At 47.3% G+C, this 144179-nt stretch overlaps 1 protein-coding gene across 1 annotated transcript; it reads left to right on the forward strand.

Annotated features, from left to right (window-relative positions):
* The first annotated feature begins 19697 nt into the window (after positions 1–19697).
* On the forward strand, positions 19698–78255 carry LOC119433801 (FGGY carbohydrate kinase domain-containing protein-like). Its single transcript, XM_037701060.2, has 12 exons — positions 19698–20068; positions 36571–36676; positions 40582–40733; positions 41740–41965; positions 53876–54004; positions 59502–59593; positions 60462–60569; positions 61875–61939; positions 66707–66857; positions 68603–68677; positions 74992–75112; positions 75708–78255. Exons 1-12 carry the CDS (start codon positions 19895–19897, stop codon positions 75968–75970), a joined length of 1662 nt encoding a protein of 553 aa, XP_037556988.1. The 5' UTR covers positions 19698–19894; the 3' UTR covers positions 75971–78255.
* Positions 78256–144179: the final 65924 nt, after the last annotated feature.

Genomic DNA, 144179 nt, shown 5'->3' on the forward strand with positions numbered 1-144179 from the left:
CCATTCTTGACCGAGCGTTCTGGGAGGTGCAGCAGACTAGAGCTACCTTGGAAGAGCAGCGCTAGCTGATCACCCGGGCCCACGCGTCCCCCTCTTCCCCTGCGCTATGACCCCTCTTCCACGAGACCACCAAAGAGGCCTAGGCAGACCTCCGAACAAGTGAAGACAACTGCAGAAAGAGAGCGTCAGCGCTGTGAAACAAACAGGGTCAGGCATCCGCTTCAAGGCACAACATCCGCGCAAACGCTTCGACAGCTTCCAATTCTCACGGTTCTGGCATGGGCGTATGACCTGCACAAATTTATTGATGCGAAAGCGTCCCATGGCCCATTCTGCGAAAGAGCCTGCGTCGTCCGCAGCAGCGAAACAGCACCTATCTTACTATTGACTGCGACGCCACGTCATGACCGCCCCTCCTGACGCTGGCTCGCGCAGCACGTACCGCTATGGAGTCTGAACGCAAACATTGCTCGCTGCGCAAAACTCGAAGCACGGCTCAGCGGCGTTCAATTGGCAATAAATGCTTTTGCATTCATAACTCATAAGGAGTCTTTGGATTTCTTTTAAATGCGAAGCATTTCTTGCCGGCGGCTTTGTCCGTCGCTCTCGTGGCGTCCCACACCCCCACAGCGCACGCGCGTCCCCTCCCCCGCTCTCTCCTCTCCTACGCTCCCCCCCTTTCTCTCCTCTAGGAATCCTGTACGGAGCGGCGCCCGCGTCCCACACCCCCACAGCGCATGCGCGTCCCCTCCACCTCTCTCCTCTCCTACGCTCCCCCCTTTCTCTCCTCTAGGAACCCTCTACGGAGCGGCACCCGCGTGCCACACCCCCACAGCGCATGCGCGTTCCCTCCCCCTCTCTCGCCTTTCCTACGCTGCCCCCTTTCTCTCCTCTAGGAATCCGAAGCGGCGCGCATGACAGGTGGTGCGACAGCTGCATACTCCGCTGGGCGCTCCACGGTAGTTCCGCGGTATGAAAATGACAAAGCGCGCGCGCATTATTCTCTCTCCTGTGCAGCGCCGCGATGAGCGCTCGGGTCGCTGCCGCGAAACCATCTCCCGCTCAAGCTAACCATCTCCCGGCTGCTTCCCATCCACACATGGTTCCCTTTAGCGGGAGATGAAGTAATTTTTAGTTTTTTTTCTGTAAACACTTCTCTTTCTTTACTATATTGTCATTCACACGTACTACACTAATTATTGCATATCGTCATGGAGGAACACGTGTCCTGCACATTTAATCCCACCGCAACGCATCCTGAATACGGCAATTCGCATTAACGCACGTAGCAGCTGCGCATCCAACGCAGGTATATTGACTGAGTTCTCACGGAATTCTATAAGTCCATGAACTAAGAAAATGTTAACTTGAAATACTTCTACATAAATTTCCCAGAATTTCCACAAAGTATGTCCGCGGAAAGCTACCATTGCCTATAATTATACTAACAGGCAGTTTCTTTACTCCTCACTCACCTGATTAACTTTCAACCGCTGCTTATTACCACAACATAGAACTAATGATGGCAACGTTACAACAAATTTTTCAGGCAGGTTAATGTAGAATTCATCCTTATCCCCTTTTAAGGTAACATCTAACTTTTACACATTGAAATCAAACTTTCGTTAGTTTTTTCACTCGATGTAGTCATTCCGCTGGTAACCGTTTCTACATTAATTGCATTAGGTTAATTTAAACAATATTCCTACCTCCTGACTGCAATAATACGGGGTTTTTATTGATTAGTAATAGCTGCAGGGAATTCAGATGTCAATACCAACGGGAGATCGCCTTTACAGTCTGCTCAGTCTTATAGGTTCTTCTAGATGTACGTATAATCCACTTTTGCTATGTGCGATTAGGTGAACATTACAAATGTCAACTTCAACCATGAAAATGTTGTAGCCGTCATTGAAGTTCAAGCATTTCGAAAAACTGTTGGCAGCAGAATGTCATCATCAGCAACTTGGTAGAATGAGATAACATGGAAGAAACAAAAATGTACACATACATGAGCAAATGACCTTTGTGGCATTGTTTATATAACAAGCAATGGAGGATAAAAACTCCGGTGGTTTGGGCGGCGTTGTGAATGCTCTTGCCGAAAAGCAACCTAACAGCATCAAAGAAATAGAGTTCTTGGCTGACTTGGTGGGAAAACGTGATGCTTTTTCAACCGAGGTAAAGGCTGAGGTTGGTAAGGTCGCTTCGTCGAGCACTGAAATACGTGTTGAACTCGGCAGCATTCGCGAATATATGGGCTTCATGAATGAGCACTTTGAATGCTTTAAGGCAGACATTGAGACATTTCGTCAGGAGTTGGCTGTGGTGAAGGCTCAGAATGCGCAGTGCTGTAGGGAGAACGAGGAGTTGCAAAAGGACTTGAGGGAAGCAAGGAAAGAGATCGTGGCGTTAAAACAGCACAGTAGAAGCATGAATTGAGGTTAGAAGCATGAATTGAGCATTGAGGTTTCAAGGCCTTCCGCAGACCCCGAACGAGAACCTAGGAAAAACTGTCGCTAACATTGCGAGGTGCTTAGGAACTGATGTCACTGATAAAGATATTGACATCGCTCATCGTTTATCTTCCAAGGATAAAAAGAAATCAAATGTGGTCAGTCAGATTCCTCTCTAGAACTGCGCGAGACAAACTGTTGTCTGCAGCAAGGAAAACTAAGCTGGACACCGGTCATCTTGGCTTCGATACAAGTGACCCAATCTATGTCAATGAGCATCTTTGCATGGAAATGAAGGTATTACTCAGTAAGTCCGGACAAGCAAGGCGTGAAAAGAAATGGAAATTTGTGTGGGTGTCGCAGAGCAGAATTCTGATGCGGAAGACAGAGAAGTCACCTGTCTTGCATATCACTTGCGATGCTGATTTGGCACAAGTAGTCTAAGCCATAAGATTATTACTTTTTTGTTAAATATAACAATGTTTTCAAGTCCGTATCAACTAAACTCACGCGTAACTGAACGGTGTAGACAGCCGTTGTCGTTTCTCCACATTAACATGCAATCAGCTCGCTCGAAAAAGAAGAATCTTTTATTTCTTGAAGAGTTCAATTTCTCATTTTCTGTTATTATGATGACAGAGACTTGGTACCGCAGTGACACTGAGGTTATCCATCTTGATGGATATAACGTGGTTGAGCAGAATAGAAAATCTAAAAGGGGTGGCGGTGTATGCTTACACGCAAAGGCAGGATTAAAGTATGAGGGGAATGAAGATCTGTCTCTGTGTACCGATGACATAGCAGCTTTAACATTAAAGTATCAAAAATGTTTGTTTACAGTAATATATCGGCCTCCAGATGGTAACATTGATTCGTTCTTTCAATATCTAGAAAACCTATTCTTGGTTGTTAATGATCTCAATTACACATTAGTGCTTGGTGGTGATTTGAACATAGATATGTTAAGCAACACACATAAACAGGCTCGATTTTCAGACCTTCTTGCTTCGTTCTTTTTCAAAAACGTAATTACTATGCCAACGCGCATTACCGCTACTAGTTCTACTCTCCTGGACTTATTCATCACAAACAATTCCGTTCATCCAATACAGGCAGGCGCCCTTGATGCCTCGATAAGTGATCATTTGCCGTTTATTTAGTCCTGGACAAACCTTTTAATGAAAGGAGCCATGTTCCCCCGGCTACTCATTTTCAACAAATAAATCAGTATACACTGTCGTCTTTCAGAGAGGAAGTTAATACATTGAATTGGAACAACATTATGTCTTGTTCCTCCGCTGACCTCGGGTATGACTGTTTTATTAATACTATGTGCTCTGTGTACAGAAAACACTTTCTTTATAAGACCTTAAACAAGCCTAAGCGGGCCCGCAAGCCTTGGATTACTTCCAGGGTACTTAATATGATTAAAGAAAAGAATATGGTACATCAGGTGTTTCTGGTAACGCGAGATGTGAGCTGCATTTAACGTTTTTAAGGTTTACAGAAATAAACTCACTAAAATACAAAAGCAAGCTAAACGTAGTTATTACTTTATGATGTTCGATGGTGTTACTGACACTAAACACGTCTGGAACAAACTGAATTCTATCGTTTCTTCTAAAAGAGCCACCAGTGATATTGGCGAGCTGTTAATTAATGATGAAATATGCAAGGGTACAGTATTAGCCAACAAGTTTAACGAGTACTTCACTTCATTAGTTGATAGCACTCACAGTTAGGATTCATTAGATCACTTACCTCCCCCCGTAAAGGATTCGCTATTTGCTCATCCAACACAATAATTACCACAAGAGGTAATTAATGTGTTTCGAAGTGAGGACATAGATGGATTAAAATTGGAACCCATAATCTTTGTTTTAGATCTCATCTGCACTACTTTAGCACGCATATATAACCTTGCATTAGACACAGGTGTATTTCCCGAGAAAATGAAAACCGCGAAAGTCACAGTCATTTACAAAGGTGGAGGTAAAAATAATTTGAATAATTATAGACCAATTTCAAATCTTCCATTATTTTCCAAGGGGCTTGAAAAATTGTTATATACAAGATTGTCCAAGTTTTTTTATCAACACAATGTCATCACGTCGTCACAGTATGGGTTTCAGCCTGGCGTTTCAACAGAAAGTGCTTTGCTATATCAAAAAGAATTAATCATAAAGAACATGGAAGCAAAAAAACTTACACTAGGAATATACCTAGATTTTTCGAAGGCATTCGACCGAATTAATCATATTACTGTGTTAGAAAAGCTATATTGTTATGGCATTCGCGGTGTCATTTCAACTCTTATAAAAAGTTACTTATCAAATAGGCATCAATGTGTATCTATTAACAGAGAGTTATCATTGTCTAAAGGTGCTTGGAATGGCGTACCGCAAGGAAGTATACTGGGGCCCCTTTTATTCAATATTTTCATTAATGATATTGTAAGAGTTGACAGCTCTGTAGATAATGTTATTTATGCAGATGACACTGCTTTATTTTTTCCTGGTGAAACCATTGACAACCTTGTTGTGTCTGCTAATGAAGTACTAAAGAAAATATACGTATGGACTGTTAAAACTCGCTACACATAAATTGCTCTAAGACTAAAGCTGTACTTTTCCGAGCGAAATCAAAACTTTGCAAACCATCTCAGAAATTATTTCTCAACAGTAATGAAATCGAACTTTCCCCATCCGTAAAAACACTTGGTGTTATCTTTAGCGAATGCTTGTTATGGGATTACCATACAGTGCACATCAGTCATAAACTTTCCAGAGTGTTAGGCATATTGCGAAGGTGTCAACACATACTACCTGTCCCTCAAAAGCCTTTAGTGTACAATGCCCTTTTTTCTTCTCATCTACATTATTGCTATCTAGTTTGGTCAACAGGCTCTAAAAAATCTTTAAATGCTTTAGTCACCCTGCAAAAAAATGCATTACGGTCTATTGAAGGTGTCTCTTATAATGCGCACACCCCTGAACTGTTTAAGAAGTTCGGAATCTTGAGAGTTGATCATTGCTATGAATACCAGCTCTTGTCGGCTTTTAAATCTGAAATACGCAGAGGCAGTACGTACATACGTAATTTAGTTGCCTTGCAACCTAATACAGCCTGTCGTCCAACTCCACATACGGAGATTTGGTATGTTCCACGTACTCTAACTAACAATGGGGTTCAAACTCTTCGTTTCTATCTTCCAAATGTACTAAATAGGTGGAAACTAACAATTGAGAACTTGAGTACTTTATCAAAAACAGAGAAATGATGTGTTTATTTCAACAATTATACAGCATCTGGTTTTCGTGTTATGTAAATGTTTTATACGCAATTTCCTGTGAAAGACCACATATGTATATGTATTTTTATGTATCGTTGTTTTCTGCTGCCTGTGCGTGTTGTTCTTGTTTTGTTTTAGGGGTGATGGGGCTCGTCAAGCTGCTTCTATGCAGCTTTTTTCCCGTCATACCCAACCACAAATGCACATTTCTCATGTACCATGCCGTTAAATAAACTCAAACTCAAACTCAAGCCTCAATTTGATGACAGTGAACAGATCAACACCATCAAATAATCATCATCATCATCATCATCAGCTTATATTTATGTCCACTGCAGGACGAAGGCCTCTCCCTGCGATCTCCAATTACCCCTGTCTTGCGCTAGCGTATTCCAACTTGCGCCTGCGAATTTCCTAACCTCATCATCCCACCTGACTTTCTGCCGTCCTCGACTGCGCTTCCCTTCTCTTGGTATCCATTCTGTAACCCTAATGGTCCACCGGTTATCCATCCTACGCATTACATGGCCTGCCCAGCTCCATTTCTTCCGCTTAATGTCAACTAGAATATCGTCTACCCCCGTTTATTCTCTGATCCACACCGCTCTCTTCCTGTCTCTCAACGTTACTCCTAAGATTTTTCGTTCCATTGCTCTTTGTGCGGTCCTTAACTTGTTCTCGAGCTTCTTTGTTAACCTCCAAGTTTCTGCCCCGTATGTTAGCACCGGTAGAATGCAATGATTGTACACTTTTCTTTTCAACGACAGTGGTAAGCTCCCAGTCAGGATTTGGCAATGCCTGCCGTATGCACTCCAACCCAATTTTATTCTTCTGTAAATTTCTTTCTCATGATCAGGGTCCCCTGTGAGTAATTGACCTAGATAAACATATTCCTTTACAGATTTTAGAGGCTACACATCAATAATGCCAGGATTTTATTACGCCCGTCATCTTTCACCTGCTATCTCCATGGCAGCAAGTTTCGTGTCGGACGAGACCCCCCAGTTCCCTGTCATTAAACTGCACTTTACTTCAACTGCCGCTTCATCGCAGCACTCACAATTAAGTCAGCAATACAGGTATCCTAACAGTCATTCCATTGTCACCACGGGGTGGATACCCTTGGCGCGAGCACCTGTCATTCTTTCACTCCACCCATTTCTCGTGTTTTTTTTTGTGTGTTTTTTGTTTGTTTGGTTTTGTTGATTTTTGAGCGGCGTGATGTACAGTCAGGTTTAAAATAAACATGACACGATACTTGTTATGATTCTTTGCATCAGGACAACGATGCGGTTTTGGAAATGTAGTGTATTTCAACTACTGAAAGTATATGTCAACGCGCGGAATATGCCCATATCATAGGTGCCACAAAATCTCAAAAAGAAATTGGCGACACATACTGGTCGATGTGGATTTGTACGTGCTTCAGTTACTGGGCGAGTTGGTGCAGGGCCATGTTAGGAAAAAGAGTTGCACAAACAAAAGGATCAACACAGGAAAAACGAAGTAGACAGAAATATCGCAAACTATCGGCTGGTTTTATTCGTTTCGAAGCTGCATATGTAGGCAGTGTTCACATGTGCCAAAAAAGGGAAGGCGTAGGAGGGGTTTATGACAAATCAAGCCTGCCTCACGTCAAAAAATCTTTGTAGAATATTGTTTTCGGCATAATAAAAGGTAACAGAAGTAGTCACTTACGCAGTCATCGCCCTTTTCCTTGATGTAAAAAGCTCCTGAAAGCTCACGGGCTACTTTTTCCTTGCTCCTGCCTACAATTTTAATGTTCTTGAACAGTGGCTGACATCATTTGCATGTAATGCAATGAGCCAGCATTTTCGCTCCTCCTCTTTTCCGGATTGATAACGCATGCTCCCCTGCGCGTTCATTCACGCAGCGCCCTGTTTGGCCCACATACGAATATACTCGACCATACTTGAGCGGGATTTGATATACCACGCCCATGGCACATTGCACGAAAGTTTCGGCAACCTGGGGCGCTATAACGTAAAATGATCCCAAACTGTTTTGATTCCAATTTCTACAATTAGCCTCCACGATTGGTCAAAACATTTTCGGGCCACTAGCAACTTCGCCTGTCTGTCACGCGACGTCACGAAAACCGCGATACCTCCCCATCTGATATACTGTGTACACACTGATTATGCGTGATTAAACCGCACAAAAAAATCATTCCTGATTCGACGCCTTTTCACCATTAGCCCTCTGCTATTGGTGCAATGTTTTCTGGCTACGCCCACTTCGCCTGTCTGTCACGCGACCTCACAATACCGCGAAAACTCACCACGTCAAAGTGACGTGTACGCAAAAAAAAAATGCATTAATATGCCGAACAAAATTGAAATTTTTCTGAATAGCCACAGACTGCCCCTTTCCGAAAGGAATAGAAGATGGCTGTCCGCCGATCGCTCAGGCCCTCGCTACTCGCACCTGCCGGTGAGCATGTACTTATTTGCGCATGATAAACCTTTTTGCGTGGCAGTAAAACGTTATCGAGCCCTTTCGGCATGCATACGACATCGCTCTGCCAACTCTTCCTTGCTGAGGATCCGTATTAGCGGCATTCTTAGCCTCCCGTTGCACGCCACCGCGATTTTCGACCAGCCACCGCAAGCTAAGTAAGGCGAAGCGGACCAATCGGAGAAGCCGGCACCACTCTCTTCATGCGGTTATCTATTTTCATTGTGCTGGCTCGGCCCCACCTCTCCGATTGAGCGTGCTCCTCGCCTCTTGCAAGCCAATTAGATAAGAAAAACCGCGGAGTGTAGGCAATGTTATTGGTTTTCAAAGCGAGCAAAGGTGACCTCCTATAAACGAGGAGAGTTTGATTGTGTTGTTCAGACAACGCGGGGGGTCACCGCGTGATGCTTGCATCGGTGGTTACCTAAATTTGACGTCAGGAGTTTGGAATGAAATAGTTTAGAATCATTTTACGTTATAGCGCCCCTGTATTCCGTAACCACCTCATCGAGCTTCTTCTCCGTAGATCATCGAGCATAACCCTGCGAGCTTTTTTGGCGGAGAAAAAACTATAGGCACGCCCTGCCCATTTGCCACTTTTTTATGTTGTTGGAGACTTTGTACATATATGGCACAACCGTGGTCTTCTTTCTGACCAAGCACTCAGTGCTGCTGCCACGTTTTCTTTTTTTTTTTTTTTGCCTTCTTAAGAAGGTTCTCAGCCACACTTATGATGACCTCGCAGGGGAAGTCGGCTAAAACCGGCCCGGAATTTCATTACAGAAACTGTCGTGCATTGCATGCGGGCATGATCTTGTAAGACCATATTCCAGACACGAACTTGCAATTGCCCCGTTAACTATCTTCGAACGGGCAGACTCATAAGGAAGAAGCTGTTTCTGTGCTCGTGGTGCGTAATGCGAGCAGATATGATGTAAGCCGAACTGCAAGTTAAGGTCTAAAAACTGCAACCAACCGTTAGTCGGAAGTTTGTACGTAAACGCCAAACACTTCCCATATCGTTTCAAAAGGATTCAAATACTACTCACTTATTCAGTGCAGGTCAAGGTTCTTTGATTAGATGCAACAATTAAACATCGTCAACATATCTAAAAACCTTAAGTACCCCCTTGATTAGTAAACGCATGAATAAGGAAGTGGTCAATGGCAGCTAAAAATATAACACATAGGATCGGGCCGACACAGGAACCAATGCAAATGCCTTGCGATTAACGTAAAAGTCATCAGAACATATAAAGCACTGAAATGTTTCTGGACATACTCGCTAATTAGGAACTGCCATGAACCCTTCTCACTGACGATTGTACTGAAAGGTACAGCGTCCTTGTCAGATTTTGCAGTGAAGAAAACCGAAAGCGCTTTCTTTCTACAAATAATTATCGAACTTGCAAACCTAGACAATTCACTATCCCTGCACATAGCTACTCCACTGCTCTTGATTCGTATGGCACTAGGTTTTACACGTACAAAATTCTTAGCGATAGCTTGATCCGCCTTTTCGTTGAAAGATTCTTCTCATAAGACGACGAATTATCCATTCTTCTCAGCCAGAAGCAAATATAGATTAATTTGCCGGAAGAACGAACCGACACTTCTAGTCGCGTCTTTGGCGTGCTTGGTGGACGTCGTGTTCACCGTTCTTGCTAGGGCTTCTAGGCCTTCCAGAAGGCATCTATCACGTCCTTCTTGGTCATCCTTGCTTGAAACACGCTGGTTAAGCGCTATAGTAGGCCTTCGATTGGTACCGAAGCTTCATAACTACACTTTGGAACCTTGTTAAGTAAGAATGCAATTTCCTAAGACTTTCGGCTTATAGAGCGGAAGTCTAGTGAAAGTAAGAACAAAATAAGTGCCGGTGGTACATTCTCGTCCTTAAGTTCTCCGGGCTATCTGCCGCTCGTACATCACGGCTCCAAGCTTAAGCTCGTGCGCGATCTCTGTAGCCCTCGCATGAGATACCGCAACGTCGCATTTAGTAGACTCTCATGTGACGTCACTGAACGGCGCTCGAAAGCAGTGCGTTATCTGTGTGGCGCTCTTGTGAGTTACAGCGTACTCTTCTGTGACGTCCCTGCTCGAAGGTATTGCGTTGTCTGTGGTGACAGTCATGAGTCACACCGCAAGCGGTCGCTTCAGTGGAGCCCCGCGGCGCGCCTGCTCCCCAGTGCCCCACCTGGGTCCAATCCAGCGGCACGCCGGCGTCACACGGGCGCGATGACTGTGTCATGCCGGCGGAACGCCTGGCACGCCGTGGCCGTGGAACAGGGATCCGCTTTCTTTCGCGCCCTCCCGCCCGCGCCGTCGAGGTGTGCGCAGAGGCTTTAAATAGCCGCCGGGAGTCCCGGGGCCGAGCCACCGCTCAGAGCTGCAACCCGCCAGCCCGCCCGGCGCCGCCGCCACGAACAGGGGAGGATCCTTCAGTCAACAAGTTAGACAAACGCGTGTCGTCTTTCGTCCGGAGAATTGGCGCCCGAAGCCAACACATTGTGTCAGCGCCTCGGAATGGACCAGCCACCTGGCTGGGAGTGAAGGATGCAGAAAGACACTTGCGCTCAATCTCTATACAAAGCGTGAAGGGGTAATCCTTGGAGGTCTTAGAGGTTAATGTTTATGGTTGGTGATGTGTTCTGATGTTATGTTATGGTTAATGTTACGCTATATTTATGTTATATTTTGATATGGCTTTTGTAAATGGTTTGTGCCTCCAAGTGCCGAAAGTGTTTAAGATTGGATGCCCGCTATCTGTGACAGCCTATATGTTCTATGCGAACAACCTCCGGCACTCGTTTTTCTCGGCGGGTCCAACTCACGGACCACACCGGTTCCACACCGGTTCTACGCGGATCTCCGCGTAGCCCCTTGGCCGTCCTGGAGTTCTTGCGCCACATTCTTTCCTAGAGACTCGGATGCTCTCCTGAGGCCTCTGCTTGCCGGCATTATTTTTTTAGTCTCACACGCTAATTGATCCCCCCGCAATACTTACCAACACTCGTATGCTAATACATACACACGTACACCGCAATACACATCTGTGTGGGGATCAAGCTCACAAACTGTCCGACTGTTTCCGACTAACTATCCGAAATTTCACGACTGTCCATCGTGAAATTGATTCACTGAAATATATATATATATATATATATATATACAATATCATTAACTCTTCATGTTGCCTTTAAAATAGCGAATACTTATCTGTTGCTAAGCGCCTATAACCCGCAGTCATCATGAACTTTACCTGAAACCGATTTTCACTCTCACTAACATATTTAAATAGAGTTTTTCCCACGTGCGATTGCACTACGGAATTCTGTACCTGGCAATATGCGTTCCCTTCCATCAAATGAAATTTGCACCGCACCAGCTGGAAATGCAGCCTAATAACATGTCCCTGTTTTTGTATAAATTGAAAATGCGTTTTTATTGTAATGTTTACCTTTTTGTACTTTATTACTTGTACCAAATCCTGCAGCAGCCCTTGCTGGGCTGCAGTATGGGCTAATAAAGCACGTTTGTCAATATGGAGCGCATATACGCAAGACCCTTGCTCCTTGGATATGGCCGACGCGGTGCGCTATTGTCTAGCGTAGTCAGTATCACCTAAACTTTGGGTTCGGTGACTTTGGGTGATGTATAAAATCACACTGCAATTTTTTCCTATCTGTCTTGCCTGGAGTTCACCATACTTAGCAAAAAAATAAAGAAAGAAATACACGTGTTCTTGAAGGTGACAGCACAATCACAGGGCGACCTGTCCGTATCTCTGTTAACTTCAAGTTAACGCATGTACCAAGCAGCCCGAATCAACACGTTACTGCGGGTGACGTGGGCTGTTGTACAATTTAAAGTTCGCTCTATCTCAGACTTTAGCAGTCACATTATGCAGTACTTTAGCATCATGTAACCAAATTTTGTGTAATTCAACAGGCTAGAAAAATGAATCATCGTACCGAGTCCGCATTACATAGGTATATCATAAGTGGAGTAAATCAAAATTGTAATGAATAGTTATTGATATTTTGGGTAATTTGAACTGTAGGTAGGGTATTATTTGCCTTCGTATACTAACACATCTCCGTTTAGATGCTAATGGGCTGCCCTCCTTTTATTATATTTTGTTCGTATAAAAGCAATAAAAGACAGTTTCATCCACTCTAAAGGAAAAAAAAATATTAGTGACGACTATTATTATTCTAGTTTACAACAAAGGTTTAAAATTAGACGCTTACGCTATCCTATAAAGCAATTACGTTCAAATCGCGCACAGCGCTCATCGTCCCTCGACACTTGGAGCTATTATCTTTTTTTTTAAAAAAGGTCGCTGTATATAAGCTGCCAGACAATAAGAATATTAATGTAAATAACGTTCATCGACATCTATTTTTAGAATGACATGTAGTTCTTTTCTATCGTTCAACGACAAATCCTAAGTTTCAGAAAACAAAAAAAAAGAATTGAAAACAAGGGTATCGGGAGAACCCGATTGTTTTATTGATTTGTCAGTGACTACCACACTCAGTATTAGGCAACGAAGCCAGAGAAAGCATACCGGAATGGGATTTTTAAGTTTATTTTGTTATGTATAAACAATTAGTTAGAAGGAAATCAATGTGGACATAAAGTTGCCTGCCACAGGTGGGAGTCGTACCCGCGTCGTTAGCATTAGGCGTGCAGTGATTAACCAATTAAACTACCCCAGATTCCATTCCGCCGTTCACTTTTTCGGGTATTTGTGTATGTGTAGATGATCACCCCGGATGTGATTGTTAGCTAGCGCCGCTCATGGCAATGTGGCTGACCACCACAGGCAAGAAGTGTCATATATGCAACTCGGAGCAAGATGTTTTCTACTCACGTATTTCAAAGCACTACATAAAATTTATGCCAGTTAATTCATCGCCGCCCTCGTTAGCTCACTAATCGCAGCAAATAAGCTAAAAATGACACGGACGCAAAGACCGGTATACCGTACACATCAAGTGCCATGTATGTGTCGAGTAGCGCCAATTTCTTGCGTTCATGATAGACCAGCCTGCCTCAGCATCGATGGATACATACATACATGCATGCATACATACAGTCACCTTTATTTAAGCAACTCGAAAGAGATTGCGCGCTTCGTCCGACGTAAGAACAAGTCCTTGCTGGGTGGGTCACGGTAGGCATAACAAGATAGCTCGATGCATGCAAGACAGGAATACAACAGCAGCAAAGTGCAGTACTTATGGCTTGAAAACAATACGGTACATAACAGATGTTTTGCTGTTTTTTTTTTCTTTTTTGGTAACGAGAAGGCCACAGGAGCTAAGCCTTGGGCTAGTTGCTTTATTCATGAAGAATGATTGCAGCGCACTACTCTGAACCAAGACGCAAGGACAGAAAAAAGGAAGGAGGGTTTACAAAGTGGCCGATTGGTGCCGAAATTATGTCCCATTGAGTCATCGATTCTCCCACGTTTAATTTTTTTGTTGGGCGGGGAATAGAATAGGAGGCATTGATAAACGTACACTTAACCTGGTTAACCTCTCTGATTTTCGCCTCTTATTTTCCTTCCTTCCTTCCCTGATAAATGTATGTGATTAGATATGCGGAATGGCTCCTCTCTTGTCCGGGTTTGTGTGCGCTTGCCTTGTAGATGTTTCCACGCGCAAGGTTTTCATTTGCTGATATCAGCGCAGTTATATACGCAATGATTCTGTAGAGTAAACATTGTGGCCCAATCCCTCTCAAATTGACTGTCAACAGTAATGTGTTAGCATTAAATCAATATAGCGACAAATCGCATTACCACAGTCGAAACGAGTTAAGTATGAGGCGTGTCCTGCAGCGGGAGTTCTCTATCGCGCTTCCCCGAGAACACACGGTGCCATGCAGCGCCGCCGCCAACACGAAGACTGCGCGTGGCCTCCGAAATGCACGGCGCGCCGATGCGTGCGAACGCAGGGAAACGCGTCACGAATCAATCGGGCTCCTCTGCCACGCTTCTTTCTGGACACGCTGTGCCATCTAGTGGCGCTGCCCAGAAGTCCGCGCGTGGCCTCAGAGACGTGAAGCGAGGCGCACTAGTGCCTGCGAACTCTGACAATGGTTCCCTTGCGTGCCGCGCACTCACTTGCACATACTCAATGACCAAAAAGTTGGCGAGAGGTTTATTGAAAAGCGACACAAACCCAGTGCGTTTGTGGCGCAGCATGCTAAAGAGTTAGGTTTCAGTCCTTCACGAACCCTTGCGACGCGTGTCCGATCCCGCTCAGCATCGGAGAAATTTAAGGGATTTCTTTCATCACTGTAGATTGGCACACTCTCAGTGGCACATACCTATAGCTACTCAACTTGGCGTCAAAGACGTCCATTGAAGAGCGGCACACACTTATACTGGCACGTACGCAGTGACCCGATTCGGTATCAAGGAGGTTCATTGAAGACCAGCAAAGACCGAGTGGCACATACGCAGTGCTCCAAGTTGGCGTGAGACTTTCTTAGAACAGCGGTGCCTATACCCAGTCCCGCATCTAGGGTGCCTCATGGCGGCGTTGAAGAGGTTCGTTCAAGACCGGCACATTTGTACACGTCGCCACATAGTCAGTGACCCAAGTTGGTCCGACGGTTGGTGTTTACTCATGTTCCCTCAGCACAGCGCTCGGATGCGTTAACCCTTCTACCACTGACTACCAGTGACCCAATAGGCGGGAAAACAGTTAGATACACACATAGACAGACAGAGACAGACATGTGATTGATAGAGATAGATAGATAGATAGATAGATAGATAGATAGATAGATAGATAGATAGATAGATAGATAGATAGATAGATAGATAGATAGATAGATAGATAGATAGATAGATAGATAGATAGATAGATAGATAGCCGTCGGAAAGTGCGTCAGGTTCCCCAATAATGCTGACGCATTATAACAGGAACTTCGCGCTTGTGCAGTGTCGCCGGCGTCCTTTCATTGCGTCCCTGCGTCGTAATTCGCACAATCGCGCTGCAATCATTCATTATGAGAAGCCACCCATAATCTAATTTTCACCTTGGCTTACTTTTGGGAATGCTGTCCAATTCTCTCATTGAGCAACGGTTTAAAATAAATAAGGAACATAATTATTCGACACTTTTTTACCGTAGTTTGTATATATTCTAACATCACCACAACACTGAAATATTCACGTAGCTGTGCAAATGTGGAATTTGAACTTCACCAGGCGCTGCAAAACGAAAATATTTGAGCAGGTGTAAACCACTTCAAACAGATGATTAGCGTGCCAAAATGAGCCTTTTCAAGGCTCAGTTGGCTGCTTCTACTCTTGCTCGTCGGTTAAGCGCTGGCTTCATGCCCCAGCGTCGGCTACCCGCTGCTGTCAAATGCGGCTCCTCCGTCTTGCTGCTGGCGTTACGCTTCTGTCAGGAGATGCTTCCTGCTGGCATTTAGCCTCGGCAGAGCTTGCTCGCTGCTAGCGCCCATCACATTGGTGGGGTGGTTCGTTGCACAGCGCACTGTGTAAACACAAACAACCTGAAGTGATGTAGAATGCACAAAAGTATACAGAGAAGTATTTTCGCATTTCTTGCGAACTATAATCACACGACCACGGCAACGCCGCTTACTTATGTCTACTACACAATGAATGCAGTTCCCAGTAACATTTAATTGTCTTACCCTTACGTCAGCTGACTCAAACCTACATCTACAATCTTCCTCAGCTCATCACACTGCGTAATTTTCTACTACCCTTGTGTATGCAGCTTTCTTCCTGAACGCTCGTTCTATTACTCTATGCAATCACCAGTTATTTGCAAGCAAACGATCACATGACCTGCCTAACCGTGCCGTGTGACAAACCAGATATCTTGAGGTTTAACTTCCCTGGATTTAAATGTCTCAATCTTGATAGCGCCACCTGTGCATCTCCAACTGTTCCACTCAATCTTTAATGGAAAGTTGTTTCCCAACCTCTCATCTCTGATCTATACTGAACCACCTTCCTGCTTCTTAACGCTACACCTGTCACTTTCTCTTTCATTGGAGCAATCACGGTGATGCTTAGACCGTAAATAAAAATTGCGATGATATAACCGTGCTGCAAGGCATAGCAGGATATTTAACTCTGGATAACTAGCTAAAACAAATGAAAGAAACGAAACTTATGCTAGGCCGCAGGCTACGTTTCGCTACACCAGCAACACTATCGGCATCGTCAATGTGTTCTGAAAGCCAGGAAAGGTGGCACGTCTTTGTTGCTTCAATTTGCACCCCAGAAGCACAAAACTAACGATTCCCACAGGTAGGTGACCCAACGTGCCTTCAACGTGATTGCGGCGCGATCGAGGTGTTTCGCGTCGATATTTGCCAAGTGGTGTATCCTGTCAAGTGCGCGTCGAGCCAGACAGGGGTGACTCGAGAACGCTAGGCGATGCCTTCGTCCTGTAGTAGACACTAAAGCACTGCACGGGCTCGGGCTTACTCGTAAGTCCGGGCCGGTCCCGGTAGAGCAGTTTTTTCACGGGCTCGGGCACGGCGTGTGCTTTTTGACCCGGGCCTGGGCCGGGCTCGGGTTTTTTGACGCGGGCCCGGGCCGGGCTCGGGCTTTCTGGTGGTGCGCATGTAACGTTCAGCGAGTTATTCTCGGGAGTCTCAACTCTGAAAAACATATAGTTTTCAGTCTCGAGCCAGGTTCGGGCCGGTATCGAGCCGGGCTCGGGCCTAAGGTAAAGGGGCGGCGGGCCGGGCCGGGCGGGTAACGTAGGTTATTTCAGGGCCCGGGCCGGGCCCGGGTCTCGCCATAAAAGTTTTTATCGGGCTCGGGCGGGCCGCCTATGTAAAAACGGGCCCGGGCTGCAAAAATAGGCCCGTGCAGTGCTCTAGTAGACACAAAGACGTTGTTGTGGACGATGGGGATGACCATACCTATGTGGCCGCGGCTTCGGGCTTGTTTCACTTCACGAGCTCTATGGCTTTAGGTTATCGAAATGGATATTTACACCTATCATTCCTGCCGTGGTGGCTCAGTAGCTATGGCGCTGTGCTACTGTTCAAGAGGTCGCAGATTCGATTGCCGGCAGCGGCGGCCGCATTCCGATGCAGGCGAAGTGTAAACCCACTTGTGTTTCATTCATTGGTCACAGGTTAAATAACCCCGGCTGTTCGAATTTAATTCGGAGTGCCCCAATCTGTGTACGGTGTTCCTCATAGACCAGTGTGCTGTTTCCAGACGCTAAACCTCACAATTTAATCGACCTTCTCTCAATTTGGTTATCGTGCGTTACCTTTCCCTATCATGATAACTCTGCGTAATCTCAATTCAACATCACTGCCCCGTGCTTGGAGTGTTTGTTCTACATTGCATCAGTTCCATCGGGCAACATTTCTTGTAACTTTTTGCTTGCATATGAAAGGGTAGGCGTAAGTCACGGACACCATAGCATCAAAAAGAACAAGAACACACCAGAGTGGATGAAAACGGGGAAAAACGTACGCACGAACTGACGCAGAGTCAGGGAAATAGACAGAGGGCACTTCGCATGCTCAGAGGAAGGCGGCTGAAACCACTTAATCTGGATATGTGCGAGTACTTTTGATAAATATCGGTGAAGCCTTGCCAGTTCTTTCCAAGGAATAATTGAAGGTTGGCTTACACACATGCTACCGCAATTACTGATATGGGTCACCTCGAACATAATGCGCATTGAATCAGTTCCTGTGCTTAAATAGTAGTCCACTATCTTCACAATCGGGGTTTTTGTTTAACTGCTGCGAATGTCGAATGATATACATTTACATTCGCAACAGTGAAACAAGAACGTTAGATTTCGTCTCAGTGGTCAGCAACCTTTGGGCCTCATTGAATATCTGATTGAGTTAACGACTTGTCTGCCTTACATAAGCTCTACACTGGCTAAAACAATTTGTATAATGCAGTTCAGCGTGGTGCTCTGCAAATTTATGATTATCTCATACATCAAGCCACGTCCGTTTTTTTTTCCTTTTTTTTCTTTCAATGTCTCTTTCTTTCTCTGTACGACGGTGCCTACTTTTAGTTTACTGGTGGCCGTGAAGATAGTCAAGACAATAATCAGTCACAGCAACTAAGAATTGCATTTTCTGGTCGAAGCGTGCCATACTTCATGTAACTTTAAAACCATATCTCCTGTAACGTTTAATTCCCCGCCATAAAGATGTAATGTCTGAACCGATATCTAATGGTAGCGCACACGCGTGTCCATGATGGTCGCTGCATTTATTGGAGCATGCTATTTTTCTCTACATGTGTTTGTGCGTCTGTCTCTCCTTCCTTTCCCGCCACTCTCCTGCGTCCCAGTTGATGGTCTACGTTCTTGTTGTCATTTTCGTTCCTATTGTATCAGTGAATTCTATGCCGAATCTTTCAAAACCATGAACGAGCAATAAACACTCTTACAAAAGTTTGGATCCTTTGGGGCTGATTTTGTCCCCCAACGACGATCGTCGTCTATCTTCCGCGCATTTCTTTAACGTGGCGTGTCCGGTGCTTCAAGGGCAAGAATGGCCTGCCCGTTATCAGCTTTACATAGTATAGATGACAAGAAAGTAGCGAGCGCAGAGTTTTCAAGAAAGGAAACGCAGGCAATACACATGACGATTACTGTTTAGGGAGAGGGTACAGCACTAGGGGTATGAACTTTTTACAGTGTCAGTGTGTGCCTAAAATAAAAAATATATATATGTACAAGAAAGCGTGCCGTACGGAACTTCTACAACACATAACAAAGCCGCCAAGCACGCAATGATGCGGGTCAAGCAGGGATTCCTTAGTTATGAAGAACGCGAAATCAAATGAAAACAAAAAAACAATGACAAGAAACTTGAGTGAGAACTGCAAATACTTGCCTCGATGACCAGAGCGATAGCGTTTGTGAAGTCAAACAAACTGGCAGCCATGCACAACCCGGTGAGGCACGGCCGTACAAACCTTAATCGCTCCTCAGACAGCGCAATGGGCTGAAAGGAAGGCTGTGTCGGCTTCTGCTGTTGCTGAGGTATCCAAGACAAGCAAATTAACGAGATCCCCTCCAACTGTGACCACTACAGTGCAAGGCTACAGGGAGAGCGTTCCGGTCCAAAACACGCTGGTGTGCCACGGCGTTGTATTTGTCGTCGTTCCTTCCGACGGCCGCGTAAACGCGGCACCTGGCTTCCTTCAGCGCAAGGTAAACATTGCACCGACGGCGGCAGCGCCGGAGCCTCACCGGCAGGTGTGTGCTGTGGGAGAGGAGAGCGGGAACCAAAATGTAAAATAAAGTACGGAGTGAGTGCTAAGCGACAGGACGGGGCACAGAGAAAAAAAAAAGGAGGGGGGGGGGGGGGTAGGTCGGGGGATGGGGGCGCTGAACGTAGCGCGCAAAGCCGGCGGGGCGGGGGAGTGCAGAGAGTGCCGTCCAAGGTCGGTCGCCGAGAGCTTGCCGAGCGGGCGAGGCAGTTTAGTGTGACAGCAGCCACGCCGAGATAAGCGCGTCGGTGCCGCCACAGACAACACGCCCTCTCCGGCACTCGACACACACCGCGTCGCACGCTGGCTCCCAGCCCCAGGACGGCCGCCACGCAAGGGGCGCGCGACGGTGCGCGCTCGCCGCAACAGCGACCAGCGCGCGCACCGGAGAAGGGGACCATGCAGTTCGTGTCCGTGGACGTGGGGACGCAGAGTGTCCGCGCCGCGCTCGTCACCGAGAAAGGACGCTTCCTGAAGACGGCGTCGCGGCCGCTGGAGACGTGGAACCCGCAGCCGGAGTTTTACCAGCAGTCGTCCGACCAGATATGGAAGGCCTGCTGCGAGGTCGTCAAGGTACTTGACCAGCGAGTGTTGGAAGCCGGCATAGAGCGATCGCGTCGCGGAGACGAGCGCTAAAGCTGCATTTGGGTGAACGGCAGGCGCAATTCAGTTGACATTTTGAGCCTGTTGGTTGATGTTCATTGGGACTCGTAGGGCGCATGTGAGAATGCTACATGCACAGAAAGCAGTGCGTAGGACAAGTTTTTTCAAAACTAAGTGTACTTTAATGTGCTCATGCGTTCAACTTTCAGTTCGTACTTCAGCGTCATTTCCTGCGCTTCTTTCTATGTGTGTAAAAGTCTTCTTTGCGCTGCGATCACCATGAACAGACAGGCAAGATATACTTTGAAATCTCCTGTCGTGTCTCAATAGTGTCCTTACGCTCAATTTCCAGACGTAACCATCCAAAAAGAGTAGTTGCGTTTGTTAATTAGTATAAACGAGAGGTCTATGTGTACTCGCGCTACCTGACCACTTATCAGTTTTACTTTGTGAGCAACTTGTGATCGTGGCAGTTACCAAACACTCGAAGTTATTGGAATCGGTCATTTTTGCGTGCTTTGCTGGAAGGAATGACAGCCTGTATTGCGAAGTGCGCCTCCATGACACGTGCCTAATACTCAGCAGTGGCGGGAAACGTCCCTCACATAGTTTATAGTCATAGTATTACTGAGTGGGTCGAACTTCGACGGTGTCGGTGAGGTCGGCGTACGACATGGTTGCTTTTTTGTTGTTGTTGTAGAACACAAAACGATCAAAGCAAAAGCTTGATATTAAGTGCGGATCATGCGCGCTAAGGTGTCAGATTAAAATTTCAAAAAGTAAGTGATTGGTCTAGCTGAAAAACAACGCAATGTGCCTAGCTTTCGCCACGGCGAATGAAAAAGATTTCAAAACACACATTTGCAGTTTGCTGCAGTACTGTGAATGCCAAGATGCAAAACAGGCGAGTACATTCGCTGCAGAAGTGTCAAAGCGCCTGAAAAATATTTTTCCCGCCTTGTAATCTATAGTGTTTATCCCAACATAATAAATGCTGTCATCACAGTAGGATAATACATGCGTAAATACGTAAATTCAAGTGCTTCGGCAGCATCTGCTTCATTGCCATTTCTTAATTTTATGCACTATATTACGAGCTATATAAACAATTACCATGTTCAACCAATTACTCCAAAAATACCTCCGGGAGTATATGCTCTCGCAAGAAATGGACAGAGAAGTGTGGATATATATATTTATGAATCTTTAACCCCTAACTGTGACCGAGCTTTGAACTTATAACGCCGTGTTTAGCGAACGAGCTGATTCACAACTCGACGTTAAAGTTGCGTGTACACGTAGGTGCTACTTAAAGAACCGATTGCGAGGCATTAAATAACGAGCAGTTGCACAACATAAGATAACAAACTTGGCAGAGAATCTTCGTGAACCGAAACAAGCGCGTGTCATCATGCTTGTCAGTTTGGTTTTACGCACTATCAGTTTTGTTTCGTGCACGCGAAACATAAATGCCGTGCGAGACGCTGGGATTCTTGTTCACTTTGTTAGCGCAAGTCACAGCAAACAGGTTCTGTCTTGTGGAAGGCGCGCACTTTAAGTTGTCAAATTCTCGCTTCCAATTACGTTAGCGGCTAACTTTCGAATGGACGTATGTTCTATGTCTGCTTACCATTTGATTGAGTTGCGCAAAACATGACATTTTTTTAGCGCGAAATGCAGACATAACGCGGGGTTACAATAGTACGTTAGGAGCCCGACGTCTAGTTTTTCGTGTCAGAGCACGTTATGTTCAGGGAACATCGACAAAAATAGCTGTTAGCTGTACAAACAGTTGTAAAAACGACAGTGACACACATGCACCTACCTACACAAAGGCAAAAAATCCCGTTCAATGCAGATAAAAAGAACAAAAAAAAAATAACGTGGGTAAATACAGCAGAATTGTCGATATGACCAGGAATGCTAATTTCATTAGTGCTCTTTTATATGACTTCCGTTATGCGCCGGCATATTCAATAAACTCGTAACTCCTAGTCACAGACGGTCGCTCCTGTCATTCTGCTCACATTGGAAGGATGTTGCGAAATAATCGGCACAGCCCGACAAAAAAATAGCAATAATAAAAAAGCAACAGGGATTGCGGGACTGTAACTTGCTTTCTTGATTGGAACGCATGGAACGTATAGCAATACTCTTTTCAAATGTTGCCAAAAAATGCCGCAACTCGTAGCCAGTTAAGATTTTTGCTCGTGGCCTGCGTGCGCTTTTGTTGTGTATATATAAATTTCTTCCCATTCTACATCATCAACCAGTACCAAGTTGCTTACTTTTCCATTCTTCAGGTTGCCTTGTCCCTATTTTCTGTTATTTTATATCAAACAACACTCAACTTGTTCACGCACTCAGTGTAACCAATTAGCCTTTTTTTTTCCTTCTCTAAGTAACACATCATGATAACTACTGAAGCTCGCATCGATTCCAGTTTTAAACTTCCTAATGTATGAATTCAGAAGCAAGATAGTCCAACTCGAGACCTTTTAGAAAATGTTCAAGAACATGCTTGTTTTGATTGCATTTTTCATTTTTGGTTCCTACATTTCTTCGAGGATAAAATCCTTTTTTTTTTCCATTTTCTGTCCAGGCTTGTATGGGAATCGGCGAAATGAAACCTTTCACTGCATGTCCCCTTAATGAGACTGACACCTGTTCTAAAATATTTCTGCGGCAGCAGTTTAGAGAGGATTTCCAGAAAAGCACCACTCGCCGTGGTGGCTCAGTCAGCTAAGGGGTTGCGCTGCTGAGCACGAGATCGCGGGATTGAATCCCGGCCGTGTCGGCCGCATTTCGAAGGAGGCGAAAATGCAAAAACGTCCGTGTGGTTCCGTTCTATTGCACGTTAAAAAACCCCAGGTGGTCAAAATTAATCCGGAGACCTCCACTACGGTGTGCCTCATAATCAGAACTGGTTTTGGCACGTAAAGCCCCAGAAATAAGAAGAAAAGCACCAAGTAATACGCGACCACCTTTAACCGCAAGTTAATTTCGGGGCAGATACCCCAAACGTGTAGCAAGTGTTTGGAGTCCTGCGCAGTGAGTGGCTGCTTCAGTTCGGTATCTATAACACATGCGATAAAGTTACTAGCCAAGCTAGGTAATATGATTGGAAGTTATCGCACAATCTCTGATGCATGCCATAACTACAATCTTGGCCCGCAAAAAAATATATTTTCTCTCAAAGTCGTGCTTCTAATGCAATCGGCATTTCATCCACTTTTCTATGATTCACCTGTCACTTAGGCTTCGCAAAGACCGAGATTGGTAGCAAATATCCGCCTTCCTCTTCTGTGCACTGCTGAAGTAAAATGTAACTCCTGGATTTAATATACGGAAAGCACGTCTATATATCGCTGCGAACTTCGGCATTTACTATTCCGTGGTGGTAGCACTGACCTTTTGTTTTAAGGCAGGAAGAAAATGCAGATTTCATGTAATTAATGTTTCACGAAGTAGTTTGGTGGTAGCTAGTAGCAGCATCGTTTGAGGTTGTGCAAATCGTCAAAATACGGGATGGGCACGTGTGTGCAAGGGCGAACGATTTGGCTAGCTTGACACCAGCTATTGCGTAGCGACAGCAAACTCACGTTGGCGGGGACAATACCATGATGGCGTTGACATGACGGCTATTTTGCTGTGCTCCGGCAAATAAAAAGCTTCGTGGTATTGTGCTTCACAGGTACCAATAATGATCTCATGCAATGTGTATATTAACGTGGTAGACACTTAACGAACTCAGACGAACGCAAGGTGTGCGACGTCTACGTAGCGATGTCACGAGTACGAAGCTGATATAAGATACTTGCCGAGGGAGAAATAGTGATGACATGCTTATGCACCCTGAAGTACCGCACATATCTCAGTACATTTATTCATTCTATATACCGTTTGCCTTAGTGGCGCATGCTCATAGTGGAGGACTGGTCAGGTATGGGTACATGATCATTGGTAAACTCGTCCAATTCCCAGTGGCCCCACAATTGGGCAGGCGGAATGTGACATTCAGTAAAATAAAGAAGGCGTTTATTGAGCGTTTATATGGCCAGTGAGCTGAAGCTTACTTCCGGCGCTCAAAAATAGACATCACCATCAGCCCATATTTATGTCCACTGCAGGAAAATAGACAAATAAATACACAAATCATGCATATCTATATAAACTTTTGGGGATAAAGCCACCAATGGACGCGAAACGCTGATGGTCTACTCTGCCAGACAAATAAATCTTCGTTTTAAAATATCGACGCCGTATCGCGACGTTATTCTAGGGACTACGCGTGCCAACACGAGGCGCTACTGAAGAGGGAGAATCATGTACTGAACAGGAGCGATGCAGTGTAAGCTAGGTACGGAAATAGTTGAAAAAAAAATATTACACCAAAAGAAAAGCCTTATGAGATCTTAAATCCCAGCAAGGTGTCCTGCGAGTACTTCCAAAGCCAGTTTAGCTCGATAACGCGGAGTTCTACAAGAAAATTTGTCGTTGACGTCTGTGCGCATGTACCCGTGGACAAATAGCGCACGCACTATAGAGTTGAAATTTATTACGTCTTAATATACATCTACAGATGAATGTATACCTTTCTACCCTGCTCGAGGCCATATATTATCAAGACTTGGGGAGAGTGGACGATACATGATTGCATTTGCGGTGCAGAATTATAAAAGACGGCTGGAGGATGCGTGGCGTAAAGGCATGGGACACACAGTATGCAACTGTGTCCCAATGAACTACGTGACGGTTTCCAGGGGTGTTACAATAAACCATGGTTGTAGGCAATCAGCCGAAGGGTACAACGAGCTTCCTTACACCAGTCACTACCCTGTTTCAAATAAGGCACAAAATCTGTCAATGTTCAACCATGCGCATCCAGCCACCTGCTTCAAACACATCGCGTAAAACCATTTTATTACGATAGCAATTATATGGACTCTCCAGGCGCATTTTTGCCGTTGCCGTCGCCGTGATGTTTCGCTTAAAGTCCAAGCGCGATAACACCGTTGCCGCGCGCCGTATGCTGTTTGTGCGAGGGAAAGCGTGAGCGGTGAGCCGACGATCGCGGCTCAGTCACGCGCGTGCGAGGGACGAAAGCAGGGACGTCGCACTCAAGGAACCGGGGGGAGTGAGGGGGCGGCGTTGTACACCAGCACCAACGGCGTAGTGCGCGGCCGCGCGCTGTCGCGCGGGCATATCTTGAAAGCCATCTGCGTTGGAGGAAGAGTCTTGGTGAGCCGACGGCTCACACATTTGTACGTACTGTGTTGTCGCAGCTCACTTTGCGTTGAGGCGATAGCGAACACGAAGGTCGCTTCGCTCGCTGCGTCTGCCGTGCTTCCTCACACCAGCGTTTTGACAGCGAGTGTCAGCGGTCATCGAGTGTGAATGTTCATGTTTGCCTGTGCGCGCTGACACCATCCGTGTTAATTTAGTTAGTTAGCGAATGTTTGTACAATATACGGCCAATAATCCTTACTTTATATAGCTGTCCACTAAATTGCTATCGCAATCGATAATTCGCCTTTGGGGTGAAACTGCGTCTTCTTTCTTATCGTGCTCTTCCTCCTAGACGCCGAATGGGAGGCACCTAAATCGGAAAGAAGAAAAAAATATGGCGGTCTTTATTTACGGGTACAAGAACTACCACAAAAGCTTTGTTCTCAGCCATCCGTGCAATTTCTGGACTCCCACAGGCCAGACACTCTATAAATAGAAAAGAAGTAAATGCTGATTAGGCAAAGCTAGTCAACTGGGGTTGAGGTCAAATAGCATATATAATGATGTGGTGATTGTATTGCGCGTTCCACAGAATTGAAACAATACTTTCCTTTTAACTACGTAGGCTCTGATTGCTATTCTATGATTCAGTGCTTATCCAAGATCTTTGTTTACTGCTCTACTGCACGTGACGGAAGCGTCTCTTGAACTTAGTTATGTGTGCTATGCTGTTTGCGCGGACACATAAGAGCGTTTGTCCTGGGTGACAGCATCACATGTAAACTTTTTTAATACGAAACACTCTTTGCACCATTCTTGGCACATTGCGATAGGTAGGTTCCTTTCTCGTGTTGGTTAAGGAAAGTTAGGTGACTGATTCGGGAATCGAACCTCTGCCGTCGAGTACAGCAGTTGGGTGCTCTATTAGGCCACGATCTCGCGCATACATCTCTCGTTTGAAAGCCAGCCAGCTCCTTGAAATACTCGGCGCGAACACCCGGAGCCACTTTGTCGTCTTCTTTCCTTGTTTCAGCTCACGCTTTGAGACGCTGTGTTTTAGACTGGGCTATCTCTGCGACCGGCCCCTTTTCCCAGTGCTTTCTTCGAAGTAGCTTACGCTACGTAAAAACTGCGACGTTCTACGAACTTCATGATAACCCAAGACTGGGCTATCTCCGGGACCGGCCCCTTTGCCCAGTGCCTTTTACAGCAAAGCTGTTAAGGACTCCCTCTTCGATGGTCGCGTCCGGCAATATCGGAAATTACTCCATCTCCTGCTAAAGGGAACCATGTGTGGATGCGAAGCAGCGGGGAGATGGTTAGCTTGAGCGGGAGATGGTTTCGCGGCATCGGCCCGAGCGCTTATCGCGGCGCTGCACAAGAGAGAGAATGAGGCGCGTGCGCTCCGTCATTTTCATACCGCGGAACTACCGTGGCGCCCCCAGCGCAGTATGCAGCAGTCGCACCACCTGTCGAGCGCGCCGCTCCGGATTTATTTATTTATTTATTTCAGTACTCTCAGGGCCAGAGGCATTACAGAGAGGAGGGGAATACAAAATCGGCGACAGTTTCCTTAAATTTGTTGACGTCGGTGATGGCAGCGATGAAGGCAGGTAGATGGTTCTAGTCATTTCCAGTTCGAGGAATAAATGAATTTATGCAAAGCCTAGTTCGGCATTGCGGTATTCCTACCTTGAAGTTGTGGTCAGTGCGTGAAGATATATAAGTTGGAGGGAGGAGTAACTTATCTTTGAGAATAGGGTTGGTATAATAAACTCTGTGAAAAAGACATAAACGAAAATATTTACGGCGCATAGAAAGAATGGGAAGACCAAGTGCAGATTTCATTGCAGATACGCTGGCTGTTCGGGAATAATTTGAAACAATAAAGCGGGCGGCGCGATTTTGAACAGACTCAAGTGTTAATTAAAGTTATGTGATTAGGATCCCAAATGGAGCAAGCATATTCTAGTTTAGGTCTTATTAATGTCCTATACAGATGAAGCTTAACGGTGCTATTAGAAGCTGTGAAATTAGAAGCTCCTCGAGGAGAGAAAAGGGGGGAGCGTAGAAGAGGAGAGAGAGGGGGAGGGGACGCGCATGTGCTGTGGGTGTGTGGGACGCGGGCGCCGCTCCGTGCAGGAGTCCTAGAGGAGAGAAAGGGGGGAGCGTAGGAGAGGAGAGAGAGGGGTAGGGGACGTGCATGCGCGGAAGGGGTGTGGGACGCGCGACAACAGACAGAGCCGCCGGCAAGAAATGCTTAGCATTTATAATAGACAGTTTTAGTTTAGCGCGCGCTAGACAGTACGTACGCAACGTGCGGCGCGCTACGTACGTTACGGTTGAGGCTGTCCCCCACAGCATTAGTTTACCGCGAGCAACATCTGAAACGTGGAGTGCGCCGAAGCGTCAACACCCTTGCCTCGGAGTGCTACTTGGCGCCATCTAGTGCCTAAGCAATAAACTCGTATAGCCAACATTGGTTGTCACAAGTCAAGGCACGAGACAAGCCAAGCTTTTTCGCGCCATTCGCGCCGATTTTGTGTTCAGGCGAGCAGCAGCAAGGGAAGAGAATGCCGTCAAGCATCTTGTGGAATCGCCGCCTTTTGGCTACTCTTTCATGGCAACAAATAGACGATCTGATGCTCACAACCCGCGAGCGGTGGCTTTTGAAAGGTGACTGCAGCCTTGACGACAGAATACCGCATAAGGCGCGACCGTGAAAGCGAGCTGCTGCGATATCGCTCGCGCAATGGACTCCTGGATGTGGACCAAGTGGAGTCAACGTTGTTTCGACAACAATTCCGCTTCGAGAAACGAGATCTGAGTGAACTTGTTCGTCAGCTGCTGATCCCCGACAAAATATGCAGTGCTCAAAAAGTGACGGTGATCGGCCGTGATGCACTGTGCCTTTTGCTCCGGCGGCTCGCCTATCCAAACAGATGGTGAAACAATCATGTGGTGCACAAATTCGCAAGCAATTGCCGAACAAAAATTCACGCAGTCAGACTCGGAACTTTCTCAGGTTGACTATGTCCTTCGCAGCGTAATAGGATAGCACGAGCTCCGTTCGACTGCGGACATTCCGGGCAATAAACGGCATCCGAGTGATAACCTGCATCTTTGTGGCGATCACGGTCCACTGCACAGGGTCCGCGAATGGAATCAAGCTCCTCACATAGGCAAGGAGCTCCAAATCGAGGGTGATACCGAAATGCACGTGGGATTTGCTCGCTGCCATGACCACTGACCCGCTTGTTTTGCTGTCGGTCGCCGCCATGTTCTTAAGCTCTCGGCAGCGCGAGATCTCGCGAGAGGGCCGCCGGTAGTGTACGCAACGGCTGTAGCGAGCGCAACGCAAGCCCGGAGAACTAGCGCGCGTATCCCATACGTGCGCAAACGCACGCATCTCTCATAGGTTCAGCGCATGCGCAGTCGTGCCCCCGCTGGCGCGTTGCGTGCGCTAAACTAAAACTGTCTAATAATTCTCGTTGGCCGTATGCTGTATGTGCGAGTGAAAGCGCGCGAGGGCGAGGGACACGCGCTTTCACGAGAAGCGAACGCACGGCGGAGAGCAAACGCGATTTCCCAGTGGAAGGGGAGCGGTGATAAGTGGTTCTTGAGGGAAAGGGAAAGGTTGACGCTATCTTCTGCAGCCCTTGAGGGAGCACGGCTCAGCGCCAAAGGGAGCGGTGGGCGAGGAGGGCATCGAGGCACTCTAGACTGTGCTTGTGCGTGCCCGCTCTCCCACTGCGGCACATGCGCGCAGCCCTGCCGGCCTCTGCCGCCTGTGCCGCCGACTCTCTCTGGGCTCTCGCCCGCCTCTCCCCTAACAGTGTCGACAACGGCGTTTAGCCGGTCCGTAACGTAGCCAGCGTTTTGACAGCGGTTGTGTGCGGTCGCACAAACAACGCGCACACTGTTGTCGACGCGTCGGCGGCATTTTGCCCGCGTTTGCACCGAACGCGCCCCTTTGGTGACGTGTTTATGAAAAACGTGCCAACCTTTGCCGTACACCCTATGGCGGTGTACCGTAGCTACCGTAAGGCCATAGTCCCTGTGGTCACTAAATAAATGCAAACCTCATTCTTTATTAGTTCAAATAACCAATTACACAATCACATCTTAGTAGTCATAATTGGAAATTCATAATTCCCACCATAGTACAGCTTCGCTGGTCTTCCATCTCCACCCCAGCGGGAGGGCTGACAGTTTTTTTCGAAGCAGCTTACGCTACGTAGAAACTGTGCGACGTTGTACGTACTTCATGATAACTCAAGTTAATCAACTTTGGACATTTCTTTGCCGAAGTACAAATGCCATCGTTGTTTTAACATGGACTACATGAAATAGCCATAAGTACTTCCGGTTTTATAACACACAGTGGCTGTTGATATCACAATCCGCGTTTCTCCACCTTACGCTCGTCCGCTAACTATTGTTGAACTCAACAATGGCCCTCTCGTAGGCTCCCGTCCAATGGCCGGCATAGAAATCGTGCCATTGCCGTCAAACAGCACGACGACAACGTGGTTGTCGTCGTGCTGCTGTTGTCACATACACGCACGTTCGTGACCCCTTCACATAACTACTCAATTTACAGGAACACATTCGTGCACCTGGTATTGTTTTACGGAACGCCAAGCAATGCTGGCTAGCTGCAAAATGCTTCGCATAGCACAGAGTCCCCAGTGCGTGGGTTCTGCACACTTTTACTGACGAGCTTACCAAATATACTACGCTTTTATATGCCGCGCCTGAACGTATATGCTTGTTACATCAAGTATGCGCACCCGGGTTCACATAATTAGTTTGCACTTTACATCATACATTTTGTTTCTTTATTCTTACATAATAACCTCTCCTGACAATCAATATTCTACAGTAAAACAGCTCATCTTGCATTCTCTGACAACAAACTCAATACGAAGACGCGGCGACGGCACACGTCTATAGGAGCAGAGCAAATAGGAGGTTCTTGTCGCTTCAAATGTGCTCTCTAAACAACGTAACTAGACGCGCACAAAATCTTGTGGCAACATTATCGGGCTCGGCTGAAAGCGGCGGCAAGAAAGATATTTGGCTGCATTGTTCTTACTCTTTTTTACCTCGGTGTTCCTTCATATGTACTAAGCATTAAACAGAAATAACGCCCCTGTCTGCTAAATAAAATTTTCGATAGCCTAGACCGGTTTTAGTGCAAGGGCCCCGTCCTTTGGCGCAACTGCGTGTGTGTTGAACAAACTTTGCGCAATGTCGTTAGACATGCAGGGCCGAACAACTTCCTGCAGCTAAATTTTACTCAGTCGAACGAGGCCTGCTCGAAAGTGGCACGTTGCGTTCGGTGCCAACGCATCGACAAGTGGACCTGTCTCGGTCAGGGCCGTGACAATGACATGTGCACTCGTTGAAACGTTGGCAGCCAATTGAGCCCGCGCCCTACCTTTGTGCTATTTTTGTTTCAAGGTGCGTTTCTATTTTCTCAACCTGCCCCACACGAGGTAACTGCCCAATCGCACTGAACTTGTGGCAGGGGCGCTGCCGATAAGCATGCAACCTATTTTACGAGGTGTTAAAGTGACCGATGGATGGCATCCTTTCCTGTCATCGATGACATTTAAAACGTCCTGCCTTCTGCAGCCTTCCATTATCTGGTATACGATAAGTGCCCTGCATGCACGGACGTGTTTATTAATGAAGCATTAATTTTCTTATTCCAGACACTTTGCGGGAGGGCAGTAGGTATTTTTGGTCTCGACGCACTTCGGACCTCTGTAAAGAAATGCATGGCCGACAGTGCAATCGAACCTTTTCCTTGGAGCACAGCAGCCTAATCATTTAACCACTAGGCTATGTCGTACTCACACTCCTCTCTTACTAAAGATGGCTAGCTTTCTGAGATCTTTCGCGCGTGCGTCACAGTTCACTTTCTCGTGTTCTTTCATCACGACAGCTCGCACCTTCAAACGCGTGTTAGTCTGCTCCGCCTCCGGGACCTGCTCAGACGCCCCAGTACTTTCCTGGCAGCAGCCTACGCTATGTAGAAACTGTGTCACGCTGTACCGCCTTCATGATTGCAGGTCCAACAAGTTTCAACGATTCATCGTCGCAGTGCAAATGCCATTCGTCGTTTTAACATACACCACGTAACATACCATTGTATACAAAGTAGTTGCTGATGACGTCACAGCCCTAGCTCCTTCGGCTTACGCTCGTCCAGTGCCTATGTAGAACCCAACGATGGACCTCTCCCTCTCGTAAACAGCGGTACATTACGGGCAACGCGTTAACCGAAATGCGAGATGTGTGCAAGGTTCTGGTGGGCATAACATTGCACTCGCGTCATGGTTACCATGTCATCTGCTCCGACTAGGTGAGTTCACGGCCAAAAGCTGCCCGTCAGCGGTACGTCGAGAAGCTGCTTGCCTACGGGGAGCTGCACCCTGATTCTTTCCGCATAGATGGCTGGAAAAGCTATCCAAAGTGTTGGCCGAACGGGCCATTCAGTGACATACATGTTTACCTCGCGAACACGCCTCTACCATACACTAAAGGAGCAATGTAATCGGACTGTTCGCTTAAGGTGTGCGGTTTTGCCATGGGGAGACATGGGGACATTTGGTTGAGCTTACTGAGCACTAAGGGTACATACGATTGACATCTACACTCGCGATCAAGAGGCTCAATCATGGTTGAATGATTGAGAATATTTGCGATCGGAAATTGTCCTGTAGCAGCACTCCATCCGGATCTGGCTCGACCGCGACCAAAAGTGCCTGTGTCACAGGGGCATCAATGGATGCCGCGGGAGGTTTAGATGACTGCTCGCTACAGCAGCAAACCGCTGCTCACGTAGTTCGCACTAATCTGATACAATGTGCCAAGTTGAGCTTGTGAGTCACGTGCTCTTTTCATCACGTATATGCAAGCCTGACCGCATTTGTCCCGGCGGTTGCCTCCTGTTCTGGCGCTCTAAATTAGCATCATTCAGCATGACAGCAGCAGTCGCTTGTGTCGAGTTCTCGAGAAAAGCGCGAGTGAACCCAGACTCTGCCGGCGTCGGACAGCCGCTATTTGTCGCGGATCACTGCCAGCAACCACGTTTGTTGCCGCTTCTCGTCCCTTGGCGAAAAAAAGAAAAACAGCTGCACAGCCTTTTTTCGTACGATTTACGCAACCATCTGCGAAAGAACACGCCGGCATGACGAACCGGCCCGGGGGATGCGCACAGAACACATAACAACATCAAAATAAATCAAATCACTTTATTCCAACATCGTAATCCGAAGAATACAGTTGTCGAGAGCCGTGGACTAAAAGCCACAAAACGACTTGACGATGCCCATGGTTCCTTTCACTTGGCACAGACGGATGGCAAAGGTAAGCGTAGAGCTAAAATATTGCTTACCTTGCAACATCGCAACAAAAAAAAAAGGACAGATGTGTAGCAACAAGAGTTACTATGTGACATCAAGTGTATCATAACACAATATATATAAATTGTATTATGATATACTTGTGTTACATTGCTATAGCAATGTAACACAAATGCAACTCAATATAAAAGGTAACAAAAATAAAATAAATAAATAAAAGAATAATAAAAAACAGCAATTCAGCAGAAGGTTTCACTTTCAGGTAAAACGAAATGTAGCGTACAATCATAAGACCAAAAATTCAATCGCTTGATCGGTTCTGGTTACAGGTGTATAAATACAATACACCTATGTTGATATACATGTACATTTATGTACACACAATGCAAGCAGCTTACTAGCAAAAGTGCACAGGCTAAGACACGCTCTTTGAATTGTCTTTTTAAAAGCAAAAACACCCGCGATACAAGGTGCTGTCGGCGTGTGACAATGCGCGTGCGGCGTGCTGCTTCCCAACAAACACTCCCGCGTGTGCCGGAAGTTCATGTGGCTGACTCGTCGTGACGTGGGCCCGGAGAGGTCTAGGGGCATGTCGTAAGCTCGCATCGAACAGCTGGAGTAGAAATCATGGCATTGGCACCACACGATCGTCGTCACCATCTTCGTTCTCCTGTCGTCCCACGCACGCTCGACTCAGGCAAACGGCTGTTCGCCCTAAACAAACACGTTGGTCCACCTGGTAACGCTTTTTGTAATCTCAAACGTTGCTGGGTAGCCGACTATCAGTAAAATGCATGAAATACCATATATTTTAAGTAATGAAACCATTCACAGCGCGAAACGACAAGAACAGATAGAAAAGATACACGGACAAGCGCTGTAGTGACGGAAAGGAGCCGAAGGTACTTGTAATAGTATTATTGCGACAGCACTTATATAGACACTTCAAGCAGATTTCTGCTGTCGCCGTCGCCGTGAGGTTCCGTATCAACTCCAAGGGCGATAAAATCGCCGCCGCGTGCCGTATGCGCGAGTGAAAGATCACGGGGGAAGCGCGCTATCACGGAGAGCGAACGCACCGCGGAAAGCAAACGCGGCTTCCATCGCGCGAAAGTCCGTGGGGGTAAGGGAGGGAGGGAGGCGGGGCGACGCTGTGCAGCGGCACCAAATGCGTATCTTGCAAGTGGAACTGGCCACTCAATCTCCCACGCGAACGGAGGAAAGCGGGAACGCGGCGCAGGAGGCGGAGGGGGGGGGGGGGGGGGCTTCTACTCTGCCAACAACTGCGCTTGTACTTTGTCCGGCTACGGTGGTCGCTCGCACCGTCTCTTAAGCAATCTCCACACGGCTCCGATCTTTGTATGCGCTGTGCATTCGCCGCTCAGTTTCCGTTGAAGCGATAGACCGCACGAACCTTCGCTCGCTGCGGCGGCTGCGCTTGCTGCCAGCGTTTTGACAGTGGTTGTCTGCGGTCATTGAGTGTGATCTATTCATATTTCCTTGTGCGCGCTGACACCGCGCTTGTTAATTGAGTTAGTAAACGAATGTGCCTAAGTTTATGTAGCGGATAAAACTACTATACCAACTCCGCATAGCTCTCTACTAATTTGCTATCGCAATTGATGCTTCGCCTTTCGGGCAAAACTGCGACATTTTTTAGTAACAGCGCTTGTACGTGTATCTATTCTGTGTGTTCTGGTTGTTTCGTGCTGTGAATGGTTTTAGTATGGAATACGAACATGCCCAACATGCCGTCCTTTTGAAATAGATTTTCAGAGTGCGTGGAACTTGGTTCATTTCTTTTTTTTTTGCAATAATACGAGCATAATACACTTAATCATTTGGTAAATATGCTCGAAACTGAAGTGCTTCCCTTATTTATGTTGCCAAGCATTCGTTAGTGTGATGTTCGCAACTGGTATACGTAGTGATATAATTATTCCCATGTACCCGCTGGTAGCACGGCGTTTCATCAGGCGTGACATATGGCGGTCTGAATCTAACGCTGAATCCCCCCACGGCACGAAGAATTTGAGCATTGCATGACATAGCAGGGTGTTTCTACAGTCGGAGAACCCGCAAATCTATAGCGTAGTTCACATGGCGTGCGGCATGTAGCACCGCGTATACACCACAGAAAGGAAACCGATACTAAAGAGTGAACAAAATTTGGTGTGAGAGTTCTCTATGTTTCCGAGTAGCCTTAGTTCTAGGGTGATCCGATTGTTTTTTGTTGGTCATTTCACGGCTGTTGGTTCTCTCGGCACGTTGTGGCAATGTAGAGCTTAGCAGCCCAAAGCCATATCCACTAAGCTACGCGACGGGCTGCAGCATTGTGCTTCCGTAACAAACACCCACCTGTGCACAACATTTGGGATTGGCACGTAGGGCACACTTCGGTTGCTGATGAAGCAGCGCTATGCGTCGTCAAATACACCCAACAGTACACACATTTCTCGATGGTAATTTATTTTGCAAAGAAGTGCTGCATTTAAATATTTATTATGCGGAAAGTTTGCTCGCAGTAGTGCAAAATTTGTTAAGCAATATGCCAAAAAACATAACGCCGGTTCTTGCTAGTACATTTATCCTGTGAGCCGTTAATTTCACATGTAAGTGCTCTTATGCATCACCATATCTTTATTATAATGCATCGGTTTACTCTTGTAATGTTGAACAGTAATGTTCTATTTTTTTCAATATAAATGAGTTGCGAGTGAGCGCGTGTTTGCGTACTTGCCTGTGTCCTCGTCTTTGGTGCGTGCTGCAGTACAGTAACAAACAGTTACCAACTCGTCCAACTTTCAGCTGCATTGCATTAACTCGGCGGCGTTGACCAATTCACGGAGGAATTGTACCACCCGTAAAAGTATCGGCCGAAGAAGACAAGATTACTAACACTTTTGAAACATCGCTACATTGTACGCACCGTTCAATCACGCGTTTAGCAATCCCATCTCTTCACTGCTACTATCAATGCGAACTGCTGCATAATCTGTTCCTACTTCGACCAATTAATTTCGAAAAACAAATAATTTTATATTCCTTCTATGGGTTTATGGGACCTATATTCAAACACTGTTAGAGCTCATATTTCCTGCATCACTTCTGTGCTTGACAAATATTATTCCTGCAACTCGTACTTTATTTATACCTTCGTCAAGTCAAGAAAGTTTCAGAGAATGGCCTTTCGTGGGGCGGCTTCTTGTTGGTGGCAAATGCATTTTTATTTGCTGCTTATTATCTTGTCATTGTACTCATTTCTACACTTTCGTTTCGTGTCAGTAAAATGTTTTGTATTACTTGCAATGCGCAGCCCTCGTTATGGTCTTTTTATTACGCAATCCCTACGTTATCTCTGCCCGATTATTTCTAGATGTTGTAGTAGTAACCAAATGACAACTTGTTTGTTTCTTGCTACCCTGTTGTATCTAATATGTAACATGTTGTATGTAATACGTAAGAAATCAAGGCCCGTCATGCGGCCGCGACCAGCTTTTCAACCTAATATTTTTCTTGAGCCTGCGAAACGCAGTGGAAATAAATTTCATCTCCATTAAGCAGCAGAAAGAATCACAGATAGAAGTGAATGAAGAGCGTAACGGCTAAATAGTAGATATCTGCAGTCGGCTATCTTGTACTATAGAGCTTGGAAATACACACGAAAAATGAGATAAGCTAAAGAAGGAAGGGAAGAGAGAACAACATAAGAAATTGTTGACACTGGCACACAGCCTGTCCATGCGGATACACAGTGTTACAGCCTATGAATGCAAAGCAAACTTCCGGCATAGGTGAGAGAAGGTGAACAGCGTTTTACGATGAGCCGTAAACATAAGTCTGATCTGCAGTCGAACCCCTGCCCAGGAGGTATGCCGGGATGCCAAGGATGTGCGCGGCATCGGCTTCGACGCCACCTGCTCGCTTGTGCTTCTGGACGACGCCGGTCGGCCAATCACCGTCAGCCCCAAAGGTAAACGCCGAGTACTGCGAAACTTCCGTATGGAAACCGAGCCCTAGTCCAAAAGAAATTCACGCAGAACCTCTACTGGAGTTGTCTAAGTATGCGTAAGCATTGTGCCACTTGGTTATCGCCACGCAGCGTGGTGTCATTATGAATATTATCAAACTCGATCCGACCAGCATAAAATTACGCATAATATGCGTGATTACAAAGAATGTAAGCACTGTTCACTTAACTTTGCTGAGTTCATGTAGCCTCTGCATTACGGGGGCATGAGCCATCGCATTCGGAGGTATGAGCCATCATGAAGAAATCCCGCTATTCTAGCCCTAGATAGCTTCGCTCTAAAAATATATATATTTATGAAGGACCGTCGTTGTATATAGCCCAATTTCACGATTTTCGCCACTGTCGGTCAGGCTTTGAGCTGTACTTCTCTCTTTTATAGTACATAACACGACACTTGTAGAACTGAACGCTCGTCGTGAACCTGAAGAATTTTAACGTAATGTAATGACACGTATGCATGTTTGTCTTTCACCGGTGGCCGCTTTCCGCCGGCTGACGGATGTTAAACGTTGTCGCTCGGCGCGGGACGCGCCTGTATCGGAGGTTTCTAGAACGTTATCGATGCTTCTTTCCATTGCCTGTTTTCACCGACGTTTATGTTATTTGATTGTGTCACCGACGCGAATTGTCTAGAACTTTCCGGAAGACACGCGGGCGTCAGGGATTAATCTGGAACCTTCGATGACTCCGGTATAAAAGCCGACGCGCTTCGCCGCTGATCAGATGTTTGACGACCATCGACTGTGTTCGCCGCTTTCGTTGTGCTTTGAGTGTAGCTTGCTTTTGTGGGCACAGGTTCGCCCAATAAAGAATCAGTTTCGTCATACACAGTTTTACGACTGTTTACTTCAGCGTCACTACTACGTGACATCTGGTGGAGGTGCTTTTGTGTCCGTGCAGCGGACGCCCCCGCAAAGCCGCGACCCAAGCCCGAAACCGGAGGACGAGACAAACGTCGCCAAGGACCAGCGTGCTAGCCGTAGGCAGCAAGGACTTTTGCCAGAATACGGACTTCTTCCCGAGAAGACCACAGCGATCCAGGCCAAGTCAACGACCCCAATGGCAGCCCCAGCGTCCCCCATCCTGCTGCAGCAACCTCGGGAGCCACCGACCTTCCGTGGATCATCAGCTGAAGACCCTGAAACATGGCTGGAGACATACGAGAGGACCACGACATTCAACAAATGGAGCGACGATGACAAGCTGCGCCATGTCTATTTTTCGTTGGATGACGCTGCTCGGACATGGCCTATTTCGCGACAACTTCGTGAGGACCTTCACGAGTGTCGTACGAAAAGAAAGAGCCGAAGTTCTCCTGGAAACCAGAGTTCAATTGCCAAACGAGAGCATCGTGATCTTCACGGAGGAGATGACTCGCCTCTTCCGCCACGCCGACCCCGACATGCCTGAAGAAAAGAAAGTTAGGTTCTTGATGCAGGGCGTCAAAGAGCATCTATTCACCGGATTGATGCGCAACCCGCCCAAGACTGTGGCAGAATTTGTTTCGGAGGCGACAACGATCGAGAAGACGCTTGAAATGCGAGCCAGGCAATACAACCGCCGTGCGCTGACAAACTACGCCGAAGCTCAAGCTCTAGGCGCCGACGACCTGCACGAGACGATCAGAGCGGTTGTACGGGAAGAACTACAGAAATTATTCCCAAGATCGCAGCCTCAGGTGACTTCAATCGCTGACATAGTTAAAGAAGAGGTTCAGCGATCACTGGAAGTGCCAGAAGTTCCGGCATCGCCTCAACCACAGCCGCAAGCGATGACCTACGCCGCCGTCGCCCGTCGTCAAGGCCCCCCTCCGCGCTAGCGCCAGGGCCCCGTAACGCCGCAGTACCGTCGGCTTTTATACCTGAGTCATCGAAGGTTCCAGATTAATCCCTGATGCCCGCGTGTCTTCCAGAAAGTTCTAGACAATTCCCGTCGGTCATACAATCAGATAACATAAGCGTCGGTGAAAACAGGCAATGGAAAGAAGCATCGATAACGTTCTAGAAACCTCCGATAAAGGCGCGTCCCGCGCCGAGCGACAACGTTTAACATCCGTCAGCCGGCGGAAAGCGGCCACCGGTGAAAGACAAACATGCATACGTGTCAGTATTTAATAATTGTCTCTGAACTTCAGCTGGGTTGATAAAACTTGCGTTTAATTTACATTTATCTTGTGACACTCTTACGTGCGTTCTGGGTTTACACCTAAAAAGGATTTGGGGCATCCAAGAGTGGTGATGAAAGAAGACGACGGGCGCTAGCTAGCTGAATCTCAATCGGCACTCAGCTGATCCAGGCCGTCGCGACTCACTCTACTTGGCTTATTAATAAACGCCTTTTGTTGGCGTAACAATATTTTCCATCATTTATTTCACGATTTTGCTTCTGGGGACGTAATGAATTATTATGCTGGTGTTACAAGCTTTCCAAGGCTGCTACAGGCAGTTTGAAGGGGCAAGATTTCAGAAATTATCGTGCATTTGAATGAAATTGAGGTGCTTCTCATTAGGTGGGCTTTCCATCTGAGATTGTATGCTAGCATTCCTGCATATGCGATTGTGGTGTCCGCTAGAAGAAATGTCGTGTGTCCGGAAAGCTCACATTTCTTTGTTTTAGGCAGCAGATAAAAATCTTAAACTGTCCTTGCTGTCTTCGTCCGTCCTTGACGACAAGGATGCCGGACAACGAAGATGGCCGTCGTCGTCGCCATAGGACGAAGAAAACTGCAAAGATTAAAGTGGCAATGATATGTTCGAAGGTGGATGATCTAACCACTGCGCTATCGCTCAGCTTTGGTGCTTGATAAAATGTGCGCTGTTTTGCACGCCACACAGAGTTTTACTGCGGCGGCTTCTCTTCGTGTATTTTTAGTGCTACGACAAGCAGTATTGTAGCCACAGACGGATCTAGCGCTGCGTGATTGCTGAAGCAAGTGCTAGAAACTTCATCCAACGATGATTGCAAAAGCTAAAATGCGCAAACACGGAGAAGAGAAGTGTGCAGGCTGCAGCCGAAAGACAAGGCGTAAGGGTTGATCACTGGGAGAGGCCTTCATTACGGAATGGACGAAAATAAGAGTATGATAGTGATGGTGATCATAATTTACACACACAAGGCGCACCCAGATAGAATATGAAAGCATTATTTCATGTTGTAACACAACAAACGAAAAAGAAAGGGGGGGGGGGGGGCACACAAACACGACCAACAAAGGATAGCGAAGAAGAAAATTTGTAGCTTGATTAGAACCGCAGACGGAAGCAATGGTGCGCCTACAAGCGCGGTAGTTTACTGTGCGCTTTGATTTATTATGAAACGAAAAGCTCGGCCATAGTAAAGATTATTTTAAACGATCACTATAGTGGGAAGGCGTACACAGGACAAGAAAGGTAGCTTCTCCTAAATGCGCACGGGAAACTCGTTGAACAAACATAGATGCACAGTTCATTGCCGGTAAGGTAGACCTCCACAAAAAATCAAGTACGAGACACTTTCCTATGCGCGCAACTTCATTTTGCGGGATTTTCAATGACCTTCGCGAAAATGGTGGCAGTGACTAATCGTTTATACATAAGAATTGTTTTACTTTTATTTATTTTGGAGCGTTTGGTTTGCTTATGTCTGCTTCAGCGTGATGTTGCAGTAAGTGTGGCAGGACATTTTCAGGCGCTCTACATATGCCTTTTGCCAGACAAATTGTGAAGAAAATATCCTTTCTTGAATAAAGAGGACGAAGCCGAGTAAAAAGTAAGAGAATAGTAGCTACCGTTAATATCAACATTTTAGTGCACAGTTTCTTGAATTCGGCAATAGTCCGTTACTAATTGGACTACTGGTACTCGTAGGTGAACCGGAACAAAACGTCGTGCTATGGATGGACCACCGTGCCGTAAAGGAGGCCGAAGCCATCAGCGCTACAGGACATTCCGTACTTCGGTTCATCGGGGGAACGATGTCGCCTGAGATGCAGCCGCCAAAACTACTGTGGCTCAAACAGGTAGAGGGCACCCCATGTTAATTTCTCTCTTCACGTTCCGTCTGTTCTGTCAAAGTTGAAATCTTGATACTTGTTCATTATATATTTGTGTTGGCCTCATGGCTTCCAAATGAAGCATTATAGAGGCGAGGGGCTACGTTATTAAAGTTACAAGTAGATGTAACCACAGAACAACATGTCTGGTAACATTCTTATGAAGTCCGAAAAATATATGAATCAGCTGCAGTAGGAAGAAAATCAAAGAGAAAGCACGAAAGTAATGCTCGAATGAATACATAAAAGAATGTTCAGCAAGCGATCCAATGAAGGAGAACGATAGGGCATGTAACCCAACAAAGTAAGCGCAAAACAACTTGTTTGTGAAACGAGGTGCATCACGCAATGTACGCTAGCGTTTCGCAGTAGCCATTATTATGCACAGGCTAATAATCGCACTTACAGCACAGACTACCAATCTAATTAGTATCACAGACTAATCACGATTTCGTGTGCGTTGCACAAATAAACATCGCAATGATGACATGGGAAGATTGCGAATAAAAAAATGACACGAAATAAAGGCATCAATACATAGAAAGAGCAAGTAATAAATCTGTGATCTTATCGTAGCTTTCTTCCGAATGGCACAGCCTACAAAACGCACGGCACAAAATGAAGACGTTGGAAACATATGGGCGCTCACGAATAACCTTTCTTGATATATATATCATGGCACAATGAAACAAGAAGGCACCAAAAATCGCTACGCAACCAGAATAACAATGCTAAGGTTCAAGCCTGAACTGCATTCACGTGCAGGCAAATAAAGTGGAGTTAGTGCGCCCTCTGCGTCTTTCCTCCTTTCGTTGGCCTTTTGCGCTGCCGTACCGTTACTAATTTTGAACCCACAAGCCGCAGCGTCCATGCTGGTCAACTTTCTCCGTACGTATTAGCTTACTTAAACTTCTCCTTCTTCTTCGTCCGTTTTCCTTGAGCCTTTCTTTCTCGGTTTTTACCGCGATGCCAGAACCTGCCTTCAACGTGGGAGCGCCTAGGCCTCGCCATGGACCTGCCTGACTTCCTGACGTGGCGCGCCACAGGCTGTGCGTCACGCTCTCTCTGTTCAGCGGTGTGCAAGTGGACCTATCAGGCGGGCTCAGCGCCGGGCTCGGACATGGAGCCCGGCTGGCAGGAATCCTTCTGGATTCGTATCGGCCTCGAGGACCTGACGCGTGACAAATATCGCATCATAGGTGAGTAGCCAGTGCAGCTCTCGGTTACAACCATTCAATGCGCTATCGTTCTTAGGGTACTTGACCCTTTCGGGGGGCTAACTATGCATATTTGTATGTATCTGAACGTTTTCCCGTGAACCTGCGAACTTGGTTCACTGTGTAATCGATGGTGAAATGGTTAGAACCACGGTGTTAGAAGTACTCGGGATAGCACCTCAATGCTTTAGCAGGCTGTGGCACAAATGCACTGGGTATCTGCCGCTTTTCAATTATAGCCTTTTACGCCAACGCTTTAGCGAGCTGCGCCATGAATGCATTGGGTATGTCGCGCTCTTCAATGAACCTCCCGCTAACTTGGGTCACTGTGTGTGTGCCACTGAGTGTGAGGCACGCGATAGAACCATAGTCAGCGTTCGCAAGCACCGGCGCGCCATGCTTCTCGTCTCGGAGGCCACGCGGGGACTTGTCGGCAGCTCCACTAGATGGCGCACAGTGACCAAAAGCGAGCACGAGAGAGGAGCCCGGCTAATGCGTGATGCGCTCCTCAGATTTCGCACGCACCGACGGGCCATGCGTTTGAGATGCCATGCGCAGGCTTCGCTGCGGCACCTCTAGATGGCGACACTGTTGTTGGCAAGCGCGAAACAGAAGTCCCGCTGTAGTAAATGCCTCATACATAACTCGCTTCGACGGTCACAATACCTTGTGTCGCTACATTGATTCAATGCTAAACGCATTTCCGCCTACAGTCACCGTGAGATAAGTTCTGATGTATATATTTTGTGGGAGAAAGGGGTAGGGGGGGGGGGGAGTGTTCCTATCTTGCAATATACTGACTAGGGATGAGTCATTATGCTGACTGGGCATGCTAGCATAGTTAATTGTTGGGCTAGTTGGTTTTCCATAACTGAACAAGTAACTTACCGCAGTAAAAAAAAAAAAAAAACACGGACACAAGAAAGGGACACGAAGACAAGCGCTACGTGGTGCGTATAATTTACATTACCACTAGCGCAAGGCAATACACTGCGCACAGTTTTGCACAACAGACGATGCAGCTTTTTTTGCGTACTAGGCAGCCGCCAGACAATACTCTTTCAGATTCAGTAAATAGCTCAATTGAATTCAATTCCGGTGTTTTACGTGCCAACACCACGATTTGATTATGTGGCACGCCGTACAGTGGGGGAGTACGGATTAATTTTGTCATCAGGGGATCGTTAACGTGCCCCCAATGCACGGAACACGGCCGTTCTTGCATTTCACCCCCATCGAAATGTGGCCGCTGCTGCCGGGATTTGATCCCGTGACCTCGTGATTAGCAGCGCAACACGATAGCCCTTAGGCACGCGGGTCATTAAATAGCTCTCTATATATATTTATAAAACCTTCCATGGTAGCTTAGTGGCTATATTGCTGAGCTCCTGAACGTGAGGTCGCGGGTGTGAAGCCGGCTATGGCAGTCGCAATTAATGGGGATGAAATGGAAACACACTCGTCTACTTAGATTCAAGATAATCAAATTATGGGGTTTTACATGCCAACACCACCATCTGATTATGACGCACGCCGTAGTGGTAGACTCCGGGTTAATTTGGGCCACCTGGGGTTCTTTAACATGTTCCTAAATCCAAGTACACGGGTGTTTTCGGGATTTCGCCTACTTAGATTTAGATTTACGCTAATGAGCACCAGGCTGTCGAAGTTAATCCAGGAGTCTTCCGCTACGGAGTGCCTCAAAATCAGATCATGGTTATGACACTTGACACCCGAGATTTATTTTCTTTATTCGTGAAGTTTTTGTGTTCACTTGCCGTTAGCTAGAAGCAACGGCAAGTCATAAACGGCACTACGAGTGTAAGCTGTCTTGTTTATATATTCGCACTTCACGCATATTTTTTCCGTAGTGTAGTGCGATTCTTACATTGCAGCAAAAGTGCTTTGTTCTGCTGATTTGTTTTACCTTCGTATTTTAGTGCCTTGTGAGATCATCTTTGCAGGGACTAAATTTTACTCCTAATAATGGTTTATTGAACAATTTTTCGCGTTTAATTGGTTGTCAATTATTTAAGTATATGAATAGCGTGCACCTGTCTTTCACATCTGTGTTTCTTTTTATACTTCGACTATTCCGTTTCTCTGCGATTGATCGTCTGGGTCTATGTTTTCACGTGCCAAACTTTAAAACTACGCTGCATCAGCCCGCCCGTACTTATGTGAAGCTGTAGCCAGTGTGGGACTTCTACTGTTAACGTAGTAAGGTTATAGATTGCGCCATTTGTTTTTGCATTATGAGTTCATCAGGCATCATGAAGCTCCTATTAAGCAGGCAGTTTTGACATAATTACTATTAGCAGATTTTTCCCATTTACTTATTTACCTAAATTTGCCTATACTGCCACAACAGTGTTTAATAAAGTTCAATTCATTCATTCATTCATTTGTTTGTGTAGAAGCAATGTTTAGTTGCGCTCGAACAACCTGAGCTCTACTTTACAGTTTCTCCAATGCTTTCCTTAAAGGGACACTAAAGGCAAATATTATTTCAACGTGAACTTAAAATATCATACCAGAAAATTCGAAACGGTTGTTTCGTGCCAAGAAAAGATTTATTTGAAGAGAAAATTGCGTGTGAAGTGTCCGCGTACCTCTAACGCAATTCAAATCATCCGCCCGAGCGAGGAGTGGTGACGTCATGACCATATAGTGACGTTGTGCCGCCGGTGAGTAAAATGGCACCCGCAGACAACGCCACGGCTTTTTTTTTTTTTTTCTTTTTTTCCGGAAAGCGCAAACGCGCGGCCAGAAACAAAGCCCAGACAGAGCCGGCGGCAGTGCGAAAACAGAAGTATGATGGCTTAGAGCACTGCACGGGCTCAGGCTTACCCAAACGCCCGGGCCCGGCCCGGCCCGTGGGCCGGGCCGGGCTGGGTAGAACAGTTTTTTCACGGGCTCGGGCCGGGCTCGGGCACGGCGTGTGCTTTTTGACCCGGGCCAGGGCCGGGCTCGGGCTTTCTGGTGGTGTACATGTAAACTGCAGCGAGTTATTCTCGGGCGTCTCAACTCTGATAGACATTATTTTTCGGTCTCGGGCCGGGTTTGGGCCGGTTTCGAGTCGGGCTCGGGCCGGGCTCGGGCCTAAGGTAAAGGGGTGGCGGGCCGGGCCGGGCGGGTAACGTAGATTATTTCCGGGCGCGGGCCGAGCCCGGGTCTCGCCATAAAAGTTTTTATCGGGCTTGGGCGGGCAGCCCAACATAAAAACGGGCCCTGGCCGGGCCCGGACTAAAACAATCGGTCCGTGCAGTGCTCTATGATGGCTAGCCACCATAGAGAAAGGTAAAGCTCTTGCCGCATTGTGAACACGGTGATCGTCGACGCTCGTCGCAATGGACCGACTAGTTGACGACCCTGACAACGACACATTGGCTCGCGATGCTGGGCTCAATTTTAGCGATTGAAGCTCTGATGAGTGTGACATGCTGCTGAGGGTTCGCGCTGCCGGCGTCGTTGCGTACTACGACGGCGGCCTCCACACCGGCTCGTCCTAGCGCTAAAGCAGCGAGGACTCCAGCAATGCGACGTCGGCCGACAAAGCTGGTCACCGTCTGGACGTGCCGTCGCGACTCTCAAGCTACTAGCAAATTCAAGTGCAAGTTTAGCGAGCCAGTAACACCAGCGCAGCACTACGCGATAACGAAATTTCTGAAACACGAAAGCGCCCGCGGCGCAGAGTCGAGCGAAAACGAAACCTTTTGACCGCCCGCGTCATTATCAAGTGTAACGCCAAAAAGGTATTTTTTCTAAGAATATAATAGAAGTATACAACTAGCATTTTCTTCCGTCTTATAATCCAACGAAACAATCTTTTTAATACGAGTGGTTGAGTAGTAGTGACAATTTTTTTAAGGAGTGCCTTCGTCATCGGGTAAGTACCGGAATGTTCCTGGGGAGTCTCTTATCGTGTCCTGCATTTACCTCAATTTCTCGATTACTAAAGCTCTGTTCGCGATTATATTGACGCCTTAGACGTTCTAGAGCATTGCTCTATCACTTTAGCTTGACTTTTTATTTCACTTTAGTGTCCCTTTAAGCGGGAAACAGCAATACAATTTGCTGGATTGCTGTAAAGTGTGCTTAGAGCCGCATCGCTTAACGCAAATGCGATTGCACTGGATTGTATCCCTGATTTGTGTCTATGCCTCCACATTTGTATTTGTCTTGCTTGCACTAAACTGTTCTCCAGATTTCAACACCTTTGTGGTCAGCTTAGGCAGAACCAGTTAATTTTGAAATTTGCGCTATATTCCGTTGCAGTTTATTGAACATTTTTTTACACAACGGTATGTTAAAATACAGTGATCCAATATTCACTCAATGATAGTGGTTATAAAGAAACAAATAAAATGAAACAGTGCAAAAAAAAAAACGTAAGGACAGGAATTAAAAGCTGCTGAAGTAGCAGCTTTTCATTTTACATATTGTCACGTTGTAGTGACGGTGAAGAACACAGTAGCGAAATCTCTGAATCATGAAATCAACACTTTATTGGATGAACTTGTGCCCACAAGAGCAAGTGACACTTAACGATAGCAAGTGACACTCAAAGCTCAACGATAGCAGAGAGCAATGTCGGCGATCGTCGAAATCTGATCAGCGGGTGAGGCGCGTCTTTTTTTATACATCACTCATGCGAAGGTTCCAGCGTAATCGGTGGTGCCCGCCTGTCTTCGAGAAAGTACTACACAATTCTCGGCGCGCATACAATCAGATTACACAAGGTTCGGTGACAACAGGCAACGGATATAACTATCGATAACATTCGATAAACTTACGATACATGCGAACGCGTCCTGCGCCGAGGGATAATGTTTAACATTGCTTAATCGCTGAAAAGTAGTCACTGCGGAGAAAGATAAACAAGCACACATGTGAATATCATGAAAAGAAACTTAAATGAGCGCAGTCAGCTACAGTATGAAATATATGCTACGAATGTTACGACAGCGACTGTTACGAAAGTCACAGGGTGACTTGATACTGTTACCTGGCAAAGGAGACCCGCTGTATACAATCTACTGCGCAGATATTATTTTCAGCAAGGGCTACAGAGCCCTTGTCTCACACAAAAGGTGGTACAATTGAGATTCACGTGGGACGAATCCTGATCGTTAGTACACCCCTCTGTTTGGCATTGAGCTGTAGTGCTCCTTCAGCGGTCCGGCGATAGTGGACAGCCAAGCTGAGGCCATCCTTCATCGATTAAGACTACGTGTAGCCTACACCAAAAGCGTTCGTTCAAGGCCGGGCGACTCAATCCGCCGGTATGTACCAACTGTAAGCTACCTTGGACATTAAGTGGTGTTTTGTCACTGCCACCGTTAGGTCTATGCGCAGTTAAAAGGAAATATTTTACTTCATCATCATCATCATCATCAGCAGCAGCAGCAGCAGCCTATATTTTATGTCCACTGCAGGACAAAGGCCTCTCCCTGCGATCTCCAATGACCCCTGTCTTGCGCTAGCGTATTCCAACTTGTGCCTGCAAATTTCACAACTTCATCATCCCATCTGGTTTTCTGCCGACCTCGACTGCGCTTCCCTTCTTTTGGTATCTATTCTGTAACCCTAATGGTCCACCGGTTATCCATCCTACGCATTACATGACCTGCCCAGCTCCATTTCTTCCGCTTAATGTCAACTAGAATATCGGCTATCCCCGTTTGTTCTCTGATCCACACCGCTCTCTCCACACCTGATCCACACCTGACTCCCACAATTTTACTTCATAGACAGGGACAAATACAACGATTTTCTGTGGCCTTGGGACAGCAATGTACATAGAAATGGAGTCACGGACGGTTTGCTGTTTTACTTAGGCCATTGAGGACATATATATATATATATATATATATTCTTTGATAGTTTAATATCTCTATTTTATTATTTTACTTATCGATTCATTAGTTTGTAACATCTTTGTGTTTCTACGTTTTTTATTGCGATAGCAACTATATGGACGCTTCAACCGGATGTCTGCCGTCTGCGTCGCCGTCGCTGTGAGGTTCCGTATAGATTCCAAGGGCGATAAAATCGTCGTTGCGCGCCTTATGCGCGAGCGAAAGCGCGCGGGGCACGCGCGCTATCACGGAGGGCGAACTCCCCCGCGCGCTATCACGGAGAGCGAACACACGGCGGAAAGCAAACGCGACCGTCCCGCGAAAGGCCGTGGGGGTATGGGAGGGAGGGAGGCGGGGCGGCGCTGTGCCCCGGCACTAAAGGCGTATCTTGCCACTCAATCTCCCACGTGAAAGCAAGAAACGGGAAGAGGGGGGGGGGGGAGGGGGGGCAGCTTCTCCTCTGCCAACAACTTCCCTGCACTCTGCCCGGCGGTCGCCCGCACCGTCTCTTATCTCCACACGGTTCTTACCTTTGTATGCGCTGTGCATTCGCCGCTCAGTTTACGTTGAAGCGATAGACCGCGCGAACTTGCGCTTGCTGCCAGCGTTTTGACAGTCGTTCGCTGCGGTCATTCAGTGTGATCTATTCATGTTTGCTTGTGCGCGCTGACACCACGATTGTTAATTCAGTTAGTAAGCCAATGTGTCCAAGTTTATGCAGCCGATAAAACTACTATCCCTACTCCGAATAGCTCTGTACTAATCGATGCTTCGCCTTTCGGGCGAAACTGCGACATATTTTAATCATTTCACCTGAAGTAGAAAGTCCTATATAAAGGAAGGCTCGCATCTCCAGCTTTTCATTGAACTGTCTCTATATCTGTCCTCTCAATCCTTCGCTCGGCACCTGCATCATCATGATCATCATCCTATTTATGTCCTACTGCAGGACGAAGGCCTTTCCTGGCGGTCTCTAATTACCTCTATCTAGCTGCTGCTGACCCCATCTTATGCTTCAACATTACTCCACTGTCATCACACCGCCTAGTTCTGTGCCGTCTTCGACTCATTTTCCCTTCCAGTGGCACCTATTCTGTTATTCTAATAGTTCGCTGCTTATCTGCTCTACGCAGTGCATGAACTGCGGTACCCCTGATGTTGCTGTATAGTTAGTATAAAAGTTATCGCCGCAAGAAAATGGTAATGCAATGGATGATAAACATTAAACAGCATTGAGCACGTTCACTGCATGTATATTGGAGCGTTGTGCTCACCGGTTCAGGAATCTCTGTTGTTCCTGAGATTTTTTTTTTTTTTTTTAGGCATTTCGATGAAATTCGTGGGGGTCTCTTCCCCGGGGTTCTTGAAAATTCTGCGACTTCCAATACCGCAGCGGGGCTTGCGTAACGTGCACCTCATCGCGGAACACTTGGAACGCGCCCACATTTCTCAACGGCACGTGGTATGCGCCCGAGCTTCTGCCAGCCCCGGTGAAGTCATCCTTCCTGGCTCGGCTGGCACTTGTTTGCCTCGCGTGCAGAGAGCGCGATGCTGGGTTCCGCTCCCGAATTCGCAGCGGACACGTGACGGGGCGTCCGAAGAATAAGTTGTATATTGAGCTTGCATACTTTGTTGAGTGCTTTTTTATTTATTATACTTTCCTGGCTTGCGCCTGAAGCTTACAACTTACACTATAGGAGCATAAATAAGCAGTGGCATGACATATATGCCTTCTTATATGCATATTATATATTTGTACATGCACTTGTTTATCATTTTACGGTGACCGGGTTTCTCCCACGTTAAGAAGATCATAAAAGTTATCGCTAAGTGCTAGGTGCGCCTGCATGTGTCAGAGAATTCTCGATCGTTCTTGCCGATAACTGCTGTGTGTTTTAGCATTAAACTCATGTCATCAGATTGCATGCGTGACGCGAATAGTGTTGTGCATTATGGAAGGTATACGCCAGTACCAGCGATTATGCTCGAATCTTTCATCAGTCATGTTTAAATACCCGACGCACTTGGCCCGCAGAATCAGATTTCGATGATAGAAGCACGTGCTCGTCAATATCGTTCTGCACGAGTGTAACTTGTTTTCGTTCGCCCAGGTTAGTCCAACAAAAAGTCAGTTTGACTCGCCGATGTGCCACGTTCGGATTCTTCACCGTCAAGATAGCGTGACAATATAGTATAGTGCATGCAAATGTTTGCGCTAAATTAACGTCCAAACCTTCTAAGCAAAAAAATATATATTAGAAAGCATCAGATCGTCTTAGATAATTTACTAAATGATTGTATCTACGAGCCACCTTCAGATTGTGTACTCAAGGCGAAGATGCGTCACGAAGTCAAAACATATAGCGGTGTTGGCTCCGCTCCCGCATTCGCCGCGACCGTCATGCTAAGAGCTACTGCTCGCCAGGCTTTCACACGGTAGCAAACCCAGAACGAAGGCGCGCAGTATTCTGGTTTATTAGGAAGGCCACTTTTTTATGAGCATTGTTGCTGCAGCACCTAAGCGAATTCGGTTCTGTTTTATAGCGCCAGAGTATTATCGATGAGGCACGGTACGGCATTTCGAGAACAACTTTAATATCCAATTCAAATATGGTTTGTTTCCGAGCCTTCACAATTCCTAGGTGTCATCCTTTTATGTGCGAGAAGGTCTTGCTAGAATTTCTACAAATTGGGAAATGTGTGTCAAAGCTTCCTTAGGAATTCAGGCATAAAGATGCGCCGCATGTGTGCCCACAAATGTTGCGTTGAATGCTGCCGAAACCAAAAAGGTTAAGTAATCGTGCAGTAGGCGCCTAACGTAAAACTAAAGCAAGTTGCAGGTATGTGGAACGATGATTAGACATAATATCAAGTGATTTGCGAAGTGCATCCGAGTAAATAATGGAAGCCGTTTGCTCCGGCAGGTGATTCCACTAACGGTGGGCATATGAATACAAAAAAAAGTGGCCACTTGTAATTGTGGGAGGGAATGCTCACCTTGTGACCAAATCCCACTCTTGCAGAAACTTAAAATGTAGGGGCTATCCAGTATGAACATAGCACGCGATTGGACAAACAGATTTTTTTGAATAGTCGTAGAGGGTATATTTTTCAGCAGACAGCGAAAATTATCATAGCCTTTTTTTTACGTTACTGCATGATGAAGGCGCAATCTCCAATAACTGCCTACTTGCGCTAGCTAATTCCAAATTGTGCCTGAAAATTATCAAATTTCATCACCCCACTTAATTTCCGGCTTTCCCCGACTGCGCTTCCTTTCCCTTGACACACACTGTGTAACTCTAATGGTACAGCGGTTATCTCCCGTACGCATTACGTGCCCAAAGTTGTAACCTAGAAAATGAGCTTAGTGGGGGAAAGATTTCCAATAAAGGGATATTCTTACGGATTTCACGAATCGACTTGTTTTGAACTCTTCAAGCATTTATTAAAGTTACTCGACCAGTGTTGCATACTAATGAGGCATATTCTGAGGTTGGACATAAGTTGTTTATATTGTAGTGTGGATCAAGAAACGCACGCGGCTGTGGGACACTGTCTTGGCTAGAGGTGCGAGCGCAGATCACGAGCTGTTGACGCCGGCTGAGACTGTCTTTGTGCCCGTCGTGCAACCCTTGCGCCTCACGTCCAACGTTAATAAACCCCCTTCCAAAGTGGTGGAGGTGCTGGGTATGCAAACCTGGAACTCCGAAGTCGGACACTACCACCTGCCCCGACAATGCCTGACGAAACCGCTCAAGAAGCCGCCGCCTAATCTCCGCAGGTCCTGGTAACCGGCGCGCTGCGCCTGCGCAACCCTCCCTTCTTTAGTGGTAGAGATGACCACGTTGTGGAAGATTGGCTGGCGACGTTTGAAAAGGTGAGCGGCCACAATAAGTGGGACGACCCGTCGAAATTACAGAATGTCTCATTCTATCTCAAAGACTTCGCAAGCCTGTGGTACCACAACCACGAGGCCGACTTCGCTACATGGAGTGCGTTCAAGAAACGCTTCGCAGACGTGTTCGACCGCCCTGCCGTGCGCAAGCTCCGCGCCGAGCAGCGCCTCCGCGGACGTGCTCAGCAACAAGGCGAGAATTTTACAAGCTACCGAGAAGAGGTCATAGACTTGTACAAGCGCCTGAATCAGTCCATGCCCGATCAAGAGAAGATTAAAGACATCTTGAAAGGCATTGACGACGATTCCTTTCAAATGCTGCTGGCAAAGGACCCACGCACCGTAGCTGAGCTTACGACCTTGTGCCCGAGCTTTGACGAGCTCCGTAAGCAACTCGTCTTAGTTCGGCGGCCGACAACAGACGATTCCCTCGCCGCCTTAACAATCGCTGGTGACCACGAGACGCTACTGTCGCAAATCAAATAATATGTGCGTGAGGAAGTAGCACGGCAGCTCTCGTGTATATCATATTTGCCGACCCCAGAAGTGCCTACGCACGATCTTGCACCGTCTCTCCGACAAGTTATTCAGGAGCAAGTCTCCGAGGTGCTGCCGTCCGCCGCTCCGCCGACACCTGTTGCCGCACCACTCACTTATGCGGCTGCCGCTGCAAAGCCTCCACGTTGACCGCCAGCGTTGGCCCCTCAACCTCTCCGACAGCCACCGGCTCATCGGACGCAGGGTGAGGTGTCAGCGCGTTCAGCTCAGGCTTCGGACTGGGCTCGTAGGAATCAATAGGCACGACAACATCATCGTCGACTGACTGAACGTGGCCAAGCGTCTCATTACGGCGCAATGTGACAGCGTATGAGGTAGCGTTAGAAATAAGTATTCCGGAGGCATCCTGGTGAAGTGATATAGGACGGCAAATGGCAGCCACGCATGGTGGCGGCGACTGAATACGTCAGACGGCGTGAACAGAACTGTAGTTTCAGTAAGGGCAGCACAGTAAACAGGAACAATGACGGCACTGAGAGGGGGAAGGTCAGTGTCAGCAGCCACGACAAGCTTGTCAACACCAGGCACGGGCATATGGGCAGAAGGCACATCGCCAAATACAGACAGTTCCACCTGAGCGTGAGCGCAGTCTATAACGGCGGCATGGCGCGACAAGAAATCCCACCCAAGTATCACATCATGTGAACACGATGTCAACAATATAGATATTTTTAAATGAATAACGATGCGAGAGAGAAAAAGCGTTCTCTGTTGAAAGCAAGGCCATGTGGGAAGCTTCGGATGTAATATGGTCTATTTGCAGTTGACAAGAAATATTGTGGCAAACATGACGCACAGGTTTTTCTAGCAGGGTAAAATTCTACAATGCTGTTTATTACAGGATATTTTAAACAAGGTAATGGACAGCGGGTAGTTATTATTGATTTGCAATTGGATAGGTTAAGGTATCCACTGCGAACACCAGTGAGCAAGAAGGACAAGAGGATCCAATGTGTTCGAGTGCTTGCGATCGCTATCATTGCTTTGCCCTTAACGCGAAACTGTAATTAATGAAAAACTTGATATTTATGGACTTCTATTTGTGGATGTGCAACGAGACGGCCACAATTTCTTAGAATACAAGTTTCACTTCCGTGTTATGAGGGCTTCTGACCAATTCCTCCCAGAAAGGAATGAACCAGTTTTTTTTCTTCAATTCAGCATTTACCGAAACGTTTCTGGAGTTCATAAAAAAAAGTTATAAAGTTTACATTGGGTGCTTATTTAGATTAGGCTGATTGTGGGGAACATTACGATGTTTGCTTGCGTGAACAATGCGTTGCCGATGAAACCATGTTTTACTTCTACTGCGCCATTATTATTAATCCTTGAAAGTCCTTGCTGTGACATCTTATGCTATAAAACATTGCTCTTTGTTTAGCTAGCTGTATCGATTTGTGTATCCTTCACAAAAGAGATTCAACGCCTCAAAACAACTGGGTGGTTAGGGGAGACGCGGTATCGAGCCTACGTCCTCGTGCTCAATCGCAGAATGATAGCCATTGATTGAACCGCCGTGACTGCTTTACAGTTTCACTCGGCAAACCTATTAGGCAAATATTTTCGTGGTCGCAGGACAGGAGTTCTGGCCTCCCGGTGCTCCTTGCGGCCGCGGGCTCAGCATGGAAGCGGGGCTGCAACTGGGGCTAAAGAAAGGCACGCCCGTCGCCACATCTATCATCGACGCACACGCCGGAGGCCTTGGTGAGTGCGTTCGAGATGCTTCGGTGAACGTAAACGAACTAAGGGATTATTGAGGACGGACTAAACCAAATCTAAACAAAATATTTGCTGCCCAGCATTGGATATTGTTTTCCCATTTCCACAAGAAATGCATTTCTTGGCTGTCTATTTGGCGAATGGGGTACTGCTGCATATATTCGTTGAAATATTTGTTGAATTATTGTACGCATAATGTGTGCGATCAGAAATGGATTTTTTTTTCTTGGCTTGTACTAATGTATATGCGAAAAATGTATGTCACCTGTTTACTTGGCACCTATGAACAGTGCGCTCAGCTTTTAACAGCTCAACATATATTTTGGCATTTCCTGCTCAGGGACCACTATGTGTCATGCAAAGGATTTTTGTCCAATACGCTTAATGTTTTGCTGTTAGTGAACTCAAGGGTTGGGATAATTAGTGTTGCATAACTTTTGAGCGTAATTAGCGTTAAACAATATGCATACGCTGAAAGAGGCTCGCCCCCCCCCTCCCCCTCTTATGGGTGTGCGTATTTGGTAGCGCTAATTCTCAACAGTCAAGGGCTTTTGATTTCGCAAACAAGACAAAGCTAGGGTTTGCACGACATGACAGGCAATCGCCAGTGCGAAAGAAGGCAAGTATTTGCCTGGAGCCCGCATTTCAACAACGAAACTTAATTAGGAGGGAGCCTTAGCCCGGGACGAACTCTGATTTTATCGCGATTGCGCTAAGGGCCCCTTGTCGCAGAAAATCCGGCGTCGGCGATGGATGCCGGCATCCGTGGCGGAGAAAATCATGCCCAACCACCTCGACCGCGCAGGCCCTCCACGTGGTGCATGGTTTTGGTAAACAAACATTGAATTTCTCAGTGAAATCCGTCAGAAAATCGGTAAAGTACGACTTAACCGCAACCTACAGTCACGGTGGCGTCGGATTGTAATTTGAATGTACGAGAAAACTTAATTCTGTTACGAGGAAAGTCAATAAACCCCTTTTCCAGCATTTGTACCATGCCAACATCGGTGCGCTCAGGTATACCACTTGCGAAAATCATATCCAGATGGCGCTCGCATCCTCGGCAGGTCAAATTGGGACTTCGCCTGCCTAATGCGTTTTGGACACGCGCGCGCCTCGGGGCAATAGCAAACAATAAATAAAATAATAAAAAAGGTGCTAGAGACTTCACTTTTTAATATAAGACGACTTATATTGCCCCTGGAAAAACGTCTTCTCAGCAATGCATTTCTGTTTAAAAGTGAAGTCGACTTTAAGGGGATCGGTGTAAGCTTGGTCTTTGTAAGCTGGCTTTCCACGTTCTGTGTTGCAGTGAAGCCCACTGAAAGAAAAATGCGATGCGAACGGGGCCCGATAAAGCTATCGCGTGCCGCTCTTAAAGGCGAAGCTTGAGTGTCCTCCAATTTTTCTCGTTCCGATACGTCTATGATGTTGCTGTAAGAAGGAATGTTTTTTTAAAACAACGTATATCGGCAAATTTGAAGGAAAAAATGTGTTGCATTTGAGGGGAAAAAAAGTTATATTCTAGCGACCCCATAAAGCCGATTGTAATTAGGGGCGTCAAGTTTTTAACAAATAGTCGTTAAAATTAGTAAGTTACAAAAAAACTTAAAACATGATGTTTAAAAATCTGTGACTAAGAACTAAAACAGATATCGCATGTGTGAAAGTGCATATGTTAGAGCCATCTAAAGCGGACAACACTGATTTATAAGTTAACAGGTTACATGTATTAGTTACACTGTTTACGAGGGATTTGCGAAAGTCCTATATACTCATAAATTAGTGGTAAGCATCAGAGCGGTATATAGTAAAATTTTATCACTTTGAATCTATTATTAGGTTCAATTTATAGAATTGTGATATTCCTTTTTTATTCCGAGCTACCGAGTTGCAAACGTGATAATTGGGCTTTTTTAATTTCGTAATTTCAAGATGTTTTTTTTTTCTAAAAAACGATGACTGAATAAATAAAAAAAATTGTTTGTTACCGTCACTAGACTCAGTTTGTCTTTTAAATGCAACAGACCTCATCAGATTCGGTGCAGTGGTTGACGATAAAAATGATTCTTCTTTTCCCATGCATCAAAGAGTGGCTACTTTCCTTTAACAGCGATCGCCCTATCTTTGTTTAAATTGAGTTAGTGTTCTTTTTTTTTCATGTTTGGAATACTTTAATCGTCTTACCCTGCTCTTGCACCACTACGCGCGGAGAGATAGCTACCATAAAAGCGTCTGCTCCAGTGTACTACTCCAACTATTAACAGACGCGTTGCTGTAGTTCAGCAACATCTACGTCTCTCGCAGAAATTTATTTAGGCAGTCTTTAAAGAATCTACAGAGCTCACTTTGTTCAGGGAATTTTATAGGTTGTCTCAAGCAACGACCTGACTTCTGGCCTTCCTCATTTGGTTAATGAAGGTACATAAAATGTCTGCATACGACCCGTCCGGAACTACATGAAGCACATTTGACTAGCTGAAACAAGCGAATTACCAGCACTTGTCTGTAAGCAGTATCACCATCCTAAGGTAGATACAAATCTTGATGAGGCAAAGAGACCTGTAACTATAGTCTTGTACAACTTCAGGAGATAGCAGCATTTGCTCCTCAAAGGCGGATGCACACGAGGATCCACCAATGAGCACGCACTATATATTGACATCGTGAACCGGACGGTCGATGACCCCGTTGACGGAAAAGATGGCTGCCCGCGCTTCGAACTGCGCTGAGCCACGACAGCTGTGTGTGGCTGCCCCTCGTGAGAGTGATTTACGAAACTGTTTGTGGCGGTCTATCATTCCGGAAATATTATTGCAAGCTTACGACGCACAATTTGTGCCGCGTGCGTTTGGTCTGCGCAGTGCGCGAACTCTCATGATTGCAGTTGTGCAAAAAAAAAAGTGATAAGAAACGCAAATAAAAAAAAAGAACCTATCACATTCTTGCAAACAAGTTTGTGAAAACATAAAACCAAACAAAATTTAATCTTATGCTATTTAAAACGAGGAGACAAGCATCGGTGTATTTATTTAAAACCATGAATGAAGCATTTTTGTACCTTTCCTGCCTCGATCGTTTTCTCGCCTCAGGTTTTTAACGGTTGTGATAAATGCATTGTTTTTAACAGCGGAGCTGTTTAAGCCCGTAGTTGCGCCGTTAGGTGTACGCCGAAAACCCTCCGCCTAGCGATGACGTCACATGCGTCGCCTAGCAACGCCTCGCAACAGCTGCGAGAGCTGAGCCATGCCGTCATCGCGCGCGCCGCATCGCTTCGCCTTAGCTCTGCCTAGCCATGACGTCACCACGCCGTGCGGATTGGTCGCGGCCGTGACGTCAGGATCCCGCGGGGTATATATATTTCCGCGTTGCCACCGCGTCGACATCGCTGCGTAGGGCAATGGGGCGACCGAAGATCGTCACTCCCGAGGAAGAGGAAGCGCGGCGCGAAAGACAGCGCGCCGCTACTCGAGAGCGGATTAGATAACTTCAGGCCTATCCTGTGAATCGCGCCGGCGAAGCGGCGACTAAACGACAGCGAATGACAGAAGATTCAGAGTTTCGAGCCTGCGATAGCGAGCAAACCCGTTTGGGCAACCAGAAGCGTCGCCAAAGCGATCCGGGCCTGCGAGTCCTGGATAATTTCCAGCGGTAAGCGCGGAGAGCCACGGGAGGTGTCGACGGACGGTTTGCCCGCGAGTTTCTGAACAGTGACTTTGGACACAGTTGCCGAGTGTGCGATAGACTGTGGTTCGACACGAACTTGTCAACGCTTAGCTCCGTGAGCGACTGCGAAAAGCGAGAGACTGCGGTGCGGATCATACGAGAAGCGTTTCCCGATGAAGCTAGGTGGGGCCGCCAGCTTCGCTGTTTGCCCAGTCTTCGCGCCACTAATGCGAAACTGCCCCAGTGTTTTAACAGCGGAGCTGTTTAAGCCGGCCGTAATATGTGCCGCCTGCCACAACGTTGCCTAGCAACCACCTCTCGGAGCGTCGCGCGCTATGCTCCGGAGAGAGAAGCAACCACCTCGCGGAGCAACGCGCGCTATGCTCGGGGGAGAGAAAGGAAAAATGAGAGCGAGAGAGAGAGAGAAACAAATTGTAGCAGCACCAGCAAGGCAACGCACAGAGGTGCTGTCGACGCCATCCGCACTTCTCCGTATCCCCGCATTAGCGCCGAACGCTCGCGGTGGCCGTGACTGCAGCAGGCGCCTCTGGCGGCGGCTCGACCGAGCTCACACCAGCTGCACGCTCCTGCGCATGCGCCGTGACGTCATCTCGGCGTGTCTCTGCTGCGCGCCGTCCGTACATTGGGCATAGCTTTCGCCCCACTTCCCCTACGTATGCTCGGACTGCAAGTGTTTTGCGAGGCGTTCCCCGATGCCACGGACCATGCACAAGAAAATGCTTATACATTTCGTATAACTTAGCATCACTTGGCATTACTTCGTATAACTTAGCATCACTTCGTATAGCCAGGATCAGCTATTAACAGCTGTGTCTTTAGCCTTGCGCTACTAGTGCAAGCTACCCCGTTATTTTTTCAAGTGCTTGTTGAATAGCAGCTGATTCATTTTAAGCTCGCAAAACGAGTAGTAACTTTTCCGTGTACATGTATACCAGCGCAAAAAAACCATACAGCGCTCTGCTTCACACTTTTGTTCCTTGCAATGAAGCTAAAAAGCAGAGCATCCGCCGCGGCTGTGGTCGGCAAGTGCTGCCGCCGGGTACCTACTGGTAAAATAGGTCCTTGCCTGGAGCTCGGCCATAATGGGACCTCAACGCTTGGGAAGAGGTGTTTGTCTTCAACTCGAAGACGTCCCCGCCTCAATAGGTGCTTGGGGCGCCATATGGGAAATGGCCGCCATGGGAGCGGCGCAAACATCACTTTGTTTTTAAGCGAAGCTTTATAGGCTCACAAGTGTCTGCGGCGGTGGTGGGGGTGGTGTCACGCGGAAAAGAGGGCCGATCCTGGCGATAGTGCAGAAAGGGTCCAAGCTCAATGGCACATACCAAGGACAAAAAAGAAAGAGAAAGAAAGAGAGAGAAAGGAAGAAATGAAAGAAAGAGAGAGAAAGAAATAATGAGAGAGAGAAAGATAGATAGAGAGATAGTAAGAAAGAGAAAATCACCACGAAGGTCAGATACACAAACGACGCGCTTCGCTTACCCCCATTTTCTCGACAGGGGAAGGGCTGGTGATTTCTTGTGCTCACGAGGGTTTCGACTGGAATTGAAGGCGCAGGCTCCTTTTCCAAGCGTATCACCCCTGAAGGAAGCCGAACTCCAGGCCGGGGTACCCTTGTGCCCATTTGAACCAGTGGGCGCCCGGCGGCGGTGGGAATCGAACTCACAACCTCCCGCAGCCGAGGCGGGCACTGTACCACTAGCCTCATGAGCCAATTTGTATGAAATTGTTTCAAATAAAAGAGAAAGAAAGAAAGGTGTCGAATCCTCCTGTTGCATTGTTCGCTCATCCCCAGGCCTGCTTGGTTGCGAGGCTGAAGGCGAATTTTGCAAGTCGTTCTCTCGTCGCCTGGCCATAATCGCCGGAACATCCACCTGTCACATGCTGGTGAGTGACCTAGACGGGCAAGTCAAAAGTGCGTGTGCTGTTACCTGCGCATTTGTGACTTTCGAACAGCTACCGTTTCGGTTAATCATGCAGCAAGTGCAAGCAAGTCGCTGGTCGCAGCATCTGTGCTGGACTCCCGATCAAGATTACCGCAGGGCATCACAGACAGGAGAACTAAAAGAATGAAATAGCCAATGTATTTTATTTTCGCCACCTTCTCCATAGTAACGAAATTATAACAGAACCGAGCAGAGCAAGAAACAGCAGTATAGTTGCTGTGATTGTCTGTTCGCTGTCAAATGCGCCACAGGGAGCAATTATACCACCGCGTTAGGTGACCAATAAATTAAATTTAAGACGTTAACGTCACTAGGCAACGCGGGCGCAGGAGGTTCCGCATAATTTGGCCACGTGTTATTCTTTAACATGCACCAAGTTTAACCCAAGGGACCCATTGATGTGGGGCCGCCGAGCACGGGAATCGATCCCGGGACCTCGTTCCCAGCAGCAGGATGTCATAGCTGGTGTGCCACCGCTGCCGCTGACAAAAGAACCCTGGAAAGTGTCTCCGTCGCCACCCGCGCGGTAAATATTCAAAGGCACTCTGAGCCTTGGCAACCACAGTAACTGACTTAGAATAAATACAATCACTACATAACACTAAGGTCAAGGTGCGTAATAAACTAGAAAAAAGATCTGTCTTCTCATTGAAAACTCAGCTTGACTGGCGCCCATCATTCGTCTTATTCCGAGTTTGTGTGCGGTTCTTAAGGCTGATGCAATTAAAGACCATTCGTTGCGCAGTGTAACTTTTTGAACATATTTAGTTCGCAGGCTGTTTTGGCAGGCGCGCGAAACGTGTGTGCAGGCGAACGAGAACTGCATCTTTACTCCAGGCGTGTGGGGCCCCTACTTCTCAGCCATGGTTCCAGGCATGTGGTTGAGCGAAGCGGGGCAAAGCGCTGCCGGGGCATTGGTGAGTATCACGTGTTGTCCACGTACAATTTGCATTCGTCCGGCTCGGATGACCATAACGCACGTGAATGAATGACAGTAGCAATCGAGTCAGTTTATTATATTTATTCCGATTCTGGTGCAACATCTGTAACTTTAGTTATCACTGGTGTTCGAAAGATAGCGTTAAAATAAACGCATTGGTCCAAGCAGTTATCCACAGCATTGGCTCACTATCCCTCGATTTGTGTACTGCGTCGAAAATTCTAGCCGATCCTAAATAACGATAATTTGCAGGCCCCGTTTCCTGTTTTCGTGCATCCGCTGCCGAGAACAGCGCGCCGTTTAGCAAAGTATTTCAATTCCATTGGTTTTGAATCCTATGCCCAAACATAGGAAGAGATTTTCAGCTGACCACACCATTTCGTGTAAAAGTGTGACCAGGGTGCTAGCATACCCTATACATTGAGTATGAACGAGAAGAAGAATGGGAATTGAATGGAGGGATATTTTTGTATACATTTACCTTATAGCACAATGAGACTATGGAAAGCATGAGGGAAAATCGCTGCTCGTTTTATTGAACGGGGGAAATAAGAAAGCAGAAATGAAACTTGAAGAAATATTTATGGCAGCTTGGGAGCCGTTATATGCTTAGATAAATCAATTTCGACATGCCTTCGTCTCATCTCCCCAAAGCGAGACAAAAATGCACGCACACCGAGTCCCATTTGCTATGACTGCTGCAATGATATTATTACGATATCATCTAGAGATGCTCAAGAGACGAGCCGCCGCGAGAAAGACGACGAAGTGTGTCTGGGCTTTTGGCGCGAGCAAGGTGTCGGCCTGGCGGTTTTGGTTCCAGTGTGAATATATTGTAAATAGCTCTTTCGTGTAGTGTCTTTCCACACGTAACAATATAATCAGAGCTCGTGTTGCTGTTATAGTCTTCTGGCGTTATGATTTATGTCGCGACGCAACACGCAGACAAAGATAATCAAAGACCAGCGCTAACACTTTTGTTCACTCGAATCACGGCTCAGTCGTTCGCAGGCTGATTATGACCGCCCGAGATGCTCATAAACCACTTCAGGTGATGCTTAGGTCATATATTTTTTTAAGCTTAGGGTTCGAGATCATCAAACATATCAATGAACAGTCGTCAACGTAAGATAGCATCGCATATAATTTCATTGCCGTTTACAAGAGGCTTGTGTCATTAAGTGCTGATCTCGCGCGCGGAAACACGACAATGATGACACAAACATGATAAGGTGCCAAACACTGGTTCTGAAATTTCCCCTTGCAAATCCCTTCGCTACAGGTGGACCACGTGATTTCTACGCATCCGGCATACCCGGAAATACAGGCGAAAACGAAGCCAGGCCGGTGAGTGATTCTACTCACATGTAGAAATACCGGTGTTTTTCCTTTCACGTCATAACAGATATTGCACTTAGTGTTGCACCGTTCTTGCTCAAATGTTGCGGCGAGATAGAATTTTATGGTCCGAGTTGTTAAATATAACTATTCGCGCGGTTCTTCAGCAACAAAAATTTTATTTTTTTCGTTTGCGCCCCCGCGTTTTTGTTTGTATCGCATCCGAGTGACATAATAGAAACCAATCTCGAAGATCACGCTTTGCCTTACCACAGACGCTGAAAGCGACGAGGTGAAAACGTCACAGCCACCATCTTTCCCATGTCAATCACTGCTAGAAGCACGGACGGAGGCAACTTGCTATATTTGACAATCCATGTAAGTCACAATGCCAAGGGTGTTATTGAACGATCCGAATCATAAAATGCGTTCAGGGTGCGAATTCTGAGCAAGAACAAAGCAGCGATAACTGCAGAATAGTTTCTTAATAACGTGAATAACGCAGATGCCCTGCGTTCTTCATGACAGGCATAGATTTACAGATTAAGTGGTTCTTCAACGAATTCCTTAGCGGTGCGAAGCCTAAAAAAAGATAGGCACCGCTAGAGTATTCAATAATAAATAGTGTGGACAAGTTGGCTTCAGGTTCCTGTCGAACAGGCGGCCGTTGGTGAGTGACAAATGCGATTTTTCGCTTATATCGTGATAACGTTTGCGACGGCGCCCATTCCGGATTGAGATGTAAAACCTTTGTAATAATCAGCACACACAACTCTGGTGCTACTTCTCGTAATTATTGTGAGATTTTGAAGTGACACCTGACGGAGTAAAATTTACAGGAGCAGTTGGTTGGTAGCTGGGACAACAGGCATTGTGTCGTGCACTGCACGTTTTGCGCCACCAGTTCATTAGTTATTCACAAAAGCATACAGTAGTGATCTCAGTATTTGTTCCCCAACACTGAGGCTTTGCGCTTATTATAATTACCTGAACGGATGTCAAATTGAAACCCAAGTGACTCTTGGAAGAAGTAACGAAAGTAAGCGTCATAACATTTGTTCTCTCTTGATTGCGGCTTTATGCGTTTTCGTTCCACGCTTTCTGTCGACAGCTACGACTCGAATTACATGTTTGTCTAAACGTCCTATGATTTGTGCATAACACAGCTGTCGTGTTGCCTTCAAATTTATTGCCATTTATAATTCAACGTCGCTCTACGATCAACTAACTTCCTTCTTAGCTCAGATCGTAGAGCGACCGCCACGAGCAGGCGTTGGTGCCGGGCACGATTTCCGGCTCAAGACAAAATGTTCCTTTATCTGCGAAGCTCTCTCTCTAAAAAAATCGTAAGCTTCATTGACGCTTCATCGTACACTTCGGGTGGATGGTAATTTTCTCTTTCGTGTACACCTCGATTCATGTTACCGTTTGCAGGTTGCTTCTTATCGCACAGTGTGCCATCCAATGCAGACTTATGTCAAGCGTCAACGCACCCCCCCCCCCTTTATTGCGATAGCCATTATATGGACACTTCAACGGGATTTCAGCCGTCGGCCGTCGTCGTCGCCGTCGCCGTGAGGTTCCGTATAGATTGCAAGGGCGATAAAATCGCCGCGCGCCGTATGCGCGACTAAAAGCGCGCGGGGGACGCGCGCTATCACGGAGAGCCAACGCACGGCGGAAAGCAAACGCGATTGTCGCGCGAAAGGCCGGGGGGGGGGGGGAATGGAGGGGGGGAGGGAGGCGGGGCGACGCTTTGCTACGGCACCAAATGCTTATCTTGCAACCCAGCGTAAGGGGAACTGGCAACGCAATCTCCCACGCGAAAGCAAAAAAAAAAGAAATTGGCGCAGTTCCGCCCGAAAGGCGAAGCATCAATTGCGATAGCAAATTGGTAGAGAGCTAATCGGAGTAGGGATAGTAGAGTAGTTTTATTCGATTTCTAACTGAATTGACAAGCGTGGTGTCATCGCGCACAAGCAAACATGAATAGATCACACTGAATGACCGCAGACAACGACTGTCAAAACGCTGGCGCGGCCGCTGCAGCGGGCGAAGAATCGTGCGGTCTATCGCTTCAACGGAAACTGAGCGGCGAATGGACAGCGCATAAAGGTCACAGCCGTGTGGAGACACGGCCGGGCTCGACTGGCGCGCGCCAGTCGAGCCCGGCCGTGGTGGAGATAAAGAGACGGTGCGGGCGACGGCCACCGCAGCCAGTGCAAGCGTATTTGTTGGCAGAGTAGAAGCTGCTCCCCCCGTCCCTCCCGGGCTGCCTCCCCGCTTTTTTTTTTTTTTTTTTTTTTTTTTGCTTTCGCGTGGGAGATTGCGTTGCCAGTTCTCCTTGCGCTGGGTTGCAAGATAAGCATTTGGTGCCGTAGCACAGCGTCGCCCCGCCTCCCTCCCCCCCATACCCCCACGGCCTTTTGGGCGACAACCGCGTTTGCTTTCCGCCGTGCGTTGGCTCTCCGTGATAGCGCGCGTCCCCCGCGCGCTTTTACTCGCGCATACGGCGCGCGGCGACGATTTTATCGCCCTTGGAATGTATACGGAACCTCACGGCGACGGCGACGCCGACGGCGGAAATCCCGTTGAAGTTTCCATATAATTGTTATCGCAATAAAGACCGGGGAGGCTGCGCGGGAGGGAGGCGGGGAGCAGCTTCTACTCTGCCAACAAATACGCTTGCGCTGGCTGTGGTGGCCGTCGCCCGCACCGTCTCTTATCTCCACACGGCTGTGACCTTTGTATGCGATAGGCATTCGCCACTCAGTTTCAATTGAAGCGATAGACCGCACTTTCTTCGCCCGCTGGCTGCAGCGGCTACGCTTGCTGCCAGCGTTTTGACAGCCGTTGTCTGCGGTCATTCAGTGTGATCTATTCATGTTTGCTTGTGCGCGATAACACCACGCTTGTCAATTCAGTTAGAAAGCGAATGTGTCCAAGTTTATGCGGCCGATAAAACTACTCTACTATCCCTACTCCGAATAGCTCTCTACCAATTTGCTATCGCAATTGATGCTTCGCCTTTCGGGCGAAACTGCGACATTTTTTAATATATTACACTACAGTCATTTATTCAACTTTGTGTTGAAATGTACAAAATGTGGCCACGCAGTAATGGCCAGGACGCGTATTTCTATTTGCGCCCACGTACAGCGCTCGACCGCTGGCGCCACGCTGCGCCGCTCGTGCGTACCATGTTTCTAGCCGCCGCCGTTGGAACGGAGGAGGCGTTGACGGAGAACACGCTGGGCTGGTGGTGACTAGCCTGCTGTTAGGGGATCGGTGGTATTCCTAAATAAACGCATCACTGTTTGATGATCCAAATATAATCTCACTATCAGGGAGGGAGCAGTCTACCTGACTGGAGCAGTATTTTTTTATTTGGGGTGTTGCTACGCTGCGCTCTGCAACACCCCAACGACCGCCACTTCGCGTCGGCGCCCGGCACCACGGCTTCCGCCGTGGCACCGGGATTCAACTGACCGCGCTGGCAAACAGAGAGAGAGAGAAAAAGAAAAGCCTGATATTAAAAATAAAATCTAGCCAAAGCGGGAATCGAACCCGCGTACGCACAATTCTGGAGCGAGCGCCGTAACCACTCAGCCATACAGATACGGCTTCACGGCTTGCATTCATGCGAACCACATGATTGCGGTCGAGCGCCCTCGGCGAAAGCAACCACCTAGAAACGCGGTACGCGCGAGCGGCGCAGCGTGGCGCTAGCGGTCGAGCGCTGTACGTGCGCGCAAATAGAAATACGCGGCCAGGACAGCCAGCAGGATTTGCATACAATATGATGCAGATCCAATGCACTACCTTGAATCGACATGAGGCGAAGCTTTCACGCAACGCTCAGTTAAACTCTAGAAAACTAACTGCAGTGTTTACAGTTGTCCTTAGTTCACCCGATGCAACACGTACTCATAGGCAATGTTTGCTTATACACCGCACACATCACATAATGAAACGTATACCTAAGCACGGTGAACTCACTGAAACGTCGGCTCAGTAAGACTTCGAAGTAACCATGAGTCTCAGTTCGTTTGAGCCTGACTGAGTAAAATTTTGGTGAATACGAGTAAGACCAAGCTCAGTTGAGTAAACTTTTGCAGTCAGGGAAAGCTCATCCGAGTGTAATTTTAGTGAATATGAGTCAAAGCTCGGCAAGTAGATTTTATTGCGATAGCAATTATATGGACACTCCGAAGCGGATTTCTGTCGTCGGCGTCGTCGTCGCCGTCGCCGTGAGGTTCCGTATGGCGTCACCGGCGATGAAATCGTCGCCGCGCTCCGGATGCTGTTTGTGCGAGTGAAATGGTGCGAGGGACGCGCGCTTTCACAGGGAGCGAACGCACGTCGGAGAACAAACGCGCGTTCTGCGCCGTGCTCCCTGAAGGGCTGCGTCTCTTTCCTCGGTTACAATCTCCATATATATAGAGCAAACGCGACTTCTTCCGTGGCGCGAAATTCCGTGGGGGGACGGGAGGGAGGGAGGGAGGCGACGTTTAGCTGCGGCACCAAATGCGTATTTATATAAAAACGCCGCGCGCGTTCGGTGCGAACGCGGGCAAAACGCTGACGGCGTGCGCGTTGCTGGTGCTGCTGCATGTTCAAGTTTATACAGCTGATAAAACTACTATCCTTACTCCGTATAGCTCTCTACTCATTTGCTATCGCAATTGATGCTTCGCCTTTCGTGTGAAACCGCGACATTTTTTTTTTTTTTTAATGATGACTAGGCTTCAAAATGGCTTCACGTTTCTGCCACAGGAGGCCGGAGGACACACTCAACGCTTTGCTGCGGACAATGTGCGAGCAACGCGGCCTCGATTCCCCGTCGCAGCTGGTGGCTGACGTGCACGTGTGGCCCGACTTTCACGGCAACCGGTCGCCGGTCGCCGATCCGAGCATGCGGGGCATGGCGAGTACATAATCTTCGTTTCCTTCGCAGCTGCGTACCGCGGCACTTCTCTCAGATAGCAGCTGCTAATGTTCCGCTGACTACATTCTGTCTATATCTTTCTTTTAGAGAGAGACTGGGACAGTTTATTGAGTACAGGTAGCATTTCGTACTTCATAATGTATGACAGGTTGACTGCGACAGAATCAGCAACAAGAAAAGGGGAAAGGATGTACAGAAAGCCATGGAGGTTATCGAGAAGTATCTGTGGTTGACTACCCTGCTAGGGGGGAAGGGTTAAGGATATTCAAAGAGAAAGAGCGATACGAACGAGGTCAGCCGAGTACATACATAGTCAAGCGATAGCAATGGTAAAAGGAACCGTCCGAAGGTTTGTTATGCAGGTCTGTGGACCTCACGAACTTCAGTAACACAGATATTGCGTTCAGCGCGCCGACCCTTTGGCAGCACTGGCCTCGTGCTTTTCGTTCTGGCAGTGGACAACTGTCCACTCTCTTAAGGCGTACACGCATCACTTGCTTCTAGCAGCATAGCGCGCTCGTACACAGATAATGTGTGGGAGCGTCTTGCCAAAGCTGCATGTATCCCATGTAGGACTTCCAACCATTTCAGTGAAGAAGGCGTAGGAGCTTGGTAAATGCGATGCCGAGTCACAAAACGGTACAAGATGCTCTGTTCGCGCCATGGTAACCGATGTGGTAGATGTTGTTGTAGATCACGAGAACTACAAACAAACATGGCGTGCCAATTTTGTGTCGACGTGTCTGCTACATTAGTGGCCAAGTTCGGGTTGACCTCACGCATCAAATTGATTACTTGCGCTACGGGTGTTGTTAACTTGGCTTCCGCAGTCTCCTCACCGCTGTCATGAACTGTCGTGCGCTCAGACGCGAGGTTTGCCGCTAGCAGGAATTTCGCATTCGTAAACGCTGTGTCAAGGATATGCAGCCGCTATTTTAGATATACAGAGCGCGTTTAGTTATGTCGCTGTACGTTTCAGAGCACCGGCGCTGAAAGCTGGGTCGTCGTTTTTTGTGTGTGTGTGTGTGTATTTTGCGGGCTTCATGTAAAGCTCGAAACAAAAGGGTCACGTGTTAGATAGCGCTGGAAACACTGGAAATGATTGTTTTTGAATGTGTTCTAAAACGTAGTGTTAACAAAACAGCCTCAAGCTTTATCATTATGAAGTTAGTCACTTAGTATTTGGGTAGGAATTAATTATGAACAACAAAAGTAATAGTGGACGCGTCTTAGTAAAGGAAAAGGTATAAAAACGCGGCAAAGAAACTGTATATCAGAAATCCCCTAGAATACTGGAGCAAGTGCGATGATAGTGAATAGCTGGTAGCTTTGGCAAAATGCGTTGGCCCTGTCGTTTTAGCACAATAATGAACAGAACCTTCGGTTCTGCCTATTTTCATTTATAATGTTCTAATAAGCACGTTTGTCTCCACTATGGCAAATCGTCATCCGTGTGGCAACTTTAATGCGATATGCTCCACTTCGGTGCTGCCTTTAGACCTATTACTTCAGATCTTGATCTATTATGAGTGCCTTTTCCCTGTTTTTGCAAATTGTAAATCTTGTCGGTGTATATTTACATTAGCTGGTGCCAATAGGAATCATGTGTTCCCTAGTAAATAGCTCTAATTGCTGTGGTTTAACGTTAGGTGGGATGAATATCGAGTGTGTATACCTATCTTGTAAGTAAGACATGAACCTACGCTGGATATTCTTTTTCGCAGATAAGTGGGCTGACACTGTCGGCTGGTGAAGAGGACCTCGCGAAGCTGTACCTTGCTACTCTGCAGGCACTTGCGGTGAGTGAACATAAAGCTTTCACAAGAAAACGTGTAACAGCCCTCGTAACATGCGGATATGAAAAGCGAATTGGGATGGTGGAACTTTTTTCAGGCAGCGTTTCCATCGTACTATGATTAGAAAAACATATTGAAAACTCAAACATTTGCTTTCTATGCCAAACATTTACTTATTCGCTAAATTTCGTGAAAATAAATTAAGTAATTAGAAAGTATGATACCGTGTACTGTGGGAATATGTGTAAGCTATAACATCACGCGTTTTCTTTATTGCCTTGTCCGAAGGAGCGTCAGTGCACCACATCGCCTCAGCGCATTTGCTGTTACAACTGCGCCGCCACGGCTTCATCACAGCACGGCCTGCACCAACCAATCGTAGTTTCTACCTGTCCTGCCACCTTCTTCCTCCCGACCCGCCCCTCTCTCTCTCATCGCCATCCGCACACACACCTCTCAACAGTGCACTCATACGCAGCCGCCACAACATCCAGACCCATCGAACGTATAGAAAACGTCGCTTTAAATATGACATCCCCAGTAACACTAGAATCGCAGTAAAGTATAATCGGCAGTAGCCCATCCAAACCACCAACCACATCATTGAGATCACCAAATTAGCTTCACTTGAAATGTTTAAATCTGGTAACACTTGCATGCATTCAAGGTCATGCTTTCTGCACATGTTTAGTCCTACACGTTGCTCGTCAACATACGCAGCACTCCCGGAAGCACGCGATTGTCTTATCGGTGTTTCTATGTACTGCGAATCTCTTCAGTTGAATGTGCTCCTTTGTTGACCAACACGGCCACCATCCTTTGACGTCGCTCCGTGCTGCTCACCCTGGCGCATCTGGTAATCGCCGGCAAGTCAGAACTGATACGGCAACGGAATTCAGCTGGCGGGACGGGTTTATTAGTGGCACGAGCAGCGAGTGGCACTCTTGTTTTACAGCGTAAGCTCATAAGTATGGGCTCATTCCAATAGCCGTTTCGGTTCGCGATGATGCCGCCGGCGGCGTTGGGCCGCCGTAACCGCTATCGCCGGATATGCGAAAAAAGTACCTGTTTCCAGCCGGGATCGAACCCGCACCCGATGCGTGGGAGGCATATACTCTACCACTGAGCCACGCAAGCGCTTTCTATCGGGCAGCGGAAATTGCCCTAAAGGCAAGCGCGCAGGGGCAGACGATCTGAGCCTCCGTCAGTATGGTGGCGCCATCTAGGTAAGGTGCCTGCAAACGCAGCGTGCGCAGGCGCAGACGACGAGATGCGATTCAGACGAGGCTCGCAATGAACGTGCTTCCGAGCTGCCGAACCTCCACCAGTATGGTGGCGCCATCTAGTTAAGGTGCCTGCAAACGCTGCGTGCCCGACATGTAAGTTGCAGTTGTAAGGCTTGATCGAGCTCAGCAGACTGCTGTTCAGAGAGCATTACAAGCCGCAGCTCGCCGTCGACGCTGAGCGGACCGTTCAGAGCGTTCTCGTCAAAACGAGGCAAACAGACTGCCGCGAAGCGCTTGCTATGTTGTGCGTGGTGCCCAAATTGGAACTACTCTTGAGCCGCTCCACCAGCTTATGCTATGACTGTGCTGCGTGTATTGCGCAAGCCTATGACTTTTTTTTAAAGAGCTACTTCCGGTCGACCACCGACTTACAATTTGTGCGAAATTCAAGACTCGTTTCCCAATTCAAAATAATGAAAAATAAAAACTGTGCGAAATCGATTTTTTCATTCAATGTTGGTGATAGATATGACATCAGAGCATAAGGGCAGTTACAAATTGAGTTAGTTAAGTGACCGGAATGATTATAAAATAATTAGAAATCACTAATTGTGCTTACGTTCCATTTGTGTGGCGGTTTCCCGCCAGTTCCGTTCATTGGCTCCTCTGCGTTCGGTTTCCCGCCCGTTCCGTTCGCCATAGAAGTAGACGACGAGAACGCCAGGCCAAGGGTTGTGTACCGTCGAGTTTCCGACGACGAGGACGCCGGGCCTAGTGCAGTTTAGTTTAGTGTACTGACGTTTACATAGCTTACATCATGAATTCACCAGCATTTTGTGTGTCTGTGTCGTACTTCACTTTAATAACACAAAAAGTTAACACTAGGAAAACACAAAGTCAACTCAAACAATACACCAGGGTACACCAACGCCGAGGTGCGACAGTCAAAGATTAGGGTCATTTCTATTTTTTTTCTGAAGAAATTAACCCAGTGCGACTTTTCCAGATGAGGACACATAAAAAGACATGACAGGGCAGGCGCTGTACATGACAGACAGCGCCCGTCCTTTCACATCTTTCTGTGTCCTCGTCTGAAGCAGTAGGGCTGGGTTACTTTCTTAAGAAAGAAAACCTAATGCATCCCCAACTAGCCACGCAACGTGTTTTGTTAAGTGACGGGTCTCTGGCGGGACAAGAACCACAAGAATTGAAGAGTAGTATTGTGGGATCGGGCGTGGGCGTGGGCGGTCTCTATGCTGGCGTTGTGCAAATAAAGAAGCTTTATTAACTTGACACTCGTGACGAGGTAGAACTGAACTCATCGCTACTAAAGGTCAATGCTACATGTTTACGCACCCCTCTCTGAGTATGCCACAGTTCAACGGCTCTTCGTGGCAGACGTGGTCTGGACCCCTGCAGTTTTTCTTCGAAGGCAATGTCACTGCCGAGCCCGTGAAGAAGAAAATCCACTTGTTGACGCTGTGCAGTGAGGACACCTATGACATTCTGTGTGCGCAAGTACAGCCAAGCACTTCAGTCGTAGTAATGCACACCACGTACTCGTCGCAGCACTTGAAGAACTCTCCGACCTCAGGCCATCAGAGCTGTACAGCAGAGCAATATTCCAGAAACGTGATTATCTACCGGGTGAATCTGTGAGCGACTACGTACCAGTGCTACATAAGCTAGCTACATGCTGCAGCTTCTGTATGCGACCACCGACAATAGCAACGACGATGATTCCGATAACGACAACACCGAATGGAGAGAGGACTGTTGCGTCAATGTTGATATCAACACCTACACCAGTGGCTTCGGTGGGGACTTCGACAGTTTTATCATTGAGAATAGTGTTTGCGACCGGTTCGTGTATGGCCTACGTGGTGCAAATCTCCAGCGACGGTTAGAGGAAAAAGATCTCGCCTGTAACAAGGTCTTTGTAACAGGCCTGCCTAAAGTTAACAAGGCTGCCACCAGTGGAACTTACGGAAACGCTACAAAACTACAAAGCAAGACCTACTGAAGTTGCGTCAGCACTGATGGCGCTGTGATGATTGGCACAATCCGAACACGTGGAAGTCCGAGATAGTCACGTGTAACCAGTCGAAGAAAAGGACCCATCGAAAAGCCATACAATAAAAATGAAAAAGCTAGAAAGAAAGGCTCACAGCATTTCTGTGGAGCCACTGGAACAACGCCGACCTCAGGACCCGGTCGAGCAACAGCTGTCCACGCTTCGTGACTTGGACGCTACAACAGGCGAGCTGAGTGCATTGAAAATCACAATCTCAGGCAGTGTGAATGGTAAATTTGTGACTTTCGTGGTCGATTTAGGCGCGGCTTGCAGCACGGTTAGCTATCACACATCTTGCGCTACCTGGTTCAAGAACCCGCCCCAGCTTCAAAGGACAGATGTTCATCTTCCCATATGGTGAGCACAGTCTCTGAGTGCTCGGATCAATCATGGTGACTGAGTGCCACAAGGACACGTCAAACAAGTGGCCATTGCTTGTAGTGCAAGGACCTGGTTGCAACCTACTGGGACGCAACTGGTTTGAAGCACTGGGAATCGCAGTGACTCGCATTCATCAGACAACCGTTGGTGTCGACCTGACACAGTTGCTTCAGAAATATCATACTGTGTTCTCTGAAGACATCTCAGCACACACAGGAGCACCAGTGCACCTGGGGCTGACTAAAGAAGCGAAGCCCAAGCTCTCGAAGGCACTCCCTGTTTCATTTGCCGTATGCTCGGCAATGAAGGTGCCCGCTCCTGCAAGTAATCATACCCTCCAGTAATTGTGTGGGATTCTCGTCTTCTATGATCGTTTTCTAGAACAAGGACAATTCCCGAAATGGGAGTTGCTCCAGAAGGACGTTCCTTGACGTTGGGAGCCAAACACCAAGAGGCTTTTGATGAACCGAAGTAACTCTTAATGAAATGGACTGTCCTTGTTCACTATGATGAGAGCAAGCCGCTATTCATTTCTTGTCATGATTCACCCTTCGGTGTCGCAGCAGTGCTAGCTCAAGTGAACAATCCGGGTTGGAAGGCACCGATTGCTTTCGCCTTGCGGACCTTGGGTGCTTCAGAACCGAATTACGCTCAACTAGGTCGTGAAGGACTGGCATCAGCGCTTGCACAACTCATTTTCACAAGTACTTCGCAGGGCGGAAAGTTATATTCGTGACTGACCACCAGCTCTTGCTAGGAACAGTACGCCCTCAGAAACTAGTGCCTCAAATACTGTCTCCGCGCATGGCTCGGTGGTGCCTAAATCTTATAGGGTACGATTATGAGCTAGAATATCGGTCATGGATACGGCATAAGAATGCGAATGGGCTCAGTAGTCTACCATTTCCAGAGTGCATTGAAGAACCGCATGCTCCAGCCGACACGCACTTATTCGAGGCTCTTCCATGACCACCTCTTACTTCGGAGCAGTTAGCCACCTTGACTGAGAATGGCGAACTTCTCTCGAGAGTCTACACTGCTCTTCAACAAGGCACCCTGAACCGGCTGAAAGGAGAAGACTTTAGTCTTTTGCCATTCCGACATTCCGCACGCCGATATTCCCAGAATGCTTCCGCGTGTACTGACTGCTGCATAGACGTTTGGAGAAGGTTCTTATAGCTGTACTTGCGAAGAAGTCTTGCGTTCAATGCCGTAACATACACTGTTTCACATCGAGATGATGTTCGGTGTTAGCGTTCAGGTATTTATTGATGGGCTTGTCACACTGTCTGCCAAACTGCGGCTTTCGTAGTCCTCTGAGCTGGTCAAAATACATCGCTTCATGATATAGCGCAACTGTTTCACTGCTTAAAGCCTTCTCGCTATCCGGGAAGCTGTCTGTTTTCTCTGTGACAAGCCGCTTCACACGAGGAGAAAAGTTTGCGGATAAGCCAGCCAAGCCCGCTTTTTAGTGTGTAAAAGCATTTTGTGACGGTGTTAATATTTGCGGCTTAACACAGCTTGATAATGCACAATATAACAGCCCATGTAATTATTCAGTTGATACCTACGCACTGTGGCATGATCGAGCATGAGCCGGTAAACGGCTTAAGCGAGCACAATTTATATGATTCTTCTTAAACGTAGACGGCTTTTCTCAGCTGTATACGAATGCCTGGAGCGTCATGTGATGGACAGAATTTTAAGCGTTGAATCAAATTCCGCGTGCCTCCCCAGTGCAAGCGCGAGCGAACAAGTGTGGTGCGTTGCATTTGCCCCTTAGTCGCGCTAACCGGGGGCTGTCAACAACCCATCTGTCGCAACAACGTTATTCGAAATCGTAAACATTGTGTTTTGAACTAGATTACCTCTTTCGCGTAGTCTCGCGAATACGAGCGAACGGCAAATACCGGCCTCTACGATTACGGCCGCTTTAACTTCACCTAGAGTCCTTGCATGATGAATAATAAAAAAAAAACAGTGGTATTTTTAGATATAATACATAACCCTGTTTTGTAAACGCGGCAGTAGACAAGCTTCAACATGTTGGTCATATGGGCGTGTACATCCGCATTCCCTTCCTCCTTTTCCATTGTAGTTTACGACGCCACAGCAAGCTTTAACTCAGACCGATTTCTCTGGCTTTCTGCGAAGAGTGTCTCCTGCTTTATATGAGCTATAGAATTTGTTCGAACATAGCCGCAAATTATTAAATATGACTGAGCATAGTTCTCGAGAATTGTACGTCCCGCCAATATTTACCGATCTGGCTGATCTGCTTGGCTGTCATATCCTTCACCATGGGAATTTGTTTATCAAGGAGCCCCTTTGGTACCTGTGCCACCTGTAATTGAATTGAATTGAATTCTGGGGACTTACGTGGCCAAGTCACGTTTTCATTATGAGGCACGCGGTAGAGGGGGACTCCTTATTCATTTTGACCACCAGGGGATCTTGACCGCACCTCGAATGCGCTGTACACGAGCGTTTTTTGCATTTCACCCCTATCGTAATGCGGCCGCCGCGTCCGGGATTTGATCCCGCAGCCTGTAATTCGCGTTCGTTATCTTTTAAAGGGCCACTGTGTCCGAATACAGAGTCAGTTTCTTTCACTGCGTAATGTGGTTTGTTCGCAGTACGGGACACGCCACATCATGGATGCACTGGCTGACACGGGTCACTCGGTGTCTAGCCTGCTCATGTGCGGGGGCTTGGCCAAGAACCCACTCTACGTTGAGCTGCACGCAGACGCAACGGGTGAGTCAGATACATGAAAACACTCGCAAAAGCACTAGTTCAATGTCAGCGGCAGGTTTTTGTTAAATACCGTGACGCTAAGGGGGACGTTAGACGGCTAGTACATTCTATGTGTTTCCAATGGGTGTTCTTATAAACAAGAAACTAACGATTTGTGTCGAATGAAGAAACACCAGCCCGGAATATGCCAGTGCTCACTGGGGTGTCACAGCGGCTATGGATTTCTACTAATGCGTAATTGCCTACGAATGCATTCTCGCCCCCTTTTGTTTTATGAGAAATTCACAGTGAATGCTGGTTCAGCAGAACAGCTACCCTGCTGAATAGCTAATATGTTGCAGAAATTTGAATAAATTCCGTGGGTATTCACAAGAGCAGCGATTGATTTGCGCAAGCCTCCTGCATACTTTACAGCATTATCACGTGATCTTGTGGCACTACGATGGCTTCGAGGTCCACATCGAACGCTAAAGGCAACTGCCAGCATGGCGGCTGAGCTGCCATACAGATAATGGCCGTAGCCACCAGCGCAAATTTGATTGTGTACAATGTTTACAGGTCCAAAGGTAGTAATATGGCTGCCCTCTGTATGCAGGATTGCCGGTGTTACTACCCTCCGAGACAGAGTCGGTGCTGTTAGGTGGCGCCATCCTGGCGGCTAGCGCAAGCGGTCGCTACTCTAGCGTCACGGAGGCTATGCTTCGGATGGGTGGCTCGGGCAAAGTGTTGGCGCCGCGTTCCAGCGAGCGGCGGTTCCACGACGCCAAGTACGCCGCTTTCCGTGCGCTCCTCGACTGCCAGCTACGTCTGAGGGAGATCATGTCGCCCGGCGGGAGACCACCGTCCTCGTGTTCTTGACCTTAGTTCATTTCTACGACCTCAACACAGCCCTCTAACTCGACATCAAGAGGAAGAATACCAATGCGCGGTGTCGACGGAGGCCTACTTGTCGCTCAGTAGCGAAGTCAAGCAAAGAGACCTTTTTTCTTACTCGCGCGGGCGGCAGATATCTTCGTGATGAGCTTATTCCAGCGTTATTCTACATTCCCAGTTGTAAGTGGTAAAAAAAAACTAAAAAGAGCGCAAGCAGTCTGAATGTGAATGCTTTATTATTTGGCATGCGCACTCCCTGCTGCTTCTTTTCTAATATGATTTACTGCCTAACGTACTATATCTGAGTCTGATAAGCAATGCTATTTAGGCGTTACGCTCCTGAACGTGTTCGTGCTTACTACGTCACAGCCTTTTGTTCTAAAGCAACGCGTCAGTGGGTCGATGCCTAAGTCACTCTAATAATTTTGTAGTTTCATGTTATCTGCGCAGATTGCGTTACCGCTATAACGAGCTAAAGTTGTTACAAAAAAGCGTATGTGTACATGTGCTGTAGCCACTACTGACTACGCCACACATACTACACATGCCTAGCCTTGCTTCTATCTCCAACACACTACGAGGATTTTCATTGTCGTTAATTTCACATACGTCTTTTCTACCCAGTTTTTATAATATTCTTCCGTCTCGTCACATTGCTTGCTATCTGCTACATGAGGCCACAACAACTTCCTATTTGCGAAAACAAGTAAAAATATGTTCCGGGATGCGATTCTAATTGGATTGTCATTGGTGCCTGCTTGCAGCGATTGCACGCTGATTCTTGGCGTGGCAAGCTGTTTGCTGCTCAGCTGGACAATCGTGAGGGCCAACCACGAATGGCGTAGTAACGCTTTCTCATATAGGTTTCAGGGAAAACCGGTTCTATTGTTTCTTGAGTGCTGACGTTGCTTAACATTCATTGCGGTAAAGTGATCCTCCTTGAGGAGACGATAATGTTGGCATTCATAAAACAAGCGCCTGAATAATACCTTTTCTCGTATTTTTTGGCAGTACAAATAATTTTTCCTGTAAGAACAGATGGTGTGGTGGGGTGATGTCGGTGATAAACCAGTTTAGATATGTATGGGCGTAAAAGTTGCTCTTAGAGGGCGAGATTTGTAACAGGAAAACAGCCGTTTTATGCAAGTAGTGGTGTCTATTGCAAGGTGAAGATTGGAATGTGAAGTAAGCTTTTCAGCGCAGTCAAAAGATCCATGCACTAACCTACTTGGACTATGTAAATCGACAAATAGTTTGATGATTTTTTATAACGAAAGCTGCCTTCAAATGTCCACTGTGTATTTGCAGCATGAACAATTTACGACACTGTTTGATTTTACGTGATGGTGCGCCAACCAATGCCCACAAAACTAGCGCTCGGAAATTTCAACGACCGTGACATTAATTATCAGTCTCTGCGACTAAGTCGTTCCGGTGATGCCTCCATGAGCGGAAGTTAGGCAACATTGCAAATAATGACCATTTTGATGTACCCGTTCAAGGAGAGTACCTCTGAAGTAAGAAAATTTATATCTGACAAAATAGAGCATAGCTTTCCAATTGGTCTACTGGTGTCATTAATTCCATGAGTTGATTATGTTGAAATATGACATAAGCAAAGGCACCCAAGTGTCCAATGACGATTGGCCGACGTGCTTGATGCAGCCTTTTGCTTATGGCTGCAATAAAGCTAATTTCAGGGAAGAGCTCTTCTAAACAAATGGCTTTGTCTGTCGCACTTCTTGGCACACTGCACACAATAAAAACGTTCTGCGCATACCTGTTCTCTACAAGCTACTTCATCTATGCACAAAAACATTGAGCGTGACTTGAACGAAAGGTGTTCATTACTTTGAAAACTCTGTGCTATTCGTTGTTAACTCACACAGCTCAGTTGAAAAAATGAACCGAACCACAAGACGGTACACGAAAAATACTTCATGCACGATTGCGATGTTATGGTTTGTTAGGTTGACGAAATATTATAAATATAATTATTTCTGTATAGGTATACATTGCCATATGGCAACAAACATGTTGTACATCTGGGAAATGCTGCGGGTGCTGCCGCAACATATCTAGACAATTCGTGTGAAAAGGCGTTTTCATGAACTTTGATTTCACGAAATGTTTACCGTCAGGAGCCGAAGCTACTCAGAAGCACACGAAGTATGGGCGAATGACCCTGTATAAACTGCGTGGTGATATTCATCTGCTGTTGACGATAACCAACGGACCAATAATCTGATCAGAATAAACAGAACTATATTATCGCCATGCTGTCCCTGTCATTTATTCCTAAATATAAGTACACAAATTATTCAATTTCTGAATACTTGTTTATTTATTATGTAGGTATTATGCCCTCCTGGTCAACAGTCACTCTAGAGGGAATGTAGTATAAAAAGAAATGTCAAGAGCATGGCACAAAATTGTGCCTACGTATACAACGTCAAATAAATTTAGATACGGTTGACGGAAGAGAATTTTCACAACAATATTTTACCAATTATCAACATTTGTCGTCGCAATTTTATCGGGTCCTTGAATTGTGACACTTTGATAGCAATTTCAATGTCTTTCGGTCCACAAACTTTTGGGAAAGCGAACACATGTAAAAAATTCAATCTATCTGCTTCGCAATGTTAAATCCCCCGTTTTCATGGCAGACAGGGAGAGGGTGGAATTTTGCAAAGTAACTTGCATGACGTCCACGATACTAGAGTACGCATGCGCTCATAACAGAAACAGACACTGTTCCTTTCTGTTGCAGTGAAGCAGCCACAGTCTATAGTGGCCCCACCCAATGTGGAATAAGGGCAAAGTGAAGCTTTCACTGGTGTTTGTTAAACGACCATATACAGGGGTACCTATAATGGCCAAGTTGCACAGTTTCACCAGAAAACGTCTAGCTCAAAGATGGGGTACTCGAACTCATATTCATCCCGCGCATGATGACGTAGGTTATCGATGACAGCAGCTCTAAGATAGCAAAGGGCATGAACACGACGTCATCACGAGACCGTAATGACTACAACAGATTAACGAAGATTCAAGGTTCTTGGCATCACGACAATGAAATGACGTAGGAATGGCGGCGATAGAGCGAAGATGACAGTAGAACGGCCTCAAATAGCAAAGCACTGCCCTTTGCGTTTTCATTCAGAGTTTCCCTCTTGGTTTCTTTTGTGGCGTTTTTGTAAATCACCATGGTCTTGTTTGTTTCCGTCCTTTGCATCGAATTTACTGTCTCTCTATCTCTCACTTTTTTTAATCATTCCTGGTTGTCTTTTTACACTTCTTTTACCCCATACTTGGTTGCCGACTCTCTTGACCTCTGCCTCCTTTCCGTTTCCCACCTTTGAGGGACAGATATTTGTGCTAGCTAGCGGCCATTTCTTAGTCATTAATGTAGCTTAGCCTTCCTTCAAAACTAATCTTGTCATGCTCGACTGCCGAGGATGACAGCTCCCCGTTTGATGAAGATATGTCTTCCTATCGAAACGTGGGCCAGCCTTTCTGAGGCGCCTGATCCTTGTCGGTAACCTTTATGTCCTTACCAAGGTGGCTGAATTCCCGTTAGAAGTACCAGTTAAAGGTGAGGCGCGCTTTTTGAAAGCTTGGATGGTGCGGGGACACAATGTGGCAGAAATGGTGTCAACGGCCAGCACGTCGACACCATCCTAGTCCGAGGTCCGCTATCTTGGTTAGGCCAGACAAGGTATGGGGAGAAGCGCACTTGCAGAATTTCGCATATTCCTATATCACGCCTTCCTTTCAGTAACGTGAATCCCTACCAGCTTTCTCAACTTTCAGCCGTTCTCCACATCGAAGGACCCGCCCCGGTACCTCGGTGTATATATGACGTTCCGCTGTTAAGCATGAGGTCGCGGCGTCAATTTCCAGCAACGGAAGCCATATTACGATAGCGGCGGAGCACAAGAACGCTTGCGCATCGCGCACTGAGTTGAGATTTAAAGAAAACGCCATGGTTCGTCACTATGGCATGATTCTATAGCCTGTGTTTTGTTTTAGGGCGCTGAATGGAATCAATCAATGAGTCAATCAATCAATAATTGGCCTTCAATCCATGACTGATCGGCGCAAGCACGGTTGAATGATCGTGCCTTGCTTTGTATAACGCCTGGATCATTTCTGCAGAAGAAAGGAAAAAAAAAATCGTGGGTGTGCCCGCACTATGTTATTAGCTGCAGCCACGGTCTCCTGCCCTCATGCTCGAAGGATTGGGAAAAAAAAAAAAACCTAAAGATAACTTGAAGGCGGAAATGACTAGTACCAGCGTCTGTTGAGTAAATCATTTGGCAGTGGCAAAATTGTTCGCTTTACCGCATACTACGTGTTTTAGCGAAGCTTTCAATTTGAGCTTTTAAAACAGCGAAGCAAAAATTAATTTTACGCTGACGGATTACTCGACGCTGGCAATCAAACAAACATTTGCGATGGTCGCTCTAAGTCCGACTACAATGAAATAAAACTTCTGAATTGACCTTCATTACTTTACTTTACAGCACATAAGCCGTGAATACAGAATCGAAGCCTGTCATTGCTCGGGAGATAAACGTGCATATGTATGAATTGGGAAGCTGCGGATGTTCCGGGAAATTTCCTCCCCAAAAATAAATTGATATTTCCTGTAGTTTTGCCGTGAGCGGGAGCGTAAGTAACGCTTGTTTCGAAAATTGCTAGTGGCACTGCGACAACAAACAGGGTTTTTTTTTCTTTTTCTGGCCATAGAGAATACTTTTAAGCAGCCTGTGGCAGATAGCGTAATTGCAGTCCCTGATGGAGCGTAATTGCAGTCCCCTGGGGGTCAACATTATACCGGAGTCCCCGGCAACGGCGTGCCTCATAATCAAAGCGTGGTTGTGGCACGTAAAACCCCAGCACTCATTCGAGTACGCTGCAATAGTTTGGAATCCTGTACATGCAATCAACATTCCCAGATTGGAGCGCATTCAGCGTTTGGCGGAACGTTTTATTTTGTTGCATTATACGTCTACGTCATTGGTAACCAGTATGTTGAAACGGCTGCGGCTGCACCCACTACAACTTCGCCGTAGAAATGCCAGGTTAATGATTCTCTTTAGACAGCCAAGGAGGTCAAGGAGACAGCCAAGACCATTTCTTATAGGTCCATTGGTACGCTGCCAAGAGATGAAACTATATACAGGTGTATAACAGGAAAGTTCAATTTGCCATTGAGCTAGTGTATAATCTCACCCCATCGCTACCATGATTTTATCTCCCTATGAAGTCCTTAACGACCAAGGCAGCAGTGGTGGCGTACTACACTGCCACCACTTAGCCATACTTGGCGGGGAGCGGTGGTTCACAGAGAGCAAGCGACAAGATAACTCGACGCGTCAGAAAGAGCGAACGGCCATGCCCATGAACACTAGCGTATAGATCTAGCCCCGACGAGCGAAGCGCTGTGACGTTGGGCAACGCGGTAAAGCAATCCGGCGTATATATAAGCCCCCTGAATAGGCTTAATTTGAAACGCCTTCTGGGTACGTTACGTTTTCTCACCGTTAGGCTTGTTCTGAATCTTCTTTCCGTCATTCGAAAAAAATTCTGCGGATTTACGTGCTAAAACCACGATGTGATTAGAGGCACGCACGAGTGGGGAGCTCCGGATTCATTCTGACGACCTGGAGATAGACGGGCGTTTACGCATTTCGTCCACGTCGAAATGCAGCCGCCGCGGCAGGCATTTGATTCCGCACCCTTGGGCTTCGCAGCATAACGCCTAAGCAACTACCACCACGGCGGGTTTCGTCGTCAACCCGCGTGGTAATAACATTCCTAGCAAGTGCGTATCTTAAATAAACTGTGTCATCTGAAATAAACTGAACACCAGGGTCATCTGGTGTTCTTGAACATGCGCCTAAACTTAAGTGCAGGAGCGCTTTTTTAAGGTGGCGGCTTACTCTGGCGGCACGCGCCCCCCGTTTTCAGTACTTTTCGTGCAACCGTGGCGGCTCTTCTAGTTAAGATATAAAGTAATGGTATATACCATAATAACTTGTACCTTGTAGATTCCAACTGTATTAGTTTTTCTAATAATGCGGCCCAAATTGAGCAATATTTAGAATTCTGGCTTTACTTTTGCCCATTTTAGCGGGAAGGTGCGGTTTAAAACTAATAAAGGTACATGAATGAAATTTTGCGTCCTAGATGGAAATTCCTTGAACTCTAACTTATCCAATATTTCGCTTCCTTGAGCATGTAGTTGCCGGGCTGTTTACAACAGAAGTTTGCAATTTTTGGCAATCTTTAAAAGCAAATTATCCGAAAAGTAAAAAGTCAAAATTATTTTGCTGCCTCTAGGAATTAGATAAATATGTCCTAAAGCTACAGAGAAAGCCACAATGCAGTAAATGCGGTAGTTTCTTCTAAATATGGTCACAACTGAGACACAGTTCGCAAAAATCGTGTATCTCACGCTTGTTTTTGAACATTTATTTCTAAATCACATTAATCAATTTTTTTATGTTATATATAATTGGAATCTACAAGGATTAAGCTTTCTATGGTATTTAAAACTTTATATCCTAAGAGCCGCCACGGTTGCTCCAAAAGTTCTGAAAACGGGGCGCTCGTGCCGCCGGAGTGGGACCGCCACCTTAAAGCGAAAGCTTTACTAACCTAATCGAGCCAACTAGGTTAGTAAAACGTCCTTGTTGCTTCTCGTCTTTAGCGCTTTCACAAAGAAGTTTTGCGTTTTGTTAGAATGGGCTGAGAGTTGTATATCAGCACGTGCGAATAAGTACGTGTATATGCTGTCACCTCGCTCATAGTGACACGTCACACTTCTACAATTATTCAAGACATCTGTTGTATTGCGATGGCAATTATATGGACATTCTAGGCGAAATTCCGCCGTCGCCGTGAGGTTCCGTATAAAGTCCACGGTCGATAAAATCGTCGCCGCGCGCCATACGCCATGTGTACAAGCGTAAGCATGCGCGGTGAGCCAGCAATCGCGGCTTGTGCACGCAAGGGCAGGAAGCGGGAAGGAAGCTCAGCCTATCAGTCGCGCACAACGCGCCGGAGGCAGGGTAGGGAGGTGAAGGGCCGCGCCTACAGTGTACTACCCTATTCAAGTACACTGTAGGCGTGCCTTACTGCGGTCGCACGCTCACGTCTAGTCGGAAGTCTCCGGGGAGAGGGTGGGCAGGTGTAGGGCCAGGCTTCGCTGCTGCCGCGGACCCCCGCGGTCCAGCAGGCTTGGGGGGGGGGGGGGGGGGAGGGGGGAAGGCGCAGCTGTATCTTGAAAGCCATTTGCGGCGGGTGTAGAGTCCGCATTTGCTGTATTTTCGCAGATAAGCTCGCATTGATGCGAGCGCCGGCACGAAGCTCGCTGCTGCTGCTGCGCTGACTCACTCCAGCGTTTTGACAGCCAGTTTCCCCGATCATCGAATGAGATGCGTTCATGTTTTCTTGTGCATGCGTGACACCATGCTTGTTAATTAAGTTAGAATGCCTATGTTTAGAAGTTTATACGGCCGATAAAATTACTATCCCTACTTTGTATAGCTGTCTACTAATTTGCTATCGCAATCGATGCTTCGCCTCTGGGGCGAAACTACCACTTTTTTTTTAACAGCGGAGCTGTTTAAGGTCTTCGTTGCGCCGCGTAGCATCGACCAGATACTGCGCCTGGCGACGACCAGCGCCCGTTGCCTAGAAACCACTTGGCACATCTGCGCCTCGCTTCGCCTAGCATCGGCAACGCTTCTCCGCCGGCCGCGTAGCTGCTACGACCGCGCACCTGCTCAGTCTCGTCATGACGTCACTTTGCGTCGCCTAGCAACCACCTGGCATAGCTGATCCCAGGCTTCGCCTAGGCATGCCATCGCTTCGCCAAGCTTTTCACGCCGCCTTTCCCAGCTACCGCACACCTGCTTCACCTAGCCACACCGACACCGCGCGCCCAGTGAAGGATCACGTGACCTAACCAGAACTCCGGCTCCCGCCAAACTCGACTCGCTCCGCCGGGTAGGTAGATCTAAAAACCGTGACGTCACTGCGCTCCAACACGGTTCGCGGGCTGTGTGGGCTTTGTCTAGCTTGCCCGGCAAGTGTGGAGGCGGAGCGCAGTCGTGACGTCACCGGGAGATAAAAGCTCAGAGCCGCCGCGACGGTGGCAGAACTTTCGTTGACTCTTTGGTTAGTACATGTAGCCTTTACATGGGAGGACCATACAAGATCCGGAAACCCGAAGAAGAAGCTGCTCATCTTGAAGCGCGTCGCGCGGCCTAGTGAGAATCTGCGTGTGGGCGGCGAGCCGATTCGGAATACTGTGCGTAGCAGCACTTGGCATTTCTTAGAAAAACTTAGCGAAGCCTAGCAAAACCTTGAAGAAGCTAGCTCGATCACCAGCTCCCCTGTTTACTTCAGCCTTGGACCAGTAGTGCAAGCTGATCAACTTTTTCTTACTTGGAACCGTTTCAAGTGCTGAGTCTGCTCGCTTAGCTGAACTGGTGGCACTCGCAAATCGCACACTCGTTAAAAGGACACGGACACAAAATCTGAAAATTTTACGAAAATACTGAAAATGAATTCTCAGTGTGTGATTACACCGAAAAGAAGCAGTCACTGAGCTCATTTTTGAGCTGGTGGTTTTATTTTTGGCGTTTTTGTGAGCGCGCGCCTCGCGACCCGACCCCCGGGAGTTGGAAGGCGTGACGTCACGACACCCTCGTTGGATAGCCAGCCGGCCGGCCACGGTCATTCGAAGCGCACCGACGCCGCCATCGCGAGCATGGATTTGAGTTCTGGTGCTTCTACCAGCGATGAGTACACGTCTGAAGACGAGGACCATTCCAATTTGGCAACAAATATTACCGCTTACGGTTGTGAGCCTTCTGCGTCAAGCGACGAAGAGCAGGCGGCCGTGAAAGGGCCGGTTAGGTTTTCGCGAACCGTAGCGCCAAGCTTTCGCTCTGCACCAAACAGTTGTGCAAGAATTATTTGTTTATTTCCTCTGCAAACTTGCTTTTTCAAAAGCGCACGCAGGCGAGGCAGCTGCGGGGTACTTCACCACTGCGTGGATGACTGTTTATGCCGTCGGCGTGAGCAACTTCTGTGAGGTGCCAGTACCTCCGAGACTCTCACGTCCACTTCGCCTGTGCCCAGACAGATGGCAGCACCTGTCTGGCGTTCTCCCCAGTTTCCCGGTTTTTATCCTGTGGAGAAGTAGAGCTGTGTGTGTGTCTGGCCCGCTGACATGTAGGACTGATCTCGTGAGCCGCGCTCGCGCGCGCTAGCCTTGTATTCTTTTACTATTCTTTTACAATGTATTCTTTTACTTTTAAATGCTTTGCCAACATTTTTAAGGACATCACTGCCTTCGTGCCCAGCCTCGGGCATCTCGCACCAGCCGCGCCCTCACACTGCTCATAAAGGCTGCAAATGAACGAAAACAGTACCGACATCTTTTCGCCTCCTCTTTTCAAACGCGCCGCTTATCATTTCTGCCTTGCGTTTTCGTGAGAAGACCGATGGCACAGCGTCAGGCTTAAGGCGTTGCCTTTTGAGCGGCATGCCGAGGCTTTTCAGCTCAGCCTGGCTGGTCACATAATCATCGTCGATGGAGTGGTCCGCGCAAATGAAGTCATTTTTTAGAGATTTCCAGGCTGGACGTGATGGCTTACAGGCTGGTATCCAAAGTTTACGCACCTTCTCGTCTCTGGGAAACATGCGTGATGACGTGTCACGACTGACGATGCTGTTATAACAGCAATGTCTGGGCATTTCCTTCCGCCGCGACGAACGCGTCAATACCAAGCGACGACCGCGGGAAGGCGCATGTAAGACGCACCATCTGCGTGGAGCGCCGACAGGGATAATGTTTCAGACGGGCAACGTGCGAAGATCGCCGAAAGGGGTTAAACAAACACTGCAAGGGAAATGGAAACACCCCCGGGGAAATCCCCCGGGGAACAAGGGAAACACCCCCGGAAACACTGCGACAGCTGTGGACGACCTTGGCCGCGCGTGCGCTGGTGGGTGTTATGACGTCAAACAGTGGCAAGGTGCAACAGAATATCGCAAAAAAGATGTTTCTCGTTCTTTTTTTTTTGAAAGCAGCTTATTGTATTCGTTATTTTCAACAGTTCAACTTTTGTTCCAACGCAAAAAACCACCCGCCAACTTTTGTGTCCGTATCCATTTAAAGTGAGACCTTCCTAGATAAACTCTTCAGTCGCTATTGACATAATACCTTCTGTTAACTCTCTCTCTTTCTCTCTACACACCCTTTTTTCTTTCATTTCTTTTTTAGTTTTTAACAGCGGAGACGTTTAAGCCGACCGTCAGTCCGTGAAGCGTGTACAAAGCACTTCGCTAAACGATGACGTCACCGCACGCTGCCTAGTAACCACCTCGAGGAGCGGCGTGTGCTTCGCCTTCTCTCCGTGCCGCGCACATGTTGCCTTGACATGGAACGTTAAGGAGAGAGAGGGAAGGAGAGCATCCGCGTGGCGCGCGCTATGCTCAAGGAGAGAGAACGAGAAAATGCGAGCGAGAGCGATAGAGAGGGAAAGAAATTGTAGCAGCACCAACGAGGCAACGCGCAGAGCTGCTGCCGACGCCGTCCGCGTTTCCCCGCATTCGCGCCGAACGCGCGTGTTGTCCGTGATAAAGCCCCTCTTTCTTTCAAAAGTAGCGAAATGTTTTGATCTAGTCATCGCGCTCTGCGATAGGCCGGTTGACCACGACCGCGCCGCTGGGCTAGACCTGCCGGTCCCGACGTGGGCCTAGCCGGGTGCGCGATCAGTTCGCGCCCTCGCCGGACCTCCAATAAATGTTATTTCACTCACTCACTCACTCACTCACACGTGACCATTTTCGCCTTCGCGCTCCGCCCAAAGGGTCCAACGGCGGTCCCTGTGGCGGCGGAATGTACAGATGTCTGTGTTTTCGAGCGTAACGAGTTGGAGGATTTTGGTAATTCACGCGCCTCTGCTACATTGTTGTTGCAAACTAGAAGTGCCTATGTACCCGATTGTTGAGTGGACGCAGGTATGCGTTTAATTCCATCGTTTACAGCGTGGTGTGCTAGTATTCTGGGCTCAGAGGACGCTGAATTTTCATCGGAACTTTATCTCTGAAAGCGACGACTGACAGAAACCAGTCCGGCGGCCGCATTCCGGCACGCCCAACTGCTAGTGCTTGCAGGTTAAATGTTTGTAGCGAAATACCTGTTAAATGAAAAAATTTCACATTTTTGAGATAGTGCCTAATAGACGGCACTACATATTGTATATCTCATAATTTTCGTAACGTTTTTTTTTCTTCGTGGATATAAGCATGTCTTTACAAACTCTGACTCAATTTTATCGCACAATCGTGATTTTAACAATTTATATCTTTTTTACGGACATATATCTCGTTAATAAAACGTTTATGCATGATAAGTGCATTTATTTTGCTTTCTGTTTATGTATTAAATTAAATATTGAGTGCTTTAGTTCCCTCAGAAACGAACATCTCTCATAACATACAAAAAACACCTATTTCCCCATGCTATAGGGAAAGAGTTAAAGCACCTGTTTCCGAAATGTCAGCTGAAAACAAAGTGTGAAAATGTATTGAACAATGCCTCACAGGTTTTAGGCACAATTAATGCTCATGATAAGTCTTGTTTGCGTTGATTCGGGAGCAGGAATTTTTTTCAAAAAAACATTCTGTAATGGAGAATGCGTTTTTTTTTATTAGAAAAGTATTCATTTGAAAAAACACAGAAGATAGGCATTTCAAACGGAAAGAAACTGAAGCGCGATAACGTCCCTATTCTCCTGAGCGACACCCAGGATTACAAACTCTCGTTAGGCAGAAGAAGCATTTCTACGGATAGGGCAGTTAATCTGCCCAATGTAAATCTATCTGATGTTGAGTGGAGTGTCTTGTCGAAAGGTCTAAATTTTTGGATATTCGAAGGAACTTCAGTGTACAAGGATTTGGACAACTTTTTCCGCGGTCTGAAACTTCGCGAGTTTTATCATGACAAACGTCAGGTTCCACAAGAAAGCGCGCAGCGGCCATCAGCCAGGCTTTGGATTACTCCAAACTAAACGGGACCAATTACACTTCGAGATATATATTAAGGCAGTTCAGCAGGATGTAATCTCGTAGATTAGAAAGCGAAAGGCTTTCCAGAGAAACGCCACTAAAGAATAAGAAAAAGCGTTAAGGTACCTCAGCGCTAGAACAGACAGTTATAAAGCCCGCGAACATAGGAGGCGCTGTCGTAATTATTAATACCGAGGACTGCAAGAAAGAAACCGATCTCCAGCTAGAGAATATCATCTTTTACAAACACCTAGACACAGGCCCCACCATAGCATTTTAATAAGTCGTTCGAAAGACCCGCAGTTAACTTCTAAAAGAAACGACGCTCAGTGATACCGTTGCCAAATCCTGGCTTCCTCTAAGCCCTACCACAGGTAGATTTTATCTTCTACCGAAAATACATCAAGAAAATAATCCGGGCGATAATTCATCTCTGGGGTTCCATCTAATAATCCATCTGTGGGGTTTGAACCATAACAGACAAAAATCAAATTACGTAGATGGCCTAATTAAAGGAATTCCGCCTCCATTCGCTTCTTGCATAATAGACAGCACTCGCTTTCCATCAGAAAAAATTGACCTTTGCATTCCCACAGGCGACTTCTTAGTGACCTGGACATCTTATTTATGCATACAAATATACCACACGCGGATGGCATTGGTGCAGTTTTATACATGCGTTTTCAGAATCGTAATTTGAGAAACCCATTGATAGTCACACACTTCAAACCATATTGAAATTGGTATTAGAGCTAAATAATTTTAATAATATGGAAAGCAGTTCATGCAAGTAAACGGTACATCTATGGGCACTAAAATAGGTCCGAACTACGCCAACATATTCCTCGGCATACTGGAATCGGAGTTTCTTGAGAGCTGCGCGCTAAGACCAATGTTTTAGAAGTGGTTCATCGACCACGTTTTTCTAATGTGTTCCCACGGTGAGGAAAAACTACTGAAGTTCATTTCTCAGTTTAATGCAGTCCATCAAACAATCTCATTCTCACATACATATGCGGCTTCTGCAATCCCCTTTCTGGATGTTAGTGTAACTATGCACAACAACAAGCTAATCACATCAGTCTACGAAAAAAAACTAACCACAACCGATAAGCACTGTAAGCCTGCTGCTGAAAAGCGCGAGTTGTATACTTTTGTTCGGAATGCTTGGGGGTGGCGTTTTCCTTCATCCTGGTGTCGCCGAACCGAACGAGTGGCTGCAAGGTGGGGGTAAAGAAGCGGCTACCGGCATGTGGCCACGGTTCCTTGCTTTACGAGCGAAACACAGTGGGATAACTGATGGTTAGCGGCGGATGTCTGCCGCGGTGACATCGCCGAGATGAGACACGTGCGCGGCACATGACAATGCCGATCATATAAACCCGACACGGGTAGGTGCGATTAGAGCCGGCGGACACTCAGCAAACGTAGGGGGCGCATGACGACGTCATTAGCACCCAATAGTACACAAAGATGACATCAAGAAGAGTGAATATTGGTGCTTCGTCACGTACATCTCGTGCGGTCGTCCTGACAGCAATGGCTGATAAGAGGCCCGTGACTGCCGCTGGCTCCTGATGTGCGCGTGCTAGGCGTGTCATCGGCAAAGAATGCTTGGACGCAGTACCAAATATTCATCTCGCGCACCTTTCCCGTTCTAACCGTTCTCGCAACGCGTTTCGGAGACCACTGCCTATTGACCATCGTGAAAACCTTCTGTAAGCGAGCATTTACTCAACAGGGGTACGCGATCCTAACGTGTCGCGTTGACAGCTTTCATTGACCTATGGCCCGCAGCTAGTGCTCTATCGGCTTTTCCCAATTAGTGTACACGGTTACAAGCGGGAGACGGGGCGACACAGCATAGTTGCCCTACCACTTTGGTTTGCAGGCGCTGCCTGTTTTTTAGCATTTCAGTTTGCGCATTGTTTTGGGCTCTGTGGCTTTGCGCAGGAGTAAGATTGCTATGCATTTGGAGCCCTGCCCCCCTTTGTGCGTTGTTTTTTGTATGTTGTTTCTGGGGAGATGAGAAAACACCGTAAAAGGTGGTAAGGGAAAGGGCACTTGGATAAAGCGCGATGCTGCATGGGATAGCTGGCGGACCTCTCACACGACGATCCTGACACAGGCTTAGTGATTGTGGCGCCAGCGGACTACTCTCATAGTCACTCGGGGTTGATTGGGCTGTAAATGTTTATGGCGGGGCACCGAAGGGTAGAAAACGTGGCCCCGTTTCCCCGACCAAGCGTTCTGGACACCACTTGCGGTGCTATGCACCATCGGTTCTGCCGATATAGGGTCGCCCTATGCGTGTCAGTTCAAACTTGCATTTCTATGTATATATATATCTTCTAAAAGCTGTTAACAGAAATTGTCTTCAAGCTTCATCTGCGTCTGCTTCAAATCCTTCGGAAGCCTCCAGAGAAATTATCGCCACTATCCGTAGCGCCAGTATTCTGCACTTGCGTAGACCGTCTCCGGCGGTGCGTTTCCGACGCCCAAGTGCAAAAGTGATACAAGAAGAACTTGGATATTACTAGCACCAATACTTACATGTTCAGAGTTCCATGTATAAAAATCATGTGCTTTGGCAAGCACAGTGACGCACGAAGTTAGTTGAAAATAAGCAACGCACGACAAGTGAAGCGCCTGCCTAAGGGAACAAAACGATCATACACCGCTTCAGTTTTGTATCTTCCCTAAATGAAGCCAAGCTAAAATTACCGCGACAAGAACATGAGCTCAAAAGAATTAATGTGACGATAAGGTAGCTTTCTCTTCGGGCTCAGCCTATGACATTTCAATGCGTGTTAATTTATTGTCTCCTGCTTTTGCTACCCCTCAGTTTGTGCATTCTTTGATTAGGCCTGATGATAATAATTGCGCGCGTCACCACAGGATTTTTTAATTAACTCGGCAGCACAAAATGCCGCAAAAACGTTGAACCTTTGCCATAATACTTGAGCGGATTGAAGTTTTGACGGCATAATCACTCGAGGAAAGGCTGGATCCTAAAAGAGTCCAGGATGGATGTATCGCCCGCTTGTTCAATCTCTACATGCAACTACAGTGGGCTTGAAGGATACAACCCAGGCGGTGTAGCCAGCAATAACATCTCACGAGGCGACGTTCCTTCCTCAACTGCTACTGCATAATCTACTGTTCTGTTGAACAGGAACACGAGGTCCAGTTATGAGTCTTATCAGGATGTTACCCTCGTTAGCTTAGGACGAATTCCTTGGGAGATCGCGACAGCAGTTCATTTTATGCATTTTCCTTGCATTGCTAGCTTCTACATGCAGATCTATGTAATAAAGCATCGCAGTTATTAGGGCGAAAGCCTTATATGTCTCATCGTTTAGTCAACATTGAACGTCCTTCAGCGAAATCCGCGTCGTCGAAGTGAAATCGTACACGATGACGACTAGGTGTAGTAATTTACTTACTACAGAGAGCCGGCGTCATGTCTTACCTGTATGCAAACGCTAAGCCAACAATTGTGATTGTGTGCGGGTCACCGTCGTCATCGCCTTCTATGAGTAAGCAAGCAACGCCCACGCAACAATTTTGAGAGTGCGTTGGCCACCGTCGTCCCCGTGTTAAGGACAGACTTAATTCAGGCACTCGAATCCACGACCTTCGGTGGGAGTCGAATCCTCGAGCGTATATGGCAGTCGAACCGACCACCTTTGGCGTTAAGGAGAGGTTAATTAAGGCACAGTTAACTAATATAGACATAATTAGGGCACTCGAACCCCCGACCTTGGGTGGGAGTCGCACCCTCGACCTTTCGTGGGAGTCGAACACACGACCTTCGGTTTTAATTAGGACGAGGTTAATTAAAGCATCGTTAGTTATGGTAGCGTCAATTAGGGCACTTAAACCCACCACCTTTCGTCGAAAAAACAAGTAAGAAGTAACAACGCATTTGAATCAGAATGTCAAGTAATTTAATTAATGTCTTTTGAGAGCACAGGCTTTTGCCTTTACCTCTTTGGCGTATGCCAAAGTGTCACTTTTTTCAGTCAGAGTTCGTGAAAGCGACCTGAAAATTAAATCCAGGTAACTAGGTTCATTTGGATAAATACAGCAGAAATGAAATTCAGCTAATTAGTTTTGATTGGTGAAAAGTTGCTACCAATATTAGTAGGTTACAGCTTGATAACATCTCCACATAAATCCAGATTGTACTATGTGCAATAGCTCATAATATTCCCGCTCTCCAACGCGCTCCTGCTTGAAGCGGTCAATAAAATGCTCATTGCATCAGTTTACAAAAGTGCAGAATCACATTTATTGTAAAGATGTCACAAAGAAGTGAATACGAAATAGATGAAAAGACGCCAGCTGACACAAATTGGATCTCCAAATATATACATGTGCGGCGATCAGGATAAACTGCTTTGGAGAGAAAGAAGACACAATAAAAGCGTACAAAGGATGTTGAAGTTAAAGCTGTACTGACATCGAAGTTGCAGCAATAGTTTGACGTAATAGCAAGCAATCTACGAGAAACGGCAATGCACTCGCGGTCGTATGTCCTTTCATAATAAATGAAGTCATAGTTTTAATAGGCCTCGCACACTAAGAGCCGGCAATAAAGTCTTAGGCGTTCACGTTATAGATTTTCGCACATTGGTTGTAAAGATTCGTTTGTATAAGTCTTCATAAACTCATTTATCTTCCTGAGAAGCTTGAGTCTTTTGAACTGGCCAGTGTATCCCACTTTCGCGCAAGCCTGGTCGTCCATATCTGCATCTATGTCGTAGACGGCAATCCCGTAGTTTACCTTGATGAACTCTGCTTTGAGGGCGCACATCTGCACAAATAAAAAGAGGAGAAAGAAAACAAAACATATCATCATTTTGCCGAAATTTCTACCCTAGGTTTAGCGCAATCAAACTTTGGTTTTTTGGCACCATGCATGAATAATTGTGTGTGCAGTAAAGCAGTCCCTTGTGAATCTTGTTAATCAGTTTCACTTGGTGAAATCTGGGCGCCAGTTTCAATTCGATGTTCCAGGTTGACGACATTTCCACCATACACCATGATATTATGTTTAATATTTTGGAATCATTCGGCTCTTCAACGCACGGTTACCACAAGAGCACAGACAATTTAACGTCAAATCAGATTTAGCTGGCAGTATTCGAGAACCTCAAGTTGACGCTAAGATAAAATCGCAATGAAAATCCACAAGTAGTTTAAATGGGATTATTTAGACCACACTAGAAGGCGTCTGACACAGCCTTGAGAACATGTCTTAAACAAATAATCTAGGAGTTCATTCATATTATGACCGGCGCTTTTTGTCTTGATGAAGTAAATGGCAACTGAAGACAACAGCAACGTTTTGGCTGCGAGAGGATCGTGCTCGCCTTAGCCTTAACTGCAGTAGTAGGTCGTTCTCGAAGTGTTTTTAACTACTTCTTATTGATTGTAGTCGCGTGGATTACCGCTATCACTTTGCGTGGAATACCGCAATCTAGACTGGATTGGGAATAACAACGAATGTCCTCTTTCTGGCTATGACGATGCCCTGGACTTTTTGCATGGCTCCAGTTATTTCGCTTCAATCGACATGCGTCCTGGGTACTCACGAATTTAAGTGTACAGTGAGAAAAGAGCATTTGTTACTGCCGACAAGCTATGTCGGTTCAACTATAGAACGCCTATCCTACCTATTGAAGCTTTGTGAAGCGCTGAAGCCTGTTCTTCGAGGCTTCAAATGGTCCATATGTTTGTGTTATGTGGACTACTTGATCTCTCACTCTCTGAAAAACCAGCTTCAGAGCCTTTTGGCTGTCCTTGCTGTGTTCCACCGTGCGGTCTGAAGTCAAGCGCTTCCAAATGTACCTTGGGTCGATACCATATCAAAATATTCGCAACCTTATCGACTCGACTGGGGTACAGCCTGATCCAGATGAACTTTGCCCTGACCGTTAGTTCCCACTTCCCATTTTTCAGATGCATGGATAGCTTCAAAGTAGTGTGGCCCTGCCTTCCGCCATATATACACAACTTTGCGGAAATGGTGCGCTGACTAAGACACCTACTCAAGAAAGAACTCCCTTTACAGTGCACGCACATGTGAATAGTATGCTAACAGTCACATTTTTCATACAATATAATAATATAACAGTAACAATATAACAGGGAGACCTGCAGAAAAAGTGGTTGATTTACGTTATATGCAAGGAGGCTAAAAGTGGGGCCCCAATAACAAAGATGGCGGACGATAGACATCACTTGGTCCTCCTCTTGTCGACTATACACTTCGGCACCTTCTTCTACATACACCTGCAGGCCAACTGGCTCACAGCACTACCTTCCGGTGATGGTGGAGGTGAACAGACACTACATAAAAGAAGCAGATCCCACACCCTCTGGGAATCGATGTTATGCGAAGTAGTGTGCTGCAAGTCAACCAAGTTAACGAAACGACCATGAGAGCACCAAGACGTAGGCGGCTGTTTTATGACCTACAGGACACGCATGTCATGAAATTCATGTCATGAGTCCTCAGGATTCCCTTAGGTACGCCTAAGAAACCTAAAGTCGAAAGCTTTAGTCATGCTCATGACTATAAGTTCGACCATCAGCCTTCAGCCTTTTCCTTCACTTAGTACCACATGCGAACCCATTCCATTGGTTTTTGAGTGTCAATCTTTTTTCGCTAATTCTTTCCATCTTTTCTGAGTCATGGTTATGACTATTACTTCTACCATCACACTTTAGTGTTTGCTTCACTTAGTGCCCACGCTCGAACCAATTCCACTGGTTTTGGAGTGTCAATATTCTTTCGTTGAGACATTCAAATTTTTGCTGAGTAATGCTCATGACTATGACCTCGACCTCATCCTTTGTGTTTCCTTCATTCAGTGCCCACATCCGAACCCATTCCAGAGGTTTTTGAGTGTTGATCATTTTTGGCTGGGTCATTGTCATTTTAGGCGGCTGTTTCATGACCTACATGACATGCATATCATGACATTCATGTCATAACCTATCATTTATGTTCGTCATACACTCTTGTCATACTATGCCAATTTTGATACATACCAACTGATTGAACGGGCCGTCAGGAGCACGATGACTCTAGGCGGAAGGGACGGACCGACCGACCGACCGACGACCGACAGACAGACAGACAGGACAGACAGATCAGACAGACAGACAGACAGACAGACAGACGACAGACCAGACAGACGACAGAAGACCGGACCACCGACAGACGAAAGACCGACAGGACGACAGACCGACAGACGAAGACCGACAGGACCGGCAGACCGACAGGACGACCGACGACAGACCGACAGACCGACGACGACAGACCGACAGACGACGACAGACGAAAGACAGACAGACAGACAGACAGGACAGACAGACGACAGACAGACCGAAAGACAGACAGACGACAGACCGACCGACAGCAGACGACAGACCGACCGACAGACCGACCGAAGACCGACCGGACAGACGACCGCAGATCCGACCGACAGACGACCGACCGACAGACCGACAGACAGACAGACGACAGACCGACAGACGACAGACCGACCAGCCCGACAGACCGACAGGGACCGACCGAACCGACGACAGACCGACCGACCGACCGACCGACCGACCGACCGACCGACCGACGACCGACCGACCCGACAGACCGCCGACCGACCGACAGACAGACAGACAGACAGACAGGACAGACAGACAGACAGACAGACAGACAGACACGGACAGACAGACAGACAGACAGACAGACAGACAGACAGACAACAGACAGACAGACAGACAGACAGACAGACAGACAGACAGACAACAGACAGACAGACAGACAGACGACAGACAGACAGACAGACAGACAGACCGACAGACAGACAGACAGACGACAGACAGACAGGACAGACCAGACAGACAGACAGACAGAACAGACAGAAGACAGACAGACAGACAGACAGACAGACAGACAGACAGACAGACAGACAGACGACAGACAGACAGACAGACAGACGACAGACAGACAGACAGACAGACAGACAGACAGACAGACAGACAGACAGACAGACAGACAGACAGACAGACTACAGACAGACAGACAGACATACGACAGACAGACAGACAGACAGACAGACAGACAGACAACAGACAGACAGAAAGACAGACAGACAGACAGACTACAGAAAGACAGACAGACAGACAGACAGACAGACAGGACAGACAGACAGACAGACAGACAGAAACAGACAGACAGACAGACAGACAGACAGACAGACAGACAGACAGACAGACAGACAGACAGACAGACCTTCTTCTACATACACCTGCAGGCCAACTGGCTCACAGCACTACCTTCCGGTGATGGTGGTGGTAGCACAATTTCATAAGTGACCTCAGTCACTTGGCGGCACACAGGATATCGACCGGGGAGAGCAGTTTTACGCAAAGTCCGACACGTCGTGCTGGGGACTGAAGGAGGACGGGCGATCCAGCGACAGATTGAGTGGTCCTCTGGTGGCTGTTGTAATCGACTGCTGATAAATCTGGGACTCAGAAAATCCAGTGCGAGCAACTTGACCTCCGTGTATTGCCCCTGCAGGGCACCAAGAATAAGGCATCGGGGTGTCCATGTCTAATCGCAAACTTATCGCAACCTTATCTCAACCGTTGCGACCATATAAGAGAAAACGGCGAAAAAGCAGCTGTCTCATGCCCAGAAATGTTGGACCCGAACCTCACAGAGGGCAATGAAACGTCCCATTCGTGGTGGTTGTCAGACACATACATGGTCAACATGCCGTTAAGTGTTCGGTTCAGACGTTCTGCTTAGCCATTCGTGTGTGGATGATAGACCATGGTGAACTTATGTTGCGTCACGCAGAATTTTACAATGCCATCGATCCTCGATAGGAACTGTCCACCTCGGTCAATTAGCAGTTGTCGAGGAGCCCTGATCCGTGCTGGAGCAGGACCTTATGCCGTAGGAAGTCTGCAACGTAGGTGGCCCAGCTTGTGTGGATTGCGTGCGTAATGACAAACCGCGTCGCAGAATCTGCGGCAACGGAGACCCACTTGTTTCCAGAGACGGATAGAGAAACTATACCAAGTAAATCGATGACGACGCGATGTAGTTACTCGTACGTAATGTACATAGGATGAAGATGGCCTGAAGGCGGCAGTGTTGACATTTTGATTCGCTGACAAAAGTCTCACGAGCCCACGTAGTGGCATGCTGAGCGGTACATCCCAGGCCAATATAAACAGCAGTGTCCGCGGTTGTACGTGCGTGACACGCCCAGATGACCCGCCACTGGTGCGTCGTGAAGCTGCACTAGGACAGTGGAATGGTGGCGTGCAGGAATGACAACCAACAGGTCAGGACCATTAGGGAGTAAATAGCGACAAAATAAGGTGTCAATTCGGAGTACAAAAAGGTGCAGGAAATGATCATGGACGTGATACATATGTCGATGACTTTGCGTAGAGGCGCATCAAGGCGTTGTTCGGCGGTGATGTTCAAGAGTTGAGAGATCGTAAGAAAGACAAGGGCGGGAGTCACTCGGGCCAGTGTTCGGTGGATCTACGGGGCATCTGGAGAGGCAATCGGGGGGGGGGGGGGGGGCACCTTGGTGCAAGCGGCTAGACTTGTAAACGACTTTATAGCAGTGTTCTTGAAGTTGAAGTACCGAGCGACCAAGGACACGGGGAGCTTTTGCCTCTCTTCTCGCGAAATCACAGCATCTACACAGATTTATAAAACTTGAAGTTCCTTCGCTACACGATGCCTGGTTCCTGAGCCTGTGACTTTAATGCGACAGCAGACTTCGTCAGCAATGGACACACAATCCGAAGTGCTAACACCTTCTAGAGCTGTTTGAGACGGATTTTCGAAGGTAAGACAAGGACATCATAGAGGAGCGTCACAAGGGGCGCTTTTGCTAATCCGGAGAGCGCGGGATCGAATCCCGGCCGCGGCGGCCGCATTTCGATGGTGGCGAAATGCAAAAGCGTTTGTGTGTCGTGCACTGGGTGCATGTAAAAAAGTTGTCGCAGTTTCACCTGAAAGGCGAAGCATCAATTGCGAAAGCAAATTTGTAAAAAGCTATACGGAGTAATGATAGTAGCTTTATCAGCTGTATAAACTTGGACATGCAGCAGCACCGGCAGCACGCAGAACTGTTGTCGACGCCGTCGGCGTTTTGCCCGCGTTCGCACAAAATGCGTGCGGCGTTGGTAAGTGTTGCCGGAGCCTCTGATATAAATAGGCACTTGGTGCCACAGCTAAACGTCGCCTCCCTTCCCTCCCCCACACGGCCTTTCGTGCGTCAGAAGAAGGTGCGTTTGCTCTACATATATGGTGATTGTAAAGGAGGAACGAGACGCCTACTTCTGCAGCCTTTAAGGGAGCACGGCAAAGAACGCGCGTTTGTTCTCCGCCGTGCGTTCACTCCCCGTGAAAGCGCGCGTCCCTCGCGCCCTTTCACTCGCACATGCAGCGTTCGGCGGCGCGCGGCGGCGATTTCATCTTCATTGACGTCATACGGAACCTCACGGCGACGGCGACGGCAGAAATCTGCTTTGGAGTGTCCATATAATTGCTATCGCAATAAAAAACGGGTGGTAGAACACTTTTGTAGCGTTAGCTACACTGGCCTAGCCAAGCCCGTTTCGCGCGGCACATCAAGAGCCGTGCTGCGCATGCGCAAGGATCAGTGATGTCACACGGCTTGCGCACCGGAGCCACCGGAGCCGGCACCTCTCGCGCACTCCGCCGCCGGTCTGCGCATTCCAGAGGAGTGACGTAGCCGTGGTAGATGCACTGGCGCCGGCGCTCGCTCGCTGTGCAGTCGCCGTCTGACACTGCGCTGGAGCCGCTGCGCTTCTGACTGGCGTTTGCCAGTGTGGTATAGCCATGGAGAAGGAGAGCGCAAATGCTGCTCAACAGCGCAGAAGAACGGAGAAGCTTGACTCATAAGAATAATCTTATCTTAAGAATAATCTTAAGAATAAGCTAAGAATAATCAGCTGAACCTTTGCTAACGCTACGTATATCCTGGCATAGCCGAGCTAAGCCACTGCAACTTTTTTTATTCCAGAGTTTTATTCCACTACGGCGTGCCTCATCATAATATCGTGGTTTTGGCAGATAAAAACCCAGAATGTCTAAGTGCCCCTGTTTAAGGCGGCTAGCTTTCATTCTCTCCTTCGCCTGTTTTCGTACCCGCCGCGGCGGCTTAGTCAGCTAAGGCGTTGCGCTGCTGAGCGGGAGATCGCGGGATCGAATCCCGGCCGCGGCGGCCGCATTTCGATGGAGGCGAAAGGCAAAAACGCCCGTGTGCTTGCGTTGTAGTGCACGTTAAAGAACCCCAGGTGGTCCAAATTAATCCGGAGCCCTCCACTACGGCGTGCCTCATAATCAGACCTGGGGCGCTATAACGTAAAATGATTCGAAACTGTTTTGATTCCAAACTCCTGACGCCAAATTTACGTAACCACCGACGCAAGCATCAGGCGGTGACCCGCAGCGTTGTATGAACAACATAATCAAACACTATCCTCGTTTATAGGAGGTCACCTTGTTCGCTTTCAAAACCAATAACATTGCCTACACTCAGTGGGTATTCTTGTCTAATTGGCAGACAAGAGGAGAGGAGCATGCTCTAGTGGAGAGGGTTTCGATGGGGCCGAGCCAGCACATTGAAAACAGATAACCGCATGAAGAGGTTGGTGCCGGCTTCTCCGATTGGCCAGCTTCGCCTTACTTAGCTTGCGGTGGCTGGTTGAAAATCGCGGTGGCGTGCAACGGAAGGCTAAGAATGCCGCTAATACGGATCCTCAGAAAGGAAGAGTTGGCAGAGCGATGTCGTACACGTGCCGAAAGGGTTCGATAACGTTTTACTGCCACGCAAAAAGGTTTATCATGCGCAAATAATACATGCTCACCGGCAGGTGCGAGTAGCGAGGGCCTGAGAGATCGGCGGGCAGCCATCTTCTATTCGTTTCGGAACGGGGCAGTCTGTGGCTATTCAGAAAAATTTTCAGTTTTGTTCGGCATATTAATGCATTTTTTTCGCGTACACGTCACTTTGACGTGGTGAGTTTTCGCGGTTTTGTGAGGTCGCGTGACAGACAGGCGAAGTGGGCGTAGCCAGAAAACATTGGACCAATAGCAGAGAGCTAATGGTGAAATCAGGAATCAGAAATGATTATTTTTCATTCGTGCGGTTTAATCGTGCATAATCAGTGTGTACACGTTATATCAGATGGGGAGCTATCGCGGTTTTCGTGACGTCGCGGGACAGACAGGCGGTGTTGGGAGTGGCCCGAAAATGTTTTGACCAATCGTGGAGGCTGATTCCAGCAATTGGAATCAAAACAGTTTGGAATCATTTTACATTATAGCGCCCCTGGTTTTGGCACGTAAAACCCCAGAATCAATCGCCTGTTTTCGTGTCGAGGGGCGCTATGCAGGATGCGCAGAGCTTGGCGAAACTCGGAATCTTCACGAGCTCTGGCGACGCCCCAAGATGAAAGGACTAATGGTAACAAGACAAAGTTTGTCCGTCGGCACGCCTCCAGTTTCATTGGTTAATCTAGATTCACTCTGGGTGAATCTAGATAAACCAATGAAACCAACAAAGGGTGAATCATACCTTGGGCGTTGCAATATGGGCGGTCGACAAGCTGGGGCTCACGTGATCATACCGTTGGTGAATTGTCGTGCCTTCTTTCACTTGTTTGTCGTTCCGCAAAGGGCATTACAGGTAAAGCAAGTTATAAAAGAAATGCATTTAATGCAATAATTTTAGTCACATTAACGTGGGTTATACGCATTTTTTAAAGTTTACAAGATGTTCACTGAATGTGTATTAGCCTAACTAGTAGTTTAATACGTTTCGCGTTATACCACCAGGTGACGCACCCCCTCCTCTTCATTCCTCTGGATTGAATTGGTACGGTTCGCTACGAGCTTGTGCTCCATTTTCCGAGCACAGATTGGTGTGCGCCTGGTTTTCAGACTGGGATTTCAACAGATCGCTCGTTGCTCGCGCGAAAGTAAGGCTGCGAGACGAAGTGAGCGCCGGCTAGCACAGAAGTGGTTTGCCGCGCGCTTACCGTGTAAACATGCAGGAATGACGGAAAACAAAGGGTCAGAAAACCACTTTATTTTCTTGTATTTTGTCACGCACCTTCATACTGGGCACCACCGAGCGATCGCATCGAAGAACCGCAGGAAAGAGTATTTATACTGGGTAGCCCCGAGCGATCCGTGGCTTCTAACAAACGCAAGAAAGGGTCTTTGCAGCACACGTGGGCGTTGACTGCCACCACATCCATCGCAAGTGGGACTTCAGCAGCGGTGCAGTTACCGTGTACCCAACGCTAGCGAGGTGGCACTTCACTTTATGACAGCTTTTTTTTTTTTTTTGCGTGTGAACGCCCGTGATGGGGTCCGCAAACTTCACGCTGTGGTTGACTGTCTCCCAATGGAGACTGAGGCTCGCCCTGTTAACATCCACTAAATTTGGGATACAGTTGTACCCGGCGAATTCGTCACTATTAATAATGGTCCCTGGTTGAATATTGGCTGCAATAATGGCGCCTAGCGTTGCCACCTTTCGTCTGTCGGCCTTGGAAAAGTTGCAGCCCCCCTGTGGTCGCGCACACCATGCCGAAGACCCATGGGCCACAATTTTAACACCGCCGTAATTTTGGCGGCTCGGCGGAACGTGGTTGCCCGTCATCAGGCGGCCTCGATTGTACGTTTGCTCGCTGCGAAGAAGGCACTCGTCAATTTGTGCTATCTTCCCGGCGCCACCGAATGGAGGTCGTGCCAGCAGCTCGTTCCTTACGACCTCACGGGCGTAGTTCCTCCAGTCAGCGATGGCGTGCTCCGATAGAAGAAACAAGTCGCCGGTCATCTCCTTCAATAGCCACACGTCTACGCTTTTGCTCACGCAGTACGTGAGCCGAATCATTTGCCGCCTGGATAGGTGGTGGTTCGGACGGCCGAGGCGGTTCGTGTTGGCGAAGTAACTTCCTTCGCCTCTCTGCCTGTGCAGTGCAGCGGTACCGTGTAACTTCGAAAACTGCTTTCGGCACATGTTGCACCGGAAGGCAGCCCGACGTCCATTCTGAGTCTTCCTATGTAATGTTATCAACTCGCCTTCGCAGGTTGGTTGGTCCGGGTTGAACTATACAGGTGCTCGCAGGTGCCCCAATACTCCGATGACACCGCTGGGCCTGGCCTGGGGTTTTAGTGCGGTAGATGAACAGCGTGTGAGACGTCGGCCGATGCGATTCCTTTATTTCCGAGCAGCCGCACGAGTCAGAGACGAAGCACCGCACGAGACAAAAGATGATGATGAGTCGTATGTACAAATGACGACGACGATATGCACAAATAGCGCTCACACAAGATGATGAGTCGTATGTACAGATGACGAAGACGATATGCACAAAGTGCGCTCACACTAACTTCCCCCCTTCAGCAAAGCGGTCAGCAAGACCGCAAGCTAGAAAGGGTAGGTACGGCGAATGTAAGGTTTCAGGCGAGAGACGTGAACGATTTCCGTAGTGCGGCGGCGGCGGTCAGTAGCTGAGCTGACAGGAGTGACGCGGTAGTTAACGGCCGAAGTTCTTTGCAAAACGGTGTAGGGGCCGAGATATCTGTGGAGAAACTTTTCACAGAGGCCCGGTGCGCGAACAGGTGTCCACAAAAGAACTTCGTCGCCTGGGCGGAACGAAGCAACACGACGCGTCGCATCATAGCGAATTTTCCTTTTGTCCTGAATGGTAGCGGTGTTGGCGCAGGCAATTTCACAGCAGCGGGTGATGCGAGCAGCAAGCTCTTCAGGAAGAGACGCGGATGGAGCAGCAGGTGCTGAAAGTAGTGTAGTGTCCAAGACGAAAGACGGCGCACGACCGTACACAAGGAAGAAGGGACTGTAATTGGTTGTACGTTCGACGGCAGTATTGTACGCAAACGTCACGAAAGGTAGGATGCTGTCCCAGTTGGTGTGATCGGGTCGAACATACATTGACATCATGTCGGACAAAGTTCGATGAAAACGCTCGGTAAGGCTATTTGTTTGCGGATGGTACGCTGATGTGGTCTTATGGGTGGTGTCAGAGTCCTGGAGGACTTCGCGAAGGACATGCGAAAGAAACGTCTTGCCACGGTCACTCAGGAGCACACGAGGTGCGCCATGGCGCAAAACGAAACCGTGCACGAAAAACTCGGCGACTTCTGAGGCAGTACCAGAGCGAAGAGCAGCTGTCTCAGCGTGCCGCGTTAGATGTTCCACTGCGGTAACGATCCAGCGGTGACCAGCGGGCGTGAGTGGGAGGGGTCAGTACAAGTCTATGCCCAAAATTTCGAAGGGGGTGGACGGGCATGGTAGAGGCTGCAGAGGACCGGCTGGAAGGGATGTCGAGCGTTTTCTGTGTTGGCATGATGCGCAGGAGCTAACGTATTTGGCGACAGAGATGGAAAGGCCCGGCCAGAAACAACGCGTTTTGATGCGGTCGTAGACCTTCAGAAAGCTGAAGTGGCCCGGGGTCGCGTCGTCGTGAAATGCTTCTAATACTTGGAGTCGAAGTGAGCGAGGTATGACTGGTACCCACCGGTTACCGGAAGGATGGTAGATTAATCGAAATAACGCTCCACCATGAAGCTTAAAACGTGAAAGTTGTCGTCTAAAGCGACTGTTGGGGGGTCGTGCCAAGCCAGTAAGTGGGTCGATCATCGTTCGGCAGTATGGATCAGTACGCTGGAGTGAGACGAGGTCAGTGGACGGAAGAAAGTCAACTGAGGCAACCGCCTGTCCCGGGCTACTGGACGTGTGCTGAGACGTGTGGCTAGATGGTGACGTGCAGACCGAATGTGAAGCATGGGCGTTTGGAGACAGCGGGCAGCGTAACAAAGCGTCGGCATCTTGATGTTGTTTGCCATATTCCTGCAAGCGCACTTCCCAACGGCCGAGGCGTCCAGACAAGTTTTTCAGGGACGACAAACAACAGAGAGCATGATGGTCGGTCACAATTGTGAAATGGCGGCCGTAGAGATAGGGTCGAAATTTTTGTATTGACCACACGATGGCGAGGCATTCCTGTTCTGTAATTGTGTAGTTGCGCTCAGCAGGAGAAAGAGTACGACTTGCATAAGCCACGACTTGCTCTTCAGACTTCTGATTCCGCTGCAGCAGGACAGCGCCAATTCCATGCCCACTGGCATCATTGTGTGGAATAGTAGGGGCGGTTGCATCGAAATGACGGAGCACGGGCCCTGACGTGAGAAGTCGTTTGAGGGTCTGGAAGGCGGCTTCACAGTCGTCCGACCACACAAAGGACGCGCTCGAAGTCAGAAGTTTGTGTAGAGGAGCGGCGATGGTGGCGAAGTCACGGACAAAGCGGCGGAAGTAGGACGCGAGTCCTAGAAAGCTGCGGAGTTCTTTAAGTGTGGTTGGTGGCGGAAATGGCAGCACTGCAGCGATTTTATCGGGGTCAGGCTAGATGCCATGCTTACTGACGACTTGGCCCAATACTTTAATGCTTCAGCTTGCAAAGCGGCACTTTTTAGTATTGAGTTGGAGACGAGCCTTTGCTAGACACGTCCGAACTTGGTCTAGACGTTGTAGGTGCTGGGAGAAACTCGACGAAGAGATGACAATGTCGTCCAAGTATCAAAGGCATGTCTTCCATTTTAAGCCACGGAGTACTGTATCTATCATACGTTCAAACGTAGCTGGCGCATTGCACAGTCCAAAAGGCATCACGTTAAACTCTAAAAGGCCATCAGGTGTAGCAAACGCAGTCTTTTCTTTATCTTGCTCATGCATTGGAATCTGCCAATATCCTGAGCGCAAGTCGAGGCTCGAGAAATACTCGGCACCTTGTAAGGTATCCAAAGCATCGTCAATACGAGTCATTGGATAAACATCCTTGCGGGTAATTTTGTTTAGCGCCCTATAATCGATGCAAAAGCGCACAGAACCATCCTTTTTTTTACAAGCACAACAGGAGAAAACCAAGGGCTTGCTGAAGGCCTAATAATGTTGCGTGTCAGCATGTCGTTCATTTGTTCTTCTATAACTTTTCGCTCCGAAGGTGACACACGGTACGGGCGACGGCGAATGATGCGAGAGCCGTCTGTTTCAATTCGATGAGTAATTACAGTGGTCTGACCCAGGCCTCGCGAAGAAACGTCAAAACAAGCTGCATGCTTCATTAAAATGGTGAGGAGTGCATCCGTCTGGGCCGGATTGAGATCTGCACTCAAGGTGGCCTTAATAGAACTAGTGTGGCCTTGTGCGGGCGTACAATGCGCGGAAGATATGGCAGGCGAAACACTGACGACACATACCGGCGCAGCGTCGGCGAGCTTGGCGACGGTAGACCCTTTCGGCAGTAGTAGTGGCTCAGGAGTCGTATTAAAGGCTGTGAGGTTGGCAAGGCCACTCGAGAACCGGACCAAAAAAGAAGCGATGGCGAGTCCTCGATAAATGCAGGGCTGAGAAGGTACAACCAATGCGTCTCCGTCGACAATGTCTGTTGACTCAAGGGTAAGAACACGTTTTTCGTCTGGTTGTATAATAAAATCCGCTGCTGCAATGAGGTTGGGATACGGTGAATCGAAAACGGGATAAGTCTCAGTGTCGCTGATGTGGATGCTTGGGTCGCCGCACGAAATTAGTGCAGAAGCAGCGGACAGGAAGTCCCATCCTAATATCATCTGATTAGCGCACGTCGAAAGCACCGCAAGTTGCACATGATGACGAATACCGTCTATCAGGACGCGAGCTGTGCACTGTCCGGTAGGAAAGATGGTGACGTCATTGGAACCACATAGGACCGGACCAACATACGGCGCTTGCACTTTTCGCAGACGGAAGCACAGTTCACGATGTATAACAGAAATAGCGGCTCCAGTATCTACAAGGGCATCAACGGAAACACCTTCTACACAAACTGAGAGCAAATTGGCGGGGCGAGCAGGAGGAATTGGGATAGTTCGATACGATGCAGTTTCTCCTCCGAAAACTGCAGCCTCTAGTTTTCGGAACGGGTGTCCACAACATGGGAAGCAGCACGCAGGGGCGATGAGGAACGGCGGTAAGGTGAAGGAGAGCGACGCCGGGGCGAGCGGAATGCTCGAGCCATGTCCTGGGAAGGTGAAGGAGAGCGACCAGAAGAGGTTGTGTACGGTCCGGGAAGGTACGAATCTAGCCCCGGTATCCTTTCTCGCTCAAAGGTGTCATAGCCTCGCGTTTCACCTGGGTGATGCCCGGGAACGTAGGAGTCAAACCTATGTGCGCTGTCTCGCTCAAAGGTAGCATTACCCCGCCTTTCATCTTGCTGACGCCGACGGCGGAAGCGAGAAATGTGGCCGCGAATACCGCAGTAGAAACGGGGCGCGACGACCGCCACGGAGAGTAGTACGGCTGTGCAGGCGTATTCGCTGCCAGCGAAGCTAAGGGGTCGCGGTAACCTTCTGCAGGTGAGACTGAACGGTCGAGGGAGGCCGGGAGGCAATTTCGGCATAACTTGGCGGAGGAAATGGTGGAGTAGACTTGTCCATTTGGACGTTTGTCATCGACGCCAGTTCCTCCTTGATGATGTCACGCAGTCCAGGAGGAGCGGGGCGCATGGTTGCAAGCGTCATAGGTCCAGAAAGATGGCCGTGAAGTTCCTCCTTGATGAGAGTGCGTATCAGGGCTCGCAGCTCAGCATCACCGTTGAGCTGAGGGTCGGTAGAGGCGGGTGGCAGGCGAATAGACTGGAGCGTGTCTACAGGCTGGCAGGCCGTGATAATATCCCCAACGCAGTTTGGGTTCTGCATGACGAGAGCTTTAAAGGCGACCGTGTTGATGCCTTTCAGTATGTGGCGAACGCGATCAGCTTCCGCCTTGTCACTCTGTGCGCGGCGGCAGAGAGCGAGGACGTCCTCAATGTAGGACGTATAGGACTCGTCCTGCTAGTGTATGCGCGCTGCCAGCTTCTGTTTCGCGACTGCGGAGCGTCCAGAAGACATGCCGAATATCTGGCGAAATTGCTGGGTGAATGATGGCCCGTCCGAAAAGTCACTTTCGTGGTTAAAAAACCATGTCTTCGCAACTTCGGTTAAGTAAAAAGCGACATACCGCAATTTCTGCGTGTCGTCCCAATGATTGACGTCGCTGGCTCTGTTGTAGTGATCGAGCCAATCGTCGACGTCGTCGCCGCGGAGGCCAGCAAAGACGGGAGGTTCTCGGTGTGTGGTGTTCACCGTCCAGGTAGGCCCAGCGGGCTGAGCAGAGGTGGTAGCAGCACTGGTTGACTGGTTGGTTTCTGCCATCACCGTGGTAGGCGAGAGCAAACGACGACCGGACCGGAGCTCCAGGGGAATCGGGAAAGTAAGAGGACGTGGGAATCGAAGCACTCTCCACCACTTGTGAGACGTCGGCAGATGCGATGTCTTTATTTCCGAGCAGCCGCCCGAGTCAGAGACGAAGCACCGCACGAGACAAAAGATGATGATGAGTCGTATGTACAAATGACGACGACGATATGCACAAATAGCGCTCACACAAGATGATGAGTCGTATGTACAGATGACGATGACGATATGCACAAAATGCGCTCACAAGCGCTTGAAGCCGGAGAGAGCCGAAGTGATCGCACGAAGTTTTCCTCCTAATCACACCAGTCTGTGCTCGGAAAGCATAATTTTCCCGCCACGTTGTCTGCCGACGAGAGCCTTCGCCTAATTTCTCACACAGCCAGCGCACAGACGTTTTGGAAAGGCAAACATGACGCTGAAACTCTGCGTCAGTGATGTAGGTGAACGGGTCCAGGCGGTCATATTGACACTTGCTGCCGCCGCCATGTTGCCGAGTTCAACTCGAGGGCGTTGTCGCGATGCACGAGTTTGGAACGAGTTCCCCCGTCAATCAAAACCATGGGTCACGCCCCGCGCGAGGTATGTAACTATTGTGCGCGCACCCACCACGGTTGGGCTGTATGCGCCAAACTTATTGTTTGGCAAGAGCGACATGGTTCGGAACTGAGAGGAATAAACAATCTTGACCGCCGAAATAAAACACGCACAACGCACTGTCATCGGGGATGTACGGAGCAACACTATCAAAAACAAAGCGTCGACTTTCGCTGGCTTATGCATATATGCCTTCTTATGTTGTGAAGACCCCAAAACACGGTTCATTGTCTGCATTGTGACGATGTAGCGCACAGCAAATTATGATCGGCACGTCAGTGTAGCTGCTTGCAAGGCGTCGATGCGCCGTGGTGGACGACGATGCTGAGCAGTGCGTCTTATTTTCCAACGGCAACGTGTCGCAGCAGTCGTTTGAGATGGCTCTTCTGTCATAGGTGATGCGGGTGATGTATCGGAGCCGCAGTGTCGCACACACGGGCAGCGTCGAGAAACGCTCGATTTTCTACACGCAGTGCGATGGCATTTCTTTATCACAAGCAAGGCACACTTAACAGTTGCAACACCTTCCTGCATTTGAAGTCTAATTTCCTAACTGCACACAAGAGCCCTCACGCGCCAAAATGTGATTGCTGCGCTGTCGTTACAATATCCATCTGCAATCGTTGTTAGCTCAGCAGCAGAGGCAATCGGCAAGTACCTTAATGTGCACAACACGCTCAAAGTCTGCGTACATGCGCACGCAGTCACGTTCACTGGGCAAGCGATGACAAGCGATGGCAAGCGATGAATTGTTTCGCTGGGCAGCACGCTCTTCTTCGCAATGCGTCGCGGAGCCTTCGCGCACGCAGATAAACTGGTGCATTTTCAATGTCACTACGGACCCTAGAACACCGCACAGCCATTGTGCAGCGACAGCCATTGCTCCCGTCTCTATGTCTAGAGTGTCGTTGTAATTTGGTAAAGCGGTGGCCTTAATAGCCGCCTCAGTGAAGCACCAGCACTGCGTTGCGATTACCCTAATAGACAGGGAATGGACAGATCATTGTCATGGTTGACTTTATCGAGAATAGCACTGCAGCGCCCTTGGCGACTGCGCACCTTATAAACTCGCTCGTGCGTGCGACCCCCTAGAAGCTTTCGCCTCACTGTAGTCACTCGTGGCATGGAATGCAAAATTTAATAATTCGCTCGTTCTCCGTTTGTCATCACAAATTTATAGCATTCAAAACGGAAAACCGATACTTTAAGAAATCAAATGTTTGTTATTTTATTTGTTGTTTTTAAAGTATTCGATTGAGCGAAAGTGTAGGTTCAAGAACGCACCGCATGTGCTTTGTTCGCATACGACGCAGGATAGAAAGGTAATGCCCGAAAGAGGAGGCACACCCTTGACGCACCCGGGAAAGGCGTGGTAAGCGGCTCACGGCAAGTGTGCAGATAGACTAGAGGGACAGTGACGGTATTGCTAAATTGTGATAATACGTTGATAACAATACGCGGCGCTGGCGCGTTTTGTTGCGCAGTCTTCTGTGCTTGAAGCGCGGAAGCACTCTGCCACGCAGGTGTGCGCTCATGTTGTCATACGCGGCTTTATCTCGACATTTCTTTTTGCCTGCTGTTTTTGCACGTTCCTTGCTATCTCCGTTCACTGACTGCCATCGAGCAAACTCGGGTAAAACTCGTGCGAACGAGAAACTCGGCGTATTCTGCATAGAACCCCAGTGGTCGGTATGAAACGGGCACGTAGGTCACGCAGGTCACGTGCTCTCGAGCAGCCGGTCTGCTTGGCGCGTTCTTTCAGATGGCGTTGGTCGAAGGTCAGTGGCGGTGACGAATTGGCGACGAGCTCGGTGCACGTTCGTCGCCACCAACCCATAGAGTAACATACGGATTACAAGAGTGGCCACTCCAGCCTAAAAGCGGCGGAGCTACGCAGCTTCCTGCCACCCGCTAGAGGGCAATACAACACTCCCTGTCTCCAAGGGAACGCGCGTACTAGTTATCTACTGTTGTAACTTTTCTAGTGCACTATACATCTATTTGTCTATGTGGCTGCATCCGTAGACGTTATCAACGGGATCAGCCGGCCGTGAGCGGTGAATGATAAGACTAGTATAGGATAAAACATAACGCATCGCTACAAAATACCGGCTATGATGTGATCAGGCAAGACGACGCTATAAAAGATGTGCAATAATGTCTCCGTGGTCTTCGCTGGGTTCCTCTGCCTGAACGTATGTCTGCTTGGCTGCTGCTTGGTAAGAACGCCTTCATTACGTTCTTTTTTTCCCTTCATTGCATTGCAAATTGCTTATGTATTTGTCACTTCAACCGTAAGTTTGTCACATTGTGCAGTTCGGCGCAGAGAGCTTGTTTCTGTTCTTCACTTCCCGCATGATGTTCGTGAATTGCTTCACATTAAGTAAGAAACAGAAATTTGGAATGATGCGCAGCACGTTTGCGAGAAAATCGTTTCTTGGCGCGAGAAAGTGAGTCTGCACACACCGGTACACGTAGTCTGAATTCAATGCATGTGTGTGCAATTGTAAAGGAATACAGTTACGCTTAGGATCGTTATTCGTGGCGTTCGCAGATTGCTTGAAGCCTCTGTTACGAGCGCAATTTGAGAGAACTTGCGAATTGAGAAGAATGTTTATAAGCTCTGGCTACGACGTATTCTGAATAAACACTCCTGCCTCAGTAGCGCATGCATGGCACCGAAGGTTGCTTTTTTTTTTTCCACTGCGGCCATTGCACATGACGCTTTTCCCGAAAGGGTAATGGGAAGTGCGGAGAAAATTTATGCGACGGCGGGAGAGAAGGCATAACCAGCACTTTTTTTCAGGTCATGCCGTCCGGAGTCAAGTACTAGGGAATTGCTGCTGTGTTGCGTGGTGCAGTGAAAACTGTAGTGAGCAGCCTTCATTCCTTGTTTACTATGCAGTCCGAAACTACCACTTAAAAGGAAAGGTTTAGGTTTCAAAAGACGTTTGAAAGTTTTCCTCTTTAAAGCCAATGCTGTCTTCTGCAGTTTTACTGTTCTGTGGGGTTTTACTTAATGTCGCCTGTTTATTCCTTTAGTAAAATTTATTCTGAACATATGACAGCTGTATTGGCATGTCTTGCATTGTGCAGTGTACCCAACGCTTCGTGCTTGCGTTCATCAAACGTTGAGAAAAAAAAGTGTGCATGTGCTTACTGAGAATATGACTTAAAAATTATGTTTCGTCTCTTCGAACATTTGTTATGTTTTGTAATAAAACTGAGATAATCAGTATGACAAGGCAGCCATCCTTGTTTATTGTAACTTCTTTTTCTTCTTCTACCTTACAATGTTTATCTACAATGTCTGCATAAACAAACAGTGGCATCGTGTGCTTGCTGATCTGGCGGTAAAGCTTACACGGAGCTACTCGATGCATGCAAGCACCGCGTTAAAAAAAAATCAAAATATAGCCTCCGGGACGAGCACTCGCACGGATGCAATCTTGGAGGCCGTGTAATTTTTCTAATTGCCAGAAAATAGCCTTCGAGTTCGGTTTTCCTGCGGTCCTAATATCTGAGTCTGTGTAGATTTCACGTACTCGCTAGGTGCGCTGCGAACCCAAATCAGCCGCAGGGGCCTATGGAAGTGTCCTCTCTTGTCCTTGTATATGTTACTCTATGGCCAACCTTCGACCGCCGGCTGCCGCCTTACGCCGCCTCGCTCCTTGTAGAGCACGTGCACTCGCGCGAGAGCTTCGCGAACTCCTTTGGACGTCTGAAGGTTGATACTACCGTTGATGATAGAAACAACAGAAATTGACTTGAATATTCGCAATGCAAAAATGCTTTTAGCGTGCTTTGAGAGCTGGTTATCTGTGGCTTTATGTTGCACTGTGTGTAACGGGTGGAGCTCCGTACCACAGTGCCTTACCCGTATGCGGAAGCAGGTAGTATTACAAGCACCACTTCCTCTAACACCAGTTCGGAACTTCGTGACGCGTCTGCTGCAACCGGAAGCGCTGCTTCTTAGTGACAGCGTCTTAGAACGCTGGCTATCCCGAGTTAAGTTAGGAATTATGGAGGAAGAAGCTCCTTCCACCACGGCGCAAGCACTTTAATTAGTACCAGTACCATCGGTACCACTGTGCGGTGGTAACGTGCCGCAGTGCGCTTTTCGCAATTGCGTGAGGCTGTACTATCTTCGGAATATGCTTATGGAAAGGGTTGACACGGAAAACATCAGCAAGCAGAAAATGCTAAGTGCTTTAAATGTGATCAACGCGTAGAACTTTCTAAAAAACTGCGTCCAACAATATGCGCACTTCTTCCGAACTTCAAACTCGCAATCATGTGGAATGCAAAATGCTCTCTCATTACTTCAGGGAATCTTGTGTTTACTGGACTCAAAACATTAGATAAAATGTATCCCAGCGAATCTCGTAACTTTATTCCTGCCTGAAGCAAAGCAAATGGTACGTCTTGCTAGCACATTCAATAAGTATCGATGATTAAACGTGATTACTGCATAATTCAGCTGAATATAAGAAAGGCATTGCTTGCTTTAATATTAAGCTTCGACGGTTCCTACGTAATTATTTTTTGTTCGATGACAGGGAAGCGTTGTTGTCTGCCGAGAATTGCGGACGCTCAAACGTCGGCTCCTGTTTCCTCAAATGTTTTCGGTGGTTAAGTCCGCGAAAACCCTTGATTATTGTGCATCATTCCGCGCAGCTTGTTGCGGGGATCAAGCCAATACCAGATTTATTTCGCTAGGCGCTTTTCTGGAACTTTTATAGGAATTTGGACTTTTCGCCACGCCGTGCTAATCCTAACGGGTTAACGCCGGTGACGAGTACGGGCTAGGCCTAGGCCTAACCCCGTGGTGGTCGGGCATCAGGCCCGGAGTCTAGATGGTGGAGGGGGTAGAAATCACCACCGTAAAAGCAAGGTGCCCCCGCTGGACCACGGCAACGGACAAGAATAAGAAGGCAAGGCAAGAGACTCTCAAGTCGACGCCGAGCCCGGTACAGCAGGGAGGCGGCAGGGGCGGCCGCCGCACGGCAGCCCCGCGGAACGCGCTGAATACGCTGGCCGCAGCCTCAAGGCTCCCGAAACTGCCTCGGGACCATATTCGAGTAATCGTTAAGCCACGGGGTGGCCTCGACGTGAAAAACATCAGCACTATTAGGGTGGCACAAGCGCTTGCTATGGCGGCGGCACTTTCCCCCGACGAGGTAGGCGAAGGCAACGCCTGCCCTAGCAAGAGCACGCATCAAGACTTCCCTGCAGAACCTAGAGCTCGCGTCCTTTGCCAACGCGGCGCAGTATCCCGGATCAGACTCGTACGTGGCCGCGGTGGTTGACCCCCAGGGCAAAATCCTGAATGCAGCGTCTATCCAACACTCGACGGCGTCCGTCGCAGAGCAAGTCGCAGTGGCACTGGCTCTGTACGATCCCGGGCGAACCCAGATCTACACGGACTCCAGGTCGGCGGCGATGGCCTTTCTCGCCGGCTTGGTCTCGGCCGAGGCTGCGGCTGTGCTAAGGACCCGCAAGCCAGGCACGGTCCGTCACGTCATCACTTGGTTCCCGGCTCACAAGGGCCGGAACGTCTCTCCCGGCTAGATCAACCACAATGAGCTGGCCCACGACCAGGCGCGAGGTCTCGTCAACCGCGCCGGTCGGAGCGGCTCGGTTTCGCAGGGGATTGACCGGACCACGGACCCGCTGCTTACTTTCCACGACATCACTGCTCACTACCAGCTGGGACGCAGGCAGTTCCCGGCTCTTCACCCGAAGCTCGGCACACCCCAGGCCTCGGTGCACAGAATGCTGCTGACGGGCCCATTTCCGTCTCGAGGCTGAGCCACTATATCCGGGTGTGGATCCCCGGTGCCCCGACTGCGGCGACGAACGGTCCACCTTGAACCACATGCTGTGGCAATGTTCTGCATTGCACCACTCGCCTTTCAATAGGCAAGAAGACTGGGAAGAAGCCGTCAAGAGCGACGACCTTCAAGTCCAGCTTCGGGCTATCCAAAGGGCCTGCGACAGGGCTGAAGATCACGGTCTTCCGCCCCCGGTGCAGGTGCGGCCCGCGACTACGACAAAGTAGTCCCTTAGGACAAAATAAAGTTTCTTGTCTGTCTGTCTGTTCGATGACATTATTATACCGTCGTTGACAACGGGCAAGAGTGCTGCACAGATAGTGTCATGAAAATTAGCGTCATGGTACGTGTTTTTGTAGGTTGCTTGTTCCACTGTAATATCCATCACCAGCCAGTTTTGTTGAGAGTCTTCTAATAATCTTCAATAAGAGTTCAGAATTTCAATGACATTGAGCACTTAAAAATTGTCCCTTTTGCCACTTCATGGCTTCACGGAGACAAGGTGCGCCTGCATCTGTGGTTCACTCTCGCAACGAAGACGTTGGCGTTAAAAGGAAAATTCTAGACGGTTATCAGGTACTTCATTCTTTTTTGGACGTAATAAAAGAAGGCAATATTTAATTAATAGATGTAGATTAAGTGGCATAATTTTTTTGCCTGTGCCCCTACTATTACTCATGTTTACACATTGCTTTTTCACTAATTTTATGTTCTTTGTTGTCCGGACCTCGACACTACCGCTGATGGCCAATCCGGCCGCCTGGCGAAATAAACTTGACACCCGTGGTCCAGCAAGTTCAGCGTGGAAAGTCCTCCGAAATTTGTACCATAGCTACAGTATCCGTTGCCAAACTCTACATAGTCTATGGGTTCTTGTGCAATTGTTTTCCGCAATAAGAAAAACAGAATACACTAGTATGGTATGTTACCATGCATTCTGCGTGTGGTTTCTTTAACTCAAAGATGCTTCGAAGTGCCACTTTTCATTTGAAATGCCTTATGCTCTTTTAATTTTCTTATGATCCAGCTGTAGCAACATATTCAAAATACAAAATATGTGCTACGCTTATTCATACTCAAGTAGTCACTTATTTTAAAAATACAAAACTTTTACCTTTGCTTTTAAACTCTGCTCTGTTTCGACAGTCAGTGCGTGCGTGCTGTTGGAGAATATTCCTGATTTGTACATGGGTTCGTACTGGTATTGCCCAGTCACTCCTCCACTGCAAACCTACAGAAAATCACACACAAAAAACGGAAGCTGCTTTACATGGTTCACCACTTCTATATCACGTTCTGTTGGCATGATTCATGCAAACACCAAGATTGCACAAAGCATCAACGAAATGGCGACTGCGTTTAGAAGCTACACGTACGAGCAAAAAGAAAAAGCAAACACAAATTGCGACAGGTAGGCCACACTACTAGTCGTATACCGTGTCTCCCAGCCAAACCTTGCCAAGCTGCAAAAAAGAAAAAAAAAACAGAAAGAAAAAAACAACGAATAAAACATTGCGGTGCAAGAAACAATTATGAAACCCACAGTGTCCGTTCGTCCCTGGCTCGATGAATTGACACCGTAGGTCTTATAACCGTACCTTGCACCGAGTTTTTTTTTTTTTCAACCTTATCTTTTTATAAGAGCTTGGCAGACGTTAGCTGGCGCAATCTATATTTCTATGTACCTGTGCTGACCAAGTTTTTAAGCTGCTTGTTTTGTAAATCCTAGCAACTACGGCAAGCCTTTTGAGATGCGGGACGGCGCACCTGTGACTCACACTAGTCAGCATAACACATTAGAATTTAACAATGACAATGACTAACAACCTGTCTATGAACGTGAATGTAGCAAACATTCGTTCATCTTCTGTCCAAAAACTCTGTTTCTTAAGGCATAAGCTTAAAGGAGCCCCCACTAGTGTTAAACTGGATACCACTCGCTAATCACACCTAGCTATAATATGCATGTATTGTTTCTGACCCTTACGCAACAATCTTGATGGTGCGTGGGTCACCGTCGTCATCGTGTTAATTAAGATAGAGGTAATTCAGGCACTCTAACCTACTACCTTCGGTGGGAGTCGAGCCCTCGAGCTTACGCGGGAGTCAAACCAACCACGTTTGGCCTGAATGGCAAGTTAATTAAGGTACAGTTATTTAATATAGAGGTAAATATGGCACTTGACCCCATGGCCTTTGGTGGGAGTCGCACGCTCGACCTTTGGTGGGATTCAAACCCATGACTTTGGTGTTAATTTGGGCGAGGTTAATTAAGGCAGGTAATTAAGGTAGCGTAAATTAACGCACTTGAACCCGCGACCTTTCATCTGAAAAAAAAAACAAGTATTGAGATGTAACAACACACTCGAATAAGAATGTCAAGTAATTTAATGAATGCCTCCTGAGAGTGCACGCTTTCGCCTTCAACCTATTTGGCATATGCTAATGTAACAAAAAATTTTTCTTAATATCAAAACAAAAACCTCATCCGGTCCTGACGGTTTCCGAATGCTTTCCTTAGCCTATATGCTAAGGTTGTTGCAAAGCTTTTTTTTTTTTGTCCTGATGTTTCGTGTTCTTTTTTTTTGTTCCTTTGTTTTTTTCGTTCGGAAAATTGCCAAGTGGCTGGAGGGCGGCCGGAGTGGTGCCCATCTTTAAGAGGGGAAAAGGGTTATCGATGCACAATGATCATCCGATTTCACTAAGTTTATTGTGTTGTAAGCTAATGCAACATGTTAATGCAAAAAACGCACAAATTTCTACAGCAGCATTCTATATTAACTCACTTGCAACACGGGTTTAGAAACGGCTAGTCGACCATTACGCAACTAATAACTACAATTCAGTCTTTTGCATCAGTCATAGAAATGAATTGTCAGACAGACGTAATATTCTAAGATTTCTGCAAGGCTTGTGATACGATATCTCATGATAACCTAATCCTAATCTTTAGGTCAGTTGATATTCCGGATATTTTCGTGCACTGAATTGCAGCTTATTTGACCACGTACAGTCTCTGATGTGGACAGGCATTACTCGGACTGCCTTCCAGTCACATCTGGGATGCCTCAAGGGAGTGTAATCAATGACATTGTTAACGTAATCTGTCCTGTAGTCCGAAGCCGACTGTTAGCCGAGAATTGTGCATTGTACAAAGAGGTTCATCGCACGAGCGATCAAGACGATATAAGTGTTACTGTCATAAACCTAGCAAATTAGTGCAATAAGCGGGGTATGAAACTTAACATTAAGAAATGCGGGTTCTTTCCAATTACTAAAAAGAAAAAACACCCCTTCCATACACCTATAAGCTCGCTTGCCTACCACTTGAGCAAGTTACTACATACAAATATTTAAGAGTGACACTGACTAATGTGGGGGGTCTTCCCCTACCCGTAGCGCGTATAATCGCAGCTACGTAGGGTTCGGGCGAATAAAACAACAAGCGAGTCAACTCAACAACGTTTATTGCCGCGGGCAATAAAACACACTTGCAGAGGGAAGTCCGCTCTGTATAATAAGTAATAAATAGGCTTGCCTCGTCGCGTGTGATAGTCACGCAAACGAGGTCACTCACGGGTTGCAGCGGGTAAATCCGTAGGAGCAGGTCAGGAGTATTGAGGTCAGAGACCCTGGGGGTCTCTCGGTCGCGCTCTTTTATAACTTTTTACCTTTTCGCGAGGGGAATGTCCTCCTCGCCCGCCGGATACTTTTCCTCTTCCCGCGCGGGCACGCGCGTCGCGAGAGGCGAGCGAGAACCGGAAGAGGGCAAAGTGCATCTCTCCCGTGTCCGCCCGGCTCCCGCTGCACGCGCTGCGCGCGCACGAGATGTCCGCTCGCCGACCGAGTGCGCTACGTGCGCAAGCGACGGCGAGCGCCCGCGGGAGAAGGTGGCGGCGTGTGCTCCCCACACTAACAACTTGTCTATGGACATTAATGTAGCATACATTTCCGCAAATTGTCCCTTAAGGCATGAGCTTAAGGAGCCCCCACTCACGTTAAACTGTATACCACTCGCTCATTACACCCGAACTAGAACATGCATGTATCGTTTGGGACCCTTACAGTAAGCGTGAACAAATTAGAAGCAAGTCAAAGAAGAATCTCAGGTTTATATTCAACAAATTTTGCTTATCCGACTCTCCCAGTGAAAGACAGCGCAATAAAGTACGGCCACTCGAAGTACGCAGGAAAGAATTGAGGTGAACGTTCCTTCGTATGCTAAATAATAATGAACAACCAATTGAACCCTATCCATTTCTGTCGCCCCTAACTACAGAAATTCCCGACAGCAACGTGATAATGCACTAATCTCTTATTTTGCACGAACATACATATTAAAGTTTTCTTTTTCCCACGTACAATAGTTGACTCGAATACTTGGTGGCTAGTATTTTATTATGTGTTCGTATATGAGGCCTACACTGCTTGGACTTTGAGACCGCAGCATGTAATTAAAAAAATTTAACAGATAAAAATAAATAAGCCTCGCTAAGTCCATAAACTGTTAGAAATTTCAACTTACTGAATATGGATGCACATCCACAGCCTTTGTGATGTTGTCGCAGCGTTCAAACAGTCCCACTTTTGAGCCAGTTGACTTGAACCACCGCGCCTTAAGGGTCACCGACACGGCATATGGAAATTGCCTAGGTGTACTCGGGTCGCAATTGTTTAAATGGGTCTGAATGTCCTCCACGAAATCCAAGGTCTGTATCTGTTGAAGGAAGCAAAGAAAACAGCTAATTAGGCTAGCTTTTCAGCGGCATAGACTACATCGCTTCAAAAACTCCACCAGCATAGGTATTCGGCTTTGATATACTCCACATACTACATTGAAGGGACAATAGCGAAAATGACAAAATAGACAACGAATGTTTGCCTAATGACACCGCCGCTCGAGCAAGGCGCACACGCGTGAAAGCAATGGAACACAAGCTGCAAAAGCAGCGCCAAACAATGACAATGGCAAAACAGATACTAAACACAAACTCTTGTTTTTGATTGATCATGAGAACGCGCTTACCCTAAAGGCAAATATTCAGTCAAGCTAAAGTGATGGATTAGTGCTCGAGAACGTCCAAGTCGTCAATACTATAGCTTTAGTAATCGAGATATTGAGGTAGGCGCAGGACCCAATTAGAGACTCCCCCGGGACATGCAAGTACTAGCTTGATGACGAAGGCACTCCTCATTATAATTCTCTGCCCAGTACTCAAACACTCGTAATAAAAAGATTATTGTATTGCATTATAACACTAAAGAAAATGCTACTTGTCCAATTCTATTTGATTTTTAGAAAAAAAAAAGAATTCATTGACGTTACCCTTAGAACGACGCGGACGGTTGAAAGGTTTCGTTTTCTCCACTCTGCGCCGTCCGCGATTTCGCATTTTACTAGTTTCGTTATCGCGTAGTGTAGCGCTGGTTTTACTGGTTCGCGAAACTCGCACAAACTGCAAGTAGCAGAGAATTGCACGTCCGTGTGATGTCGCGGTATTCGCGAACGGTCCCCGCCACTTGACCAAGCGCAGCTGCAGCGGCGAATCCAACGCTGTCTCGGCTCGCTTTCTCCATGGCCGCGCGTTTCCGCTTTGTGCAGAAAACCGCAGTTTTACTGTGGTTTGACTCATCGACGGCTGTAAACGTCAGTGACGGAATATGTATACGCCACCACTTCCCGCTCGAGGCGGGTGATTTGAACTGCGCTAAATATATGCGGAACCTTGAGACACAATTTTCTCGTAAACCAAGTCTTTTCTTGGCACGGCAAAAGCGCTGCGAGGTTTCTGAAATGGTATTTTAACAGTCCACGTCGACTTAGTATTTCCCTTTAGTGTCCCTTTAAAGGAATCACAAGCCCGAGAGACCAGCCCACACGATTCCAGGACAAAACGAGACTAGCAATGGTTTGTTTTTCAATACGTTTTCGTATTTAGAGCAATAAAACGTACGATAGTACGAAAGTTGTAAAAATACGGTCAGAACTAATCTACGATGACCATTCAATCATGCGAATAGCCGAAACGCGTCCTGTATGAGCCTTGTACTACAGCGGTGCTTATTGCCCTGTTTCTCGGTGGACACGCTGCACCTTCCGGTGATGCTGTCGTGAAGTCTGCGCACTCCCAATGGTACACACACTGTAACGCCGGGTGGTGTTAAAGACACCCTCAAGAAATACAAAATCAAAAAAAGATGGCTGACTAATGGAGTAGCACACGAGGAATAAGGAATATAAACAGGGATAAGGTGCCTCAGAAAGGCTGGCCAACGTTTCGATAGGAGGACCTATCTTCGTCAAAGGCGGCCTCGTCATCCTCGGCGGGTTAGTTTTAAAGGGTTAGTGGAGTGACGTCACGTCGATGTCCGCTGTGGCTGTCTGTAAAGGGAGAAACTGAAAAGGAAATGAGCGCCGGCGCTTGACTGGCTAGGCGCGGTTTCTAAGACGAGGGGACAAGAGCGGGAGAGCGAGAAAGTGGCAAAAAAAATTATATTAAAAAAAAACCGTCAGAGGGGGTTGGGGGAGAGAGAGGCGAGTGAGCGTTCGGAGGAGTCGTGGTCGGCGTGCGTTTGGCGTCCCTGAAGAGCCGGTCAGTGTGCAGGTCACAATACGAGTTGAAAGCATGACTTGAGTAGCGTAGCATCAAGGCATCGGGTAATTTTGTGGTTGACAGGGAGCAGCTTGGTCCGTCAAGGGACGTTAGCCTCACTAGTTCGCCCTAGGCGTCGTCGCGGCGGTATACAGCATTGGCGAGACCTTGTGTGGTCAAGGCGCCGAAAAAGGTATCCTGGCGTCTGGGATTTTGGACTGTCACGGTGTGGATCTCGTGTGGAGAAAAAAAAAACAAGAAAAAAGGAAAAAAAAAAGAAAACGCGCGTTTGAGAAAAAAAAAAAAGCCGGCGCAGGAGGGTGACAGTGTAGAACAAATATTTTTAAACCTGGGGGGGAGACAGGTGTACCTGGAAAAGCGCTCGTATGGTTGATCAATGCGTAAAAGCATGGAGGACGATAATCGATTGAGTGGTAGGGGAGATGCAGGGAAGAACTGGAAATGGAAGAATAGGTGAGGTTGAGGGGAGAAAAAAAAACCCGCACAGGTGAGTGACAGCGGAAGAAATATAATTTGAAACATGAACACTGAGGGGACAGGTGTACCTGGAAAAGCGTTCCTATGGTTTATCAATGAGTAAAAGCATGGAGGAGGATAATAAATTGAGTGGTAGGGGAGATGCAGTGAAGAACTGGAAATGGAAGAATAGGTGAGGTTGAGCATCGAGATCGAGGTTTAACTTGTTTTGCGCGTTTGTTAATGGTATAACAATTTAAGGTTTATGTTACTGCTTTTAGCGATGCTAACTTTCCACGTGATAAATTCATCCTCGTGGGGTGCAGGCATTTAAACTTGTGTATGAGGTATGATTCTGTATATTTTCTCTCGCGAGGTGAACGAAAATTTGTTTGTAGTATATAGAGTCTTGCTTCATCAAATATATGGCCGTGCTCATTGAAGTGGCTGGCTACTGCTTTAGGTAAATTGTGTTTTGTATCTGCGCGATGGCCGTGGAGTCTCGTGTGCATTTCTTGTCCAGTCTCACCTATGTACTGCTTGTTACAAGTGGCACATTCTAGACAGTAGACTACGTTGCTTGACGTGCAGGTGAAATTCGCAGTTACCTTGTGAATGTAATCTGACGCTGTACTTTTTACTGTAGTAGTAGATTGAATATGTTTGCATGTGGAACACCTGGAGCGGCCACAGGGACCGGATGTTGGCTTCGTCTTTGTCCTTAGTTTGGCGTGTACCAGAATGTCCTTGAAATTACTGTTCCGTCTGTAGGCTACTCTGGGCGGGTCGGGAAAGATCTTATTAAGTTTCTGGTTGCTGGTGAGAATTGGGTGGTATTTCCTGAGGATATTGTTCACGTTGGGGAGTGCGTTTGAGAATTTAGTAGTAAGAAGAGGCGTTGTTGTCCTTGTGATCTTAGGGCGGGGTTTGAGGACCTTGGTTCGATCAAGCTTGGTTGCAGCGGTGTAGGCTTTCTGAAGGGCAGTGTTCGGGTAGTTCCTGCTTGATAGGGTTTCCTTAAGGTGAGCGAGTCAGTCTATGTAGTCATGGTTTTCAACGCAAATGCGACGAAGTCGTGTGGCTTGGCCTTTAAAGATACCTTGTTTGCAATGTCTGGGATGGTGGCTTGTATAGTCTAGGTACTGTTGTTTATCAAAAGGTTTTCTATACAGCGTTGTCTTTAGTGTCCCATTATCAATATATATTGTTGTGTCCAGAAAGTTTATGCGCTCATTTGAAGATTCCGATGTGAATTTTATTGTTGTGTGAAAAGAATTTAGGAAAGTTACAAATTTATCTAAACTTTCCTGACCATGTTCCCATATTATGAATATATCGTCTATGTATCGTAGATATGTGTGGGGCTTGTGCGTGCAACGAGATAGGAAATCCGTTTCTAGAGTACCCATAAATATGTTGGCGTAGGTTGGTGCAAAAGGTGTGCAAAAGGTATGGGCACACCTTTTGCACCAACCTACGCCAACATATTTATGGGTACTCTAGAAACGGATTTCCTATCTCGTTGCACGCACAAGCCCCACACATATCTACGATACATAGACGATATATTCATAATATGGGAACATGGTCAGGAAAGTTTAGATAAATTTGTAACTTTCCTAAATTCTTTTCACACAACAATAAAATTCACATCGGAATCTTCAAATGAGCGCATAAACTTTCTGGACACAACAATATATATTGATAATGGGACACTAAAGACAACGCTGTATAGAAAACCTTTTGATAAACAACAGTACCTAGACTATACAAGCCACCATCCCAGACATTGCAAACAAGGTATCTTTAAAGGCCAAGCCACACGACTTCGTCGCATTTGCGTTGAAAACCATGACTACATAGACTGACTCGCTCACCTTAAGGAAACCCTATCAAGCAGGAACTACCCGAACACTGCCCTTCAGAAAGCCTACACCGCTGCAACCAAGCTTGATCGAACCAAGGTCCTCAAACCCCGCCCTAAGATCACAAGGACAACAACGCCTCTTCTTACTACTAAATTCTCAAACGCACTCCCCAACGTGAACAATATCCTCAGGAAATACCACTCAATTCTCACCAGCAACCAGAAACTTAATAAGATCTTTCCCGACCCGCCCAGAGTAGCCTACAGACGGAACAGTAATTTCAAGGACATTCTGGTACACGCCAAACTAAGGACAAAGACGAAGCCAACATCCGGTCCCTGTGGCCGCTCCAGGTGTTCCACATGCAAACATATTCAATCTACTACTACAGTAAAAAGTACAGCGTCAGATTACATTCACAAGGTAACTGCGAATTTCACCTGCACGTCAAGCAACGTAGTCTACTGTCTAGAATGTGCCACTTGTAACAAGCAGTACATAGGTGAGACTGGACAAGAAATGCACACGAGACTCCACGGCCATCGCGCAGATACAAAACACAATTTACCTAAAGCAGTAGCCAGCCACTTCAATGAGCACGGCCATATATTTGATGAAGCAAGACTCTATATACTACAAACAAATTTTCGTTCACCTCGCGAGAGAAAATATACAGAATCATACCTCATACACAAGTTTAAATGCCTGCACCCCACGAGGATGAATTTATCACGTGGAAAGTTAGCATCGCTAAAAGCAGTAACATAAACCTTAAATTGTTATACCATTAACAAACGCGCAAAACAAGTTAAACCTCGATCTCGATGCTCAACCTCACCTATTCTTCCATTTCCAGTTCTTCACTGCATCTCCCCTACCACTCAATTTATTATCCTCCTCCATGCTTTTACTCATTGATAAACCATAGGAACGCTTTTCCAGGTACACCTGTCCCCTCAGTGTTCATGTTTCAAATTATATTTCTTCCGCTGTCACTCACCTGTGCGGTTTTTTTTTCTCCCCTCAACCTCACCTATTCTTCCATTTCCAGTTCTTCCCTGCATCTCCCCTACCACTCAATCGATTATCGTCCTCCATGCTTTTACGCATTGATCAACCATACGAGCGCTTTTCCAGGTACACCTGTCTCCCCCCCAGGTTAAAAATATTTGTTCTACACTGTCACCCTCCTGCGCCGGCTTTTTTTTTTTTTCTCTCAAACGCGCGTTTTCTTTTTTTTTCCTTTTTTTGTTTTTTTTTCTCCACACGAGATCCACACCGTGACAGTCCAAAATCCCAGACGCCAGGATACCTTTTTCGGCGCCTTGACCACACAAGGTCTCGCCAATGCTGTATACCGCCGCGACGACGCCTAGGGCGAACTAGTGAGGCTAACGTCCCTTGACGGACCAAGCTGCTCCCTGTCAACCACAAAATTACCCGATGCCTTGATGCTACGCTACTCAAGTCATGCTTTCAACTCGTATTGTGACCTGCACACTGACCGGCTCTTCAGGGACGCCAAACGCACGCCGACCACGACTCCTCCGAACGCTCACTCGCCTCTCGCTCCCCCAACCCCCTCTGACGGTTTTTTTTTAATATAATTTTTTTGCCACTTTCTCGCTCTCCCGCTCTTGTCCCCTCGTCTTAGAAACCGCGCCTAGCCAGTCAAGCGCCGGCGCTCATTTTCTTTTCAGTCTCTCCCTTTACAGACAGCCACAGCGGACATCGACGTGACGTCACTCCAGTAACCCTTTAAAACTAACCCGCCGAGGATGACGAGGCCGCCTTTGACGAAGATAGGTCCTCCTATCGAAACGTTGGCCAGCCTTTCTGAGGCACCTTATCCCTGTTTATATTCCTTATTCCTCAAGAAATTGTGGCACATACCTTCTGGCATACACCCAGGGGCAGGCGGCCAGTGTCACCAACCCAAATTCTTGTCAAAGGGGTTCATTGAATAGCTGCACACGACCACTGGCACATAATCACGTGGACGGACACAATTTCGGCCGAACTATTTTTATTTATTTATTTTTTTGGGATCGGCCCACAATTTAAAGCGCTTGCTTTATAAATTCCTTTCTCAGTTTCGAGCAGTTGGCGCCATTCGCAACCATACACCTTCGCAGTGCAACAGAAGGAACTTCTATTGGTTCAAGCGCACGGGAAGACGTTTGCGCTTTCACTAATTAGAAAGGACAGTTGATGGTCAGCTTTTGTGCTGCACACCTGATGGTATTGCCTTCTGCGCATCACGGGTGGCCAAACCCACCAATCAAGCCCGCTATTTCGTCCCCGTAATAAATTAATCTACATTTCACCGTAATTATGCTTCAATCGACCGTGATTGTAAAGCTCTTGTCATGTCATCGCTGTCATTGCGTCGTCGTAATGTTTTATTGTCATATCATCGTAGCAATGCCGTCGGGTTTATTCCAGCCTAGTTATTCCACTTTAGTTATCCGATGCTGGGGATGTCGTCGTCATCAGTGGTCGTCAACCTTTTTTGGTCATACAGTTGTTTTGACGCCATCTGACGTCATCATCGCCATATATACTGGTCGTCATTTCCGCTTCGCCATCGGCGTCTTTTCGTTCCGTCGTTGTCACGCAGTTGTCATCATGCACTCGCCATCTGATGGTTCTCATGTCGTCATCGTTACACTGCAGTCGTTAAACCATCATCACTGTCGCCATAGTCATCGTTATGCATTCGTTACCATACCGTTTTCGTGATGCCCTACTGGTCATTTCACCGTCGTCATTCAAGTTTCGTCAACAGGATCACGTGATGCTGACATCGTCGTCGTACAGTCGTTGTCACGCCATCACACGCTAGTATCGCCATGTATGGTCATCGTCACTCCAGCATCGTCATTCGAGTCATAAGATGCCATCATCGTGACGCCATAGTTGTCACTGTCGTGAAACGCTTTCGTCATTATCTCATCGTGACCACTCAAAAATAGTGATCCCATTGTCATCATGCCATCTCTATATCGAGGCTTAACTATACATAGATTTAGGTTCAGGTTAGAGAATTCCAGGTGGTCAAAATTAACCCATAGCCTCACGCTATGGCGTGCCAATTATATTGTGCTTTTGGCACGTGAAGCTCCATAATTTCATTAAAGTTTAACGCCTGAGCCTCGATGCGATGCCCCGCGCGGGGCACTGACAGCGCTAACCTTCTCGCAGCTAACGAACAATTGCGCGCTACAACGCCTCAAGCAAACGCGGCTCGCTGTGACGTTCCGTGTACTACGTAGGGAAACGCAAGTCATGCATGCAAGAGAACATTGAACGTCACTTCACCATTGCTATAAATGCTGAAGAGCATAAACGTAGGCTGTCAACTTCACCGCCAATTATCAACCAAACAGAACAGCAATTCACCTAAACTGATTCCCACAGTGTGCTGGATCCGCCTGACTTTTCCAGATTGACACTCCTAATGCCAATACCATACTTACCAGGCTGTTGTTGTGTGGCACATAGTTGGACACCGCAGGAGGCTCGTATATAGACGGCGGCGCAATCACGCAGTTGGTCAGCTTTTTGGTGAGGACTTCAACATAAAGGTCCTTGTGAGTCTTGTCGTAGTTCGTATACGAGGTGTGACCCAGTGCAATGAAAACAGTAGGCCACAGGAATATCCTGAAAGATAAGACAGTATTCCATACAATGTTTGCTTCGTAATCTCTTAAAAAACGCTGAGCACTTGCAACAAAAGTGGATGCACAATGTAAATGGACAGGGCAATGATACCGACACAGAGAAGTAAGGATGTCGACGAGAAGTACCGCTACATAACTTCTGCTCTCTGAGCATGTCGCATCCTCAGAGAGCAGAAGTTTAGTAGCGGCACTTCGTCAGCATTAGCTTCCTTACATTCAAGTACACGTTTCAGATATTTATACAAATGTGCAATAATAGATGGCAACATGGGACAGTTATTAATATTTTAAAACGGTCAGTGCCAGGCTCTCTTTAAGGTATGCAAAAGTTCATCAAAAAATAATCAGGGAGTCCGTGGTGCGCAGAATAATTGAAATAGATCCGATACATTCCCCCGCGAAAACAGAAAGAAGAACGATTTGGTGCCGGAATAATACCGGACAACCGGGATGTATGCGTGCTTGCGAGATAAATGCCTGCCAATTGCGGACAATATTTTAACCTGTCCTCATGCTTTTCCTAGTGCAGGAGGCATTGCTTTGTGAGTATGCAAGTAGGGCTGGCTACTTTTTGCCACAAACACGTACGTAGTAGTAGTAGCAATTATAAAGGCTCAGGTTTTTTAACAACTTCTAGATGTGACATCTCAGTTCGGATGCACCCGGTTTTATCACTTTTAGGCGTCAGATAAGATATATTCTGTGTCATGCAAAGCATCTGAACATTTCCGTCAATAATTGGATATTCTGTGCTGTAAACCATCAGTCTGCCTCGAAACTGGATCCAGGCAACTGTACCCCATATTTCTATTAGAGAACCTTCATTAGCATATAGAAAGGGTTACTGGCAGCTATGTTTCTACTGTAAACACTCTCCAGATAGACAACGGCTCAAGAATCCAGCAGATGAGCAGTAGAAGGAAAATGTGGGGGAATGTTTCATTGTTTCAATTCAAATCTAAAAATAATGCAGTGAAGGTAACAACGAAAAGTCAGTTTCGCACGAAAGGCGAAGCATCAAATGCGGTAGCAAACTAGTGGACAGCTATACGAAGTAAGTATAGTAGTTTTATCAGCCATATAAACTTCTAAACATAGGCATACTAACTGAACTAACAAGCATGGTGTCACGCGCGCACAAGCAAACATGAGCGCATCTCACTCGATGACCGCGGAAAGTCGCTGTCAAAACGCTGTAGTGAGTAACCGCGGCAGCCACAGCGAACCAATTCACCCTCGTACCGCCGCTCGCATCAACGCGAACTAAGTCGCGAAAACACACCTCAGGGAGAACATACTCTGCCCCCGCCGCAGATAGTTTTAAGATACAACCTCCAAGACCGAAGCGTGTTGCGTAATACGTTGCCTCCTCCCTCCCTACCCTCCCCCCGGAGCCTTGCAGCCCAGCGGGCGGGCGCAGTCACTCGGGCGGCGCGGAGTAAAATTTGCCCCCTCCCGCTCCTCTCCCTACCTTCCCTCCGGAGCATTGTGCGCGACTGGAAGACATTGCACTTCCCGCTTCGCTCTCTTGCGTGCAGGACATAGAGCCGCGATTGCCAGATCACCATCGCACGCTTTCACTCCCACATACAGAATACGACGCGCAGTGACTATTTTATCGAGCTTGGACTTAATACGCAACCTCGCAGCCTCGGTGACCGCACAAATACACTTGGAGTGTCCATATAATTCCTCTCCCAATTAAAAGAGAGAGCTTGCCGCCGTTGCAAGCCGAATAGCCATCTTGCGCACATAAATATCCAAGAGGGCGTATGGTGGAAAAAGTCTAGTTGGAGCCCTTGCGGCGATCCTGCTGCCAGCTGCAGGAGCCTTATTTTCCCGTACTCTTTATATCCGAGGTCATCCGACTATATTTATATTCGCTGATGGACGAAGGCCTCTCTCTGCGCTCTTCGATTACGCTTGTCTTGAACTAGCTGACCCTAAATGGCACCCGCGAATTATGATTTCTTCAACCCCCTCCCTGATTTTCCGCCGTCCTAGACTGCGCTTCCCGTCCCTTGACACCCACTCATTAACAATATTGATCCACCGGTTATGTGCCTTACGCAATATATGGTCAGCTGCCCAGTGTCACTTTTTTGTCTTAATTACAACTAGAATATCAGCTATCTGCGTTTGCTCTCTCATCCGCACCGCACTCTTCCTCTCTTTTAACTTTACTTCTACCATTTTTCGCTCCATCGCTCTTAGCGCAATCCAGCACTTATTATCGGGCTTCTTTGTTAACATCCACGTTTCTGCCCATTATCTTAGCACCGGTATATAGCAATGATTGTACACATCTTTTCAACAGTGGTAAGCTCCCCATCATGATTTCGTAATGCCTCCCGTATACACTCCAACACATTTTTTTTATTATTTCGTAAATTTCCTTCTCGTTATCAGAGTCCACTGTGAGTAACTGACATGGACAAAGGTACTTCTGCAGAGACGCTAGAGGCTGACTGGCGATCATGCATGTTTGTTCCCTGGCCGGGCTTTTAAACATTACCTTTTTATCATGCATATTAATCTTCAACCCTATATTACACATTTGCTGTTAGTGTACGCCATTATTTGTTGCAATTCATCCACAGTTGTGCTGAACAGGATAATGCCATTGGCAAACCGAAGGCTCTGAGATATTCGACGTTGATCGTCACTCCTGAGCTTTTCCACTCTAATAGCCCATATGCTTCTTGTAAGCATGCAGTGAATGGCATGGGAGAAATTGCGCATCCTTGCCTGACCCCTGTCTTCATGGTTAACTTTCTACTTTTCTTGTGGAGGAACAAGGTAGGTGTGGAACCTTTGTATATGTTTCTCACGATATCCACGTGTGGCTCCTATACCCCTTCACAACGCAATGCCTACAAGACTGTTGCTTTCTCTACCGTATCAAATGCCTTTTCATAATATATACAAGCCATATAGAGATTTCCATTGTATATACATTGTAGAATACTCCCTTCCTAAAGCGAGCCTGTTTTATTGGTTGATTGAAGTCAAGAGTTGCCCTGATTCAATTAGAAATTGTCCAATGTGGAATTTAGAATTGCGCAAGATAATTTGCCTTTAAAAGAGAAGCGTCCCCAGTCTCTCCCGCAAGTTGAAATACCTGGAACATTCGAGGCCAGCGTAACCACAAGAAGCGCCCCTTAGGGGCGAAGCACCTTAGGGCCGAGCCTTCTCCGAAGAGGTTATAAAAAAACTTCTTGAGTGGAGATCCCCTATGCGCGCCCATGCGACCGGCTGAAGCCTGGGAAACCGGTTGGCTGCCATCTTGCTCCGGGCAAGAGCGAGCGCTCTTCGCAGATGTTCTTTTTTTAATGCGACAGTCTTTTATGCATACCACATGGTGGGGTGTCCGTCTCAAGGCACTTTCAAAACCATGTTGTTGAGACGAAATGATCCTCTTAGGATAAGAGGCGATAGCGCGCGCAATACCACTATTAGGTATACAATAATAAAGCATGTGAACTGCAGTAACAATGAATATAGAGAGGTGAATGAAGTGTATTGAGACTGTAATAATGTTGAATTAGGAGTAAATAATGGTGGATTAAAAGGGTTTAGCTGGGTGATAGGAGTTTAACGAAAGGTAATGATAGGAAGAACAAGCGGTGCTGGGCTAGTTGATGATGATGAGAAAGCCACATTTAACATTCTAAAAGTGAATACGCGATTGATCTGAGGCGATAATGCGTGCAAAGAGAGGTGGATTAGGCGAATTTAGAGTGACTTTTTGCCGAAAAAATTGTGATGAAATAAAGTGACGAAGCCTCCGTAAAAGAAGTGGAAAGCGGCTGTCGTATAATTGAGTTAGCTAGGGCTTTCATATCGCCTAATTCTATCATTAGGAATCCCCAGTAATCTTTGTGATGTCAGGCTAAGGACAAATGCACAAGGCAGTTGTTAATGCAAGAATACGTGGGCTGAAGCTGTAACGCTTTTCATGCGCATCAGCTTGCCACATTACCGAAGTGACACGATGTACAAGGGGAAATCAGTAAAGTGGTAAATAAATTTTTATTATGTCCTGGCTATTTTGATAAAAATAAGCATAAAACAACATGGTGGAAAAAAATGAATAAAATATTGCATAACTACCTGATGGATAGGAAAACAATACCAAACAGGCATACTTAAAATGCAAACACATCAAAACAAACATATGTTTGGCTGCGCAAAAGCAAAAAATTGCACCAATGCCCAAAATTAAAGGCATGTTGCTAATGTCACTTCTTAAGGCGCACTGTTCAGTAACTACGAATAATGGCTTTTAAATATTGTAAAGATCGTGAGTCCGCAATAGGCGAATTTGTATCAACTCTGATTTGTATAGAACTTTACACGACAGCATGCAACAGCAACTTGATCTCAGAAAACAGTAATATTCGCGATCCAGCCTAAGCTAAATTATGCCGAGATAGGATACCTATGGCTGCACAAGAACTGTTGTTGCTCCAGGCACATATTTTGTTGTTACACGATATGTGACTGGCAATACTCTTGATTTACCAATTGCGTCAGTTATTTTCTTGTTTTGATGCGAAACAGTTGCGTGCCACGCTTATAGACAGTCAACTTGTGAGACACATCTACGACGTCCGCCAGGTCGGAGAGCTGTATCATTTTATATAAATAAGTGAGTGAGTGAGTGAACTTTATTGCGTCCACAATTTATATATATATATATATATATATATATATATATATATATATAATAAGTAGTAAATAATATAAGTATATAATAGTAGTAGCAATTATATAAATAAGTAGTAAATAATTCCTCTCGACATGCGGAATCTCATGTGCAAGCGCATCTAAAATATATACGAACAGCAAGCATTTCTTACGAACTCGCTTTTTATTGCGATAGCAATTATATGGACACTCCAAAGCAGATTTCTGCCGTCGGCGTCGCCGTCGCCGTGAGGTTCCGTATGACGTCAATGGAGATGAAATCGTCGCCGCGCGCCGCCGAACGCTGTATGTGCGAGTGAAAGGGCGCGAGGGACGCGCGCTTTCACGGGGAGTGAACCCACGGCGGAGAACAAACGCGCGTTCTGCGCCGTGCGTTAAGGGCTGCAGAAGTAGGCGTCTCTTTCCTCCTTTACAATCACCATATATGTAGAGCAAACGCGCCTTCTTCGGACGCACGAAAGGCCGTGGGGGGGGAGGGGGAGGGAAGAGAAGCGACGTTTAGCTGCAGCACCAAGTGCCTATTTATATCAGAGGCTCCGGCAACAGTCACCAACGCCGCACGCATTTTGTGCGAACGCGGGCAAAACGCCGACGGCGTCGACAACAGTTGTGCGTGTTGCCGGTGCTGCTGCATGTCCAAGTTTATGCAGCTGATAAAGCTACTATCATTACTCCGTATAGCTCTCTACAAATTTGCTATCGCAATTCATGCTTCGCCTTTCAGGTGAAACTGCGACAACTTTTTTATGCAGATGTGCGGAGAACACTGGAAAAATGGTTGGAATGCTGCCCTGTCTTAGCCTTGTCGTTTGACCAGACCTGTCAAGACAACCCACTTCAAAGTGCACCGAGCAATGAACAGCCGAATCTTTAGGCGCCCAGCCATCTCTGCGAACAGCGGGCTGCCATGCGTCACGCAGCGCTTACTCTTTCGGGAACCTGTCGCACAAACATACGCAGAAAAAAGCTTGTTTCAGCCTATATTCGCCAAATAAAAGGTAGATTTCAGGTACAAGAGTGCTCCTCGACGGAGATAGTGCACAGCAATGGTCGAGCGAATGAAGGCTTTTTCGCGCTACTTACACGTCTTAGAAACGTTACTCCCGACTTTTGCTTCGCACGATTCGTGCAGCCGAAGGCGACGCAGTCGTTCACCATACCGTTCAGCAGAGCTTGGATGTTCCCTTACAAACGGAGAACTACCGCTCAGCAGACCGTAACTAAGCACTAAAGGAGTGGATAAATGCCGCAACTGCCGAACTACCACAAGGGCCCAAGCGGCGCAGCTACGTTTTCTGCCCGGAGCAATATGGCGGTCGCCGGAGTCAGCCGCGGCGCGCAATCTCCACTCCATTAGTTTTTTTATAACTTCCTTGGCCTTGTCTAGCCTTGTCCCTCGTCGTCGTCCGTTGTCCGTAGCTCTGGTTTGCATGGAGACCGCTAGGGACGCTGCGGTGCACTTTACAAGGACGTTCGTTCCCGACGCGCGCTGTCGTTCTCTACCGTAGCTCTGGCTTGCATGGAGTCCGCTAGGGGCGCTGCGGTGCACAAGGGCGTTCGTTCCCGACGCGCGCTCTCTTTCTCTCTTCAGCCATGGATAATAACGGTCGCTTCGATAACAGCGCGCGCGCTATGGAGGAAAAGGCGGGAGTGGCGGCTCAACTGCAAGTGGAGTCGAGGGCTCGCAAAGCTGCTACAGCACGGCGACGCAGTCAACAAGCGGACCCGGAGTCTAGGGCGCGGGAAGCTGCAGCAAAACAGCAGCGCCGGTGAGTGGACCCAGAGCTGAGGGCTCGCGAAGCTGCCGCAGCACGGAGCATCGGCGCCACCAACCTCAGGTAGAGAACGCTTCCGGCGTTTTGCCGCCGCTTCCCGCGCTCTCGCCGCCTCTGGGTCCGAGGAGGACGCCGGTCGCCACAGCGAACAGACGCGACTCCACATCGCTCCGTCCATTTCGCCCTATTTATGCCGCAAATCTACAGGATTTCCCCCGAAGTTTGTTTGCAGAGACTCCCTTACATCTGGAGACCAAGTGGATGAAGTCTGAAGCCAGCTGGGCTGCCCCGACCATTTCTTCGGCACGTTTCACCAGAACCGCCTGGGTTAACCCTGACGAAGAACAGGGAACGCTGCGACGCTCTTGCGAGCGCGGCCCCGACGCGCGCCGCGTCGATACAGCATGCCTCCTAAACTCGTCACAGACGCCGACGGCTGGACCTCCAAGGCCCTGCGCATACCCAAGGGTAAGCCCAACCCCGAGAATTTCCTGACTCTTATCTTGCGGCCACCAGCAGGATTTAGCTTAGCGGTCGTCCGTCCACAAGATCTGCACGCTATTCTGGCCCTATCGGCAGGCCTCACGAATTCTGAACCAAGCTCGACCACCCTCAGAATACGCAACGAGAAGAACTTGGGCGTGATAGAATGTGCCGATGTAGCCGCAGCCAGGAAGTTGCAAAACGCTGAATCATTCACCTACGACAATAAAACGTACCCTTCTAGGATCTATACCATGCCGCCACCTGACTCATGCAAATGAATTGTACGCAATATCGAACCCAACACATCATCGGCGGATCTAATGGAAGGACTCCGAGCTCCCAACTACGAAATACTTAGTGCACGTATGATGGGTGCCACCGCAACGGCCCTCGTCACGTTTCGAGGCACGTACATCCCATATGAAGTTATCTACAGAGGGGGAATCCTCCGCTGCGTTCCACACCAACCCCGAGCCCAATTTTGAACCGCCTGCTTAGCTATCGGCCACAGACTGGATGTCTACCCCAACAGCAATGTTAACCGTTGCAAGATTTGTGGGCACACAACGACCGACTGGAACAGCGCACACCACTGCAAACCTGGCTGTCCCAACTCTGGAAAGGACCATGCGGCAGATGATCCAGATTGTGAGACCCATAAGGCAGCAGACCAAGCGGTGCGCCGGGCAGCCTACCTCAAGCGACTAAGACATAGACAACATGCCAACCTAGAGATCCATGTTCAAGGTGAAACACCACCTGCACCTACCCACAAAGTCGTCATGGTTCGAGAGGAAAGCCAGAGCCCAGAACGCAACAGGAACCGCCACAGGAGCCTCCACAGGAGCCGCCACAGGAGCCCCAGTAGCAGCCGCAGTAGAAGCCGCAGCAGAACCGGCCCCACTGTCCAGGGACCCATAGTGCGCAATACCTCTATAGCCTCTGTGAAGGCCCTCTCTGGGAGCCCCAGTACAACAAAGGAAGCTGAGTCAGCCACTCGATACCCCTCCTTCCCAAGGCCCCTCTTCAACCTGTACTGTTAAATCACTCACAAAGCAAGCAACATTAGACTATCGACGCGCTCTCATGAAAACGAAAGTCGCACCGCCGCACCCTAATACACAAGAGGCACGAGCTTTATCCAACACAGCGGACACGCCATCAGACAGCATGGACACAACAAACACAGACAACCCGACAAATTCTACTGCTGAAACTGCACTGCCTGCACAAGAGGTTGATGTAGATACACAATCGCCGGCACCAAAACGAGCACGATGCCAAGCTACAACTTGTCAGACACTCAAACAGTGCCTTGAACAGTTCGACGCCATGATAGATGCTAAGATTACAGCAGCCTTAGAAGAGTTGATGACGCGACTTATGCCAAAGATCGAATCCCTTATCGACACCATTATAACCAGGAAGTTAGATGCTCCACTCATGCCGCAGTTAGAAATCGCACTTCAGCCAGTAACAGCACAACTGGACGTGTGCAGCAGCAAACTGAAACGCTACGACGAAGCAGAACTTACTAGGTCGCGTAGGCAAACAAGCGCTGCGCGCACCACTCCATACCCCTCACCGAATGCAATCCAAAATGAGTGATAGCACCATGGCCGATGATCTCACTGTGTGGCAATGGAACTGCAGGGGCTTCTCTAAGAAGCGAGGCTTGCTCACGCAGTACATTGCCGCACAGGATCGTCGCCCAGACGTTTTACTCATTCAGGAAGCAAACCACACACCCAACATAAATCAGGCTACAGAACTTACAAAGAAAATGCGCCAATCGCTATCATGGTTCGTAAAGACCTCACGGCAGCACATGTTCATGACACACCGCAAAGCCTAACCATTGGGATATATCCCACACAAACAAATAAGCCAAGTAGCTCTCATCACCTGTGCATAACAAATGTGTACAGTTCACCAAAACAGAAAGCAGATTTTCTCGCGGAAATAACACATATGAGCCCTGTAAGACATTTCACACATTTAATTGCCGGAGATTTTAACACGGCCCATACGTGTTGGGGGTACTCAAAAAATACCCAAAAAGGCACCTACGTCAACCGGATCATACAACAGGAAAACTTCACGGTGCTAAACGATGTCGACTCACCCACGCGACACGGAAACTCTGTCGAGCGCGACACCACGCCCGACCTAACACTACTTAAAGGCCCCATAAATGCATCGTGGATCAATACACACGACACGCTTTCCAGTGACCATACCCTGATAAACATAATACTGCACACAGGATGTTATAAACGAATAACACGCAAGCGCCGCTTAACAGACTGGACTAGCTTTAGAAAAGAACAATTGGGAGATATAACGGAGCATACACTACAGTCATGGAGTGAGTCTCTGAAGAAGCGCATGAAAGCACATACCACAGAAATTAGTGAAACAGAACACACACCCAACATAGATACGCATCTTCTTCACATGTGGGAGGCGAGACAGGGCCTGATAAAAAGATGGAAAAGAAACAAAACGAATAGGCGACTCCGAAGGCTCATGGGGCTACTAAACGAAGAGATTGCTGCGTATTCAGACCATCTCACCCTCGAAAGCTGGCATACTACATGTGACAATCTGAGCAATACACTACACCTGGGGTCGGCCTGGCACCTTATAAGGGCTCTTTTAGACCCAGCACAGACCAAAACCGAAACAACAAGCTCACTCCGCAAGCTGCTTGATGGCTACCAAACACCGGAGGATCTATTCCAAGAACTACATGATAAGCACATAGCCACAGCATGTAAACCTCAGTATGACGATTACACAGGCCCAGAGCCCACGAACCCTAATCTTAGTGGGGAAATTACACTTGAGGAGCTCAAGCAAGCGATAGCCGAGACAAAATCCAATAAAACTCCCGGACCCGATCAAATCACAACATCGCAGCTTCGAAATCTCACCAATGACGACTATGAATTCCTCCTTCAACAAATGAACAAAGCATGGAATACAGGTCAGCTCCCACAGGAATGGAAGACGGCTAGGATAGTGTTCATACCGAAACCGGGAAAGCCCCTAGCGGTTGAAAATCTCAGACCAATTTCTCTTACCTCTTGTGTGGGGAAACTATTAGAGCGTATAATACTCAATAGGCTCCGTACACATCTAGATAGAACGGCATATTTGCCACACTCCCTTATAGGATACCGGCAGCACATATCTACACAGGACGTGTTGCTCCAACTACAGGAAGATATCACTCGAGAACCCAGAATGGCCCAACTAAGAGCCATCCTTGCAATAGATCTTAGAAAGGCTTTCGATTATGTGACACACGACAGCATGCTACAGGAACTTGCAGGTACTGCATGTGGCACAAAACTATACAATTACATCCGTAGCTTTCTGAAGGAACGCACCTTCACGATTAGCGTAGGTAGCATGACGTCAAAGGCTTACCCGCACCCTCAGAAAGGCATACCGCAAGGATCAGTCATATCCCCCACGGTGTTCAACCTTGCCATGTGTAGAATACACAGGGCACTACAACAACGCCGTAGTGGAGGGCTCCTGATTAAATTTGACCATCCGGGGTTTATTATCGTTCACTACAATGCAATAACGAAACAAGTATCTGTGTGTCTGTAACCATATTTTACTAACCTTGGTCACTGGGTAGTCCATTGTTGCATGAATAGAACATCGGTTTCTTGATTCGACGCTGTTCACCAAGGTAGACAACAAAGCGTGGGACCAATTTCGATCGCTGTCTATGTGCCGCCCCTAATAAATGTTTCATGCCAACATGAGTCACTGGAGCTGTTGTACTGGGTTGTGCGGATTTTAAATGCGTCATTTTCGCGCCAAATTGGGTCACTGGTTAGTGTCAATGTCGATGTGCTGAATTTTGATCGTGGTGCACAGATCACGCTGCGCTAGATTAGGCAGCGTGTCCAATAGGAAACGTTGGAAAAATCCATCTGAATACAGGCCCCATTTATGACCCGTTCCGGCAGTGGCAAAAAGATGTGTCGCTACATTGTTTTAGTGTTAACCCCTTTAATGTCCCCGTTTATGGTGAGATGCTTGCTGTCGGAATTTTGATTTCCCTGTTTTAGTCATCTATAGTCGACTTCCATATTTTGATATTCTTTCTGCACTACCTGCCATGTCATATGTCTCACGGAGCGATCATCAATATGCTCAAAGTTGGCATGTCGCATAACTGTGTATTTTTTTTTTTTTTTGCCAGAAGAGATTATTGATTGCAACGACTTTCTGCTTTCCGTCCATGCGACCCTTGATTATATTGCCTTTAAGAATGCAATAAATACCATTTTTGCTAATCACTGCTAAATCCAATGTCCTTGTGTCCAGAGAGCATCTGACTTTGGGTGCGTGACCTTTGTTTTCCTTGTCCTTGTTCTTCCGTATGCGCTACTGTGTTACGCTTGACTCCTGCAGCCGCGCCACCTCACGAACGAATCATTAACTTATTGCCGACCTTAGCCGGCGGGGCCTGCGAAACGCCCTTAAAGGGGCCCTGAACCACCCCTCGGGCTTGGCGAAATAACATAGTCTGCGGGAAGCAAACGCTGCTGTGAACATCTCAACCAAGTTTTGCTGTCGTACGCGATGCGTGGAGCTCGCAAGCGGAGCTCGAAGTTACCATTCTCTCAAACGCTCTCGTTTCAACACAGGCCATGATCCTCACTCTCTTCTGTGAGCTTTATTACGTAATAAAGCACATTCCAATGCGCGGCTGCTATTGGTCGCTGCGGTCGGTTACACCGCAGCCGCCGCTGGATGCCGCCACGAGTCCACTGGCTAAGCGCACTGCGGCTCGCTGAGGACAACCGCGTTTGGCTTACGTTTAGCGCGTCGTAGGCACCAAAATCGGAAGTCGTGGCGTCTACGTTCACATCCAGAATAAAATTACAACGGCGCGACACGGCAAGGAGGTTGAAAAAAAAAATTCGGAGTGGCAATGCTGCTTTGAAAGTGAAGCCAGGCCACCGCCATCTTACTCAGGGCAAGCAGAGACATCAGGGAATAGTGGTATATAGCAAAGGCCTGCTTTTCACTTCCTTCATGTTCCAGATGGCTAATTTGGCTGTGAAAATCCTATTAAATGTACACGTTTGTTTCACAACTTTTAGGAGCAAATGTGTATGACGTGGTGCATTTTTTGAGAGTTCTTGATATCAACACTTAGGCAAATATAATATTTTAGCTAGAAAAAACGACCTTTTATTTTACAATTACCCTAGCGTTTGTATTCGCTCAACAAACACACTTAAGGTGTGCGCGGACTGCAGCCTGCGCGGCACTCTTTCAGAGGTGAAGTCAGGGCAAGCGCTGGCTTCAGCCCTGCTGGTAAACAGTAGCGGGCGCCGCCACTCCAGAAGTTTTTTTTTTTTTTTTTTTTTTTTCAGCCTCCTTGCGCCACGGTGACGTGTTGAAGGCGGAGCGCTGTGGTTCCGCCCCACTCCGCCGTAGCCTTCGCAGTGCAAGACATTGAAGAAGGAAAGGGGAGTACACCGGATGCCGTGTTTGATTACTAATAACTCTGTTTCTGCTGAACGCATTGTACTTTTTACAGCAAACTATTTCTGAAATAGCATATTTTCACCTCTAATGTCTCTCCCCACTTAAATAAAAAGTGGTTCAGAGCCTCTTTAAGCTGTAGGACCTCACGCACCTAGAGAGGGGCGATCCGGACGTTATGTATTCATTGCACTCGATCACATCGATGGCGCCTTCATATCGAAAACTGTGGTCATAGACACTGTAATATATGTATAGCTTACACTTCTGCCTCTTCACCAATAGTGGCGCTCGCAACATTCGATAGAAACCACGTAAACTATGAACAGTTCTAGTGTCCCAGGCGGTTGAGCACAGTTTTTACTCAGCTGGTGTCTACAGGTAAGATCCTTCTGGTGATTCCCTCGTCATCTTAGCCCTTCATCATCAGTTTGGTGCTGCTGTGCATTGCACTGTCATGAAGAAAGAAATAATCGAGGAGTGAGCACTACGTCAAGCAGGCAGCACGAAGGCCTGCAGGACGACTGCAGGACGAAGGCCTCGCCCTGTGATCTCCAATTACCCCTGTCCAGCGCTAGCTGATACCAACTTGTGCGTGCAAATTTCCCAACTTCATCATCCAACCAAGTTTTCTGCCGTCCTCGACTGCGCTTCCTTCTCTTGGTATCCATTCTGTAACTCTAATGGTCCACCGGTTATCCATCCAACGCATTACCTGGCCTGCCCAGCTCCATTTTTCCCGTTTAATGTCAACTAGAATATCGGCCATCCCCGTTTGCTCTTTGATTCGCACCGCTCTCTTCCTGTGTCTTAACTTTAGGCCCAACATTTTTCGTTCCAATGCTCTTTGTGTGGTCCTTAACTTGTTCTCGAGCTTCATTGTTAACCTCCAAGTTTCTGCCCCTTATGTTAGCACCGGTAGAATGCAATGATTGTACACCTTCCTTTTCCACGACAGTGGTAAGCTCCCAGTCAGGATTTTACAATGCCTGCCTTGAGCACTCCAACCCAATTTTACTCTTCTATAAATTTCCTTCTCGTGACCAGGGTCCCCTGTGAGTAATTTCCCTAGATAAACGTACTCCTTTACAGACTCTAGAGGCTGACTGGCGATCCTGAATTCTTGTTCGCTTGCGAGGCTATTGAATATTATTTTTGCCTTTTGCATATTGATCTTCAACCCCACCCTTGCACTTTCTCGGTTAAGGTCCTCAATCATTTGCTGTAATTCGTCCCGATTGTTGATGAATAGGACAATGTCATCTGCAAACCGAAGGTTGCTGAGATATTCGCCGTTAATCCTCACTCCTAAGCCTTCCCAGTCTAAGAGCGTGAATACTTCTTCTAAGGATGCAGGGAATAGCATTGGAGAGGTTATGTCTCTTTGCCTGACCCCTTTCTTGATAGGTACCTTTTTACGTTTCTTGTGGAGAACCAAGGTTGCTGTGTAATCCTTGTAGATATTTGCCAAGATAGTCACGTATGCCTCCCGTACTCCTTGATTACGCAATGCCTCTATGACTGCTGATATCTCTACTGAATCAAATGCTTTTTCATAATCTATGAAAGCCATATAGAGAGGTTGATTGTACTCCGCAGATTTCTCTATTACCCGATTGATGACATGGATATGATCCATCGTAGAATATCCCTTCCTGAACAAAGCCTGTTCTCTGGGTTGGCTGATGTCAATTATTGCTCTGATTCTATTGGAAATTATCTTGCTGAATATTGCATACAATACTGAAAGCAAGCTAATGGGTCTATATTTCTTCAATTCCTTAACGTCTCCCTTCTTATGGTTGACTATATAGTTGGCGTTCTTCCAGCTTTCTGGTACACTTGAAGTCGTGGGGCATTGCGTATAAACGGCCGAAAGCTTTTCAAGTATGATGTCGCGTCCATCTTTCATTAAATAGACTGTTATTCCATCTTCTCCAACAGGTTTTCTCCTGATCATGTCTCTCAACGCCCTTCTAACTTCATCGCTAGTTTTGGAGGAGCCTCTGTATCCTGTTCATCACTACTTCAAATGAAAGTAGCTTGGCTGCTCTGGAAACTGTACAGGTCAGTATAGAATTCTTCGGCTGATTTTACTATGTCATCGAAATTGCTGGTGATATTACCCAGCTTATGTTTCAGTGCATACATTTTGCCTTGTCCTATGCAAAATTTTCTTATCTCAGATTTCATGCTGCGTCCATATTTTACTGCTTCTTCAATCTCTTCCACGTTATAATTTCGTATATCCCTTACTTTCTCGTGTTGATCAGTTTCGACAGTTCAGTGAATTCTATCTGATCTCTCGAGTTTGCCACTTTCATGTCTTGCAGTTTTTTTATTAGGTCCTTTGTTACTTTGGAGAGCTTACCTACTGTTTGCCTTGGTGCCTTATCTCCCATTTCAATTGTTGCTTATGAGATCAGCCTAGCCAGGGTTTCATTCACTACCTCTATGTTGTCTTCATCTGGCTGTTCTAAAGCTGCAGATTTGTTTGCGAGCACCAGCATGAATTGGTCTGATTTTACCCTTACTGCGTGTAGGTGGGCCTGTTTCTTTTGACTAATTTTATTCTTTCTCTCTTCAAATTGAGAGAAATCTTAGACCTCACTAAGCTATGGTCACTGCACTTTACCCTACCTAACATTTCTACATCCTGCACTATGCTGGGATCGGCAGAGAGTATGAATTCTATTTCATTCCTTGTTTCTCCAGTAGGGCTTTTCCACGTACACTTCTTGTTTCTGCGCTTCGTGAAGAAGGTATTCATTATTCAGAGCATATTCCTTTCGGCGAATTCTAGTAACATCTCTCCTCTTGCATTCCTAGAATCGATGCCGTAGTTGCCAATTGCTTGCTCACCAACCTGCTTTTCCCCCACTTTTGCATTGAAGTCGCCCATGACTAAAGTATACTGAGTTTGCACCTTTCTCATTGCTAGTTCAACATCTTCATAAAACTGTTCTATTTCTTCATCATCGTGACTGGAGGTTGGGGCGTAGGCTTGTACTACCTTCATTCTTTACCTTCTATTAAGCTTTATTACAACAACTGCTACCCTCTCATTATTGCTGTAGAATTCATCAATGTTGCCCGCTATGTCCTTATGGACTAGGAATCCTACTCTGAATTCTCTCTTATCTGGAAGACCTCTGTAGCAGCGGAGGTGGCCGTTAGTCAGCACTGTATAAGCCTCACCAGTTCTAACCTCACTAAGGCCAATAATATCCCAGTCAATACCTGATAATTCTTCAAATAGCCCTGCTAAGCTAGCCTCACTCGATAGGGTGCGCGTGTTGAACGTTGCCAGGTTCAGTTTCCAGTGGCGGCCTGTCCGGACGCAGAGATTCTTAGCACCCTCTGCCGCGTCGCAGGTCTGACCGCCGCCTTGGTGCTGCAGCCGCTGGGGACTGAGCGCCATGGGTTAATTGTAAGTGTATTGAGGGAGGTAGTGGCTGAATACTGCACTAGGGAGGCCAATTCCTGTTCTGGTGAGAGAGTGACTTTGTTGAAGCTTAGTGGGCGCACCTGGATTAGTAGAGCCCCATTAGCTCTCGACAATATTTTTTGTCGGTGTCAGGCGCCACTACGTGCCTGAAAATGCAGTGGACTGGAGGAGGAATCGAACTTAAGACCTTCAGATTAGAATTTTATTCTTCTGTAAATTTCTTTTCCATGGTCAGGGTCCCCTGTGAGTAATTGTCCCAGATAAACGGTACTCCGTTACAGACTGTAGAGGCTGACTGGCGATTCTGAATTCTTGTTCCCTTGCCGAATACACACAAAATGGCTGCGAGACTGGCCGTTCGAGGTACTTTCCGTAGTGTGCAGGCTTCTTTTGCGCTCGGAAAAGCACTTTTATGTAGCACCTATTGAGCAACAGAGAGCTGTAGCGGGTGTTTTTCATGTTGTTCCTAAATTTTCTCATTGAAACTTTTCATCTAATTATAATATTTGAGGAGTTTACGAATTAATTTACACTAATATTTACTTAGGCGGTATTAAAAAAATAATATCAGTATCTCCAAGCAACGGCAAACAACATTACCTTGGTTCTGTGCAGCTACGTGGCATTTGCACGTTTTTAACTATTGGGGCATGATATTTGGGACAGCCTATATAGCGACACAATATTTTGCCACCGTGGAAACTAGTTATGTATCAGGCGTGTGTTGCACCGTCACTCTTCTTGCATGCATAAGAATTTCCTAAGAACAATCAGCGCCATCTATCGGCACCGCCGCGCAGCCTACACGTAGCCTCCGAAATGCATGGCGTGGTCCATGAGATGGCTTTCATGCCACCATCACAAAAGCTTTTAGTAAAGCCTTCCTAGAAAGTGTTCTCTTTTGATATTTGCGTTGTACCGCTGGTAAAGCATGTTCATATGTTTCATACATATTCATCTTCTGCAAGCGTGGGTGTTTAGCCCAGTGGGTAAGACACTCGGCTTTTGGGCGCGGGTTCAGATTGTTGGTTGCTAGCGCGGGCGAAGAGCAAAGAGACCGTGAGCCATGGATCCCAAACAAAGACTGAACTTTTTTTCTTTTCTCTCACGAGACACGGGGAGGTGCGTGCGCCAACAGACTTGCCTTTCAGGTGCTTGACGTGGTGTTCAAGAGTGGCGCTATAAACTAGCCATTTAAACGCGGACCATTTACAGCGGCGCGCGGGATATTCCAAACTCCCCGCCACGAGTGTTCTCTTCTTTGGAATTTATTTCCGCTTTGTCGTCGATTGTTTTATTTTTAACGATTAGTCTTACGTGACCAACAGACGATTGCCTCGTTGGGTAGGCGTAACAATGCTTACGCGTTTAAAAGTTGTGCAAACGTTTTGCACATTCAGACAATTCCTAATGACGCTTATGTAATAATCATCCATGTAAATGAAGACCCACAAATTTTCCCGGAAATAAGGAATAATGTTTCTTACGCAGCTTGCTCTTCCATATATAATAATCTGCCATATTCGGTTGGAGGTGTCATAGAAACGAAAACGCCATAGTCATCCGTCTTTCTTACTGTATCTTGGTACGCTTTCTGTATCACCTGTGAAGTGATAGAAAACAAATTATTGCGATATGGCGCAATATCAATAGGCCGTGCAGTGCTGTACTATAATAAAAATGGTCGAAATAAAACCTATTGTCCACTCACGGTTTGAACAATATT

This window comes from Dermacentor silvarum, chromosome 11 (genome assembly GCF_013339745.2).
Source record: "Dermacentor silvarum isolate Dsil-2018 chromosome 11, BIME_Dsil_1.4, whole genome shotgun sequence".
NCBI classification, from domain to species: domain Eukaryota; kingdom Metazoa; phylum Arthropoda; class Arachnida; order Ixodida; family Ixodidae; genus Dermacentor; species Dermacentor silvarum.

What these genes read in the sequence shown, in the direction of transcription:
- LOC119433801 (XM_037701060.2), top strand. Translation starts at nt 19,895, where the DNA reads ATGCAGTTCGTGTCCGTGGACGTGGGGACGCAGAGTGTCCGCGCCGCG. An exon ending in TGACAAATATCGCATCATAG is followed by an intron (nt 41,966 to 53,875) that starts GTGAGTAGCCAG and finishes TCGTGGTCGCAG; the next exon opens with GACAGGAGTTCTGGCCTCCC. An exon ending in CTACTCTGCAGGCACTTGCG is followed by an intron (nt 68,678 to 74,991) that starts GTGAGTGAACAT and finishes GTTTGTTCGCAG; the next exon opens with TACGGGACACGCCACATCAT.